The 121896-nt window shown below is 42.7% G+C and overlaps 7 protein-coding genes across 14 annotated transcripts in view; 4 read left to right on the top strand and 3 right to left on the bottom strand.

The window, feature by feature from the left end:
- Window positions 1-940: 940 nt before the first annotated feature.
- acvrl1 (activin A receptor like type 1) lies at window positions 941-12170 on the top strand. The gene is made up of 10 exons (XM_015967877.3): window positions 941-1171; window positions 4421-4492; window positions 7749-7991; window positions 8246-8448; window positions 8540-8639; window positions 8709-8855; window positions 8970-9245; window positions 9350-9547; window positions 10506-10636; window positions 11370-12170. Exons 2-10 carry the CDS (start codon window positions 4423-4425, stop codon window positions 11514-11516), a joined length of 1515 nt encoding a protein of 504 aa, XP_015823363.1. The 5' UTR covers window positions 941-1171; window positions 4421-4422; the 3' UTR covers window positions 11517-12170.
- A 2014-nt stretch (window positions 12171-14184) lies between these two features.
- On the top strand, window positions 14185-35813 carry acvr1ba (activin A receptor type 1Ba). 2 transcript variants are annotated; one of them, XM_015967880.3, is made up of 9 exons: window positions 14185-14372; window positions 32917-33153; window positions 33245-33508; window positions 33640-33870; window positions 34001-34168; window positions 34272-34428; window positions 34761-34885; window positions 34973-35103; window positions 35472-35813. In XM_015967880.3, exons 1-9 carry the CDS (start codon window positions 14309-14311, stop codon window positions 35595-35597), a joined length of 1503 nt encoding a protein of 500 aa, XP_015823366.1. In that variant the 5' UTR covers window positions 14185-14308; the 3' UTR covers window positions 35598-35813. The 2 variants fall into 2 exon arrangements, with proteins under 2 accessions (XP_015823366.1, XP_054601886.1); XM_054745911.2 differs by having other exon boundaries at window positions 34761-35103.
- Window positions 35814-42609: 6796 nt separating this feature from the next.
- kmt2d (lysine (K)-specific methyltransferase 2D) lies at window positions 42610-71059 on the bottom strand. Of its 5 annotated transcripts, none has more exons than XM_015967881.3 (55): window positions 70837-71059; window positions 68539-68621; window positions 68251-68362; window positions 67921-68123; window positions 67679-67788; window positions 67411-67573; window positions 66052-66223; window positions 65810-65924; window positions 65480-65658; window positions 65150-65388; window positions 64448-64537; window positions 63584-64338; window positions 63377-63490; window positions 63168-63281; window positions 62977-63081; window positions 62718-62899; window positions 62288-62452; window positions 62034-62143; window positions 61867-61911; window positions 61591-61779; window positions 61319-61504; window positions 61104-61226; window positions 60595-60716; window positions 60373-60508; window positions 60209-60295; window positions 60050-60127; window positions 59792-59950; window positions 59618-59687; window positions 57708-57946; window positions 57554-57627; window positions 57389-57439; window positions 55691-57286; window positions 55423-55614; window positions 53308-53447; window positions 51359-53121; window positions 51155-51278; window positions 50963-51044; window positions 50808-50874; window positions 50484-50716; window positions 47596-50406; window positions 47346-47495; window positions 47081-47245; window positions 46868-47006; window positions 46710-46794; window positions 46457-46629; window positions 46250-46374; window positions 46027-46162; window positions 45674-45795; window positions 44235-45597; window positions 44016-44152; window positions 43770-43900; window positions 43399-43684; window positions 43209-43282; window positions 43006-43114; window positions 42610-42927 (listed from the first exon to the last, which is right to left on the bottom strand). In XM_015967881.3, exons 2-55 carry the CDS (start codon window positions 68585-68587, stop codon window positions 42835-42837), a joined length of 14832 nt encoding a protein of 4943 aa, XP_015823367.3. In that variant the 5' UTR covers window positions 68588-68621; window positions 70837-71059; the 3' UTR covers window positions 42610-42834. The 5 variants fall into 5 exon arrangements, with proteins under 5 accessions (XP_015823367.3, XP_015823369.3, XP_015823370.3 ...); XM_015967883.3 differs by having other exon boundaries at window positions 46710-46791; XM_015967884.3 differs by having other exon boundaries at window positions 61867-61908.
- A 3095-nt stretch (window positions 71060-74154) lies between these two features.
- Window positions 74155-77681, bottom strand: dhh (desert hedgehog signaling molecule). Its single transcript, XM_015967886.3, has 3 exons — window positions 77234-77681; window positions 75323-75584; window positions 74155-75223 (listed from the first exon to the last, which is right to left on the bottom strand). The coding sequence occupies exons 1-3, from the start codon at window positions 77540-77542 to the stop codon at window positions 74418-74420; spliced, it is 1377 nt and encodes a 458-aa protein (XP_015823372.3). The 5' UTR covers window positions 77543-77681; the 3' UTR covers window positions 74155-74417.
- Window positions 77682-89994: 12313 nt separating this feature from the next.
- On the bottom strand, window positions 89995-108221 carry lmbr1l (limb development membrane protein 1-like). Its single transcript, XM_015967887.3, has 17 exons — window positions 108001-108221; window positions 101381-101465; window positions 99350-99383; window positions 98952-99091; window positions 95118-95221; window positions 94901-95024; window positions 94745-94813; window positions 94595-94659; window positions 94373-94445; window positions 94207-94293; window positions 94050-94126; window positions 93888-93965; window positions 93735-93808; window positions 93486-93576; window positions 93324-93390; window positions 91873-92034; window positions 89995-91405 (listed from the first exon to the last, which is right to left on the bottom strand). Exons 1-17 carry the CDS (start codon window positions 108061-108063, stop codon window positions 91320-91322), a joined length of 1479 nt encoding a protein of 492 aa, XP_015823373.1. The 5' UTR covers window positions 108064-108221; the 3' UTR covers window positions 89995-91319.
- A 2513-nt stretch (window positions 108222-110734) lies between these two features.
- Window positions 110735-114055, top strand: dnajc22 (DnaJ (Hsp40) homolog, subfamily C, member 22). The gene is made up of 4 exons (XM_015967888.3): window positions 110735-110990; window positions 111768-112368; window positions 112462-112754; window positions 112841-114055. The coding sequence occupies exons 2-4, from the start codon at window positions 111825-111827 to the stop codon at window positions 113015-113017; spliced, it is 1014 nt and encodes a 337-aa protein (XP_015823374.3). The 5' UTR covers window positions 110735-110990; window positions 111768-111824; the 3' UTR covers window positions 113018-114055.
- Window positions 114056-114217: 162 nt separating this feature from the next.
- The window catches only part of ikzf4 (IKAROS family zinc finger 4), an 8055-nt gene continuing 376 nt past the window's right edge, over window positions 114218-121896 (top strand). Inside the window, exons 1-8 of one of the 3 annotated variants that reach the window (XM_015967889.3) lie at window positions 114218-115112; window positions 116792-116846; window positions 116931-117038; window positions 117137-117439; window positions 117526-117693; window positions 118498-118650; window positions 118733-118864; window positions 119425-121896. The exon at window positions 119425-121896 is cut by the window's right edge and continues 376 nt beyond it. In XM_015967889.3, coding sequence (XP_015823375.3) covers window positions 116807-116846; window positions 116931-117038; window positions 117137-117439; window positions 117526-117693; window positions 118498-118650; window positions 118733-118864; window positions 119425-120245 — 1725 coding nt within the window. In that variant the 5' untranslated portion in view covers window positions 114218-115112; window positions 116792-116806 and the 3' untranslated portion in view covers window positions 120246-121896. Of the gene's footprint in view, window positions 115794-116247; window positions 116718-116791; window positions 116847-116930; window positions 117039-117136; window positions 117440-117525; window positions 117694-118497; window positions 118651-118732; window positions 118865-119424 lie in introns of those variants that run through there. The other 2 variants (XM_054745912.2, XM_054745913.2) reach the window with 2 other exon arrangements.

Raw genomic sequence — 121896 nt, 5'->3', positions numbered from 1 at the left:
GAAGCAGCACCAATCCGTTTATCGATTTTGCACTCCATCTCTCCCTCACTCATGACCAAGACCCCAAACTCCTTCAATTGAGGCAGGACCTCATCCCTGACCCGGAGAAGACATGCTATCCTTTCCCGACTCAAGACCATGGTCTCAGATTTAAAGGAGCTGATTCTCATCCCAGCTGCTTCACACTCAGCTGCAAAATGTTGCTTTTTGAGATCTTTTAGCCAACTCCAGGTTGTCAGACACATAATACTGCAGGAACTTTTTAGTAGATCTGTTAGTGATCTCAAACTTTTTAAAATAATGTGTTACATAGGTCATGATTGAGGTGGTGGGCGTGGTGTTTGTAAAGTCATAGTTTATTCGATTACAGCATGCCAACTCTTAAAATAACTTAAAAACTCAGTTCAACAATGAAACTTTACCAGGCCCTGTCACCACGATCAAAGACGTGTTTTAAACTCGATTTAAAAGCGTTTGTGGCCTGATCCTTAGTAGTTCTGTGGAGAAATGTTCTTGTTGACGCACATTCCTGGGAGTGCAGTGCGCACATGGGTCCACATGGGAAAAGGAAAATGAGAGGTTCGGTAAGCTGCAACAGGAAAACCGCTGAGAACACATTCCAGCCTGAGCCGAGCCAGAGCGGAACAATGAGGGGTGGGACGAGCAGCCTTTACTATTTAAAAAATCTCTAATCTCGCCTTTTAATCAGAAACACAGACGAGAACCGCCTTGGTCGCTGACGCTGCTGGTGAAGCGGAAGGTGGCTGGTTCGAATCCGGCGACGAGACGTGCGTGTTTTTGGTTTATCAGCGCAGATTTGGAGCCAGATGAGTTCAGTTTCAGCTCTGGACTCAGCCAGCCGCCAGGGCGTCATTCTCATATAGATCCAAACACATTTATGAAAGAAGTCACCTGTTGAGCGATCTGCGGGTTTTCAAACCAAAAGAAGAGCTGCGGACTTTTTTTTCTCTCCAAAAGGCGCAATGAGGCGTCAGAGGATGTGAGATCTCACCGGATAAAACATCTGCGGTTCAGCACAAACCTTCTGTCAGCTCTTCCTCAATGAAACCAGCTTTACTTTGAACTTTTTCTTTTGCCTGTTGAGGAAAACTTCAGGTTATCTGACATGGGAGACGTGCAGCGTTTGCGTCAGACCAGTTAAAGGCAACAGGTAAAGGCGGTGCATCTCTATATCCATATTGACCTGTAATAAAGTAGCAGTGAATTACTTTTGACAGCGCTCCAGATGTTTCCAGATGTGAACAGCAGATGTAAAGCCTCCTTAATCTTTGTTTAGTTACTTTATAATAATAATTCAGTGATGTTTTGACCTTCCCGTGTGACTGCACCAGTTAATTATAATGAAATGTTGGGATGTTCCTCAGTAACAAGGCATTCTCTTTTAAAATTATCAATATTAGACAAATTTTCCAGCAATAAATTGAAGTTTTGTGAGTTGAATAATCAACAAACAAGTTTAAAGTACTCTTAAATATATGAAACAACCTGAATTAATGTTTAAATGTTTCCAACTTGCCCATATACATGTGTAATAATTGTTATCTTTATGACGATGTATGAATATTAATAATGACATTCCTCATTTGTTGCTGTATGGAGGAAACTTGACTGTAAACCCAATTCAGGATGGTTTCCAAAGGCCACACACTGAGCAGCTTTACACACACGGAGGTGAAATTAGATTTGGTTGCATGAAACAGTGTTTCAAAATCACTTAGCATTCCTTAAAGCAACGCTGTTTGTTATACTAATGGTGCAGATCATTATCTAACAATTACATTGGTGTAAAGTGAATTTATGTTCTACTTTGTGTGCAAAATGGACATTATAGATTTGTTTTACAACCACTAATCTAAACATGTGTTTGCTACTTTACCCACTCATTTTAAACACACACATTTAAACTTTTGACCTTTCATATCATCTTTGCAACTGGCCTCAGGTGCACATTATTCACACTAATACCCAAACTCCACGGTGGTCATCTTTTACGTATTTCCTTTTATTGTTTTCGTCCATCTTTGGCAGCAGCACACAGTTTGTTAGCACAGCGTGTCTCACGCAGTCTTAGGTATTTCCTCATTTCCTTTGAAGCTTTTGACACGTACAAGATGGAAGTGAGAGTATTGATACACTGACTGAACAGCTTTTCAATAAAGAAAACCGTCACAGTAGCAATTAAAAGTTTTAGGATTTTATTAAAAATTATTGCATTTCAGTTCTGGTGCTTATATATTAAAATAGAGACTTTTAGCGTAGCTGCAAACAGAAATTCATATTCAGAGGAAGTGTTTTTTTCTGGTGTGATAAGGCCCAGCGACGGCCATGCTGTGCTATTTCCCACAATCCACCACTGTAACCACGCAGTCATCCAGATGGAATGAGAGATCTGCTTCACTGAGGCAAAGCTGAGCTGATGAGAGGAAGAGATGAGAGCAAATCTTTCTCTGTGGGTTGTGCGTGTGTAGCTTTGGACTGAATGGAAAACAAACAGATGAGTTTAAGGAGGAAGACTTGGTCCAGCATGGTGGGTTCATTTCTCTTATATGTCAGGACTCTCTGGATGATGATGATGATGATGATGATGATAGCCTTGTAAATCAGCGCTCTATGATGAATAAATTATGTTTACGCTAATCTGGATTTACCACCATGGATGTGCCGTCGACATTCATGAACAATCTTGTTGGTAAAACAAGGTTGTTGTGGGTTTTTGGGGGTGAGTTTTTTTTTAAACCTACTATTTCAATGATCACATGTTTGTATTACTTTCTTTTCACTGAATGAACTGACAAACTTCCTTGGCTTTCAAAGAAATCTAACTAGAGGCATCAAAACTGAAGGAGGAAATCTAAATGCATGCGCTGGCTCTTCGAGTTTCACTAACAGATCTGTAGAGTTCTGCTGCTGTGACCAAGTAGCTCATTCAGTTGTTCTATGATGTTGTTTTTGCAAATGTCTATAAAAATTGCAGAGCTTTTGATTTTTAGATGGTGACTAATGTTTAAAACAAAGAAAAAGTTAAACAAATATATTTAAAAAAGGAAAGTTTTTAAGATAAAGGGGGGGAAAGCTGTTTTTACTAATTAATTTAAAAGCGATTTTGGTCAAAAAGCACTTTGTAGGGTTTTAAACCATCACATGATCTATTATAGTGCATTGTGTTCATTAATAAATAGATTATCATATAAAATGTCTTTTAAACCAGATCCAAACTAATCCATATTTCTGTGCAATACTCTTAAGTTTCTTTGTACTACATTATTACTACATGAAAAAAATACAGACAAGTTGAAGCTGAAACAAAACTGTTGCCCCCTAGAGGCTGGCTGCAGTATACGGTTAAGTCCCGCCCCCTCCTTCTAAACAAATTGACATTTTCCTGATTAAAAGCTAAATTACACCTCAGATGATTTTTGTTCCAGGTGGTGATTCACATTTTTATCTTGCTTCTACATCTTTAAATGTTTATTTTGTATGTTCAGCTGTAAATAGTAAATATGCACCTAGTCGGGTTTTGCGGGTCGATACAGAACCCAGATTTTTGTATAACTCTGGTCAGCCAATTTTTGTCTATTCCAGTTTAACTAAAAAAAATCTACAAGACTCCAGATAACTTACTGATAAAAAGAACAAAGCTCTTTGAAGGTCGCTCTCTTTTCCAAGTTGTGTTAGTTTTTTTTTTTTTTTGTCATTATAAAAAAAAGCCGATTGGTTTTCAAATAACATGAAATACATAACTCATATAGGAAGATCTGATGTCGTTGGTGTGAGTTAGCAGTGGCACTGGGATAAGTTTCAGATTGCTTTGCTATGACAATGATGCAATCAAACCTAGCAAATGCGTTGAGGAATAACGAAACACACTTGTCTGTAAGTAAATATCACATTCGTTTACTAAAGGTTACAGGAAGGAGTGTGTTTGATGTGCGTGACTCTCAGCGCTGCAGCTTTGAACAATAAAGCAGCAGATCTGGGTCTGGTTGGCCAGCCGGGTGGGGCCACTCAATGGCAGGAAGTGCAGCCATCAATATTTACTCTGTAAGCAGGGTATTCATGGAGTCGTTGGGCCTGGAGTCTGGGTCACACAGCGCCACACACAGTCCAAAAACACTCAAGCACACACACACACACACAGACATACTTGAGTCCCGGCTTCCCCCAAGACCCTTTTTTCCCACCCAACGCAATTAAAGCCCAGGCAGACAGGCTGGACCCTCTAACTGTTGTTTTTGATCTCACGGTTTCCTCAAAGGGTGGGTCTCTACCACTTTTTCAGTTGCCATCTGTAAACTGAATCCAAGCTGCAGATAGTTACTTTAAATAATGTACTTGTACAGACTTACTGTTCCCAACAGAAGTCAGTTAACACTTCTTTCATGATTTGCACTCGTTTCAGAAATGGGACGCTCTGCTCTGCTTACAGCTGTGCTAGCAGGAGTTTTTCTCTGGAGTTCTGCTTTTAATGCAGGTGAGTTAGTGGATTTTTTTTTCTTGAATATTTACCTTTTAGGACAACATTCCATTTTAACCTTATCAGAGTGTAATTTTAGCTCACATTGCACTTCATTCAGCCTTTCTGTGACATTATCCATTTGTCATGATTTTCACTTCTGAATCGCATTCGGATATCACACCTTTATAATTGTAATCCAAGGAAAAGGGGAAAGTCTTCTGTTATTTTATAATCCACAGGTTTGGATTTGTCCTCTGTCTTTTTCCACTCATGCAAACGGCTCATTTAAACTTTGCAGTTAGTAATTTCAAACCAAACTCGCTGCTCCTGGTGAACCACACAGCCTGTTTGTTGATGTTTTGTGGCAGACAGGAAATGGGGTTAGCATGTTTACTTACCATTACAATCTGTGCTTCCTTTCCAGGAGGTCAACTCTAGCCTTTCATTTGAGAAAAATGGACATTTTTATAGCAAATACCAAAGACCTAGCATTCATTTCATAAACTAAGGTCATTAGTTTTAAAGATGGTGGGGTTAAAGCTGTTTTGGCCCAGGAAAGGTTGGATAGAGATTAAATCTCTTGGCTGCAGATTCCCATCAGCCTCAAATTTCCATGCTGTTGTTCTTTTTTAAAACACAGAAACTGTTTCTTTACCTGTTTTTTCGCTACGTTTAGTTTGCGGCTGCAGACTTCCTCAGGCTGACGCTGATGGTGGCGCGTCACTTCCTTCTCTGTTTATCTGCAGGCAGCAGAGGACGTTGTCGCCCTCTGCTGCCCGCTCTCCCCTCTCCGACGATGCAGTCCAACGTGTAAACTCCATCGTCTCTGTTCATGGTCACACATCCACGTCTCCTTATCTTGATTGCTTCTTTAATCCTTCTTCTGTATTTTTGTTGTTCGGTGTTTATGATCCTTGTGTTGTCCCAGTCCATTATATGGTTCTCTTATGCAGTGAACTGTTACGGTTGAGTTCTTTATTGTACTTTCTGCTCGTGTGTTTTCAACTTGCCTCTTTCTCACACTCCTATGTTCGTGTATTGAGTTGGCGTCCAATTTCTCCTATGTTTTATTGACAAGAACCAAAACCAGTGATAACCCTACCATACATCAGAGGCATAACAGAAAAAAATAAGAGCAACAATGAAAAAACACAACATAAACACACCAACAAAACCATGCACAACAGTTAGAAACAGACTAGTACACCCAAAAGACAAAATATCAGCTGGACTTAAATGTGGAGTCATTTACAAAATCCCATGCAAACTTTTGACTCTGAAGAAATTCACTCATCCAGCCGGGAAGATTGACGCTGCTGCAGCATCGGACAGCTGGTGCTGCACGAGAGGTGTGTGGAGTTTACAAGCTCCAAACATTGGGTTTGATGTTTGATTAACTGTCTTTGGGAGATGATGGATGTAGAAAGGATGGTAAAAACACTAACGTGATAGACGTAGCGACAATGTAAAAAAAATAAAAAGCCGTAAAAAAAGGGGCATATGCCGATGAGTTATATATGGAACTCAAAGTGTGCCACATTATCATAAAAAAAAAAGTTAAATGTGTCACGAGCAGAACCCGGAAGACCCGTAATGACGCCAAATACAATAAAAAGTTAGATAAAGTCTTTATTAGATGTGGAGTTACCAGAGGAGGGCGAGGCTGGAGACAGAGTCAGAGAGGAGGCGAAAGTCAAAAACCAGATCGGACAAGCAGGTACAGGGAACAGGCTGGAGACGAGGTAGCAGACAGGCGAGGGTCGTGGTGGCAGGCAGAGTTCAAGGCAGGGGTCAGGAGTGAAAATGAGGTCCGGAGGCTGAGATCAGGCAGGGTAACAGGCTGGAAGATTTACTAGCAAGGAGCATTCAAAAATCTGGTGATGGTTGAAGAGCAGGCTGGGGTTTAAATAGTAGAGGAAACAGGTGTGGAGGATGAGTTGATGACAGGAACAGGTGGGATGAATGAAGTTGATTGTGGTTGCCAGGGAAACAGGGCTTGGCTGGAGCTAGATGAGGGGACCAGGTGTGCTGCTTAAAGACTGAAGGCTTGATGAGAAGGCAGAGGAGGGTGAAAGATTGGGAGTCATGACAAAATGTAAAATTTCAAAAGAGCTTTATATATTTATATATGAATTCAAACTTTCCAAATATAATGAAAATTTCTAAATAACGTAACAATACGAAGGAACATCTGTTGGTCAGGCTGAAAAGTTTGGGAACAACTGTTCTAAGTGATAAGTAAATATTGTATTTTTATTATATTTTATGTGCAGTTTTTAGGGCTTTTATGTTTTCTGTAAAGATGGTATGCTGAAAATCATTTAATGTTTTGCATAAAGCATGAGGTTTTGGTTAGTAATTGATTGGGAGAATAACAAATGACTGACTTGGATAGTGTTGATCAGGCAGAGCTTTGTTGCCAGCGTCCCACTGCATAATGGTTTCAAACACGCATATAAAAATGTTAGTTTTTACGTAAACCGTTGGATGAAATTACACAAACTGACTGAGCTCTAGTTAAGGCTCTTGCAATAGTTTGTGTGTGTGTGTGTGTGTGTGTGTGTGTGTGTGTGTGTGTGTGTGTGTGTGTGTGTGTGTGTGTGTGTGTGTGTGTTTGGGGGAGGGTACATTGGAACTTTGTCCCCCCCAGTTTGAAAATCCTATCTGCACCCCTGTATTCACCCATTCCCACCCTGGTGATGATGAGCTACGTGGTAGCTACAGCTGCAATGGTGCGTACTGACAGTGGTGAGGCTGTCGAACACTGGCACCACCCAAGGACACAACAGCAGCATCCTCTAGCAGGAGCCAGGATTGAGCCTACAACCTTCCAGTTCCTGGACATCCCGCTCTACCTGCTGAGCTACTGGCAGATTTCAAAACACAAACGGAGGCCATTTTTTAGACTGATGATAAACTAACAGCTTTTTTGCCTCTAATAGGTTCTGATTCTGAACATTTACCCAATCACAAGTGCCTGCCTGGTCAAAAAGAGACCATGCCGGTGTTTAAGACCATTTGGAAGTATCCTGGCTTGTTTATAACCCATTCTTTTTGTTCGTTGAGCTTCATAATTTCTCTGTTTGAGAAATGTCTACATGATGAGATGGAGACTTGAGAGCTCATAGTGTTTAATATCTAAACTTTTCATTAAAATCTATCTAGTGATTTTTCATTTGATGCTGAACTATTTTTTCTGTTAATCTAGTTTTGTTCTTACATTTTTGCCATTCCTGCAAAAACTGCTGTTTTGTTTGCTGCTGGTCCTCAGATAACCGTGACCACGACAAGGAAGAGAAGCTGCTGTGCACCTGTGAGAACAACAAAGGCACGTGTGTCAATGGAACCTGCAGAGGGGACTACTGCTTCTATTCCTGGACGCAGGGCAGAGAAGAGAGGGGATGTTTCTCCAAGGAGTACTACAACGAGCAGTGCAAAGCCTCCATAAGTTCTCTCTTAATCGTCCGCTGCTGCACAGAGAACGAGTGCAACGCCTTGTTTACGCCACCTCCAAGTATAAGTCAACACCCATCAAAATTACTGCTTTTCAGAAACTGAACATCACATGCATGACACTTGAGGAACCAGCATAGTGCACAGGTTGCAATTTCTATTGACTAGCTTCCCCTTGTGGTCACTTGGAGAAAAGTCAAGCTTTTTCCACAAGGCTTCTAATAGAATGGCTTTTGAAAGAATTCAAAGCCATAAATATCCACACCCAGATTTATAAAGTTGTTGATGAGTGTGGCTGATTTTGTGTTTATTTAGATGAAGAACCAACAACAACAACACCACCTCCAGAATCCCCTCATCCGATGCTGTGGATCAGTGTGCTGCTCTTACTCACGACTCTGAGTGTGTGTGGCTTTGTGCTGGTCCTGCGTTTTCGACGTGCACCCTGCAAACCGAAGGACCCCGAAGGCCACAGCGCCATGATTAAAGTCCCCAGTGGAGAGGACCCCACATATGGCGTAAGAGATATCTGATGTTCAGCATGAGACAGAATTATGAATAAAAGAGTTTTGGACCATTGTTTCTTCTTTCTTTTCCTTTTTTCCATAGGACATTTTTGATGAATTTTGCACATCAGGGAGTGGAACAGGACTTCCATATCTAGTCCAAAGGACCATGGCTCGACAAATCTGTCTTGCAGAGTGTGTTGGTCAGTGCATCTCCTCTGCATTTAGTGATATTCCGTTACAGGTGCATAACTGCGTTCCTCTGTTTCCAGGTAAAGGCAGGTATGGGGAGGTGTGGAGGGGAACGTGGATGGGAGAGAGTGTCGCAGTCAAGATCTTCTCCTCTAGGGATGAGCAGTCTTGGTTCAGAGAGACCGAGATCTACAATACCGTACAGCTGCGGCATGAAAACATCCTGGGTATGGCAGCCGAATCTTCTAATCAGGGTTAATTTTTTGTACAGATAAAGACTCTGTGTCACTTTGAAAGGCCTCACCAAACCTTTTGACATTGTCCTTTGCTTTTGGTTACAGGTTTTATAGCCTCTGACATGACATCCAAGAACTCCAGCACCCAGTTGTGGCTCATCACTCACTTTCACGAGCTGGGTTCCCTCTACGATTTCCTGCAGTACAGCTGCCTGGAGCCAGAGGGCTGCCTGAGGATGTGCCTGTCGATAGCCTGCGGCCTGGTCCACCTCCACACGGAGATCGTCAGCGCCCAGGAAAAGCCAGCCATCGCCCACCGAGACCTAAAAAGCAGAAACATCCTGGTGAAGCGGAACGGACAGTGCTGCATCGCTGATCTAGGTTAAGGATGCTCTCTGGTTCTTATGTATGAACAGTTCTGTCTGCTGTTTCAGGAGATTAGAGTAAAGCGAGAGTTCATTTTGTCATTTGTTCTCTGGTGTCAGGTTTGGCTGTGATCCACTCTCAGTCTCACGACTACCTGGATGTGGGCAACAACCCTCGCGTTGGGACAAAACGCTACATGGCCCCCGAAGTGCTAGACGAGACAATTCGTGTGGATGTTTTTGAGTCCTATAAGCAAACTGACATCTGGGCTCTTGGTCTGGTCTTCTGGGAAATAACCCGCAGAACGACTGTCAATGGTAATGAAGAATTGGTTTAGGAGCATGAAGGAGCCCATTCATGCACTTATCATTGCATCTTGTTGAAGTTAAAGTGTTACAAACTCATGTATCACACTTTAAAAGATGTTTTCTGTGGGAGAATACACAAGGTGTCTCTCATCAGCTCAGTGTTTTTCCAGTCTGACTCCACTGTCCTCCCTCATGATTAGCACAGCAATAATTATAAACAGTCTTATCTGGTGTCAGCACTCACGCCTACATAATCCAGATGCCCACTTGCACAAGTTGTGGATGTGAGGACACACACACACACACGCGCACGCACACACACACACACATATGTCTATGAGTGTGCAGATGGATCCACATGTGCTCTGTGTGTCCCCGCAGTGGGAACTGGTATCTTTGCTGATGTCTTGTTTAGTCAAATGTACTTTATTAAACTCCACCTGCAGCTTATCTTCAAATTCAAGTTATTTTTTTCTGCCTTTTTTGAAGATGTTTATGCTTTGGAAATAAATTATGAGATTCTAAAACCACAATTAATAAATAAATGAGGTATGGAATATGATGATAAATCTCGCTGTAATATTTGCTGCTGCAGACTTTAATGTAGTAGTTGTTCTGATACAAGATGTGCAACCATGGGACATATAAACATACACGTATGTACATACATTTATCAAGTTAAAAGTTTACATACAGACCCAGAAATTTCTCAGCATTCTCATACATATTTATATATATGTTTTAGACTGTTTTTAGACGGTGTACTGCTTGTCAGGACAGTTTTTAAGTCTTTTTTTTTTTTTTTTTACTTTTTACCTGTACGGTCCACTTTCTGCCATGATAATGCAAATTTACCACTTGTGTAATGTATTATCTTATCTTACCTTAGTATTTTATTCATTTTTATGATAGAAAAGAAATTATCTGTCAGATTGTTTTAATTGTTTCTTTGTTTTTGTTTTATTAGGGATTGTGGAAGAGTACCGCCCTCCTTTCTTTGACCTGGTGCCCTCAGATCCCAGCTTTGAGGAGATGAAGAAAGTGGTGTGTGTGGACCAGCAGAGACCCAGTCTGCACAACCGACTCCACTCCCACCCAGTAGGTCCACCACCACACACTTTTTCTGCTAATAGTTTGTTGGGAATCCATTTGTTGGTGCAAAACTACTATTTTTCATTGTTCAAACTTCATTTTTCTTTTTTTCTTTTTTTTTTTTTTTTTGTATTTTAAGACTTTTAATTCACTTTTAATGTTTTAGAGAAAGCTTTTCAATACAAACTAAAAGCTGCAGAATCTCAAGCTCCTAAACTGAATAGTTGTTTGTAAATTTACCAGTGATGTTTGTATGGGGTCACATGTCACTACTGTTGTTTTGTGGGTCAGAGTATAAAGTATAATAGCTACATTCTTTGTTAAAGGTGCAGTATGTAAGAATATAGTGAGAATTTTACGGTGAAACATTAGACTATTTTGGGATTATCTCAGTCTTTCTGGAAGGAAGGTTACACTGAAACATTTTATATCCATCTGGCTGCTGGATTGTCACTTTTTCTCCATTTAAAACAAAGGAAGGAGGGACGTACCTACTGTTTACCATCAGTGAGTGTGGGGTTGCCGTGTCTCCTGCAAGCTAACACTGCAGCGCCGACAATTGTAATTTGACGACGGCGTGCAAAAAGCTCCAGAGTTGTTTAAAGTGGTTGCAGTAACCACGTTTTACCACAGGATGTCATTTTACTTCATTTCTACATAATGCACCTTTAACACACGAGAAAACATCCAATAATGTGATAACCAGGTCATTTTGTCTTGCTTTTTTCTTTGTGTTCAGATCCTATCAACCATTGTCAAAATCATGAAGGAGTGCTGGTACCAGAACCCAACAGCCCGCCTCACAGCCTTGCGGGTGAAAAAGACTCTTTCCAAACTGGACGGTGAAAGTGACTTCAGTATAGATAAGCTTAAGCGGGACATTTAGACCAGAGCACCAGGACGAAACACAGAAAACACCCAACACCAGTTAAATACCATGACTATATTTGGACTTCCACTCATAAAGGAAGTTTTTCTCCAAATATAGGACTTTACTCATTGTTGCCCAACACCCCCATCATCGTCTGGCAGGATGGAAAATCTATCATTGCACCGTTATTCATACTCTTCTTTAAGTGCAGGTTTAATTTGCTGTGTGGATTTTCCACAATGACTAATACCACAAAGAGAAAGAAGATGTGGTTAATTTCATTTTACACAACAGGAAATGCATAAAGAAACATATGCCCACAGCAAAATCTATTATGTATACTGTTAGCACATTAACCAAAGTAAAATGAGCTGTAAGTACCTGTTGCACAAACAAAATTAAGTATTTAGTTGTACATATTCAAACAGCACTGAATTTGTATGTATTGTTATCAATTAATATAAATGTTACTGTAAATACATTTCAGAAGGGGTAATATTATCTAATATTCATCCAGGAGGCACGTTTAGCAGACTTTTTGTATCACATCATGCATGTTGAAATTATTTTTTATGCTGAGATCCTAAATGTACCATCAGTCACCAAAAAACAGCACATCATGTAATGGCATATTATGTATATCCTAAATAAAGGTTTGTATTTTTCAAATGTCTGTCCTGTATTTTATTTTATTTTATTTTATTTTATTTTATTTTATTTGTTCTAATAACCTTTTGTAGTTTTACAAATGGCCAGTAGGGGGCACTACATGGCACAAAATAATAACGCATCTTTACATTTATCTGCTGAAGGTTTTTAGAAACAAAAGTTTTCATTTATTTAAGGTGGTTCCTTAAAAGTATTTATAAATGTATTTTTTTACAGCTCACCCTACATTTTTATTTTATATTTTACACAATGCATATTATTATCTTAACCCAATAAAATACAAAATTGCTAAATATAAAAGTATGAAATTATTGAATCATATATATTTTACGTTTATCTGTTCACTTATAGATACATCCAAAAGATACAATGTTTTGCAACTGCTTTCTGAAGTGGAGCACAGCAGCAAAACATATGCAGTTGCAGAATGTTAAAATGTCAGAAAATACTAAATGTTTTGCAAGTATCAAAAATGGCATGCATTTCTGCAACATTTTTGTGGCAAAGATTATTACATCAGCTTTATCGTTAGTATGCCATCTGAATGCCAGAGCTTTCGTTCTGCGTCTGTCATGGTTTTTCTTCTAGCTGTGCATGTGTGTGTGGGTGAGTGCTTGTGTATGTTGTCTGTCTGATTGTTAAACAAACCCCAGTGAGATAATACTCCCTCACAGTCCCAGTCTGTCTAGCCACTCGGATGAAGTTATTTTTAACGCTGCAGGAGGGGGCTTTTAAGTATCTGAGAGGCTGAACTCCACACATTGGGGTGCAGGAGTCTCTCTTCATTCTCCCTGTCTCGTTGTACTGTATTCTTTTTCACAGAGGAATCAATCTCAGAGGTCCTGCAGAGACCAAGGGATTTCTGTAGCTGAAGACATACACTTAAGTAAGCTGGAGATAATTAAAAAAAACTGGACGGTGTTGATAATGGTGAGATATGAACCATAGAGGAGACTGTGCAACTGAGTCTGAGGATAGATCAGTCAGAGCACCAGAAAAAAGGATGGGTGACATGAAACAAGGAGGCATGAAGTCCCACGTGCACCTGCCTGCAACCTGACTAAAATTGCAATGATCACATGAATATCTGTAGTGCTCAGACAGACTGGATCACAACAGAAGGGCAAAACCCGAAGATGATCCAACTTTGCAAGAAATCTCAAACTGCTGCCTACTTGTTATTAGAAATGAGCTCCACCTTCAGAAGATAATAAGGCAAAGTCTGTTCTGATTTTATATTTTTATTTTATAGCTAAATGTACACTGGTTAGTAAATCTAGGTATAAGGATACAATTAAACATCCAAGGGCAGTCTCAATTAAAACCACTACCTATTGTTTTTCTTGAGATGGAGACTGGTCCTTAACCTATAAATTGCACATACTTCAAAAACAAAACACACAAAGTGACCTAAAAGTCAAATAATTTAAAACTCATCAAATGACCTGAAAGAGACAAACTTTCATTAAAAAGAGGACTACTTTGATGTGAAACGGCTACAAAATGTTGACAAATTATTGCATTATTGAAATCAATTAAAAAGCTAACTTATCTAAATCTGAAAGCTGCCAAGAGAAAATGTCAGAAAGTAGAGATGCAGAAATCAATCTTATGTGGATGTGTGAAGCCTTTTTTCACGTCTGTGACAGTCCGTGAATTGTTTGAGTCTGAACAAAAGCATGCTTCTGTTGACAAAATATGTGTCTGTTTTCTCAGTTAGGCCTTAATAATGTTAAAATGCACTTAATAAAAACATATAAATATTCATTGTTTTATTATTTAAATAGGCAGAATCCAGTGTTTTACTGACAAAAATATATATTGAGTATAATCTGTGTTTATTTAAAAAAAAAACACAGACCACTTTCATTGGATGCAGAGCAGACAGTGTGTGATCCAGGGTTTTGTTTACCCCACACAGCCCCCGTGACCCCGGTGTCTGAGGGGGGCAGCAGAGGGGGCCGGGCCGCGCAGCAGGGCAGGCGGCCCTCCCCCCCTTAAACACGTCACTGGCTGGGCTGGCTGCTGGTATCTGGCGGTGTGGTGTGTGCGGTCGGACTGTGGTTGTGTTTCACGTCTGACCGTGTTGATAACGACACACTTCGAGCGTATTTTATCGAGATGGGAATTCTGAAGACATGGCTCTAAAACAAATTGCCCTAACGCTGCTGGCCCTGTCCGGGTTGGCGGCTGTTGGTGATGGTAAGTTTGATCCGAGCATCTCTCTCCGGCTTTTGTGCTTCCCTGAACTGGGCATCGCCTGTTGTCGCTAATCGTCATGGCGCTCCCGTGGTATCGAGGATTTGGCTTGCTTAACCTGACCTCAAAAACCTCGGTAGCTGTTTGCTCCGACTAAATTTACGCGTCGAGGTTTATTTTGCCCGTTTAATATGAATTATGTCGAGTGACAAACCGGGACGAGTCGCTAATGAACACGCAGCCAGTGGCTGAACCACAACAACAACATGGTGGAGGGAGCCGTGCGTGCCGGAGCGCCAGCTAACATTTGCTAGCCAACTGTCTCAAGTTATGTTGCTATTAACGCCAAGCTTCACACTTATTCCATTAACTCCTAATGATTTATTAGGCGACATGGACGCAGCGAGGGCTGAAATGAGCTACAGTTTACTGTTTATGCTGAAGGTTATCTCTATAATGCTCAGATATTTACAAAACAAGCTCCTGCTGCTGGCCTGCTTATCACTGTATTACTGATAATAACTGCGGCAGGCCATTGTAACATTAAATACTCTAAATAATTGCATTTATAATAGTATTTCTCTTTGTCATTATTGCTCGTCAGAATTTGAATTAAAGATCCGAAAATGCTATTTCTGCTTGCCATAAACAAATTAATAAAATTTTCAAAAGTCGTTAACCTAAATTGTCTTGATTGTAATATGTTAGTAAAAAAAATTGAAAGCAGGAGGGTTTTCTTCTCCACAATCAACATTTCAGACACGCTTAAGATCAGTGATGTCACATCCATGTGCATTGGGCTTCCAGCACCACACATTCTCATCTGTATTTTTCATTATCATTGGAAAAACTCCCAAGTAGTATTTTAAGACATTTGTAATTACATTGCTGCACTCACCGAATGTACCTGAAAGGCATTTTAATTGGATTGGTTCTTTTTTTTTTTTTACGCATTTATATCATTCAGTCTGTAGCAAAACCCTATTGCACGTAGCAGTAGTTCAGATATCCACTTTCTGGAGAGCTTGAGCTTAATTAATATAAATAAGTGTGTGCTTAGAATAACATGGTGGATATCTGAAGTGTTTACTGCAGATGGGATGAAAATCGTTTTGAGTATTGGAAGATGTTTCATTTTACTTGGAAGAATTAAATGATTAAACTATTAAACGATGAGTCGGTTTACTTTATCGTAGCTTCGCTGGTTAAATATGAGCAGTATGGTCAATTACTGCTGCTAGAAGAGTGCTGGTTTCCACATTTAAATGTGCACAAGGGAGTCTCAGACTGAAGGAACAGCCTACTTTAAACGTGAAATGTGTGTTTGAGGGTAAACACTGGCAGCGCCACTACTGATGCACATTTGTAAAGAGTGAAAAGGCTGCTTAGTGGCATCCAGTGGAAAGTGAATGCTGGCATGGGGTGGCGGCAGCAGCCGCACATTGAGCCATCCCAGACAGAAGTCGGAGTTGAAGTCTGGGTTCATTGTGATGGAAATGCAGTGAGCGGGGTCTTTTGAGACGCCAGTTGCAGGTCTGCTCCGGTCTCAATCGTCCCCATCTGCCAAAGCAGCTGATGCTTAGCTCTGAATTGCCACAGGTCAAATTATTTACATCCATTTACATCTGCAGCTTTAGACTATTTTCCAAAACATTTTATTTTACACAGTGATTTGATAAATATGTTTTTAACCGTTTGCATGTTTCGACTTGCCACAATATAGAGCGGCTGGAAACAAAAACAAACAACCCAACCGTCGAGAAAAGTTGGAGTGCTTTGTCATCTTTTAAAGCGTGTTTTACACGCTTGAGTCATTATTCTGAGAATCATAAAAAACACCCCCCTCCTGTTGGTTTGGATAATGATGCTGTACACGGGGGTTGATTTGCTCATATAAGGCACGCAGGGGAAGTGATCACACGTACGTGGTTTATTTGCCTGGCCTTCTCCAACTTTAACACTGATACGTGAGGGTGGGAGGGTGAGTGGGGTCAGGACACACAAAAAAGAGACTGACAAGGTGTTGATGAGTTTGTCCAACTGGTGAAGGGGCCTGCAAGTCTGTCTCAAGCTATAGTTTCTCACCTTATAATGGACTGTACCACATAGGGGCAGAAACTAGACCAACCTGAAAGTTGCCGCAGATCTGCAGGCCTGTGCAAGCGAGTTTTATGAGCGTGTGCTTTACTCACAGGTTGGGTAAGTCTGTCACGTGTTGTTGACTTCATACAGATTAAGCAGTCGCTGGTGTTGTGGGCAGCACATTCCTGTGTGACACAGTCGGCCTGTGTGAATTGAAACAGCAGCAATGTGATACGAGCTCCGCTGCCTGCACTGCTGTGAGGCAGGGCGCGTCCCTCCTTTTTCCTCCTCCATTCTCTATCTCCTATAAAAGGTTGAGCGCTTTGTCAGGTTTTAATCGGTACTTTGTTATCTGCGGTCCCACTTCTGCTTTCAGACGGTCTCTGGGGTTTTTCTGGAGGAAGTTTTAGGTTTAGTTGGGGGAAGGTTTGATTTCTACTATCTTTTGTTCTTTGCGCCAATGTTTCCAGATTCTTGTTGCTTTCATGTTTTGGTGTGAGTTTGTGTGTTAGTAGCACGAGTTAGTTAAATGGAAACGTGTGCACACCTGCCCATCAAGGCAGAGCCAAGGGAATGTACAGAGATGGTGAAACTTGTTGGGTTCAAAGGTTTGTGTGTGTTTCTTTTTCAGGAGCTCCGTTAGTAGTGTTTCTGTTATGTGGCACTGCTCCAGACAAGGTCAGGTTTGGGGGGTGGGGTCTAGTTTTCACTCAATAATGGCCGGTGTTGTTAATGACCTCCACTGGCCTGGAGGCAAGGAGCCCTAATTGCTAAAGCAGACAGCGTAGCCTCTGACTGACCCAGCCCCCACATTATTGATATCAGACCTGGAGGGATTTCTCCGTCTGCCCCTGTGCCTTAAATTTATTCTTAAGGGGTTGTTGAGTTTTACAGATCAGCGCTAAAATGGCAAGTTGTGTTTCATATCTTAAATACACACAGATGAAATGTGTTACTTTCACAGCACGCCGCTGCAAATCCAGGAGCTGTGTGTGTGAGCGCTCGTGTCAGCAGGACTAGGCCCATCGACATAAATATACTGGACATCTCCTTTCCATAGGCTCCAATATCACGTTTTGAGGCCAAATGGGAGGTGGCCACCACCGCCATTTTGACCTTGTCACAGGTTCTGTCAAGCCCAGACAATTCCACAAAAGGGAAGAGCGGAGGAGCTGAGGGTGGGGCTGTAAGCCTGGGATCAACTGACAACACCCGGTCGAACTAGCTACAAGCTAACCCTGGCTAACCCAAAAGCTAACGCAGAGGTGGGAGCTAAGATAACGGAGTTAGCAACCTAGCTACAACTGGAGTTAACTGTGCACAACACCAGAGCTTCTGAGTCAGAGATACGCCGGGCTGACCGCTGGGTAAAACCGGGTGGAACACGGAGGTCTCCGAGACCTCCACAAGCTGGCAGCCGCACAGCAGACAAGCGCAGCTGCAATCTGAGATGCGCAGAGCTGCCGCTGGCTAGAACCGGGTGGAAAAGTTTCCATCCCAGAGCTCCACAAGCCGGCAGCCCGGCGCAGCACACAGAAGCTGCGATCAGACAGAGATGCGCCGAGCTGCAGGGAGAAACAGCCGGCATTCCGCGCAGCAAACGGAAGCCGCGAAACCAGGGGAGAAACGGGTGGAAAACATCGGTCTCCCGAGAGCTCCACAAGCCGATAGTTGGAACCCAGCTCCACAAACATGTTATATTTCAACCCATTTTCTAAAATGCAGCATAATGTGAAATGCACTGGGTTTTACCCTATTACATTTAAATTTCATGGTTAAACAGTACATGTTAAAATCTAAGCTCAGCTCGGCAGTGACCTAAAATACATAAATATTAGGGATGCACCGATCAGGTTTTTTGCTGCCGATCACCGATACCGATATCATAGAATGCTGATCACCGATACCGATCACGTTCATTGGCCAGAAATTTTCTACAACATTATAATGAGTGCTACAAACTACATAATCTGGGAATAAAGGAAATGTAACCTAATCTAAAATGGTCTGTATGACCCCCAAATTCCACTACCTCCGGTCCGCCCCCGCCTTCCGCAGCCTCTCGCTTCCGAACTCAATTTTTACTGGTACCCGCTCTACAACGGCTCCGCTCCGGTGCGGAGACCTGAGGGGGGCAAACAAGCATGCGCGGGATTTTCGAGATCTTGCGATACAGTCCGAGCAATAAACGCGGAAGTTAGATCCAAACACCCGTTGTGTGGGAGAAGCATCGGCATGAGCTGTTTAATCTGCCCATCATTTGTGTTGACAGATCAGCAGTGTTTGGATCAACAAAGTGTGACTACTTTGATAGTAAAAACTGTATTTATGGCTTATTTTTGTGCATTTAAACTTCAGCCGCCATTGATAGTTGTTAAAAGTTGTTAAACCTGTGCATATGAAACAAAAAACGCCTTTTGTTTATCGATTTATTGTGAAAAACGGAAATTGTGCTCGCTCCTTTTCCTGTTGGGCCGTTGTGATTTCTGTCCATTTACTGCGGAGGTGCTCCGGCGTCCGGCGAAAATAGGATCGATTCTATTTTTGCCGGACGCCGGAACAGAGGGCGGCGCACGGCGCCGCACGGCCGCAGTAGTGGAATTGCTCTGATTGACTACAACGGGACCGATTTTGCTCCGGCGTTCGTGTCGGAGCGGAGCGCAGCGGAGCGGAGGTAGTGGAATTTGGGGGTTAGGGTTGTCACGGTGTGAAAATTTAACCTCACGGTTATTGTGACCAAAATTACCACGGTTTTCGGTATTATCGCGTTTTTTTTTTAAACATGCTACATTTTCACACAATTAAATAAACCCTGTATATCAGGAAAATATTGTCCTCAGTTTGTGTCTAAATTTTGCCTAAAATGTGTTATTTTGTAATTAAGTTGTTTATTTGTTTACATTTTCCCCTTCAGTCTTTAAAATACCAATATTTGCCCATAACTTCTTATTTTATGTCTGTTTGATGTCATCATTTTTAAAATATTAGATCAGATGATACTCAGTACTCAAGTAGCCTTCTAATCAGATACTTTTTTACCCTTACTTGAGTAATAAACCCTATATCAGGAAAATATTGTCCTCGGTTTGTGTCCTTCCAGTGAGCTTTGCAGATGTGGGAAAATGTCATCAGGCAGTAATCGTTGTTAAATTCATAATTATTCTCGGAGAGAGACCAACTCTTATCTGCCCCTGGGAGTCCCGTAATGCATAGCGTCATTTCAACATGGGGGTGTCCGTGACACGGTTTATATGCAGGTAGCGGCGCTGCGGCTGCTTTATATAGCGACTTGTTGCCTTCTCCCTCAACCCAAATCCTCGGATCACGCATTTTAGCTAAAACGCTAACGTTAACTTGCCTTGCGTTGACTGTAGAGTTGTGGGTGATGGTCATGCAGATGTGTCATGAGATTTGAAGCGTTGCTGCCTTTCACAGACACTTTTTCTGCTCGTGCTGCAAACAGGATAGCCGTACGTCTTCCATAAACTCCCTCGGCATTCTTCAAATATCTAAAATATGCCCGTACTTCCGACTTTGTCTTCTTTGAGGGATAAAAAATGTCCTCCTGAGCGCTGCCGTCTCCTCCTTTGACCATTATTTCAGCTTTAGCTTCAAGAAAGTTTTGTTGTAAACAAAGCGTGCATGTGCCGCCGGCAACTTCAGCCGATGATACGGTGGCTGGTAAGGGTCACCGCGCCTACACCGCAGCCACGGTAAACCCACCAAGATAATATAGTTTTTTTAAAAACAAGACGGTTATTATTGTCTTCTTTTTTTTTTTTACCGGGGTTTAGCGCTACACTGGTTACCGTGACAACCCTACCTGATCGGTTTGCTCTGATCTATTTTGAAAATTCCGATCAAAACCGATAGGGGCGCTATCGGCCGATTACGATCAAATGCCGATCCATCGGTGCATCCCTAATAAATATAATTTTACTTACCGAAAAAAATGAAGTGGAGACTCCTTGGACGCTCTATTAGTGCAATTAATGCCACAGCAAGTCATTTTGTCCAACAATTGCACAAATAATATCCAAAAAAGAATACACAAACACAGAGACTCAAAATGCTGGAGCAGTTTCCAAGCCAGACCGAGGCTCTACTGAGGCCTTTCCACGGAGCTAGCTCTGTGGTCACGTGGGTCGGATGCTCATTAATTATACAGAATTTTAGGCTTTTAATACACTTAAACAGAAGAGTGAGAAAAAATTTCACCCCCCTCAGAGTTGTCATGAGTGTAAACTAGATCATTTAAACCAAAAACATGTTCTGGTACCAGTAGGGTTGTCACAGTATGAAAATTTAACCTCACGGTTATTGTGACCAAAATTATCACGGTTTTCGGTATTATCGCGGTATTTTTTAAACGGTGTTGCATTTGTTCAGAAAGCATTGATAGTCCTGTTCTACACAAACTGAAATAGTTTTGAAAAGGTTTAATATTGTTTATTAAACCTAAAATAACACAAAGTCTTAGCAAAAGTGCAACTTTTCACAAGTAAAGGAACAAATAGCTTCTTTTTCTGGAACATGTTACAGTAGTCAGTGCAGGTTTAAATTATACAAATCCAAACATTCAAAACATAAACAATATGTAAACAAATCAAAGAAACACCACTTGTTTTCTCATATACTTGTTTTCTTCATTATCAAAATGAAAATCTAAAACTCCAGTCCACACTTGACTTGAGCGCTGTACAAGTCAACCTTAAAAAATATGTATTTAAAATAAATAGCCACTTTAAACAAATTACTAAAATAACTACTACACTATGTAATCAAATCCAAATGTTCAAGTATAAATGGCATTGAATAAGTAAACAAATCAATGACAAGGAACTAATTGTATATTTCTCTTCATCAACAAATAAGATGCTTCATCCAGCAACAGGGTGTCCGTGACACGGTTTAAATGCTGGCAGAGGGCACTGCGGCTGCAGTATATAGTGACTCGTTGCATTCTCCCTCAACCAAAAGTCCTCACGTCATGCATTTAAGCTAAAATGCTGATGTTAACTTACCTTGCACTGGCTGTAGAGACGTGGGTGATGGTCACGCAGATTTCCCGTTAGATTCGAAGTGTTGCTGCCTTTTGCAGACACTTGTTTCCTGCACGTTCTGCAAACGGGATAGCCGTCTCTATTAACTGTCCCTCAGCATTTTTCAGAAATCCAAAATATGCCCATACTTCCGATTTAGTCTTCTTTGAGGGCTGATGGATGTCCTGGGCGGCGCTGCCGTCTCCTCCTTCCGCCATTATTTCAGCTTCAAAGTTTTGGTGCCGTTGCAAACTAAAAAGTGCGTGTGCGCGCCGCGGGAACTTCAGCTGAAGCGACGGTGGCTGGTAAGGGTCACCGCGCCGAAACCGCGGCCACGGTAAACCCACCGAGATAATTTAGTTTTTAAAAACTGGACGGTTATTTTTATTGTCAACTTTTTTACCGGGGTTTACCGCTATACCGGTTACCATGACAACCCTAGGTACCAGGCTGTAAACATGTTTATTTCTGCTGTGAAATTGGCATTTTTAACATGGGAGTCAATTAGGATTTGCTCGCTTCTGACACCAGCCCCCAGCAGATGAGGGTGGAACTGCAATTTTTGGTACTTCCGGGTTTGACTCAATTTTAGAGCTCCATTGTGGGGGCTTGGCTTGGCCTGAAACCTGCCTCACATTACATAGCTTTTTGTAGAGGTGTTGGTTTTGTTTTGTTTTCTGGCTGCTGGAATTAGGATTAGACACGCCTTTACATTATTGTTGCTCTGCTGGAATATGTGCAGCCCACTCTCCTGGTTTTCTCCAGATGATTGGATCAGGCCGCTGTGATTTATAATAATTTTATTCAAATCCTGAGTAAACCTGAACAATTGGCTCTAGTAATGCAAGTTTAATTCAACTTGAGCAAATTTGGTCTGCTTTAAAGCGGTTATGTAGAAAATGTAGGTTTGTTCTTTAAAACTTAAATCATTCCATTAGTATTGCAAGAGCATTGATGAATGGTTTCAGATCCAGCTTTTTAATATTTTTTACCAAATATATCAACTCCTGGTTTCTATTGAGACTTCAGCTTGTAGAGCCACTAAAATACTTAGGTGTTTTTCTAATAAGCTTTATTTGTTAACGCACATGTCATTCACAGAAGCAGTTCAATGTGCTTTTCATGACTGAGATTAGCACAAACATTAAAGAGACAATGTGTAGTTTTTACCATTAATCTCAGAAAATAACCATCGAATTGTTATTGTTGAAAATAAAATCAATGATTCCCAGTTGTTGAGATATATTTGCGGCTTCGTAACATATGACCATAAAAACCAGGTCTAAAATGTATTGAATCAGGTTTAAGACATAATCTCAATACTCGCCCTGCAGTCCTCAGCTAAGTGCACGTGGAGAAAGTGCGCTATAAGGCTTTGAGTGCGTAGTACAACAGTGTGCAAATAATTGCCAAATTGAGACAGGGAGCATTGCATCATAGACCGCGTGATCAACTTCTGCATTTGAGAATCGAGACACCCTACGCACTCGCATCTCTTTTTTTTTTTTACCTGTTTGGGGTCGGTAACTAGATGGCGCCTCTGCTTGGCTTAGCCACGGTCAATGGCCACTTTTTAAAACTTTTCTCCACTAACCTCCTCTTTTCCACCTTGCTCCTGTCTGCGATCCTCTTCAGTAGTGTCCCTGCTACCATCTCCTATGATCGCCAGACTCTTTTGTCCTTCCGTTCGTTCACGATCGCCCAAGGTGCACAGAGGACGTACCTCCCTGTTTGTTTATCTGAGTGGCGCACTGGCCCGCAGCCAAATGACGATTCCAACCAGGGCACCTCCAGCGATGTTTATCCGGTCCCGGGAAAACGTCGGAGGAAAAGAGGTAAACGAGCAGGAATCCAGGTGAGAATAAGACTTCTCTTAAAGCGTGGTTTATCTAGTAAACATCGGCATGATATTCTAGCTTCTTGTCCTTTGTTTGGCGACTTGAGCGCCACTTCCGCATTCCCACTAGGCTGTCTTATGGTGCGGTTTCTCCGTCCTAGTTTTTTAAGGTCGGTTTATCCTCATTCCTCAGTGGTTTCTGCTCCTGTTCCCTCCATAAGTGGTTTTTATAAACACCGTGGATCTAACCCTGCTAATTTACGTCCACTAACTCCAGCTGTTTCTGTAGTTTCTGATTCCTCCACCTTACTCAGCATGGCTCTATTAAATACCCGCTCTGTTAACAGTAAGTCCTTCCTGCTCAGTGATCTAATTCTGTCTAAAAACCTGGATTTTCTGTTTCTGACTGAAGTTTGGCAGCAAACATCAGATTATTCTGGTCTGGTTGAACTCTGCCCGAGTGGTTATTCTTTTCTTAGCCAGCCCCGGGGTTCTGGTCGTGGTGGAGGCCTAGCTGTTGTTTTCAGAGACAATCTTTCATGTAGATCTACAGCTTCTGGTCACTTTGCTTCCTTTGAACTGCAGCTAATTAAAATCAGGCGTAAGGACCTGTTCTACTGTGCTGTGGTCTATCATCCACCTGGTCCAAATGGTTCTTTCCTTCTGGAGTTTAGTGACCTTCTATGCTCCACCGTGAAGCTGTCCAGACTGGTGATTGTTAGTGATTTTAACATCCACGTTGATGATCCCTCTGATCACTTTGCCATGAATTTCTCCAGCCTTATGGACTCCTTTGGCTTTACCCAGCGTGTTTCTGGTCCCACACACACCAGGGGGCACACTCTAGACCTTGTTTTTACCCTGGGTCTAAATGCTGACAGTGTTTGTCCTGAGGTTGTTTGTATTTCAGATCACCATTGCATTTTCTTTAACTTCTGATAGCAACCCAGATTCCTTAACTTCTCAGTTTAACGAGCACTGCCTCTCCATTCTGGACAATATCTGTCCTGTCAGAACCAGATCAGTTCCTGCAGTGAACCCTACTCCCTGGTTTACTGATAGCCTTTGCAGCCTAAAGCGCCAATGCAGAAAAATTGAGCGCTTGTGGAAGAAAACCCATCTCCACGTCCATCTGCTGCACCTAAAGGATCTTCTGACATCCTTTAACTCTGCAGTCAGAGACGGTAGGGTTTCCTATTTTTCCAACCTGGTGTTGCAGAGCAAAGGGAACCCCAAGGTGCTGTTTAACACCATCAGCAGCATCGTCTCTCCTGCGTCTCCTACAGCCTCCATCCACTCTGTTGCAGACTGTGAGAACTTTCTGTCTCTCTTTGTGGACAAAGTCAATAAGGTCAGATCTAGTATCTCTCCTTCAGCCTTATCGCTGCCTCTCCCGACTCCAAACAGGCCCATCATCCTAGATAGCTTTGCTCCTGTTTCTTTGCCTGAGTTAACCAAACTAGTTAACTCTATGAAGACCTCTGCATGCCCCCTCCACATCTTACCCTCATCTTTGTTTAAAAGTGCTTTTCAGTCCATCGGTCCCAGCGTGCTCTCTATAATTAATGCTTCTCTGGTTTCTGGTCAGGTCCCTGCTTACTTTAAGAATGATGTAATCCACCCGCTTCTTAAAAAACCGAGTCTTGACCCCTCTCTCCATAGCAGCTTCAGACCCATCTCTAAACTTCTGTTCATCTCCAAGATCTTGGAAAAGGTTGTGGCTAAACAACTCACAGCTGCTCTTGATGAACATAACATCTATGATTGCTTCCAGTCAGGTTTTTGTAGAGCTCATTCAACTGAAACAGCTCTTCTTAGGGTCTCTAATGATGATGGTCTCACAGTGATGCAGGAGACTGTTTTGTTCTGGTCCTGCTGGACCTGACTACAGCCTTTGACACTGTTGACCATCACCTGCTACTGGAGAGGCTGAGAGACTGGGTAGGCCTATCAGGAACTGCTCTGGAGTGGTTCTCTTATCTTTCTGAGCGTTCCTTTTCTGTGGCCGTCTCCAAGTTTAGGTTCTCCACCACCTTCCTTACCCATGGTGTCCCACAAGGTTCTGTGCTGGGGCCTCTGCTCTGCCTCTGCGTCCTCTTCAGCACATCTTGAGCTCCTTCAAAGGAATCTCCTACCATCTTTATGCAGATGACATCCAACTGTACATCTCCTTTAAGCCCCATGAGATGTCTAAGCTGCAGCTGTTACACACCTGCTTAGACTCCATTAAAACTGGATGGCTGGGAGCTTTCTTCAGCTGAATGAAGATAAGACTGAGATCCTCATCTGTGCCTCAGACAAGCTGGTTCCCAAAGTCTTGGTCAGCTTGCTTCTCACATCAAACCTTCAGTCAGGAATCTTGGCATGACCTTTGACCCAGCTGTCACCCTGGATTCTCATGTCAGTTCTGTTATTCGTTCTTCCTTCTTCCATCTCAGAAACATTGCTAAGCTGAGTCCCATTCTGTCCCGCTCTGAACTTGAGACAGTTCTCCACACCTTCATCTCCTCGCGCTTAGACTACTGTAACTCTCTTTTCACGTGTCTGAGCAGAACCTCCCTGAACCGTCTACAGGTGGTTCAGAATGCCTGTGCTCGGCTTCTGACCAAGTCCTCCAAACACACCCACATCACCCCGCTTCTCCTCCAGCTTCAATGGCTGCCAGTCAACTTCAGGGTCCATTTCAAGATCCTGGTTCTGGTCTATAGGGCCTTACATGGACAAGCACCATCTTACATTGGTAATCTTCTTAGTCCCTACACCCCCAGCAGGTCCCTGAGGTCCAGTGATCGAAGCCTACTGGTTGTGCAGCGCACCAGGCTAAAGACCAAAGGTGACAGATCATTTGCTGCGGTGGCCTCCAGACTCTGGAACTCTCTCCCCCTGAGCCTGAGATCAGTGGACTCAGTGGACTCCTTTAAAAACCCACTTGTTCAAAGTGGATTTTGTATGACCTTCTTCACCACTCTCTCTTTATTCTGCTCTCCCCACCTATTCCACCTTCCTCAGGATCCACTGATTTCCCTCTTTCCTATTCACTCTCACTCTTAACATTTTTTAATCACAATTGTCTATTTTTTGCTCATTTTAAATATATTTTTAAACATTTTCTAAATTATTTTTTATATTTTTACATTTTTTGTTTTTGTGAAGCGCTTCGTGATTTTTATCTTGAGAGGCGTTATAGAAATTATATTTTCTTCTTCTTCTACCCCTAGTCAGGATTGCGGAAATGATGGGCAAAAGGGTGGAAGTGGGAGTATTGGGATTAGGCCTAAGTCTCTGAGCGATTCCATATTAAATGTAATGTTTCCTTCTACAGGAGCTCGTGAGGACAAAATGCATTTACTGATTTGTAGCAAGCGGTTACAAAACCTTCACCATCAATGAACGTTGACCTCTTTGCTCGTTGAAAGGGAGTCTGATGTGTTTGTTGTTTAGCTGGAGATTGAACAATCTGACGAAGTACACCAGGGCTTTTCAATTCCGTGCCTCAAGGGTTGGTATTCAGCACATTTGTATTTTAACTCTGCTTCAACACACCAGATTTCAATCAGCAGGTGATTAACATGCTTCTGCAGAGCCTGATGAGCTGCGGCATGGGTGATTCAACCACTGAATTGTGTGTGTTGGAGCAGAGAAACTAAAATGTGCTGGATACCGGCCCTCGAGGCCTGGAATTGATTAGCCCTGAAGTGCACGTTCAAAGATTGCGCTCCCAAGGATTTTTGACCCTGATGGCCCTCGGTCTTCCTCCAACACACAAATGCTGCTTGTTTGCAATGATTTTAGGTGTCTACTGCCCCTATCTCCTGGGAAAATACACACAGTCACTTTAAAATAATGTGACAGCACAATTTAAACACACAAATACATTGAGATCAAAGGAAATCAGGAAAAAGACAAAGTTAAAGGGTGAGCAATTACAATGCAGAAGGTGCAGCTTAAGAAAGTGTTCAGCTGATATATCAGTATGCAAAGCAATACTGTGTTATGTGGTGTGTTAGAAAATGTTATTTCTCCTCTTTGTCATCTGCTGCTTTTTGAGTCATTATGATTCAAGATGGCCACTACAGCATTTATTACTCAACATTAAGTGAGCTTAGTGGAAACTGGCATACAAGAACAAATTCAGTTTCTTTTTCAACAACTTTATTTAAACATGCAACAATGTTTTTCTTGTTTTCATTCTATTAAAGCAACATAGAACAATATACTGAGTTTTATTTGAGTTGGTGGTAATGATCTGAATCGGGAATAATCGTTTATCCATGGCTGGTGTCATCGGAGTGCTTTCACTCAGCAGGGCCCAGCACTGATGGTGTTGGTCTGCAGCTCTGTCAGCAACTTCTTTGGAAAATGTATTGATTTGTAAAACTGCATTATGCTTTAACAATATAACGGCAACTTTGATCAATTGGAGCACCTGCAGAAGGTCTAAACAAGCGACTGCACTCACTTGTTTGCCTTTGATCTCATCCAGGACAACAGACAGACAGGAAGGGACATAGCCTGCAGGGTGTTGGTTGGTAGAGAGTAGATGCAGCTTTAGCCCCAGAGACCACTTTAGCATCAGATCAGTAATCTGACCCTGAGATGCAGACAAAGGTAATGACTTTCCTCCTTCCCCTACCATTGATTAGGACACAGTTGTGGTGTGTGTGCGTGCACATGTTTGGCTGTGTGTGTGTGTGTGTGTGTGTTACACACTCGCTGTCTGGTGGCGTCTGCCTGTCTTGATCAACTCTCAGTCTGGTATCCATATGGATCTAATTTCAGCCAGTGCATTTTGGTAATGGTGCTCTCTCCAACACAAGAGCACACTGTATCAGAATCCCCCCAACCCACCATGTTTACATGCCCTGCTGCAACACACTGCAGGCGTTTTTACACCAGACGCTTCTGATGTTTTGAGGGAAATGGGTTTTGTTTGGACCAGGTTTTTCTGCATGAACAGGCCTGAAAACCAGTGGAAAGCTGCCATTGGGGTTGATGTGTAAACTGGTGGGGGGTATAACAACAGGCAAAGGTGACAATAGTTTATAGCAGCAATGCTTTATTAATCCCTTCCTCGCTGTGTCTGCCGTTTCCTGTCCCGACATGAACGGAATGATGGGAACTCCTCTCATTAGCAGCTCAAAGGAACACCTCTTGTGTTCCCATCTTCCCGTTTTCCTCTATGGTTCCTTTTTCCTGCTCTCTCGTGTAAGTCAAAGTCTAGACTGGGTTTTAATGACGGTCGCAGCTGGTCACTCGGGCAGAACTCAATGGCAGCTGGGAGGAGGGGGTGCTGCGAGTCCTCCTCCTCCTCTATATTATCCTGCTCAAATGGGTACCAGCCCCCCCCATCCTGTCTGGCTTAAAGCAGCCCCCAAATACGGGGTTGTTACTGGTAACCCCAGTATGCCCCCCTGCGTGCTCCCCCTTGCACAAGTGCTCTTCGCTTTGTTCCTGCAGGGCCAGCCCAATCCCTCCACATGCCGCCTTAATCTCCACACAAAGGAACAGTGTAAAGACCACCAGTTATGTGGCTACGAGAGCAGAGTTCACACAAAGCACAAGTACCCCACGGCAACCTTTTCTGGCATTACTCCTTCGGATGAAGCTGTGGAGAACTTGTGAGAAGTTCCCAAACAATCTGACGTCTGTGGGAGTGCTGGTGGCTTCATAACGGTTTAGCTGTGTCCCAGATTCCCGAATAACGTTCTCACGGTGTTCATCTCCAGCTGGGTGTTTGGTAATAAATAACCATGATCAGAGTCCTGGATGGGCTAAAATTGGTGATGGTTTTTTTTTTCTGGTTTCTTTGGAGATGTGTGGTTTAGACACAAGCAGTTTTTATGTAAAACGAAAGGATTTCCCACAAACTGGTAGACCACAAACCGTTTATGTATGTGTGTGTGTTGTTTGGTTTTTCTGTACGAGCTTCTGTCTTCATGTCTGTGGACCATCTGTCTCTTCATGATGGATGCACAGGCCTGTTGGGTTTTGGATCACGCTGTTCCCCTCAGATCTCTGCTGATAAATTATTGTCACAAAGTGGTGTGGTTTGTTTGTCGGAGCAACTCAATCACAGTCGAGCTGTTAGCGGAGAATCTGTTTCTAATAAAGCTGTTTTTCATGCTCTGTTTCCTCCGTTAGTGTTGCAGATTAGTCTGAGCTTGTGTGTTTTTTGTCTTTATCAGCACCAGCCTGACTCACCTCAGTAATCTGCAGGAAATTCCATCTGCATGCAAACTTCAGTGAATCTGGACGCATGCAGGCGCCAGTTCCTGCCACTCTCCCCACTCGTCTCCTGGGGAGCGTAATGCTTTCTCATGCACACACCAACACTAAACAGATGAGAAATGTTACTGTAACCCTCCTAAATGTTCCACATTTCCAGTTACTATCAGTGAATAAGCACAGATGCATCTGCGCGACGTCTCGGGCGGTCAGTTAAGTTGAAGCCACCCCTGTACTGCGAGTTTGTGGTTACTAAAATGTCATTTTGAGTCATTTGTAATAGAATTTTTAAAATTGTGTTAAAGTTGACTGAGAACTTGTTACAGAAGTTCATTGGGTTAAAGCAGATTCTGCATAAAACAAGATTATTGAAGTCATGCATGCCGGGCTTAAAATCCTGTTTTTCCTCAGACATCCAACCGTTGCTCAATCGTTTTCTTGTCATTTAAAAAAAGGGATTGAAATTCCTCCTTTGGTCTTTATTTTTAATCTACAGAGATTAAATCTAAAGTGGCCCAGGTTTTGTTTCCTGGCCTGTGTGCATGTTTTCCTCCCAGTATGAAGATAAAACTTCTCCCACCATCCCATAACCCGTCTAAACAGCTGGTTGTGAGATAATTAACAAAGGTCATCTTACTATTCTATTTCACACCACAATAAAATCATTTCAACAAGTACAATATCATATTTTCTAACCATTTAAAGTGTGTGACTATCATGATTAGTGTGATGCGACTGGATTTAAAGATAATTACCACAACTGAAGTCATGCCAGTCATCTCATGTGTCAGTCTCGCCTTGATGGTGGTTTTTATGTCCTCATAGATGTAGCCATCTTGAATCTTGGATCCAGAGATGTGGCAACGTCTAGCAACTCCTGTGTTTTTGGGTCACTATACTTTTCCTCCAGGTAGTCAAGGATTTTTGGATTTAACTGATCTTGTGAAATCCAAGTCATCATCCTGCACGGCCACCACTGATGTTTTAAAGAGGCGGAGAACCGGCTTCACTGAGGAAATGCTCACATATTACTCTCCTGACAGGGCATCTGTGGAGTCTGTCAGTGGGCTGAGTGTGTTGTTGAGTGCCTCAAGAACTTCAACATCCTGCCATGTGGGAACCAGGTGTCTAGCCTTCCGGTCAGAGGGGAGAACATGCGAGATGGCAGGTAGCTGTTCCAGTACCCTCTGGACCATAGCTGGTCTGGATCCCCATCTGGTTGGACACTCAACTTTAAGCTTGTGTTCAGGTAGCTTGAGCTCCTTTTGGGCCTCAGCAAGTTCCTTCTTCCACCTCCAACTGTAACTGAAGCGGCCCACCAGCTTTTTGCAAAGATCTACAGCATGATCCACTCTTGGACCTTTCTTTGCACTCTCAGTTATTTTCATTAACTATTTAATTATTATATTTATTGTATCACTATTGTTATTGGATAATTATTATTGTTGTTTATAACATACAGCTGTAATAACTATTTTATTATTAACTATTTAGTATCACTGATGTTATTGACTTATTGTTTAACAGCTGTAATATTATTGACTATTTTGTAATATTATATTATTCATACTGCTGCTATTGTTGTTTATAAAACACACCATCAATAACATGTTTTTTAAACAACATAAAATGATCAACTTCCATACAAGAGCTTACCTACAGCAAGGTGTAGCCTGTGGCCAAAACACTGAAGCCTTGTCCAGTTGTTGAGGGATGCTGCTTTCACAATGTTGGCTCCACTGTCTGTCCTTATGCACACCGTTTTTTCCTCCCCCAAACTCCCGAGATAAGACCCTCCTTTAATCCATGTGCTAGGTTCTCGCCGGTGTGGTCCTCAGGGAAATATGCAGTCTGTAAGCACCTACTTTTCATGGTGAAGTCACTGGTAACATAGTGGATGGTCAGGCTCATGTATGGCTCCATAGTTTGGCGGTCGTTGCTGCAAAATGCTGAACCGCTTGTAACTCCGTCTCCACCGTTGCTCGGCACTGCGTGTATAGAGCAGGCAGTGCCACGTTTGAAAAATATTTGCGGGACGGTACTGCATAACGTTTGTCAAGAGTGTTGATCATTTTCCTAAATCCCTCGTTTTGCACGATGTTGATAGGAGCCATATCTTTAGCCTGGTGATAAGTGATAGCCTCCGTAATTTCTTTGTGCCTGTGGGAGTTTGACGGGTATAGAGAAGCACTGCATAAGGTCTCCGTTATGGATGTCTGGGTGGTTGACGGGGAAGGATTTTCTCCCGATGTTTTCTTGCCCTTTACAGCTTCATCGTACTGCACTTGATGGTGACGTTTAAGGTGGTTGTACAAGTTCGTAGTGTTACCCTGTGGTGCTGCTACTACTGCAAAGCACTGCTTGCAAGTTGCATCTTTTTGATTTTCGTCATCTGTTTTGAAGCCAAAAAAACTTCCAAATCGCGGAATGAGAACCTTTTTTGGGAATCAACGTCACTGTTTGGTTGTCATTCGCACCACCGTTGGCGAGGTTTTCCTCTGCTGCTAGCATTTTCGGCTTTTCTCCTCCTGTCAGCTTGTCTCACGTGCTCTTGTTTATTTCCCGCCATCTGCGTTCTGCGTCACGCGGTATAAGGTTCCGCCGTTTTTGTTGGAGAGAGGGAGTGCTTGTTTTCATGCATATTATGTCCCGGTTTGAAATGCGGTACAATGGCCATCTTCTTTTCTCTCTTTTTTATGTAATCGTAGTCATACCAAAAGAGATTGCATAAAAACATGAATCGAGATCTCGATTTTTTAACGATAAATTGTGCGGCCCTAGTTGTGAGTGCTGTGGCAGCAGAGGAAGCGCTTTGTCTTGACCTTACTCTAAATGAGAAGCATGTGTGCCGTGACTCAAAATCACATTTCACTCCAAATCTAATCAGTTTGCAGTTTTTCTTGCTTTCAGCGTTGCTCGACCAGCACTCGCTCTGGTTTAGATCTTGTAGCTTTGTGCAGATGGACCGCTGTAGGTTTATGACAGGAGTGTGTTGCTCTTATACTGACCTAATGGCTCAAACAGAAGCAGCTCTCTGTCAGTGAGAAAGCTGGAGGAAGGGAATGGAGCACATTGCTGCATTGGGGGGTTTGGCATGAGCCCTCTCCCCTTGTTGAGTTTCACTTTGTGTCCCTCTGGGCAGGTCTGTCTCCACTCGGCGTGTTTGGGTTCTTCTGCAGCGAGGGATCTGGTTTCAGGGCTGCCAGGGATGTCTGGCTGCTCCTGCTGATCCACACATTATAAATGCCTCCAGTTGAACGGGGTGTGCTTCGGAGTTTGGGTTTAAACTGTGGGCTGAGCTCGCCCCCTGCTGGAAAAGCAAACGTGTTCATGTATTAACGTCATTATTCTTTTCCTCCAGCTTTACGTTGCAACTGCACAACCTGCGAGAAGACGGGCTATGAGTGTGAGACGGACGGAGCCTGCATGGCCTCAACCTTCATGGTTGGTCTGAAGGAGGAGCGCGTGCGCGTCTGCATCAACCAGGTGGACCTGGTTCCTGCTGGACACCCCATCTACTGTCTCAGTGCTGAAGGCTTCTCCAACACCCACTGCTGCTATGAAGATTACTGCAACAGTATTGACCTGCAAGTTCAAGGTGGGACGCTCAGACATCCTCGCTGTTCATTCTGTCGATTTTAGAAGAACAAAACTACACATCTTATTTTCTGTTTCACTTTTTCTCTCAGTACCAACAAATAGTGGTGGGGTAGGGTCGGAAACAGGAAGCATGTGGGGGCCGGTGGAGCTGATGGCGATCATTGCAGGACCCGTGTTCCTGCTGTGTGTGTTGCTGGTGGTTGGCGTGTTCTTTTTTCACCACCACCAGAGAGCCTACAGCCACAGACAGAGGCTGGAGGTGGAGGACCCTTCCTGTGACCACCTCTATCTGGCCAAGGACAAGACCCTCCAGGACCTTATTTTTGACATGTCCACTTCTGGATCAGGCTCTGGTCAGTGTGTGATGCTCACGTGTGTGTGTGTGCTACACATGTTTTAGCTGTGACCTCTTATATAGCCCTCATATTTCTGTTATTATAATATCTTTACAAGATATTTTTTGTGTGTCTACTGCCCTCTGCAGGACTGCCTCTGTTTGTTCAGCGGACAGTAGCCAGGACCATCGTGCTCCAGGAGATCATAGGAAAGGGTCGTTTCGGGGAGGTGTGGAGAGGGAAGTGGAGAGGAGGAGATGTAGCAGTGAAGATTTTCTCATCCAGAGAGGAGCGCTCCTGGTTCCGAGAGGCTGAAATCTACCAGACAATCATGCTTCGGCACGAAAACATTCTAGGATTCATTGCAGCGGACAATAAAGGTGAGAAAACCTATGTGGTTACATTTATTTGCACCTACATAAAAAAAATTCTAAATCATGTTAAAGTGTCTTGGCGATGTGTGGAAAGTGACCCACTAATGAAGTGATATTTTGCTATTTTGTTCTGTAGATAATGGCACATGGACGCAGCTGTGGCTGGTGTCGGACTATCATGAGCATGGCTCTCTTTTTGATTACCTGAACCGCTACTCTGTCACCATCGAGGGGATGATCAAACTTGCACTTTCAGCTGCAAGCGGACTGGCACACCTGCACATGGAGATCCTCGGCACTCAGGGTCAGCTCGACCGTCTTCTTAACCCAGAGGAAGAAAGAGTGAACTAGTGGACACAGACGGGACTTTATTTTATGCAAATAAATTCAACTTTTAATCCTTACAGGTAAGCCAGGAATTGCACATCGAGACCTCAAGTCTAAAAATATCCTGGTTAAGAAGAATGGGACGTGTGCTATCGCCGACCTCGGACTGGCAGTCCGCCACGAGTCCATCACAGACACAATCGATATAGCACCAAACCAGCGTGTGGGCACTAAGAGGTGAAGGTTTCCTTACGCATTAGCATGTGGAAGAGCGAGCCGGTCTTTCCCCGAGTCTTTAAAGGCTCAGCTGGCTACATTCTTCGTTATTCTCTCAACAAATTACTTGTAAACATCAAAAACAATTGAGATCATCACCCTAAGATATACATTTGAATCCATTCTTGTCCATCTGCTGTGAATTCTAAAATGTCCTTATCTCAGTCGTATGCTTCTTAAATCCATTGAGACCTCTGTGTTATTTATTCAAATGTCATTGAAAGGTATCTCGGCTGACTCCTAGAAAACCCTGATTCTCCCATTAATGATGTGTCTCCTTTGCCCTCATCCAGGTATATGGCTCCAGAAGTCCTGGATGAAACCATCAACATGAAACATTTTGACTCCTTTAAGTGTGCAGACATTTACGCGCTGGGCCTGGTGTACTGGGAGATTGCACGCCGCTGCAACACGGGAGGTAAAACAGAAAAAGCATTTGACGTTTGGAAGAACAGAAACATGCAATCAGAGGCTTATTTCTGCTTTTTTGTTTTTTGCCCTGCAGGTATTCACGAGGAGTACCAGCTGCCCTACTATGACCTCGTGCCCTCTGACCCCTCCATAGAAGACATGAGGAAGGTGGTTTGTGACCAGAAACTGAGGCCCAACGTGCCGAACTGGTGGCAGAGCTATGAGGTGAATTTAGATGAAACGCGTTACTAATCAGTATATTCTATTGATTGCTTCCTTTACCCTCATCTGCAGCTCAGACAGTTGGTATCAATCCACGTTTTAGTAACAGTCTTGTCGTTCTTGGAATTGGTCCAATCTAGCTAAGCATCAACTTGTAAATCCAAGGCTAATCAGCCGAACATGTAAACATTCATAGAACCCGCTCAAAACCACATCTTTGCCTCTCTTCAAACACCTTTTCCCATAAATGTTTGATCTTTCTGATATTCTGAGGATCATGGTGTAGGGCAACAGTTTATCTGCACTGACTACAGACACAGACTACGGAGTCTAGATTAAGTTCTGTAATCTGCGTGTCCTTTGCTGTGCAGTCGCTGCGTGTGATGGGGAAGATCATGAGGGAGTGTTGGTACGCCAGCGGAGCGGCCAGACTGACGGCTCTGCGCATCAAGAAGACTCTGTCCCAGCTCGGCGTGGAGGAGGATGTGAAGATGTGAGCGGACAGGGCGGCAACATAAGATGCACAACCCGACCGCATCATAGGAAACAAACACTAAAGACAGACTGCAAGTGAAACCCTGCCAGTTTTAAAGCCACACTCCAAGTTGTGACAAGGCCTACCTCACCTTTTTAGCCAAAACTACTGAAAATCTGATTTCTCTCTCTCTCTCTCTTTGCCTCCCTGTGTTGCACCCCCTTCCCCCTCCACGCCCCTCTCCACAAGCCACAATACTGCAACCACTGTTAATACCATAACACTACGTTTTTCTCCTTTCCCAGGGCAGGAAGTACTAATATTGTACAGGGACAGAACTTATTATTATTATTATTATTACCTCTTTATTTCTGTGACAAACTTGTTTTTTTCTAGAGGAGTCAAAGTGGGTTGTGGCTTTTAAGTTTTAAGCTTCGCTGTCTGTAATCCATGCAACATCTCAGAGTGTGTGTGTGTGTGTGTGTGTGTGTGTGTGTGTGTGTGTGTGTGTGTGTGTGTGTGTGTGTGTGTGTGTGTGTGTGTGTGTGTGTGTGTGTGTGTGTGTGTGTGTGTGTGTGAAAAAAAGTTCAGTTATTTGGTGATGAAGCATGAACATCCAGCTTTTAACTCCGTGACTTGAACATAAAGCAGAAACGAGTTGGACTCGGCTGAAGAGAGAGAGAGACCTGCAGGTTTGGTTTAATGAATGTGATCCAGTCCTGGTGTTTGTTAGTAAATTAGGGCTGAGCATATTTAAAAAACAGATTCTTTTGAATATCTGTTGTGATAAAACTGCATTTTACTCACTCTGTTAATTCTTCCCCTACACTCCCATGTGCTTTTACATTTAGGCCCCTTTCATCTGATTTTGCACATGAAGCCAACGTTCCATCCAAGCGTTGTTTGTGATTTTTTTGCAGCCCTTTGCGATGTGAGGTTCTGATATGTTGTGCAGCCCTAACGTGAGACGTGGCAGGGAAACCGTTTGGGATATTTCCTTTTCTGTTATTTATTTGTTGATAGTTTATGCTTCGTATTGATGAACACTGTGAGACGAGATGCGACAAACCAGAGACTTGAAACGGAAAGCTTTGTGATTCAGCCCGAGTCTTCGCTGGTTCTCAGACAAAAGGGTTATTGCGGTTCTTCAGAGATCGTTTGAATGTAACCATGACCCCATCGGTGACAGGCGGTGATGTTTTTTATTTTTGTTGTTTTTTAATGTATTGTTTGTGTTTTTATGTAAAGAGATCATAATGGCTTTCCTGTTTAATTTGACTTTCTGACTTTAGACACTACTGATCGTGGGTACATATGATTTATTTGTCATATATAAAATGTACACTTGTCTCCTCTTGTATGCGACATGTCGTCGTGACATTTGGTTGAAAGGTACTTTCATGTCTGATTTGATCTGCAGATTTCATTTTTGTTCCCTTCTCATGTCAGTTTGCTGGTACTACTGACCCCGTATGAACATGCGTGTGTCCTTCTGGGGTGACACCACCACCTCCTCCTTCTCATTAGCACTGGAAAACAAAATAGCATCATGTAAACATTAAATACTGCCACTGGCTTTTTTCTTCCAGGAACAGCTGACGGTTCACGCACATTGAAAATGTAGAGATGTAAAGGATGTTGTGGGAAGTTAGAGACGGAAAAATGAAACTGCATGTTTTCCTTTTTCTGCAGCTCTAGGCTATGAAAGTATTACACTGATCTTCGTCACCTAGACTCTGCACTGTTCTGTCCTAAAGGGCATAATTAATGTTAGACGAGCCATCACGTGATTCAGAATCCATGTGTCATGTTTCCATTTTTGCATGCATCTTTCAGACCCTGGGTAAAACATTAAGATGAGTTTTATTCCACATCCTAAAAGTTCTTTTCTTGTTCTCCGTATCTGTTCAGGTCATAGGCTGTGGAAACCAGAACTGTTGCTGCTACTGGTAATCTGGTTAGAAGTGTAGCGGATCAAAAGGATGGGAGATGGCTGTCAGTTCAACCAAAATTTTCCAAAAATGTAACTTTTCTGTTTGGTTTGTTGCCATCATCAGAATCTTAGAATTTTCTTCAGGATTTCAATATTGTGCAAATCTTTTCCGAAATGTGTATATAGGTGATAAACAATAAATTCCTCATTTTTTCTTATGTGTGGTTCAACTTTGTGTTCATTTTTAATATCCACTTCTTTTAGTGGCACAGCAATCCTCATACTAAGCAAGCATTTAGCGACAGTGGAGAGGAAAACTCCCCTTTAACAAGAAGAAACCTCCAGAGGATCCTGGCTCAGTATAAGCAGCCATCCACCACGACTCACTGGGGATGGAGAAGACAGAGCGCACACACACGCACACCCCAAGCAATAGGTCTATGGTTACATTGTGATTTCTTAGTAAATATTCTATTTGGTGAGAGATAAACTTTATTGTATTTATCCTAGTGAATCTATAATTAAACGGGTAAACTAGTAGTAGCACATCCAACGTCAAAGAAGGTAAAATGTTATCAGGAGAGGGAGAATGATTAAGTGGTTAGTAGCAGTGTGCAAGACGATGGCCCCCTCCATGAGGCCACCACAGCTCAGCAGAACATCATTGTAGCTTCTTCTGGGGAGAAAAACACTTAGACAAAAAATAAAGTTAACAGCTGAAATTGCAGAAAATAATACAGTTAAAGAGCAGATTGTAGAAGAAAGCAGTAGAGTGTGAAAAGTGGTCAGTGTGTCCTCCAGCAGTCTAAGCCTATAGCAGCATAACTACAGAGATAACTCTGGATAACCTAGCCTTTTTAGATGGAGGCATGTTGGAGGCAATTTTCTGGGTTCCTCATTTAGGAAACATTTTTTCTGACTGGCTTAATGAACTGACCTGGATTGGAATGTTTATTATGTGAAGTGCCTTGAGACGACTTGTCGCGATTTGGCGCTATATAAATACAATTAAATTGAATAGTGAAGTTGCCACCTAATGAGTTACAAATGTTTATAAGTGAGTTTATGACAGAAATCTCGATGTTCCTTCTTCGGAGCAGCGTTGGTCTTTTACGTGCGTGATTCCAAACATGTTAAGAGAGCTAAGCACAGCTCTGTGGGTGGTTCTGACTCAGATACTTCCATTTCTTCAGGCAAGCTCAGCGATGAGAGCCGAGCTCTGCCAGGGATGTCGTCATTTCAGGACAACCAAAAACTGAAGACAGTTCTGCAGAAGCCCTGGCCAAAAAGCCACCTGGATTTAATTTAGCAAATAGTACGAGATCTTTCAGCTGGCAACAGGTTATTTAACCCCAATTGGTGCAATGAGTTGGTTCTCATTTCTTAAACAACCATGTGGAAAGACACATCTGGTGGTTGTGGAAAAGATGAGAAGGGTCAGATCATTGGCATCATCAAGCAGAGAAAAACATCTGAGATTGCAGAATGACCAAAATTGGATTCAGAACTGACAAAAGCATCATTAAAAACTGGAAGGATAGTGGGGACCCCTCGTCTTTGAGGAAGAAATGTGGCCGGAAAAAAATCCTGAATGATTGTGATCGGCGATCACTCAAACGTTTGGTGAAATCAAATCAAAACAAGGACTGTTTACTAGTGAACGTAAGAACATTTCCACATGCACAATGCGAAGGGAACTTGTGGCATTGGGACTGAACAGTTGTGTAGCTGTAAGAAACCCACTCATCAGTGAACTAAATTTAAAAAAAAAAGGCCTCAATTTGCTAGGGAGCATAAGGATTGGATTCTGGAGCAATGGAAGAAGGTGGCGTGGTCTGATGAGTCCAGATGGACCCTGTTCCAGAGTGATGGGTGCATCCAGGTAAGAAGAGAGGCAGAAGAAGTGATGCACCCATCGTGCCTACTGTACAAGCCTGCGGGGGCAGTACTCTGATCTGGGCTTGGGTTGGTCAGGTCTAGGTTCAGCAACAGGATGTGCTCCAAGAATGAGGTCAGCTGACTACCTGAATATTCTGAATGACCAGGTTATTCCATCTTCCCTGATGGCACAGGCATATTCCAAGATGACAATGCCAGGATTCATTGGGCTCGGATAGTGAAAGAGTGGTTCAGGGAGCTTTTAGATCAGAGTCCAGACCTTAACCCCACTGATAGTCTACAGGATGTGCTGGAGGCTTTGTGCTGCAGTCAGACTTCATCAATGCAAGATCCTGGTCAAGAATTAATGCAACACTGGATGGAAATAAGTGCTGTGACATTGCAGAAGCTTACTGAAACAATGCCACAGCAAATGCGTGCCGTAAACAAAGCCAAAAGCGGACCTCTTTTTGGGCCAGAGATTGTATTTTGGTACAAAGGTAACTTCATTTAATGCTAAACAAGTGTTTTGAGTTATCCAAAAACAAAAGAAAAAAATAATTCTTGGGGCTTTAAACAGTTTTTGGGCATCTTCATCAAATCCACAGCACTGAATCATCATAATCAGTCGTGTGGCCTACACATGAACACAGTGATGAGCTGACAAGAGAAAATGGGCACATATTTAAAATGCATTTTATTTTCCAAGAAACAAAAAGCAGACAAAGAAATAAGATGAAGGGGAAAGGGGGTGGGAACCCAGTATATAAAGAGATGCAACCTCTGGCTTCTTGAAAAAAATATGTACAATTCCAAAGAATATCCATACAAAACATGCCACATACAATAAAAATGATCATATTTATTTATCATATTCCCTAAAAGTATCTCTGCTGTACAGATGCAACCTCATCTTTTTTTAATTTTTTAAAATGTGAGGTAAAAAAAAACCTTCAATTTGAGCTCAAGTCTTATTTAAATTATAAGATACGCAGAGAACTTAAATTAGGATTCAGAGAAGTTAAAAATTATTTACGCTAAAGTCCAGTGAGCATCATAATGTCTCGTTACGGTCTTCCCTTGAAATAGAAACATACCAAAAAATATATATATTTATATATTCATCACGGTTTCAGATACTTGATCAATATCTACCACTTTTAGAGAAGTTCTCTGTTATACAAGGAGAGTGCAATTCATTACCAGTTTACGTATGGGATTAACTTTGAGTATTAGAACGTATATTAGGCCAAGTAACCATTTCACAAGGTTTACCAACACATTCACTTTTATGAGAAGGAGATTTAAAAAACAATAAAAATAAAAAAGCAAACCACAAACAGTCTATTTTCCATTCAAGGCTACAACGACCCAGATTTTTGACCGATTAAGGGACAGGTTTTGGTAATCAACAAGCAGTAGCATAAATAAAAATAAACACAAATGACATAAATACAAATGCTATGCACCATCGTACTGCTTTATGCAAGAAGTGATTTTTATGTCTGGTTAAAACGACTCTCCCCATAAATTCATACAGACCAGTACTCGCCTCGGCTGATTGGAGAAGATTAGATATTTTCCTCAAATCTATTTCAGCAAACATTTCTCATAGCAAAAAACACTAATAGAAAAAACAGGTAAATGCAAAACACTCTGGTTCATATACATAAAGATATTAGTTTGCAATTTTACATATATTTATAGTTATGTACAGCTTTGTCTTTGTTAAATCAATATCCAGTGGTTGATTTTTTTACCGTTTTTAATGCATTTTTGACTTTATTGATTACTAAAGGGGGCTGGATAAAGAGTTGTTGTCCCCTAATGCATTAATGCATACACTTTATTTACAGTTTGTACAACTTTGCATTTTTAAAATCACATGAGGTCTGAGGTTTGGGAGAAGGAGGGAACAAAGTAATATGGGAAGGAGGAGTTTCACTAAAGCTCCCTTTAAAGACGTTTTTTTTCTCGTTCACTTTACACAAATAAACAAATGCCCTTTGTTTCCATAAGTCTTTCCCTGCCACCAGTTCAGCCTCAATTAGACAGTACCGGCACTGGGGAGGAAAAATAATAATAATAATAATAATAATAAAATACATTACAGGGGTGAGTAGAAACACTGCAGGCTGTACTCAGGCAGAGGAAGACTTACTACAGTAAAAGTTTTAAAAACAGTCCATTAAATAACACAGAGAGGAAGAGGCATGATTCAGAGTTTAAGGTTGAGGTGTGACTTATTAGGAAAATTAAAAGCATTAAATGTAACAGTAGTCATGCATCCACGAGGGCTCCTTTAGAACAATTCAAACTTCAATAGGAAGTGGTCATCTAAAGGGTGCTTGGTTAGGGATTTTCGTTTACACAGCTGAGCAACTTAAAACATGAACGTTATTGTGCTTTCACACAGCTCCTAGCATGATTCTGAGGTGCAGAAATCCTAAAAAAGAGAAAAGGAAACCCAAAAGGATGATTTGGTGGCATAGACAATGCCCTTTAAGAGTCCGATTGTGATCTTCATGGTAATATCAAAACGGTCATATATTTGCTCTGTATAAATAAGTCTTGTATAATAATTAAGTTGGCTCCTTCTTGTAAATCAACATCAGCATAGAGTAGATAGAGCAAACCTGCTGCTTTAGATTCCCTGCTTGTCCGAGGGCTAAGCCCGTAAAAGCATCCTCCCCTCCCAACTCCCCCACCCTCCCCCCAACAGTAAGTCCACAGTAGCAGTTTTTTTTTTGTTTGTTTTAGTTTTGTACAACAAAGCAGTCACTTTCCGCTCAATCAGTGAGGTAGACTGGGTCAAGCTAGCCCACCTTAGGACTCCAACGACAGCGGGTGCCACTGGAGCCCCAGAGGATGAGCATTTTTATATTTTCTCACGTCTTTGTTTTTCCACCGATCGTTTGCAGTCCTTTCGTAGAACGCTGAGATTGTCTAGCTGGCCAATAGTAATGGTATTGTCATGAAGAGGGAAAGTGCCTTTCTTCTGGGGGGTGAGGGAGGAGGGATAGGAAATAGGTCCGACTAAAAACATGAAAATGCATCCTTAGTTCACTCTTAGTATTTAACATGGCTTTTGTTGAAGCTCTGGTGAGCTCCACTGATAGAGGGTCTGAATCATTTGGTAGATGTTGAGGATCATTTTCCAGCCACCGCAACCGGACTAGTCAGGACGACACCGGGGGGGGGGGGGGGTTCAGCTGAAGGGTTAAACGCCACCATCAAACGGCTGTTGATGTAAGGTGATCAGTTGTTTTTTTAAATGATTAATGCTCTTCAGACCTTTGGCTACAGATGTCAACACTTATAGCAGAGGACAGCCTTCCTCCGTGTCTTTCAGAACAGCTTATGCACTGGCGATGTAGGATTCAAAGGCTTTGGCGCGGGAGTGTTCTGGTACCAGCGAAGGCCAACTCTCCGTCCGTCTTTTTCCTGCTTAGTTCATCCACTTCCGGCAATTCCACGCTCCACAATGGCAGGGAATCTTGTGCTGATCATCTTCAAAGTCAAACTGGTAGTCATACGTCAGCTGAAGGCAGGAAACACAAATGGTGACATTTAGATATTGAATAGAGTAAGTAAAGTAATGTGTCCTCTCGCTACGCACCTCCTCTCCCTTGGGGATCCTGCGGCTGGAAATAATGATGATCTTATCTTCTTTGTCAAATGTTACAACTTCAGCAACACAGTTTGGGGCGCAGGAATGGTTGACATATCTAGAGAGAACAAATAAGGACGTTGGTAAGAAAAACAACTTTTTTTTGACTAAACGATGAATTACCAGAGTGACATTAACTAATGGACACTAACCGAGCTGGGCCACCTGTTAGAGTGGCATCGATCACTTGTTCGTTGTTGATGCGGAACATGTAGATCCCACGGTTCTACAAGGGAAAAACCAACCTGTCACTTTGGTCCTAAACCATTCTCAGACCCTAAGAAGTTTGTTGTTCCTTATTTCAACCCAAGGAAGTGTTTTCCTTTTGGTATTATGGAGTACCTGTGACTCGTAGATCTTCTCCCTCCGATTGGCCACCTCGTTGCGGATGACGGTACCAATGTACTCAATGACCATGGTATGCTTCTCCAGGTCCTTTGCGGCGTACAGTCCCAAGCCCTGAATGCGAGATCGTGCGAGGTAAACATTGTTCTTCCACTCGGTCTTCAGACGCCGATACTGGGAGGACTTGGAGTGGACAAACTGTTTGCTGTATGGTGTGTTGAGCTCTCCAGTAAAGGTACTCTGGTATGCCTTGGACACGCTGGTGCTGTTTAGAGTGTGAGGCCTTGAAACACACACACAAAAGAAACAACTTTTGGTTATTAAAGTCAATAACAATGATTATTATTATTGCCAAAATACCATTTTACCTCTTGCACTGCGTTGGAACCTTGGGCTCGGACCGAGCAGAGCCCGTTGGATTTATCATGAGAGGAAGCTCCATCAGAGGGTGCCGGCCGTATCGGAACTGGTAGTTTGGGCAGTTCTCCACTCCGGGCAACTGAAATCATTAAAAAGTTTATTATTACTAAAAGTCTAACAGGAGCTTTTCTGCTATGTTTTTGGGCGCCTTCCATCCACCTCAGATGAACAATGATGAAATAAGAAGTTCTTACCGATTCAGTGATCCGCATCACAGCGTGAATAGTGAGGCCGTACATCTCCTCTCCCTTCAGGTGCTCTGTGAACAGCTTCAACATGGATGAGTCCTCTCTAAGTTTAGCCACCTGCTGCACAATGCGGCTCCAGATCCCTACAGATAAAAGCTGTATTTAGTCACCGGACCATACACTACAACTAGAACAGAAGAAAACTAGAAGAGTAGAAGAACTTACCGTCCGGGGTTGTGTTCCGGTACTGCAAATCCTCCATGCCGTGCTCTAGAACACGCACCTCAAACAACGGACAGCCATCGTCTTCGCTGATGCGACAGCGGTAGCGGCATCGCTTGTTGGGCACACGTGTGCTCCAGTAGATGCGTGTAGCCTCATAACCAACGGGGAAGATGGCGGTGGGTGAGTGGAAGTTGAACATTTGGGAGGGGAGCAACTGACCGATGGCGTGAAAGATGAGACCACCAACCCGGAACAGGTGGATGCGGTCCCCTCTCTGCAAGATGCTGGCAATCTGCTTCACCTCGTCACGTTCGATGTAAACACGTCGCAAAACAGCAAACGTGCTGAGTTCGTCGTCGCTGGGGCCCTTCAGCTTGTGCTGGGTGCAAAGCATGGTCTTATCTTTAAAGAACATGCAGCGTGCCCTGATGGCACAGGCAAAGTGGTACACGTTCGGGCAGCGCAGCCTGTTGCAGCTGTTGGTGGCACCGGTCTTTTGGCAGTACGCACAAAGAGTCCGCAATCCACGACGCAGGGCTACCTCCACATTGATCAGAGCGCCCCCTTGTGTCTCATACACTTCAGTGGACCACAGGGCACAATTGAGGTGCACCCACAAGTCCACGTCAATGTTAAGCAAACGTGCGGGTCCATCTGTGGCCCCGTCACCTTCATCGTGGCAGAAGCAGCATTTGCGTTTATCCCGGGGCAGCTTCTCAGGTCGAAGGGTGATGCGCAGGCTGTCCATCAGCTCTGACACTTCCCGGCTGCTCTCCTTCTTTGACCCACCCTTTCGTATTGTGATGACAATCTGAAGACGCTTCCAGCGAACCCCCTTCCATTTCTTTGCTTTGGGGTGTACCAACTCCTCGTCGGGGGAGAGGGGCCTGCGCTGCTTCATGGCTTTAGGGGAAGACCCTGTGGTGCTGGGGGAATCTTTAGGTGGAGCTGGCTCAGTCACACAGGCCTCCTCCTTGATGGTGGGACTTGGGTGATATTCTGGAGGGGCAGTGGGTCTGGAATGTACAGATGCCGGTTCAGCAATTCCCTCTGCAGCAGAACCTTCCATGTCTTGGACTCCAGCTGGCTGAGCAGCATCCGTGGAGGACTCCACATCCTGCTCAGGCTCAGTCTTGGGCTGAACCGTGATGGGACCGAAGGGAGGGAGTGTTGGAGATGCTGACTTTTTGGAAGATTCAGCCTCACTAGCTATGACCGGTAAAGACGGGGTAAACTGAGGAGGCAACGGTGACGGGGGTGGAGACTCGTCCACTGGTATAACAGGAAGGTGTCGGACATCCAAGTCACTAACGTTGGTTGTGTAACAGTGCTGCACTGGTTTATCATCGTTGTCTTGGAATTCCTGGTGAAAGAAAAGAAAAACACAAATGTGATATAGATACAGAAGAGACGATGAAGAGAAGCCAGTCATGACAAACCTGTTTAATAAGTGCCAGAATGTCCACCTGCTTCTTTAGCGTGCAGCCAGGTAGGGAAACATCAAACTGCCTCAGCCACTCGTCCTGACTGGGTGAGGCACCATCCTTTGAGCACAATGGTCCTAGAAACACAACCACCTTATCATTAGTCTAAACTTATGGATGGAGAAACAAACAATAAAAGGTTTAATCAATAAATGTTTAAGGACAAAAATGTTTTTCAACAGAAAATCTGAGTCAAGTCACATGACTTATTGAAACGGGTCAATTCTCTTCACAGATTCCCAATTTGATCGCCCAGATTAAATAAAATGATTCTATAAATGAATTTTAAACAATCTCCAACAGCCCACCTGACTGACCCGGCCCTTTTCCAGGTCCGTTCCCTACAGGCAGGTCAGCGCTTTGAGGAGGGAACGTGACCTCATAAGAACCTGGCATCCTGATGCTAAGCAGCTGGGCCATTGCCATCATTACATGATTAATTTTCTGGCAAAAAAAGACAAAAAATACATTTAAGTAGTCAAAGCAGGAAAAGAACTGAGGCTAAAAACTATCTCAGTACTTGTTCTGTACCTTGGCTGCAGCAGGAGACACTGTGAAGGTAACCGACACCTCGTTGCTGTTGGTCTTATCCCAGTGATTAGGTGTAGATACCGTCTTACCATCAGGTGCTTCAAATGGCTTGTTTTCTGGAAATGCTGTAAAAAAAAACATGAGCTAAAATACAAAACTTCTACCATGAACTGTGGTGACTGTACAACGATGTTAAGATGATCCCACCTGGGATGGCAGTGCGAGGTATGAGGGGGATGATGGGGGATATCGCTCTTTCTGTGTCCTCCTCTTTAGGCTCCCGCAGGTGAGGGAAGCGCGGGGTTGCGTCTCCTATGTTACTTTCAGGAGATGATGCTGGTATGATGCTCTCAGGAGCATCCTCATCATCACTCTCCATCCTGTTTAACAGATTTTAACAGCGTTTTAAAAGGAAAATGAGTTTAAACAAAAAGTAGAGATGGTAGCTGTGATATTGTACCTGATATCCTCATTCTGGTTATGTGGTGGGGTGGGGAGGGCTGCTAGGATGTCCACGCTCTTCACCTCCGACTTAACGGACTCTGCTGATGCCATAATTATGCATTAAAATGTGAACCCAGGTGAACTACACATTAAAAAACCATAAAACCTAATTACCCAGTGCTGTTTCTGTCTCCTTTTGACCCTCAGCGAGGTCGTCCCCAGGAGTCACACCATTCAACAGCTTGTGCTGTACTGATGGCGGTGGAGTAGGCGGCAGGGAGGATGGGGGTGTAGGAGGGTTGCTGAGGTTACTCTGCAAGGATCAAAACAACTTTTTCTCAAACACTTCTTCAAAAACAAAACAAAGGTACCGTGAAGCTTTGTTACCTTTGTAAGTAGCTGAGAATAGTAGTCTGGGATGTTGTCCAGCACCGCGTTTCCGAATGATCCTTTTAGCTGGCCTTTGCTATTGGCTGGGCTGCTCCCAAACGGAGCAAAGAGATCCAGGCTGGCAGTGATGGAAGGCTCCATCAATGGCAGCAGAGAGAGACCCTGCATAGTAAAAGCTCATTAGTTTACAGGATGAGGAAAATGGCATTCCAAAACATCCACAGCAAAAACGAATAAAAAGAAGATAAATCTAAAAATGTACCTGCTTGAGTTGTTTTATTAAGGCTTCGGCACTTTTGCCCACCTCTTCCTTCTTATTCTTCTTGCGTGAGTTCGGCCCTTTGTCACCAGTTGGTTTATTTATGCGCTTTGGCTTTTGCACTGGGGCCCTTTTTGTTATTGACTGTAAATCCTGTTAAAATGTAGGATAAGAAAACATGTTGGTTTGTTTTTTGCGTTCTCCATGAGAAAAAAATAATCGAAAGGATAAAAGAAAAAAAGGTCGAACATACCTCCATATTCCGTGGCGTCCCCTGAAGCTTTTGCTCTAGCATTGCCAATTTACTATTGATGTGACCATTGATCTCGTTGTGGATGCCTTCAGAAGGCCTCTGGGCATTAAGCTGAATATTCTTGGTTTTTAGGAGTTTTTGTAGCAGCTGTTGTCCAGTCTCAGATCTAGGACCTTGGGTCTCAGGATCTCTGGCCACGCCTCCAGTATTAATAAAGCTGTGTCCAGAATTAACCGTTTCGCCTGTTTCTCGCTTTATGAATCCAGGATTAGCCTCTGACGCACCGTCACACTGAACCTCTTTTGGTTCCTGTTTGATGTTCTGTATTGTTTTGCAAAGCTCCTCTTGTGCAAGAGCGACATTACTCTCTTGAAGTTTGTTTACATCTCGTTGAACATTAATGCCCTTCTGTGGCCCATTAAGAGTAACTGAAACAGCCTGACACGCATCACTGCCGGATGTTGGAGTTTCTACTTTCAGACCGAGACAATCAAATGGACTCTTGGCTCCGGGTGACCTGAGTGGGGACGCCTTGACGTGGCTGTATGGACTTCCCCTCCCAGCTCTACAGTCAGGTACGGAAGGTGAAGAGACATGGGATGAGTAAGGAGAAGCTGGATGGGCAGGGCTCATACCAAAAGGACCTCTAGGAGAATATCCGTGGGATGGAGAGCCCTGCACTCGACCTGAGGCAGCAGCCATTATTGCTTGTTGTTGGGTCTGGTTGGGAGTGGGAGGACGCATAGCCTGACTAAATGGTTGACGTGGAGAAGCTGGCCTCACCATGCGAGTCTGCTCCATAGGGGAATGTGGGACTGGTAACTGGCCTCTCATCATATGCTGCTGCATCATTTCCCCTGCTTGTGGTTGTAACTGGCCAGGAACCATCTTCCCTTGCTGCATCTGGGGAGCAACACCAGGCTGCTGGCTAAACATGTTTACTTGCTGATGGCTGGCCACTGCTCCTGGTTTTCCCATGCCTCCATATGGCATCTGAGGGCCCTCCATTCCCATCATTTGCTGACCGACCTGCGGAGCTTGAGGTCTCATCTGACCCGGTTGGCCTTGTCCAACAGGCATTCGCAGCATCTGCCCCTGATGAAGCTGCCTTTGTGCAATCATAGCCTGGATGTGTTGTATCTGCTGGTTCGGAGGAAGATTGCGGAGCTGAGGGTTCTGAGCAATGATAGCCTGGATGTTAATAGAGGTGCGGATCTGTCCAGGTGGGCCACTGGGTCTCTGTGTCATCATACCTTGCTGCTGAGCTCTCAACATTCCCATCATGGCCTGCTGTTTCTGTTGCTGGGCCATGAGTGCTTGCTGCTGAGGATTAAGACCCATGGCCATAGGCTGCGGCTGGCCAGGATGATGCTGACCCATGATCTGTTTCTGCACGGTGGGATCTTGTGTCTGGTGCATGGGATTTTGAACAGTTTGCTGTTGTTGAGGTAGGAAATCAGCTGATTTCCCTTCCTCCTTTACAATAACCAAATTAGGTTTGTCAGCACCGAGGGAAGCCTGCCTCTGCGTAAGTGGATTTTGCTGTTGAGCAGGAACTCCAACCTGCTGGTTAACAGTCAAACCTGTTTGTTGCTCATGAACAGACTGAGGATTTGAATTGTGATGCTGGTTCATATACATCTGATTTTGATGTTGCTGCTGTTGTAATTGTTGTCGTTCCATGTCAGAATGAAGATCGTTTAATGAGCCTTGTTGGGGCATCTGACTGGGGGTGGATGGTCCACTCTGCTGAGGAGTTCTTGAATCAGGGCTTAGAATCCCCCCCTCTTTGAATCCTGAGTTCTGGCTGTCCGTCGATCCCTGTGGTTGGGGTGTATTACTTCCTGCAGAGGGCGAGGAACCCATCTGGGGGGTCGAGGGCTGTGAAGCTCCTCCTTGATCTTGGTTAGTCTGACTGATCTGTGCCATTTGCTGCTGAGATACAAGCATGCGCTGGGCAAGGATGTTCTGTTGTTGTGGTGTCAACTGTGGCTGGGGTCCTCGGAGCCCCGGGTGACCCGGGGACCCAAGCACACCCTGCTGACCCATCATCAGCTGGGGCCTCTGCTGCTGTGATGCCTGACTCCCCATCAATCCAGGCTGAGCCACCATCATGGATTGAGAATGATTAAAAGGCTGACCTGCTGCCATGTTCTGCTGTTGTAGAGCCACGGACTGGCCTGCGACCATTACCTGTGGGCCCTGCACCATGCCCTGCTGATTAGCCTGGTTGGCTATCATTCCTTGTTGGGCGCTTGCTTGTTGCTGGGCTATAAGTGGATTCCCCATCATGCCAGGCTGTGGCTGAGGCATCAGTCCAGACTGTTGATTCGGGTGTGGAATCGGTTGCTGACCCATCATCACCTGCTGTTGTTGCTGCTGCTGCTGCTGGAGCTTTGCCATTTGCATTCGATGCTGAAGCTGTCTCTCTTGAAGAAGCCTGGGGTCTGCCCCTTGCATTCCAGGCCCCTGGGGGAAGAATCCAGTTGAAGGACCTGATGGACCTGGGGCCCTTGCAGCATTTCCCCCGAGAGCTGAAGAAAGCTGTTGCTGAGGTCCTCCCATAAAGGGCTGCCCTTGGGGCATTCTTAGAGGCATTCCTCCTTGGGGCATCATGCCAGGGTGCTGACCCATCACTGGTGCTCCCTGTTGGCCCATCATCATTTGGCCAGGCATTTTTTGAAATATGTGGGAAGGTGCACCCTGTGCAGAATGGCCTGGGGGAAGAATACCTGAGCTTTGTTGATGCTGCTGCTGTTTGCTTCTGTACTCTGCAATAAGATTGGTGTGCTCCTTCTGTTGCTTTCGCACCTAAAACAGAAAAAAACTTGTATTCCAAACTCTGTACAACTCAGATGTTTCAAAAAGGCTCTCAGAAACAGACAAACCTGGTCAAGCTGTTTCTGTATTTTGCTTTGCTCCTCAGTGACCAGCTTCAGTTTCTCTGCATCTGCCTCGGCGAACTCCCTGCCAGCTTTCTTAGCAGTGCGCTGCTTAGCACACAGTGCTTTACGCGACTTTCTGTGGACGCCAATCTGTTCTTCCAAAAATTTCAACTGCATTTGGAGTAATTGCTGAGTATGAAGAAGCCACTCTTCGTATTGGTGTTGCTCTGCATCGTCTGTAATTAAAAAAACATTAATCAGTAGAAGGAATTATTAAAGAAATTTTACATAAAAAATACAAATTCTAGTATTTATGGTAAAACATACTGATGATTCCCTGCACAAATTGTGGAGGGTTGGGTCTTGACTGGGCAGGATCAGCTGTTTCTCCCTCCTAAACAAAGAAGTAGAGCTTTTACATCATACATGCAAGAATAATTCACAATTAAAACAAATTGACACTCCAAAAAATGACAGCTTACCTTCAGGGGTCCAGCAGGAACCTGAGCCGAGTCTGTGCCGGGAGCCGAGGCCAGCCGCTGAGCAAGCAGAGAAACTTGTTGCCTAAAAGTCAAAACAAACAATAATTAACAGTGAAAATCACCAAATGCTGACCAAGACACTGAATAGTGAGCTTCAACTCTAGAGAGTTTAAAGGCTTTTGTTTGTTGTACCTGTTGATGCCAGGAGGAACAACCATTGGATCCTGCGCCAACACTCTTTTAATACCCTTTAGAGCAACTATCTTTGCCTTGGCAATGGGATCCATGAAGTCATCAGCAGGAAACTTGTCTGGATCTGCCACGAATAAAAAAACAACTGCTGATCAGAAGCCATATTAACAACATTGTGTAGACAGTAACTAGCCTTAAGTTTACCTTTATCTGGGAAGAAGCTGTTAGACATAGGTGGTTGTTTAACCGGCTGTGGTTGATGACCATGGCCCGGGTGCATTCCTGGCTGTGCTGCCCTCATCACTGATTGCTGCTGGGCAATAGACATGTGAGGCTGAGGTACCATCCCAGGTCCTATGAGCCTTTGTTGCTGAGGCATGTGTGCAGCACGGGGTCCCATTCCTGGTTGTGCAATCATTCCTGGGGCTGGTGGACGGTGCTGATGTTGCAGCATTAGTTGCCCAGGAGCCTGTAGGTTCTGCTGCTGGTTTGAGAGACCAGGGAAATGAGGAGGCATGACCCCCTGTTGAAGTGAATTTAGCTGCTGTTGTTTCTGCAGCTCTTTCTTTTCATGCTCCAGGAGATCTTGTATGAGGAGAGGCAGCTCACCATCTAGAGAGCTCTCAACCTTTGCCAAATCTACTGCAGGGGAGTGCTGGCCTCCTACATCAGGAAGCCCCAGTGGATCATCACCAATATCTCCATGTGGGGCACATGGAGGAAAGCGATCATCCTGACCTGGTAAGGGGTAAGGAAGTCCACCTAATCGAACAGAACTAAGTGAGGCTGACTGGCTTTCAGTTTGTGCCGTCTTGATGGTTGACGTGGTCCCACCAAGAAGCATCGACACAGCCTCTCCCATCTCATCCTTTACTACATTTTGTTCTGATGCCAGCTGATGAGTCTGACCGTTGCCCTCTACTTTTACTTTGGAAGCATCAACAACTTCTGCAACAGGGGGCTCTTGGAGAGCAGACTGCTTTGCAGCAGCTGGGACTGTTTTTAAAGACTTTTGTCCTGGTTTATCTTTGGATTTACCTTCCACTTTAACATGAACAGATCCAGAAAGAGATGAAGGTGCTTCGCTTTCTGCTTCTACAAGCCGAAGTTGGTCTGAAAAGACATCCTTGGGGTCACCTTGGTCCAATTCAGGGTCAGTGTAAGCGAGTAGGTCAAACTCATCACTGTTAAGCAAATCGTCTAGATGTGGATCATTGGTTTCAAGGTTGTCCAGGTTGCCCAAGTCGTCATCTCCTTTATCAGGATCCAAGTCAAGAGCCAGATCGTCCTCATCCTCCACACCTCCATCCCCGGAAGCATCACCTAAGCCATCGAGGTCAGCCTCAGGCAGTTCTGCACGGCTTCCTGCAGCTGCTACCTGAGGCGCAGCCACCAAACCTGGCTGAGCAAGACGATGCTGCTCAGTACTCTGAGCATTCGAACTGGAAGTAGCAGCTTGAGGCTCCATGCGAGTCTGTTGTGTTACAGAGCCTGTAGACTGCTGAGGCAGTAAAACTGGAAGACCACCTTGTGGTAAACCCAGCGTTGAGTCACTACCTCCCTCTGTCTGAATACCCCCAGCCTGAGTTATGGGATGTTGCTGTAAGTAAGGTGCAGCCATCTGCTGATGTTGAACAAAGAGGCGTGGTCTTGGCTGTGGTCCACGAGGCATGAACTGTGGTCGTAGGGGGATCCTTTGGGAGTTGTGTCTCAACTCAATGAACTGTGGTGGGGGGCCTTGGCGCATTGGCTGCATGGTTTCTCCTCCATGTCCTGGCATCATGGTGTGAGGGTTACCCATGCGTTCCATACCCTGAACGTTGACAGCAGGGTTAAGATTGTGCCTCATGGGCATTCCTTCCATGCCAGGCTGAGGTAACCTCCTTTGCCCTGGGGTTTGTCCCTGCCACTGAGGAGGGAATGGTGGACGAGCAAACATGTCATGAGGTCTGGTGGGCCCTGGCAACCTTTAGAACAAACACATGCATATTTCAATTAAAACAACCAAAAAAGTGACGCAAGCCTAAAGTCTGAGAATACAAGGATGAGTTGACGTGATAATTAATTATTTAAGTGACACTTGTTATATATTACTTCTCGGTGATTACACTACAGCAACCATACTGGAGCTTCAACTAAATATCAATGCTTGCCTTAGTCCACCAGCATCCACCATGGGAGATGTTCCTGTTGGGGGTGGCCGAATGAGCTTGTCATCCATGCTTCCTACGACTGCAGGCATGTTCCCAGCCACGGAGACCTGAGCTTCAGAGGTAGCAGGAGGAACACACTCCTAAAGGAAATTAGAATATGCTAGTGTTTACAGTACATCTGCCACTTTCAACTAGCTTATATTCTTAGATGAAATGTTCACTTTTAACTTGCCAGTAACTCTAAACCAGTGGTTCCCAAACTTATTTAGCCACGCACCCCCTTCTATGTCCCGACCATGTCGACGCACCCCCCAGCTCCCACATCAGGGCATGGCTATATACATATATATATATATATATATATATATATATATATATATATATATATATATATATATATATATATATATATATATATATATATATACATATATACATACATATATATACATATATACATACATATATATATATATATATATATATATATATATATATATATATATATATATATATATATATCAGACGTCATGCTAAACAGCCAGGGTTAAAAAAATATGATCGACCTTTTTCCCCATCACTTTCATTTTTTAAATAGCAATTAATAAACATTCGATACCATTACAATTTCCTTTGATTTAATTTTAAATAAATATTTAGAGTGCCCAGGTAGCACCTAAAGAATGCAATTTAACGGTTTCCTTAAAGTAGGAACGTTTGGCCAGAGCGCTCTCCTTCCTTCTGCTCTGCGTAAACCTGAGCTGATCACCTACTTGTGCGTAATCAAATGTCTATAGGGGAAAATATGGAAAAGAGATAGCCATGATGTTCACTTTTGCCTCAGACCGACTTATTGCTGTTTTATGGTGTGGCTGAATCTGCGATCCGCTGCCATGCGGACTGGAATAACAAATGCTGCAGTAACATGAGTTCAGGTTCGGAGTCACTGGCTGGAGCGGACCCGACTTTAATACGTCATCCCAAAATAGAAGCTAGTATCTTAATTTGACCTTGAATGAAAAATGTTGTTATAAAACCTCTTAAAAGTTTTTATCACGGAGGAGGCAGCGCTCATTTCTGCCTTCAGACTGACGGCGCGAATCAATCTCTCTCTCTCTGTGTGTGTGTGTGTGTGTGTGAGCGCGCGTGCGGCACAGCTCCATGAAGCTTGGTTTATGCTTGATGCATTCACTTTCCGCTTGGTGATGCGGCTGGCGGATGGAACGCGCTTCACAACTTGCAGCCTTTAAGTCACCGCGTCTCGTTATTGGTGCTATTTAAACTTCTGCCCAGCCCAGATGTGCTCACTTGTGCACCCGTGAGCCGTGGTTTCGCTGGAACGCGTCTGACCTCTGACAGACGCACTCTGAACTTCAGATCTTCAGCGCGCTTTTAATAGCCTGAATGGGAATAATTTCTTGATTTATTTTGTTACATCCACAATGTTCTGTGTGTGAGGTTTACAATATCAGAACACCTGCATGAGACAGGTGTTAATTACAATCTGCCAGAATGACTCACCACCTTCAGATTCCTCCAACACCGTTAAAAATGATCAAATACGGAACATATCGGCGTGCGCAGGACAGAGCGCTGAAGCTCGGCGCATTGTTATTATGAAGCTAGGGCACATGTGGAGGACACGCGCGCACAAAAATATACTTGTTTTCAATTACATTTATTGTGCCCTCTTACTATTTCTTTGGCCCACCCACAAATGAGTTTCTGGCTACGCTAATGGTGACATCTGACAGACTTCTCTGAGCTCCGCAGCCATTACACTTTTCACCTCGCGCACCCCCGGGGGTGCACGCACCACACTTTGGGAATCCCTGCTCTAAACCAAAGCCCACATGCACAAGTAGAATGTGCCACCTCATCACTGAAACACTCCACACAAAATAGTTACAACAAAGAAAATAGAAGGCAAATAGGGCAAAATAACTGCAAACTACAAAAATGGGAGCCTTGTTCTTGGCTCAAACAACAAGACCCCATGAAAGACTACAACACTCTAATCTGCTTTCCCCAACTTGAGAATTAGAAATCACAAAAACCTTACAAAATATTGACTAGACCACACATTAGTAGAGTTGATACAGTGGACAGGCGTACCTGTGGATAAGGTGGAGGTGCTCGGTGGGTCTTATCTTGTTGAAAGCTTGCCATCTCTCCTCCAGACCAGCCAGGGGATGCACTTCCAGCAGCGGCAGCAGCAGCGGCTGCCGCCGCCGCCGCCTCTTTCTCTTGTCTGATTGAATTTTTCTGCATTTGTTGTCTGATTATGAAATCTCTTAGTTTCTGGCGCTATAAAAATAACAAAGTAGAGATTAGCAAAATGTTAGAGATGCGTTGATTTGTTTTCTGCTGGCTGTTTTGATACCTGTTTGTGTTTTTCCAGCTCAGAGGGACTTAGTCCTACCAAAGAAGGGTCCTGCACCGCTGATGGATCAGGCATTTCTTGGGTGCTTGCTAAAGACTGTTGATGAAGCAAGTCTGTAGACTGAACAGCTGGTAGTTCTTGAGACCCAGAGGAAGGTGGCCCCCTGGAGCTGGGATTGTCTGCTCCCAGTGTCGCTTGAGGTTGCGGCTGTGGTTGACCCGGTACCATCTGAGGCTGTTGCTGGGTGACCAGGGAACACCCTGTGCTGGGGCTGCGATTGAAAGCAGGTTTACCAGAGAGTGGATCACCCGTAGGACTGCTGTTAGGGTGGGCTAAAGGTGGCTGGTTAGAGTGAGGTGAGGTTTTGTAATTTCCAGTTCCATCTGGAGGAAGAGTGGAGGTGCGAGGAGGCTTGTGGATTGTAGCAAACGGGTCTCTTGATTGTGGTCTTGAAGGTGGCTTAGAACAAGAGTCTGGGGACTGGAAACGAGGAGCAGCAGGAGAATGTACAGAGTAAGCATCATTGGACAAGCCACCTGGAGTGTGGGGAGAGCTCCCCTGGGATTGTGGACTAGAGGGCACTCTAGGACCCTGGTCTTGCAGTGCTGTGAGCGGTCTCTGGGGTCCAGGAGCACAAGTGTCACCTGACTGTGGTCTGGGAGTTAGAGGTGCATGAGTGTGGGGGTCAGAGAAAGAGTGGGAGGGAGACTGTCTGTAACTCTCAGAAGGATGACTAGGGGAAGCTCCAGGATGAAGTACCCCACCCTCCCCCTGGTGCATTCGAGGGGTCATAGGTGCTTTGAATAAACCGTCTTTAGACTCCATCCCAGCAGGGGAGCCGATAGAAAGCTCAGGTCTTCCCGCACCAGAAGAACATGGAGATGGTGCATTCATTTCAGCCCTGTACTGTCCGGGAGAGGAAGCCACTGCAGAGAGGGATGGAGATGAACCATGTTCTGAGCGTCCTAGTCCCTGCTGGCTTCTAAAAGAATCCCCGTGGTGAGGATTGTGTGGTGGTGAGAAAATAGGCGACTCCCCAAGCCCAGGACCTTTTGAACGAGGACTTTCAGGAGGTCCAAGTTGGTCTAGAGTGCCTTGCTGTGATTGTAAAGAATGAGTCTGTTGCTGCTGCAGTTGTGACCTGAAGTAGGGGTCAACTTGCTGAGCCCGTCTGGGGGTTCCAGGAGTTCCTGGTTGCATGTCAAAAGGGCCAAGAGTGTCTGGCCGTCCCTGAGGAGGACCCTGTGGGCCGGAAGCAGAGTAACCTGAGGAAGAGGCCTGTAAAGGACTGGCCCCAGCATGAGAGAAGGGCGTGGTTGGATGAGAGTGAGAATGGGGTGACTGAGATGGAAGTTTGGCCAAAGGATCTGTCCGGCTGTCGGCTGACTGTGGTGTCTTAATAGGTCCGTCTGAGAAAAATACAGAAGATGATCCAGAATCTGGGGGAAAGGAAAAGGGGCTGTCTGCTGAGCTGGGGTGGGAAGAAACTGATGTAGAGCCTGAAGGTGGAGGGATCTGGAGGTGCAGGTTTGGTCGTTCTCCCTTAACACGACCAGGTTCTGTTTTCACCGGTCTGCAGACCTGACTCTCTGCCTGCTGTGAGAGAAAGAAGGAAGTGCAGAGAAAACGATGAACAGAACGTACAAAGAACAAGTATCCAAAATGAAACTTCTAACCATCAATGATGTTAAAATGTACCTTTTGTGCCTTGTTGATCCTTTGAGCTGCTCGGTTATCTTTGGCCTTTTGCTGCAATGGAACATTAAAATAAATTAAAATCGTGTTGTAAATTTAAATAAAGAACTACAAAAACAAAACAGATAGCCTGAGTTGTGTTCGAATTATAAAGTATTAAGAACCTACCAGATATGGGACCTTGTCAGCAGCAGACACCTTCCTCCAGATCTTCATGATCTGTTTACAGCGACTTGCCCAGTCTGTGACAAAATAAATGTTGATATCTCAGAAAAGTAACACAATTGGTTATGCTGGTATGACATCACCTCCTAACACCAACCTGGGTAGTCCTGTTTCAGCGCAGGAAAGTTGGTATTGGCATAAAGAACTGGAGAAATGGTCGAAAGTTCCCCCAGTTCCTCATCTTTTTCCCAGCGCTGGAGACTCCGCTGGTTGTAGGACAGACCGTCTCCTTCTGCCTCCGTGGGAGTGGGTGGGGAGGAAGGGGTTACCGGGGTAGAAGGTGTGGCCCACGGGCTCTCCTCCCCTGCATCTGGACTGAACAGTCCTCCCCGGTCTCTGTACGTCATAAAAGGAAATTTACCTTCAGGTCCTTAAGCATTTAAACAGGGTTCCTACAGGTTTCATCAAGTTAAATCCAAGACCTTTTAAGACCTTTTCAAGACCACTTATGTAAAAAATTAATACCCACTTCAGACCTAAAGGGCAAAAAAAACAACTTGTGTTCATTTACTTATCTTTCTGCTTTATTATGTTTAACGTAAAACACACGTTTAAAATATAACAGCGTCGGTTGGGCTGGGTACCAGTGGATACTTCTTCATGCTACTACTTAACACTGCCTGCTTTTTGATGGCGGTACCTTAATGATACTTTTGTTTAGATCTATTTTTTTTTATTTTAAGAGAGGATAACAAACTACATAAAGGTTTTGTTCCTATTATATTGTATTTATATTATACTTTATTTCAACTGTTTCTGAGCAAAAACAGGAGAGCTACAGTGCAAACAGCAAAGGCACAAAATTGAAATATATGTATAAAAATAGCCTTCATTAATGCTTCACCGCATGTGAGTAATAGCAGTAATAACAACCCTGCTGAAGTGCATTTTATAATGCTGGTAAACAGCAGCTAAGTTGGTTTCATGTCCGATTTCTGTTTTTATTAGCCTCCCTCCTCAGACTCCTCCAGTGTTTTGGAAGGTTTTACTTTTTGCAGTCAAAGACTTTCCATGTTTCAGCTCTCAGGATGATGCCCTGCACGACGAGGTGCTTGTTAAATTGCTGCTATTCCTGATTTTCATTTCACAAATCTTCTCGCTGGTGTTACATTTAGCTGCCGCTTACTTTTTTCAAAATGCACCCAAACGGTTTTTTTTAGCGTTTTCATCCGCGAACTGCAGAGAAGTGTTTCTGAAAGGATCAACAGGTTGATTGGGTTGTTCAGTAATCGGAAGGTTGCAGGTTCGATCCCGGCTAGAGAATTCTGCTGTTGTGTCCTTGGGCAAGACACTTAACCCACCTTGCCTGCTGGTGGCGGTCAGAGGGACCGGCGGCGCCTGTGCTCGGCAGCCTCGCCTCTGTCAGTGTGCCTCAGGGCAGCTGTGGCTACATCGTAGCTTATCACAATCAGTGTGTGAATGTGTGTGTGAATGGATGAATGATACACTGTAGTGTAAAGCGCTTTGGAGTCCTTACTCTGTAAGGTGCTATACAAGTGCGGGTCATTTATCATTGGGACATTTCAACACCTTTGTTCTGATATCGGTACCTACCGAATGTTTTCACTCAGTCCCAAAGAGGTCCAGAGTTCTGGCACCCAGCCATAGGCGTCAGTCAACCTTTCTCGTGGTCTGCTGAGATTTTCCGCGTTTCTCCTCTGCCGGAGGTCTGTGTTTACCGTTTAGTATCACTGCTGTGGCTGAATACGTCACGTGTCCGGAGTATTTTGACCAGAGCTGCGATGCTTTCTCAATTATTGATTCCGCCACTCTTTATGCTATGTTATTTTATAAAAATTATTTAGAGGACAAATACAGTATGAAGAATTTACATACAAATTTTAAGACCAGTTGTCAAAATTCAAGACTTTTAAGTCTTCTAAGACCCCGCGGGAACCCTGATTAAAGCTTTTCCTGTCAGGACAAATAAAGAGGTGCTAATCAACAGATGTTGTAGCTGAACTATGAGAAAAACTGATGCAAATAAGATTTCAATAACCGTCTTACCGCATATCAAAGAAGGGGGACTGAGAGAGGCCAGGAAAGGCATCCATAACTCCAGAGGAGGGAAGAGATCCTGGAAGAGAGTCAGTGCTTTAATCCAAACCCATCCTAACTGATCTCTAAATCCAAAAGTTAGCATTTTAAAAGGTTTTAGCTGCGGGCACCCCTTGTACACACCTGAGAGAAGAGCTCTCTGTGGCATGGCACTGCGATTTGGTTCTCCCTTATTAGCTTCCAAAATTGGTTTCATGCCTCCCAAAGGAGAACCATCTTGCACTCCAAGAACCTTCCTGAAAAACTGTTCAGAATCCTGACTTTCCACCCCTTGTGGAAGACCTGCATCACAAAGAGAGCACAAAAGAACAAAATGTTACTCAGATAACAGAGTATCACACCTGTTCCATGATGTGCTTGCAATAAATGAATAACCCAAACCTTCACTCTTTTCTGCCTCAGAGTCTTGGGGATAAATGGCCATCTGGTCCTTCATTGATGAGGATGGTGCAGGACTTCCTAAAATTGTTTTAGGAAACATTTTAGCAGCTTTTAAATGATAATATTAAACTACAGTCTTAATGTGAAACAGACACACACCTGTGCTTTCTCCCTGAGCCTTGGGGGCTTCACCCCCCTCTTGTTTGCAAGGAAAACTTCCTTCCACCACCCGATCCTTGGCGTCAACTAGTGAAACAAGCACAAGTCACTATACTGACCTTTTCCACAGTCAGCATCATAAACAGCTGAACACGTGGTCTTACTGTTTGGGGTAGCACATTTGACCCCTGCTGGTGTTGGTAATGAAGGTCGAACAAGGCATGGACCTGTCCTCTGACCCGGAGCCATCATCACAGCTTTCTTACTCAAATCTATTAGAGTCTTCCCAAAGAAAGCCTCCTGCAATAAATCAAAACATACAAAAGGTCAAAGTTTGGTTTCAATTTCAAAACTTGTTTTGGTGAGGGCAAAACAAAAGCACACACCTGAAGATACGCTGGAAACATGTCCTCAAGTTTGCTCTTCTTTCTGCCCCGACGTTTCTTAGCTTGTTCTTCGCCCTCCACTGGTTTAGGATCCATTATGTTATCGGTGTCGGGGTGAGGTCCTACACACACACATGGAGCCAGAACACTCTGTTTTACACACCAATAACCCTTTATAGTGAACACAACCATTTCATCTCTTGCACACATTTAGAATTTCAGTTTACGGCGTAAAACTCAAACTTTTTCAAAAAAACGTTTAAGAAATTTGGGTTAAACATTTTGAAGAGTCCACACAGACACAAGGACATAAAAGCAAGTGTACTTTAAATATTATTCTTTTTAATCTACTGACTACATTAGCCTCAACATGTCTCAATGCAAACTTAGTGTCACCAAATGAAATGAAGACACAGTTCTTTTTTTTTGTATGTGTTTATATTCCCCAATAATATGTGAAAACTAAAGAATCCGTTTGATTAAATGAAGTTCAACTTTATCACACACACCTTCTTCTATAGTTCGCTCGATTGGCTGTCCATCTAATGTAGTCTCTCCAGCCAGCTGGGCGAAGAACTCTTTCTTCATCCGTGTGTGACACTTCCTTTGTCGCACCATGAAGCCCCCAATACCTGGTAAAACAAGCCAGGGGTATGTCAGCATTTCAAAATAGAGAAATCATCCACACAGATGTTAAAAGTTGTGAAATTCTGGAGACATTTACCAGGTCTGTAAGGTTTCCGTTTCCTTTTTTTGCTGTCCTCCATGTCCTCTGCGCCCCCTTTGAGACCCTCGCAGTCAGCCATGCCTTCATTGCCTCCTTCTGCTCCTGCATCCCTCTCACCACCTTCTCTGTCAGGGCTCCCAGCTCCATCCAATTTGGATTCACATTCCATGGGATCCCCACAACCTATTAAGATGGAGGGGTCATGTAAATGTCCAGAACATCACTGATGATTCATCACTGAGCAATACACGTAGGAAGAGCACGCCAACCTTTTCCATCCTCCCCATCTCCATCAACATCTCTCATATCTATCCCATCAGGACCTCCTTCACAGCACAAAAGGCTGAGACGGGAGCGACGCTGCCGCCTCTTGTGCAAAGGAGACATGGAGATGCTACGAAGTAAGGACATACCCGACTCAGTCAACCATACCCCCTCCAGTCGGTAGAACTGAGGCTCTGAAATGGGAAATGTTCAAATCTCAGTAAAGTAGAATAAAACAGAATGTTTACAGAAATATTTACTAGTAAGTAAAATTCACTAACCTGGCTCTTTAATCTTTATGGAAGCCATAATTGCGGACTCTACTACTGAGAACAAGGACCACAAGTGGGGAGGAAAGAGAACATAAATAAAAAATTCTCATCAGTAAAGAATTACTTTGAAATGTAAATAGTTTATAATTGTGAGGTGGTGTCATTGTGAGACTCACCCACAGGTTTGGGGACATATGGGGAACAAGATGTGCATGCAAAACCCTCATCAGAAGCTTGTTCCACCTCATCTTCTGTGTACAGACTCTCACAGACAGCATGGACCCACCTGCAAGGGCACAGAAACACACAACTCACACTTTTCAACAACTCAGAAAAGTTACGCATAAGGAATCGATTTCCTACTTGTCTTGATTAGCTACAGATTCTCTGTTTTGTGTATGCATGTGGAGATCTAACAGCCAGTACCCACCGTTCACAGTACTGACACTGCAGCAGCAGCTCCTCCTCCATGAAGTTCTCCCTGCATACCGGACAGGTGACGAGGCTAGCACAAGGTCCACAGTGTGTGTAGTTGTTCTGCCACTCGCAGTGGAAACCTGGTGAGCTGGAACCACACTGGACACAGCACACACACCTGGATAAAAAAAAGAAAGGAGATGGGTTACTATAAAATTTATCAAGAGAAGAGAAGCTGCCAAACAAAATATGAGCTCATTTTTGGGATGCTGAAAAGAACAAGGCAAAGCAATTGGATTTTGAATTGCTAATGCAGAGCTGAGATACTGTGTTTCACTGTTTTACATAATATGCAAATTTGCATGCACTCATTTCCATTTGACCCAATTCAAAGCTGAAAAGACGAACAGAGTGTTGCTGTTGTAGAAATAAAAGAAAACTACCATTTGCACTTCCAACCACCCTTTGGTACAGTGTGCAGAGGAGGGTCCAAGCAGTAGGTGTGATAGCTGACATCGCAGTCATCACACAGCAGCAAACGAGAGGGATCCGAGGCCTTTCCACACACTTCACACACAATACACTCCAAACATCGCCAGCCCTTACGCAGCTTTGTTTTGGTGATCTGCATGAAAAAAACTGTTGATTGTATCCATGTTCTTGGACAAACTCAACGTTTAAAAACAACAACACGGTTCTTACTTTGCTGCTCACACAGTAAGGGTGGTAACATTGGGCACACTGAGCACAGGCTAGCAACTGCCCCTCCACACCTTTTCCAAAACTGCCACACACAACACACATGTCCTGAAATGGAGAAAAGGTTAAAACAAATTTAGAGAACATTTATAAAAAAAGACAACTCACACGTCAGACAAGACAAACGCTCTAACCTGGAGGAGAACAAATTTATCCGTGTTTGAGAAAAGAACCACAGTGTTCTGCATGGTGTCATCTTCTTCTTCGTCTTCCTCCTTACTCAGTCCAGTGTCTGAGGTCATGCTAAGCTGTAAAAGAAATATGATTAATGTGATTACATTTTTAAATGCATACTTAAAATTCTGCATATTAAATTTAATCTAAATTTGTGAACAATTCTCACCAAAAAAGCATCAATGCAAGAAGCCATAGCTTTGAGACGTGACCTGCCGCCGCGTCCTCTCCCTCCACCGCCCCCTCGAGGCCTGCGCTTTCCAGGAAAGCTGCTGCTTCGTCCCTTTGAATAAGAAATATAAATGCACGTAAAGTTATTTCAATACAAACAACATTTAAAAAAACAAAACTCAGAGTAGGATCACGGTGAGCCCACCTGTTTGACTCTGGAGCGTCCTGGAGATCCTCTGCGTTTAGCCTTCTCTCTGTCACTTCCAAGGAGCTCAAAGGGAAGCGAATCATCGGTCTCGGTGAGCAGGCTATCTGTGCGCGATCGTCCACCAGAGACAAGCCCAAGCTCCATGGACAGCTGAGGATCGGGTTCTCCCGGAGAGCCCAGGAAACCGCTGCTGCTCTCATCTCCATGACTCATATTAGACATTTCATCCAAGAGCAACTCTGGTTTGACCTCCTGAAATTCTCGTTTAATATCCAAATTATGTCTTTTTATTTGCTCGTAATCATCTTCCTCCTCCTCATCCTCCTCGTCAGAATGAGGAGGTGATCTCCTCTCCATATCCATAGCAGAGAGAGCCTCATGTTTGTCTTCTGATGGAGAAAGGGCGGGAGACTGCTGGTTGTGGCACAGACTTCTCTCCAGCTTATCATCCATGGACAAACGTTCTGTTTTGCCCACGGAAACAGAGCTCGGATCTGACATCCGTGAATCCACCTTAGACACGTCATCAGACCCACTCTTTAATGACTCTTTTGATGGGTCTTGCTCAAGAGTGAGAGTGCTCTCTTGCTTCTCTTCCCCTTTCTCCAACTCCATGCTTTCATGGACTTGATGTGAAACTGCTGTAGGTTGCGTCTGTGTTGCAGGGACCAGGGAGGAGGTGGCTTGTGTCTTCTGCCCGAGTGCGCCTCCATCAGGTTGACACGGTTCCTCTTGTTCTGTTGTTTTACTCACTACATGGATTAACAAAATCACGATCAGCATCATTAGATTATGTGTCTCTTATCATTAATGCACAAATATAAGATGCTTCCTCGTGACCAGCATGTGTTTTGGTTTTACCTCTGGACACAAGTGGAGCAGCTGGCACCACACTAGTAGAACCTTTTGTTGCTTCCTGTGGCTCTGTTGTATGAACTGCAGACGCCATTCCTGAATTAAAACATAATGTAGCTCATAAACATTGTAAATAGAATATTTGGTAACGCTTCCTTTTGCCATCTCCTAATTACTAAGTACTTACATGGTAATTACATAGTAAGTTAACGTGTATTATTGTGTAATTAAAGTGTATAATTGTAATAAAGTGTAATTATTGTGTAAAGCAGTATTTACTGGGAATTATTCATAAAAATAAAAACTAGAATTGAACCCGAGTTACATCGTTCCACAAATGTGGAATGACCTTCCAAGCGCTACCAGAACAGGAGCTTCCTTTCCAATTTTCAAGAAACTCCTGAAGACCCTGCTCTTCAGAGAGCATCTTCTTAACTAGCACCTTGCCTGCACCCGTCCCCCTCTCTACCGTCCACTCCTTGTTCCCTACTCTCCATGACTGATGTCAATGCTGTTGTTGTTATTGTTGTTGTTAGCCTCAAGGGCAATATGCCGATTATCACTTGTAAGTCGCTTTGGACAAAAGCGTCTGCTAAATACATAAACATAACATAAACATAGTAATTAGGGGACTGTAAAAGGAAGCGTTACCGAACATTTTCCAAACAATTCCTCCAAAACTTTACACCAGATGGAATTCTGGCATACCCAATCCCATCTGTGTCTCTTCAGCGTTATCCATCCCTGATGTGTCCTGTTCAGACAAATCTGTCTGCTTTCCTGTTAAGACGTCAGCCTCCACTTGGCTTGTCGTCTCCTCTCTGGTCTGCTGCTCCACGGTGTCCATTTGAGCACCAGGCTGCTGCTGCTGATCCTCTGTGCAAAGCAGGCAAACGGCCTTGGCTTCTGGAAACTCCCCTGATGAAGCACACTCACGGTGCATACATCTAAGATAATCAAGAGATCATCAAAAATTATAATACTGCGAACGGGTGTCAGCTGCACATTATAGTAACTTTTGCTGCGTTTTAAACTAACCTGTTACATATGCTGCAACACTGAAGCACAACAGATGGGTCCGCAGCTTTGCTGCACACACAACACGCTGAGCTGCGTTGATGCTGGCATCCCTCACACACAGTGTAGTTCTCAAACCACTGGGCTGAACCTGGCAGCACCAATCCCCGGACACCACACTCCATGCACACACGACACCTCTGATATGAGAATTAAAGTTAGAACCAACAACTGATGAAGCATGAAACAAAATCTTACTGATATTTTTTTAAAAGCTGTACAAATGTAAATGTATTCTCTAAAACTATTTTTGTTATGAAATCCAGATGAATAAGAAAAAAAGGGATTTACTCTGCACTTCCAAGGATCAGAGGGAAGAGAGTCCATGGCGGGCTGGAGACAGAAGGTGTGGTATCCCTTATCACAAGCATCACATACCAGCATTTTTGAGTCTTCCCCTGGTTGTCTGAAAGTAAGAATCAAGAGAAAAACCAGAAAGAACTTCACAAAGAATAATATTTTTGTTTCAAACATGTAAAACTATAACTGAAACTTAAAAATGGGTGCAGTTTCATTCAATAAAATAAACTGACCTGCAGGTCTGGCACACTTTACACTCTGGGCACTGCCACCCTGCTCTCTGGATGGGTGTAGCACCAATTTCCAAACATGTCGCATGATAGTGTAGGCCACAGCCCGTGCAGAAAAGCAAATCTGTGAGTTCTCCAACTGAATCGCACACTGCACACCAAGCCTCCTCTCCAGCTAAAGATAAAACATATAAATAGCTTTATTAATATTTAATCCTCGTTGTCTTAGGGATTCACCAAGGAAGTCATGAAGAAATAACCACAAGAAAATAAGTTAAAATATTGTTTGGTTAAAGCTGCAATAGCAAATTTGGAAAGTACATTTCACAGAGCTAACTTCTGATCAAGCTTCATGCTACAGAGAAGCAGCACTGGACTGTTGCTCAGTGGTCCAAAGTACTTTTTTCGGATGAAAGCAAATTTTGCATGTCCTTCAAAAATCAAGGTGCCAGAGTCTGGAGGAAGACTGGGCAGAGGGAAATGCCAAAATGTCTGAAGTCCAGTGTCAAGTACCCACAGTCAGTGATGGTCTGGGGTGCCAGGTCAGCTGCTGGTGTTGGTCCACTGTGTTTTAGCTAGCTGCATTGACCCTGCTCTTGATATCAGGAGATTTTGGAGCACTTCATGCTTCCATCTGCTGAAAAGCTTTATGGAGATGATTTCATTTTTCAGCATGACCTGGAACCTGCTCACAGTGCCAAAACCCTTACTGACCATGGTATTACTGTGCTCAATTGGCCTGCTAACTCTCCTGACCTGAACCCCATAGAGAATCTGTGGGATATTGTGAAGAGAACATTGAGAGACACAAGACCCAACACTCTGGATGAGCTTAAGGTCGCTATTGAAGCATCCTGGGCCTCCATAACACCTCAGCAGTGCCACAGGCTAATTGCCTCCATGCCACGCCGCATTGAAGCAGTCATTTCTGCAAAAGGATTCCCGACCAAGTATTGAGTGCATAACTGAACACAATTATTTGAAGGTTGACTTTTTTTGTATTAAAAACACTTTTTTTTTTATTGGTCGGATGAAATATGCTAATTTTTGAGATAGGAATTTTGGGTTTTCATGATCTGTATGCCAAAATCATCAATATTAGAAACAATAAAAGGCTTGAACTACTTCAGTTGTGTGTAATGAATCTAATATATTTGAAAGTCTAATGTTTATCAGTACATTACAGAAAATAATGAACTTTATCACAATATGCTAATTTTTTGAGAAGGACCTGTATAATCTATCATCGGCACAAGCTGTGGGATCTTGTGAAGAGAACATTGGGAGACACAAGACCCAACACTCTGGATGAGCTTAAGTCCTCTATCGAAAAGGATGCTCGATTCAGAATCATCATCTTACCCAACACCTCTGCTTTGTCTATGTGCTCAGGACAGAGAAGAACCAGCTGTTTCATGGACTGGAAAGATCCACTGGCTGCCGAGCATGGGAAGTGGTAGAATCGTGAACAGTCCTCTATGTGGCATCGTATGGTTGCACCCAGCCTTTTGCAATACTCGCAAAGCTGAGCAAAATAAAATATATATATAGTATCAATAGCAGCATTAGTATTAAGGAAGAATCTTGATTTTTAAAAACTATCTTATATTGTTAAATTCACATCACTTACACGCTGTGTCCCTGAGATAACGGCCTTATCCACGTTCTCCAGCTCCTCATCCTCTGTCTGCTTTACTCCCTCTGACCACACTGCACACCAGTGGTGAACCCAACACCCCCCTGTTAAGTATAAGCAAAAATTCAGTATGATGTCAAAAAGTTTTCAGGTTCATGTGCACCGCTGATCTCTTAGAACAATGAACTGTTTGAAAGTGATCCAAAACAGTAAAAGTGAAAAGTTTTGAGTTTAACCTGGGTCATCAAGGAGTGCCGTTAGACAAGAGGAGTCCGAAAAACCAATGGAAGACAGGTCATCATTTCCAGGCTGTGGCAGTGGGAAAGCTGATGGCTTGAGAGTTGGCCGCTCAGAAGACGGCTGAAAGTGTCGCAGCTCCCGCTGCCCATGCAAGCTCCGTTCCACACAATTGCAAAGCGCACAGGCACGGGCACTCTCTCTGTTCAAACACATAGAAATAAAACACATAAGATAAATCATATTATGGAATTTCCGATATGAAGGAATATGCTCTTGGGATCAAGCAGCAGGAATTTCAGCTTTTCTGATGTGAATCAAAAACTTACACAGGGGCGCTGGAAGAGGTTGCATTAACACCAGACTCATTCTCTGCAGCAGGTGAAGTCTTGGATGACTCATTGGCAGAGACAGGCTGTTTTTCAGAGGCACTGTCATCAGCTGGTGATAAGGGAGGACGAAAAATGAAGCAAGAGTACATGAAAACTTTCTTCTGCTCTACTATCAACATGATAAATTGCAAATAATTATCTATGAAACCTGAAATTCTTAAGCACTTTTAAGATCCTCAGGAAAACCATTGTACAAACAAACAAAGAGGACAACATTAAAATTACCTGTTGGTTCAGAGTCATTTTCGTCGCAGTTTGATTTCTGCTCGTCCATTCCCCGTTCTGATTTTGACCTCTTTTACAGAGATCTATAAATGAAAAACACACACAGCATAATGTTTAGGATGTTAATCAAATGGCCAACAATACATCAAGATAGTTCATCATGAACAATAAATCTAAGCATTTTCTTAGAAGATTAGCTCATGGTAAAGCCATAAAACCTTTATCAACACGTAATTACTGAAAATGCTGGAGTACTCAAAAACAATTTCAAAGATTTGTGATTTTATCATAAAAAACACAAACAAGTATATGAGTTTACTGAGTGAGATGACGAAAAGCCCAGCTTTAAATGCAATAAACAAAACGGCTGACTACCAATTTTCATAAATGAGTCCACCAAAAGCATCATAGCAGAAAAAAGGAAAAACATATGCAACTCTCTCGTCGTGCCAAAAGTCTTTCAAATGCTAGAACGTTAAATATGTAACATGACCAATATGAGTGCAGTAACACCAATAAAATTCACACGATTTACTTGCGCTAATAATGCAGTAGTGGGAATAAAACGCAACCGAGATTTTTACGCAAACTTACAAAATTAGCGCGGAGGTTACATGCGACAGATCAATAGAAATTCGCTTTAACAATTAATTTTCTTTACCAAACAATGCATAATCCAAGTCGATGATGAAGCTATGAGCAAAAAACGTTGGGTGTTAGAACTAAAATTTCTGTTTTGCTAAATAAAACAACAAGAAATCGGGATACACAAAGAAAATACAACTTCCGTATACTGAACTTCCTGTTGCAGCGGGATTTGGGTCGTGCAGAACCTCGTCAGACGCAACTTTGTTCCGCTATGAGATTCACGCCTTTTACAAAGCGCTGTCAAACAAACAATAAGAGAAAGGACCAAAACAGACTGAGCCCAATTTTTGGCCCAATCTATATTGAATGCGTACTTTCCGTACAAGGCTTAAAAAACCTATGTTATCTCTCGCTCTCTCCTTCACACACACACACACACACACGCGCGCGCGCGCGCGCGAGAGAGAGAGAGAGAGGGGGGGGGGGGGGGAGATTTGTAACAGTTCCTTTAGATTTTCTCAAATGCAGCTGAAAGTGGCAGATATCCGACCACAGACTCGCGTGTTAACACTAGGACTAACCGTGAAGCTAAAGTCATTTTATTTAAATAAGATTTGATCGCCTCTTCCTGAAATAACCCAGCGTGCACAACTAGCCTGTCCTCGTTTATTGCGGGAACTACTGAGACGCGATGACAGTGGTGTGAATGGAGAAATATGTTATTTTTTAAATGCATTCGCGCTGCGCAAATTATATATATTGAACAAGTATCTCGATTTAAACGATGAACGATTGAAAAGGTAGTAATTCGACTTAAAATAGATACCAAACACTAATAAAGATCAGACATGCTTCTGATACAAAATCATTAAAAACAACTCGATTATGTTTATTATTGCAGACAGAACATCCACTATAAGACTCGGTAAGGTTCTAATTTTATCAGCAGTACCTGGGATGTCGCCAAATGATGATTATTACCATAATGTGTTTAGCTATATAATCCATAACACACATTTTAGTCGTCCTCAGAAGTAATAGTAAAAACACTATCCCTAAATGTTGAATATAGGTTTCCCCAACCTAGCCCGACCTACAAGTTAACGAAAATGCTAAATAAGCTAGACTCGCTCAGTTGCACAAAGCAAAAGTAGTAATGACACGATGTGCAATTCTTGATTATAAGCCAGTTATTGTTGCAATTTAATGACGAACACGTTCGTTTTTTGGTAAACTAAAATTAATAACAAAATGAATGCAACAACAATTGCCCCTCGGGGATGATTAAAGTTGAACACTAAGCACTATTTGTCATAGTAAACATCGACTGAAAGGTTATTTCTTTCCAGCAAATAGACAGGTCCATGTCAGTGACGACAAACTGACACTGAAAAGCTAACAACTACCAACAGAGGCGTAGCATCAAAGTCTCCCAAACAGACAAGACTATGTAAAACTATACAAGACACAAGGGAATATGCCATTAAATGTGCCAGCAGCGTTATCTGTGATTTACAACGCGCATACAACCAATGTATAACTACCCGAAGTTAGCAAACACGAAGCATAGCTAGCTCTCCAGCAATTAGTTGTAATCAAAAGGTCCGGGCTACAAATTCAAGAGCTAACACCGGTATAAGGTCAGGGTTTGTAGCTTTAACTGTGCATGTTTGCAGGAAGTTAGAATAAAATATCTTGTAAATAGCTTACCTCACAAAAATAAATTCGTCTCCTCATGCATCAGCAGAATCCAATGAGCCACACAGCGTCCAGAAATGCTGATGGTCGCTTCATTTTATGTACCGGACTAGCGCTGCAGCTAGCCGGCTGCTGCTCTGAGAGTGGGGGAAGTGCAACTCGTCGGATGGCAGGCTGTTAGCTGTTGAGCCAGATGGGTAATGCCGTGGCTACCAAACTAACTAGCGACTGGTGCTTTATAACGAGTCGTCATAAACTATCGAGGACTTAATAAAGCTAAGAACAAAGTCCCCAAACAGTCCAGAAAGATGTTCCCCGGCTTCACGTTGTGGCTCCTTTAATTTAGCTTAAAGGCTAACTGCGAGCTTCAGCTATGTTCTGGAATCTGGCTCGAGATTTTGGGTTTGCATTAAAAAAAACAGCGTATCCGGAAATTACGGCACTAAACTTTTTTGACTTGTCAGAAAATCCACTTTCCTCAAAGTTTTGAACCAAATGCAGACTTTCATCCATCTAAATTTACAGCTCAACTTTGCATGGGTACCCTTGTATGGGTCACTTGGTTGCGTCCCCGCACGGCTGTTCCGCTAAGTGGCTAATCGCTGCTAGCTGCGCTCGGTAATAAACAACTACGTCAAAAATTATACTTGCATGCAGGCGGACGGCCAGAACATGGGCTCTATTGGAGCATATTTATAACAGTGTTACATCCTAAACTCAACAGTGAATAAGCAAGCGAGATCAAATAATTTATCTGTAGATTTTAATCTGGAAAACGCAGTCAGCAAAATATGGTGGATATAGTTTATTTTAGGTCATTCGATTTTCGGATCCCAGGAAGCCATTTTTCATTAGATTGCTAAGATTGGGACCGGAGTTCAGGAAAGTTCATCATGTTCGTGTGCAAAATCATTTTGCAAAGCAATTTAAAAACGTGTTGTGTTATTTTTCGTGGTTGATGATCCTCAAACAGCTTCTATTCAGCTAAATCATAGCACATGAATCAGATATAATTGAATTTGAGTCATGAATCTAACTTTAAAATTTCACCTGATTCACAATCCAAAATATCATCCTGAAGTTATTTTAGGACGTTTTAATGTGTGTTCTGGTAGTATGACAGCAACAAACATAATAATTAAATGTAATACTGCACGTAAAATGTTTCATCTGTCAGACCTTTTAAATTAAAAACAAGACCACTGCCTTTACTTTTAATAGGACAATATATTTTTTAATTTAATTGAATGTTTTATTTATTTCTCATTTCTCACTTTAGGTTTAAAAAGTCACGTCTAGTCATAGAGGAAGGGACTGTTATCAAATGTGAGAATAATACAGAGGTATGGATGACTTGGAAAAGAGAAGCTGAGTTGAGAACTGCTCAGTTTCTGGTTTAAACTGATGCTGCTTTGTATTTCATTAAAAATAATTAAATGGTCCCCAAAATGCACAATTTTAGCACAAGTTTTACACTAATATTTGCTTAACAAATCCAAAACATAACTATTAATAATAATCTTAAAGGCTGCAAATCAGCACTGTCAAATTTTGTATATTGGGGATGGCTCTGGGTTTGGCCTTAATTAAGGCAACAGCCTCTCTGTCCTGTCATCATCCACCCCACTGTGAAAACACAAAGGCCTTGAGGCAATACTAGGACTAAAGCTCTAGTGTTACTGGATGAAGCATGTGAACTCAGAGGAAAGGAAGATGTCATGTTGAAGAGGTCAGATTTAATCCCTACAAAGAGAAGAACCCTTGGTTATTTTAGACATATAAAAAAACTCTAATCAAATATTTCAGCTATAATGCAACAATATTTTGAGTGCTTCAAATTCAGACCCGTTCAGTGACATCAGAAATCATGCCCTTTAAGGAATGAACAATCTTATTTTTCCTGGAGAGTGACCTATGCAGCACAAATAATTTTCTGGCTTGTAAATCTGACCCAAATTTATAAAGATATTTTAGCTGTGATTTAGACCTGAAAGAAAAGGGAAAGTCATGTGTGTTAGTGTAGGCTGCATTCCACTTCTGGAGCTTCACCTAACTAGCACATGTTCAAATTAGAGTGCAACCCTCATTACTGTCTGCCAGGGGGGAAATGCCTAATGTTATATAGGACAATTTTAACAAGTAAAAACAATTTGTTGATAAAACATGTGATTTGACTATTTCCAATTAGAAGTGGCTCTGTTGGGTCACCTTAAGTCTCTCTTTGCCTGAATGTGAGGTGAGCATGTTTTCATTTTGGAAATAGGGTATTACTGGTCCCACTGACGGGATTACTTAACTTCCCATTCAGCTTTAGGAAAATTGGATTAGATTTTGGGGCAGAGCCTGGTTAGAAGACAACGACCGATTTGCCAGTGGATGTAAACAGAGGGTGGGATTAGGACAATGGGTGGCTCCCATTGGTCAGGGGCTGAAGACAGTGCTTCCCCATCTGGCTCCTGCCTTCAAGGATAATCCCCTGGAATACCTTCACAGATGTTTATAACATAGCATAAAATGAAAGAGGGGATAAATATTCAGATTTCTTGTATGGTATTTGCTTTGATTTGTATTTCAGAGTTTAATTATTGTGCACTCATGGGCAGATAAGACAAGCTAACATGGGCATTATTCTTCCTGTCATTTATACAAATTCCAGTTTACTAAATGATCTTATTCTTAAAACCATAATGTAAAATGTTGAGTTTTATTGTAAAATCAGGGTTTTAATGTGTTCCTTTACAGATCAGTACATACAGCCTTATTTCTGGATGTAAATAATATCAGCAGATTTTTACAACTAGCTCTGCACTGGATTTTAAATCAAATTATGTTTTTTAATGAGTTTAAATGCTCAGATTTGGGAAATCTGTGCAATCTGAAATGATTAATCCCACAAGCAAATGGTTTCACCACAAGGGGGTGTATAAGATCAAAATTTCATTCCTGAGTCAAGTATTATTTAAATGCCTCATCCTTAATTGCATATATAACACAGGAAAGGGGGTTTACTTGTATTTTTAACACAAAACTTGTGGAGTTCTTGCACACAACCTCTACATTTCTGAGAAACTTCAAAGTTGATGTGAAAAAGTCTCAGCTTTTCATTAACCCGATGGATGCTGCATACTGCAACATTCACAAGTCCTGATCATTCATATATATATATATATATATATATATATATATATATATATATATATATATAAAGATGGTTATTTGTTTTGTGACATGACATGTATAATACAAGCTGTGGAATTATTTTTAATAAATGCAACCTTTATATATTATGATTCATGAAGTACAAAAATAAAAATTCTGTTGTACAGGAAATATGTTTGTACATTTTTTTATCAGAACAATAATAAATGACAGGAATAAAAATATTAATTTACAGTTATTTTGCCATTAACCAGCTCAGTTCTGACGCTTTAACAATTCCTAAAGATTGAAAGTAATTCCAAGTTGATCTTTACAGAAAATTAGAATATAAGCAGTAGTGTAAAAAGCCATTCCAGTGTGTTTTTCTTATTTAAAAAAATAAAACATGGATGGATCACAGCTATAGTGTGATTTACAGTCTGTAGATTTGGATTTTAAGGATCAAATATGCTGGCATCTAAGAAGATGCATGCAACTCTGTAGAGGAATCTGGCATACCAGTGAACATCTGACATCTGTCTTTCGAGGGGTCGCACCTCTTGAGGTTTTGCCACGACAGCTTCACTAAGATTGTCTTTATTGATCAGTAAGCTCTCTTCATTTATCGATGATTTGTTCTTTGTGCTCAAAGTGCTAAAATGTGTTTCAGTCTCGGTGCATGCTTCCGTCTGCCTTTCTTTCACCATCTCCCCCCACAGTAGCTGGTTTAGTGGGTGGAGCAGCCGCAAAGGTCCAAAAGCCCAGTGTGCAAGTCTGTGGTTCTCCAGCAGAGCGTAGCTGGAGACCAGCACTCCATCAACAAACAGAGTTCCAGCTTCTGTCAAGGGGGCGTACACTCCCATGCTTTCAGTCTCTGAAATTGACACAATCTGTGACGGTCGTGTTAGGCCACCTGCAGTGCTGATGAGGACACAGTCTCTGGCTTTAGCCCTGCTAGCAAACTGAGCCCGGTACTCACTACCACCACATCTGAAATCAGGGGCCAAAAAGACCAAGTGATGTGGAGTTAGAACCAATCTGTGGCCATCTTCTGTCTCCAAAGACAGAAAGGTGGACCAGCTTTCTTTGTTCTGGTGCAGAAACGAGAGCACTTGGCTGAACACGACCTGGCCCGTTTCAGACAGAGCCATGACCTTGTCCCCAGGGGTCACAGATGACAGACTCTTCTGCTGTCCTCCAGCAAGAGTCACCCGTGCCCAGCCCGGAAAACAACCACCTCTCTCCACAGCTTCTGACTTATCTGCAAGATAATTTATGCAGAACACAAAACATTTTATTGTCTTAAAAAAAATCACACCACTGTCTTGCGTTGTCGTATTTAAGAACTCTTCAATCTCACCTGATTTTACCGAGCAGTGGATGTGATGCTTGGACTCATAGTACACCCAGTCAAAGCCTGCTTCTACAGCCAGCTGAGCCAGAAGGCCGTACTTCTCCGTCTCCCTGTCGTCTGTGGTTATATCCACAGCTCGGCCTTCGTAGTGTAGAGAGCCTTGAGGGTGGTGACCATCTTCATCCCAGGCCTCCGTCACACGCAGGTGCACCCCAGGCCACTGGTTCATCACTGCAATGGCCAGCCTGTTCAAACAGTCCTTACATCTCTGTGCAAGGATGACACAGAAGAGACAGGGATGGGCTGGTGTGTTAGAGAGGTTAGACCAATGTCGTCTTCGTCATGCATGAACATACCAACGCTCATTTGGGAGAAATCAGTTTGCAGCTTTCTAAAAATAATACTTTACTTTGTAGGTTCAAGTCATATTTAATTGTTCTTTGTTTGTTATAGCCAACATCGGTTGTTTTACTCAACCTAAAGTCAACACTGCTTGTACAGAATCTGGTTCAAGTGAAGTATTTGTAATTGTTTCATTGGAACAGCAGCCACGTGCAGTGCACAAACTGATCTCGGATTATTCTAATATATGTATGCACACTTTGAAGTAGAGAAGGAACTACTAAATGATTCTCCCCTCTAGTTTGCTTAAAGGTCATCTCACTTTTGCATAAACAATCAGAGTGCAACCTACTGTAGCAAGTCCGGCACATTCTTTGGCTTTTTCAACAGAGTGACAGAATAATCAAGGCCATTCTCTGCCTTTCCAGCTTGTTCCAGACTTCAATCACACACTTTCACCCCTGAGACATTTGATCAAATATGTGCACAGTGACTCCTAACACCCCCATGAGCCGTAATGTTACAGACTGTCAGCTTTGTTGTAAAATTGACAACCAAAGGGGGGAAAAAATGTATGACGCCAGCAATCTGAGGAGATACACTTCTTTTCTATTTGTATTCACTTGTGTCTAAAATTAACCTTCTCAAAAGAAACTTGCAGCTGAATGCAAAAAAATAAAAAGGAGGGAAAATGGTGAGAACGCGAAGAAAGTGTCGTAGGAAAAGGTCGAGGTTGAGACGAATGGGGAGGCCAGAGGGGAAGAATGTATGGGCACGGAGTTGGGAATGTGACAGCAAGAGTGAGGAGCAGAAAACAAACTGGGTACATTTCTCTTGCGATGCCATTGAGGAGAGGCGTTTCATTGTCACAACTACAATAGTCGCTTTTCCGACGGTGCCATTACTTCAGCAGGCGGGAATTTTGTATAGGCGACCCCTCTGAGTTTCCAAATGACGCACAATGAGGGTCTTTTACGTGTGGGCAAAAAAGGGGGCACATACATACACTCACATGGGTACCAGGAGGATACACATGTACACTTACAGATTCTCATCACATGCAATCACTCTGGAAGGGGGAAGGGACACAGACTTACATCCATAACGATCACAGAGCCTCAGCATCCAGAACAGATCATTTGAGCATCTGCATTTTTAGCATCTTAGTCACCAGTGTCTTTTAAAAAAAAAATTATATATTTTTGAATTGCTAAATGAAGGGGAAAAAACATGTGCCTTGAGTTTAATATTCTTCCTAGAGGGCAAACAGAGCCAGTGATTCAAATCATTTATTTCCACTAACAAAGACTTTGGTTAAGCATTAAAAGGAAGTGTTCCAGTAGGGAACTTGTCCGTTTAAGAGGTGTTCAACTGCTTCCTGGTCTTCGTTTTTAGCAAACAGTGAGCAAAAGCATGCTTAAAATGCATACGGTCTGTTGGAAACCGGACATAACTCAGGTAGCCTAAGTTTCAGCAAATAATTGAGATTGAATGCATTCTCAGAGTGGAATACACTGGAGCATCTGCATCAAGTGCCTATCTGTAAAGGAAGTTTAGGACATGTTTGTGTCTCACCTTAGTCATGAAGCGGTCTGCACTGGTGTTCTCCTCATCCTTGAACACAATATCAGGGTTGTAGTTGCACACCAGCTGGTTGAAGCGCTCAGAGCTGCGTGTGATCTTGCCCTCTGCTCTCCCACTGGCCCCAATGTTGTTTTCTGAGAAGTTGGGGAAGAACTGCTTGTAGTGCATGGCTGTGAGTTTCCTGGGCCTGGAACGCATTCCATACCCAGGCCCCGGCCCACATCCATGGACCGGCCAAGCACATGTCCACACAGCAAGCAGGCCGAGTGGAGCCAAGTGGACCCACCAGAACTGCTTCATTGGGGAGGGTTGGAGCTCCCAGGACTCAGCAGCTCACAGTGACAGCCCGATTCCAGGTGAGTGGCAGCAACTGAATGAGGGTCAGATCTAGATCCATTCCAAACCATGGATCACCAGCACGGATATATTTTAACATAAACAGCTATGAGCATTTAGATTTTATTTTGTTACTGGATTCACTATAAAAAATACTAAATCTGTAAATTTTGTCTATATGATTGAAATGAACAAAAACAAAAGCCCAAGAAAAAAAGAGTAGCTGAATTATTTCTGAGGTTTGGCATCAAAGAGTGAAAGGGGGGAAAGTTCTTTAGGAGTTTCTGAGCAGAGGTTTCAGCAGCTGGCATGAGCTAAAAGTCATCTTATGTCCTTCACGGGTACCTGTACTCGCGCAGGTGGTTTTGATCGTCTCTGCTCACTGACCGCCTCTCTACGCAAACGAGGGCAACTGACACACACCTGAAGTCCCACGACTCTCCGTCTCTGGTGAGCTTCTATGAACAGTGCGCTCCCTTCTTGTCCTTCCAGATTAATCTCTGTGGAAACCTTTTCTTTTTCACCTCCCTCTCCGTCCTCCTTCTCTTCCTTCTGTCGCGTTTCACAGCTCATGTCCACCTTACTCCTTTCATTGGGTCTTATTAGCGTCCGGACATTATTTGCCCTCCCTTCCTCTGCGCGCTCCCACCGCAGACGCACGCGCCTCCAATCCAGCCGTAGAAAGAGCGCATGATGTGAACACAATGGCCTTTCCGCCCCTTTTAAGTTAATTGATATCTTCTATTACTGTAATTACACACGTTTATAAGACAAATCACCATGTCTTATTCACGCACAGGCTAGAGCTAGAATTGCATTACATGAATAAATGCACATCACCAATTTAAAGGTGTGGAACACTCGTTTAATCAATACATTTGCAGCGGTCTCTGAAACGATACTTCTCCTTAAAAACAACATGTGTTGCTAGCTACTCCCGCAGGAAAACAGGGCTGTACTGACTGAGAAGAAATAAATAAAACAATTTAATTATTTATGGTTCTCGTTTATTGCGGGGATGACATTCTATAAATAACCAACAAAAGGCGATATCTTCAAAGCTTCAAAGTAGCCAGCTTTATTTTTTACACTAGCCAGCTTTGTTTTTTACACTAACTACACATTGTACACATTTCTCAGTCAGTCATTAACATTTTCACACTTTTCTCTCTTTTAAACACTGTCAGTGCCCTAATCATGACGCAGCGTAGCCAGACTAAAGAAATATATTATTTAGTCTCGGTCATGGGGTGGGTTTTACCGTTGTCTTTCAAACGATCTCCGCGTCCTACTGGACAATGAACAACATGACGTACACACTGCGGTAAACAAGAAAGGCCGCTGTAAGTAAGGGCTTAAATACAACTATCTGCTCCAGATTCTAATAAAGCCCAAGTCCAAATAGTCCAAAATTGATGTAAAAGCCGTTTCAAATGAGTTTTTGCCATTTTGCTCCACTCCGTCCCATCATCCCACCCACGGCCCACGAGATGAATAGCGGACCCTGATTGGCCCACAAAGCAGATGGAGTGCTGTGACTGGCCCACCCTTGTGGACCAATCACGCTCTATAGCCCTTTTGACAAAACAATGCCGTCAATTTGCTGCAATGCCGTGGCGGCATCAGGGACCCTTAGGTCGTTTATAAGATCAGACCATGGCGGTAATGTGGCGCAATCGTGGCAATTTTATAAAAGATTAGGTGATGGCGGCATAAAGGGGGTATGGGGTGGTCTCTGCGCTGCCGCAGACTTCTGTTTATCTTGGGCATAATTTGCTTTTTATTGCAAATGAAGCCGTGATCGGTAAGTTTTTTTAACAAGCAGCTCCTAAAGATGTCTGTTCCCATCAGTCCCTGTGCAGTCTCTGGTGATCTGAGCTTCAGCTCTAACAGAGAGGCTCATGGAGCTCTGCGGCGCTCCAGTTTGCCATCTCAGCTGATTTTGTTCAAAAAGCAAACCTCATTGCCTGTGTTTACTTTCACTTTCAATAAATTTGTCAGCCGGAGCTCAGCAATAACTCCCCACGTCATCATGACATCCGTCTCTGTTGTGCCAGGGCGCATACGACAGACCGTTACCACAATATTACTACCAAGCGAGGTGGAACGAATGCCACAAAATTCGCGCAACGCCATGCCGGCATGGCGCGTTTATAAGACATACCATTGTGGTAATATTTCGCCGATTTGTCAGCATGGTGTGTCTTGTAAAAAGGGCTTATCAGTTTGAAACCCTTAAAGGGAGCCTAAGTCACTTCCGCATCATGGGTCCCCGGAAGAACGAAAAAAATGAATGCAAGTCAAAGGGGCTAAAAATGCTATTTTCTAATTCTGCTTGTTTTGTGCCATGGATTTCAAATATGATGTCCATGAATTTTAAAGACATATTTGATAACAAGAACGCGCTTATTTTCGAACAGGGGGAAACGTTATTTTAGGTTTTGTGTGAAAATAAGTCCAGGACTACAAATGCGCTTCACGAAAGTGACGTCATCAAACCAGACACGGAGAAAACTGAGGGAAAAGGGCTGTAAGTTCAGCAAACTTCCCACAGGAGGAAAGAACCACCATGAATCTGGTCATTTGGTAAGTAGCAGCTGCGTTAGGTGAGAGGAGATTATGTGGTTAGGTCACACGTGCAGTTTTCTAGTTTGTAGTCATTAACAAACTTTTACAAGCAAAGAAATCTCAAAGTACGTGACTGACATGGTCGACACACCCATCATTACTTCTCATTTAAATTGCACTATAGTATATGTGCAATCCAGGGCGTAAGGCAAAGTGGATTAGAAAATAACGTTTTGCCCCGTTGACTTGCAGTCATTTTTTCGTTCTTCCAGGGACCCACGGTGCGGAAATGACTTATGGGCCATTCCCATCTGTACCGGGTCGGCCCGGGCCGGGTAGCCCCAGTCGGTCCCAGCCTGGCCCGGTTGATTCCACACATCCTTGTCTTAAGCCCATGTGGGCTGATTTTACCCACCAATCAGAGGCTTGCTCTAATGGAAGGTGTGAATTTGCTGTCAGCAGTGGGTGTGTTGGCCCTGGTCGGCCTGAAGCAGACCCCCTCGAGAAGAGGGCTGAGAATGAGCCTTGGTTGGCCCGGAAAAATACCAGGCCACCCAGATATGTAAACAACCTACGCTACCCGGCCCGGGCCGACCCGGTACTGATGGGAATGGCCCATATGGCTCCCTATAGAGAGCTTTGATTGGCCCACCTGAATGCTGCTAGACCAAATCTAGTTCACTAGGCTAGACACAGAGCACAATTCGCTGTAAAAAAAAGTGTGCAAAATTTCACTAAAGGTAACAACTGTTTTCAGGTGTATTTATTTATTATTTATTATATTATATTATAAATTAACTAATTTAGCAAAGTGAGGTGCCTGAACACTTTTATTGGGTACCTGAATGTTTTTCCTCACAAAAACACAGCTAGAACACCGAACGCTGATTATATTACGGCTATAGCAGCAGGACGAAAACAAAAAAACAGTCAGATGAGTCACTCCGTACGTTCGGTTCGGGTCCAATATTCCACCCCCTTTCTTCCCCTGCTACCACCGTAACTCTTAAAACCAGGAGAAACCTCAGATGTGTACTCAGATGGTCACATTTAATGCTCGTCCTCCCAGCTGTGGACATGTTCTCGTTTTAGACAAAATTTATTCAACTGTTACCGGCATATGGTTACTGCTAGCCTGTTCAAACAGCGTCCGGCTCCGGACTATGATTGTTTCTTTTCTCGTCTAGTCCCGCCTCTCCCAAATGCTGATTGGTTCTTTTTTCCGTTCGCCTATCTTTTCCATTTTGTGATGGGATTTTCGTTAACTTCTATTATCGTTGTCACCTTTAATTCAAAAATCAGCAAAAATGTCATGTTTGTTATCCAATAGCATGGGGAGGCTGTTTGAACCAAGATCCCAACCCACGGCTGAGCCGTCAATTGACAATGGCCAGACTATTGTAGTGACCCCGCCCACTGCGGTACAGGCAGGTGCATTGTGGGCAACAGGTTTTCAGTTATTTTGTTCTATTTTGGTATGGTTTAAGGTTTTATTGCCAGAGTTGTGTGGAGGTTGTTACTCCTTTGTTGAGTGTTCTGATTGTGCTATTTTTGTTCATGATGTTTTGTGCCATGAGAAGGGGTTCCATGCCGAGGAATGGGACTGCGGTGCCGTTCGGCTGTTTGACAGTGTTGGTAACAGAAACTCTGAAGTTGGTGTCCTTGCTCATGCTGGATGCTTGTAGTTTATATTCTGCTTATCTCATTGAGTTGGAATGGCAGTCGCCACACTATTTATTCACATAAATCGGACGGCTTGCCAGGGGAAGAGAAATATTCCAATGGTGTTACAAAAGTAACTGTATTCTAAGATGCACCAATATGAAATATATGGGCCGATACCGATATCCAATATTAAGATCACTGTTATGGCCGATATCCATATACTGACATTAATGCTTCTAAAATCAGCAGATTTTGTATAGAATAAAAATTATTAAAGCTGAATTTACGTTATTTTGTACACACACCACACACATTTACTCTTTACAATCACTGTGACATGACTACACAAATGTACATCACCCCCTCACCCTCTGAAACAGGCAAACAACTAATGACAAGATGGAAAAAATATCGGTTGATGATATAGAGCTCCGGACCCCACGTGACTCTCAGTTAGTGGACGCCATTTTGGCATGCAAAAAAGGTAAACAAACACGGATGTAACCATGAACATGAACGGGATCCGCTTGGATTTTACTTCGTCGGAGTTTACTTCACACTTTAAAACAGAAGAAATCGTTTTATATAGTCAGAAATTAAATAGACTAAACAACTCCGACCCTTACCGTGCCCCTGGGATACTTTTTAAAAACGCCAGAAGCTGTCGGAGCGGACATCTTACCGGCACAACACCGGACCTGGCCGGGGGAACCCCTTGGGATTCCCCCGGCCGGAGGAGCTGGGGAGAAGGTCTGGGACTCTCGACTCTACTGCCCGCTCCGACGCCAGAAGCTGTCGGAGCGGGCTTCTTACCGGCACAACACCGGACCTGACCGGGGAACCCCTTGGGATTTACCCGGAGGAGCTGGCTCCGGCGGCTGGGGAGAGGGAAGTCACGCTACTGCCCCCGCAACCCGACTCCGGATACGCGGATGAAAATGGATGGATGGACGGACAAATAACAGATTTACACGTAAGTAGTCTCGGTGAGACATAATAGCAATCCAAAGTGCTTTTTATGTGTGATCTGACAATTGATCAACCATTGCTTAAAAATTAAATAGAGCTTAGCCGGTTAATTGCTGTCATCATAAAACACGGAAACGGCAGCACTCAGAACTCACGAGGCAACGTTTTACGTGATGTTTACTTGCTGCTATGAGTAATAAGACAGAAAAAGCCACGCCAAAATAAGTTTAGGAAGCCCACTAAGAATCATAATAAAAGCATTTATAATAAATACCACACACAGTTGAGGAAACGTTGGTTTAAGTACCTGATATGAAGCGGTCGCTGCATGAGCGAAAACCTTTACTCTCGGGGTCCCACAGTTTCATTTTCGCCCGGTCACTAGCGCATTTTATTACAATGATCCAACGTTTGCGGTGCTCCGGATCTTGGGGAATCCTGTAGATGGCTCATTCCTTATGTCGTCCGCGTCTGTTCTGCATCCTGGGGCACAACAGGAATCTACCATATTTCCCGTTTGATTGAGTTTTCTGACAATAACAAATAGTCCAGCTGCGGGCTTCTGCATGCCAATATGGCGCCGTTTCGATTTGAACTGTTGCATGCCGGGAGAAGTGACGTCAACTCCCGGAGCTCTATAGGCCCGTTTTTTTTTTTATCGGACCGATACCAATATGTAAAAAAATGACTAACATCGGCCGATACTGATATTGATGCCAATTATTGTCCATCCCTACTAAATATCATGTGTAAAAAGAGTAACTGTAACTGAATACAGTAACTCATAATTAGTATAGTACTCGTAATTGGTATTCTAAATACATAATGGCGGTAGTGTGCTGTTACTCCCCAACACTGACTATTCTCATCCTCAGCCTGCATGGAAAACTCAGAGTAACCGATTATTATCGGGGCAACGGTCGCACAGGAGTCAAGTGCTCGCCCCGTAATCGGAAGGTTGCAGGTTCGAGCCCCGCTCAGTCTGTCGCTGTCGTTGTGTCCTTGGGCAAGACACTTAACCCACATTGCCTGCTGGTGGTGGTCGGAGGGACTGGTGGCGCCAGTGCTCGGCAGCCTCGCCTCTGTCAGTGCTCCCCAGGGCAGCTGTGGCTATAATGTAGCTCATCCCCACCAGTGTGTGAATGTGTGGATGAATGGGTGAATGACTGATTGAGTTGTAAAGTGCCTTGGGGGGTTCCAGGACTCTAGAAGGCGCTATATCAAATACAGGCCATTTACCATTTATAATCAGAAGTAATCATTAAAAAATGTTGAACCAGTGAACCACACCTTTAAACTATAATCCTGTTTTTGAGAAATTATGTTTAAAATTTGAGAATAACATTCTCAAGATCTAGCGTGGTGATGACTCCAGCACTTCCATTATCTAACTGTGACAGTCTTGCATTTGGTCAGCTGTGGTGGCTGACTTAGATTGGGTTGACTCTAAAAGATAACTTAGGCAGGTTTCATAACAGGGAATTTCTCCTGGGTGGGTTGTTAGCCCTCCGCAGGATAGTCGATTGGCAGGGCTGTCGTCTCACAGCGTACCGACACGCTGGGGTCTCTGTTTGTCTGGAACCTACCCTACACCTGGTAGGCTCAACGCACCTGTGTGGGGCGACATCCGAACTTAGGTAACGTAGTTAATCAGTTATAGGTGCAAACTTATTGTAATTGGTTAAGTGATTTGCAAGAGGCAGGGTTTGTTCTAGCAGTTCCTGGTTAAAATTTAAGCAGAGATCTGCAGTTTGGAATGCTTGGATATGTGATGGGGATGACTCTTACCCACTTTTAGCTCTATATCCAAGAGTTTTATAGTAATAATCGTTGATTGTGTTTTTTAAAGTTGATTAAGTGTTGCATCTGATTTCTAAAGTGACTCAGGTGTGAGTCTGGTAATTGTTTATACTGGTAAATCTGGTATTATCTGGTAAATGTTTGAGACTTTAATTGTTGGGAGTTCATTATGCAAAATCACAAACACATATACATGCAAAACAACTGCCAGCCTTTTTTTGTTCTGGCATCAGGCAAAAGTTTTACACAACTCATGTTTTCATGTTGTTTAAGGATGATCTTGCTTTTCTTTACTTGTCCTGCCCACTAGAATTTGCTGGTGGTATTATTAGATAGTTGAAGGTGAGGACTTAAGTGTCCTTCCTGTGTTAGGGGAGCCAGCCTGACCCCACCCGATACCCGGCTACCCCATGACCTCTTCACTGGAAACCATCTTTTGCCAAACAGTTAAGTTAATAGCTGGGAGACTCGTGAAATGTGTCAGATAATTCTGCAGAAAAATAGAATAATCTTAAGGGCGTGTCTCAACCATGCATGAAAGCGTAGATTAATGGGACATTAAAGGTCAAAGTGTAACTCCATTTCTATCTTTAGCTGCTTTGTATTTATCTTTATAGCTCATTTTTGTTCAGCAGTGCTGCTTTTGGCTGTTTTGGTGTTTTTGTCTCAGAACAAAAATACGAGACAGTGTCTAATAAATTGTCTTTCCTCAAAATGCTTTTTTGAGCACCTCTGCCACATTGGCTTTATCACTCAGCGATGGAGCGCATGTCACCGAGCTCCGCACGGATGGTGGAAAAGCATCCTTGTTGGAGGAAGTTTCCAGATGATTCCAGGATGTTGTGGGGAGCGGTGGTGAAGGGCAAAAAGCTGCATCTTCCTGTCTTTACGGTAAACACGGAGGAAAGCTTGAGTCTGCCGCAGACGACGCAGATGAGAGACATCAGCCCTCGCGACGAATGCAGGGAAGGACTCAATGAAAAAAGCAACAAACACTTTCATATCAACAATCACTCGCACCAGTGTTTCTCTTCAAAGCTGTGCAAAAAAACGTTTCCCATCAGGCATGAAAGGGAAAGGAAGGAAGCAAACATCTGTGGGCTGGAGATGGAAATAAAGTCATTATTATTATTAGTTTTTATTTTGGGTGCCCCCCCTTCTGACTCCCCCCTGCCTCCTTTTGACTCTTAGCATTTCACTCCCCTTCTTCAGGATGGGAGTACATGGCTGGGTGAATGGATTTGTTTCCTGCTAAGCCGTAGTACAGAAAACGAGATCTTTTCCTGCTTGGGTAAGCATTCCCCGCTTTGTTCTTACAAAGTGTTCTCACCTGAGCTGCTGATCAAACGCCTCATGTACCTGTGAGACTTTCCACCGTGACTCACAGGAAATGAAATAACACACTCATCACTGTTAAGCACTATAAATCCGAGCTCAGCTCTGGGTAAAATGGGAGTAGCAAGCTTTTCCCCCATGTGTGGTGCATTTATAAAAAAATAGAACTCATATTTTTAAATACTGCAGCCTTTGCCATTTTCAAGTGTTTTTCTGTCTTTGTTTTAGAGCTGAATAGACACTGCAGGAACAGCTTCCTCTGATGGAGGCCGTTTTAAGGGTTTATGGAGAGAAAAGTCAAGGAGCTGCCATTTACCCTTTCCTCGTCCAGTCACACACACACACACACACACACACACACACACACACACACACACACACACACGCGCGCTGCCTCGCACCATCTCTCACTGTGTTATCAGTGCAGGAAGAGGCAGGGTGGTGCATTCATTTGTGACTGCACACGCTGGATGATTCTTGGCTCCTGTATAGTGTTTGTGAGTTACATCAGTATGTCAGCCATTTTAAATTTTTTTTTTTTTAGTATTTCACATCATAATGTGATGTTAAATGCGTGTAACATATTGGGTTTAATGTGATTTAAACTTTAGAAAAAGCAGGGTTGAGTTAGAAGTTGAGACGATGCTGCACTGATGTGGACAACAGAATAAAAGGGTTGGAACTTCCTGGCTGCAGACAAGCAGGCCAAATGTCAGATGAGATATATCTTACCGCAGCCTGGTGAACCTGACCCATAAATTGATGGACTTTGTACAGAAAGCATATGCTTCAGACTGAAATAAATAATGCTACTCCACCAGAGTCTCTGTCACGCCAGAGCTTCCCGACTACACAAAGGCCTGCACCGGGACGACTGTGTGAAGCAAGTGTGCCGTGAGTGTGCACACAGGATGGTGGGCAGTCATGGCAAATGGACAGCATGGCCCATTATCAGTTGATTAGCTAGTGAGTCTCGCCTTTTCCTGAGTTATTCTGTATTAGTAAGTGAAGAAAAGAGGGAATAAAAGCCCCTAATGCACTTTGGCCAGAACTTCAAACAGGCGACTGTCAGGAAATCTAATCTGTGTCTTTTCCCCCTTCATTCTTATGTTTTGACAATAAAGATAGCCTATCTTATCCCATTACAAGCTGCCAGTTTCCCGCCTTGTGCCCGATATGCCTGATATCTAGTCCTATGGAGTGTATCACCCAGTGGAACCAATGGATGGTTTGACTGAACTATATTTGCCCTTTGTGCTCCAGGGAGTGGGCACGATCCAAGTCTGAATAGTTATGATTTACATTGTCTTCCATTATAAGCATGCATGTGCTTGAGAAAGGAAATCTAGCATTTAATGCAATTATTTTATCTCTGTATTTTAGGGTTTGGGTGCACAGAATTTACTACTACAAAGGCTCAATGACTTGGAGGATTTCTTAGTTAATTAGGATCAAGAGTGGAAAACACTTTGACCCAGTCTTTGGTTGGTGCCAAGTGAGAGCCTTACATCTCACTCAATAAAGCCTGTTGCTGCACCCAGAAGTCAAATATTCAGCTGTATCACATGCTGGAAATGCTGCAGACTTCTGTTGCTTCAAGCCCATCGAACATGTGTTCTGCAGTCTCTCTTTAACTTCTTCTAGAAAAAACTGGGTTTACGTTTTATACGCCAAACTGATTTTTTTTATTATGTCAAAAAAAGGGCAAAGGTCAGAGCCTGGTGATTGGGTGTGTTGAGGGTTGAACTAGCAGTAGCTCAGGAGGGAGAAAGGGCTGTCCAGTAATCGGAGGGTTGTAGGATTGGCCCCAGCTTCTGGCAGAGAATGCTGCTGTTGTTTCCTTGGGCAAGACACTTATCCCGTTTTGCCCGCTGGTGGTCGGAGGGAACGGTGGCGCCAGAGCTCGGCAGCCTATGCTTCCGTCAGTGCGCCCCGGGGCAGCTATATTGTAGCTCATCACCACCAGCTTGTGAATGTGTTTGCATATTGTTGTAAAACGTCTTGGGGGGGGGGGTTGTAGAACTCTAGAAAGCGCTATGCAAATACAGGCCATTCACCATTCATCAGCAAAGGTACCTGACAATATATGACACTTTTAGAATAATCTGTCTTCAGTCATTCCCTTGTACTCAGTGCACATATGTAACTACTTAAATAGAATACTCTTATATATATATATATATATATAGATAGATAGATAGATAGATAGATATATAGATATATATATATATAGATAGATAGATATATAAATAAATATATATATATAGATAGATAGATATATGTGTGTGTGTGTGTGTGTGTGTGTGTGTGTGTGTGTGTTCTTACATTTTTTGTTAAATTTGCTTTATCAATTATACTGTTGCAAGAATAAAAAAAATACATTGGTAAAAAAAAAAATTTGCACTGAACACCAGCCTTTAAAAAAATCCACATTAGTGTCTGCGGCTTTACCAACATGCAAATGCATCATGTTACCATTAAAACATTGTGTGTCGGATTATGTTGTTTATGACTTGACAGAGTGAATGTGGTTGACTGGCCTGTGAAAAATCAGACAACAGGAACTCGTCAGCAGCTGAAAGAATGCAAGATCTCATAGCAAAACTGTAACAGGTTGTATACAGTGTCTAAAAGATTACAGCATGTAACTACAAGGAATGCTGCTCAAACTCAATGGTAAAGAAACTTCTTTTGCAACAGTTTTTTCTCATTTAATAAAGTTTTATCATTGAATTTACACAATATAGTCAGAAGACTAGATACAACAATCTGTTACAGAACTAATAAGCAATGATATTAAAAAGCCTTACTTCCTTTTCAGTTATAACCTAAATTTCTTTGTTTTTGGCTTTCTGAATTCTCACTTTGGCTTATTTTTCATCCACTGAAACAGTCACATTGAACACATTCACTTTATTGACCCAGGCGTTTGCATTCCCATATAAAACCCACCTTTTATCTGGCATGTGTGTCACTTCCTCAGAGGGCAACCGGCCCCTAGATGTGCCACTAATGTTACTGCGACATTTGACTTCATTTCCTCTCAGCTAAAGGAAACTAAGTGCAAAACAAAAGCTAAACCAAGTGTGCTTAATTAAAACATCTAACAAAACCAAGCAAGGAATGCTAACAAAAATCAAGATGGGAGAAATTAATCAGAGCTGGGGATTTTCTTGAACATACTTCAGAAGAGAGGAGAGGAAATGAACAATAGGCAAGGAAAAGGAATAGAAGAAAGGAGGTTTGGATGTGAAGGTTTTTGTTTTAAATCTGGCATTCGCATCGAAGTGGGGAAAGCGTGGGCCACGGCTGTAGTGGCGTCGTGGGTGGACACCGCTGACAGACAGGCCAAAATATGGCTTTCTTCTGCTGCTGATTAAAGAAGTCCAACAAAAGGGTGGAGGGACGCAGAGGATAGATGACCTTAACCTCCCCTCAGACACACACACACTAGTGTTGCTACATTTTAAAAAATGTAACCGCATCAAAGGAACGGGTTACTGTAAAGGCACCTAGATGTGTACCCAAGAAATCCCCACAAAGAAGTTGAAGGTGTTCTCTGAAAATCATTTTTTCATTATTTCTCAGATTTTCATGCAGGCTAAACATGAAAATAGTCTCCTACACCTATTTCCTGCATTAGCTTCTGGTAGAAAATAGGTGGATTTGAAAAGCCTGACAGTGTCAACGTTCATAGACCCATCCATCTTGAGTAGCAACAGGACTGTTGTTGGATTAGCATCCAGCAATCAGCAGAGAACATCCTGGCTATAGCAGAAGCTAACTGTTAGCATTAGCAACTCCACCACACAGCAGAACTACTCCAGGCTTGTTTGTGGAGATAAAACATCAATGTTGCAAAGTAAAGAGTCAGAGTTGAGTTTCTGTTAGCTAATCAGAGCTGAGATGTGTAAATATCAGAAAGTTAGGCTCCAAATCCTGCCGGCTGAAGCCCTCCTCTGATCTGGCTGCCTCGTAGACCCTGAAACAGGCGCCCCAGAGCTTTTTCTACCCAGAGTATGACTTACAAGGCATTCATTCCTACTAGAGACCATTACAACAAACAAGTGAATCACACCTTTAACTTATTTTTTTTATTGTTTTCTACTTAACGCTGAAAACAGTAAACAACTTGAGAAAACGCCACTTTTTAAAAAAGTGAACTACTTTATCTTTCAGGAAAACATAACACATTTGTCAGAAGATTCACAAATTTTTAAAAGGATGAGCAAACAGATCCCAAAATGCCCCAAAAATGAAAACATTACAAAATCCCTGTTCTAAAAGCCAGAAAGAACAAATCAATGGGTAAACTTGCTTCCATAGAAATGAAGCGCAGAGTAAAAACTACTCAACACAAAAGGCTCATGTTGAATTTAAGATGCACTGCCCCCTGCTGGTCAAACTACCAGCCAACCTGCTGATACAGCAGCTTAAACATAAGATCACCTCCACACACAGTAGATGATGAGATAATGCTGATATTATGGAATTTATGACAGGATGAATGAACACTTGGTAAAAGCCGGAAGGGCCGACAGTCACATTTGGCATTTGATTTAAAAAGAAAAACATAATCTCAAGCACACAAACTCACGTGCAACCTAGGAATAAAAACTAAACGAAGAGAAAATTCTGAAATGACTTATGGTAAAAATACAAAACGTGTGCTTTTACAGTATCAAAATATTGCACAGTCCCACTAAAGTTCATAAAGAGTCACAGTTTCAATAGTCAAGGCAGAGTTTCATCCTGAGGGAGACATGTTAAAAAGTTCAGACAAATATATATATATATATATATATATATATATATATATATATATATATATATTTCAATCACTCATCACATTAAAAACACTTCGTTATTTTTAACCCACATATTATTTCTCAAGGAAAATCCACTCATTCAGCTGAAGTGGGCCTCTTAATTCCCTGTATGCCCTCCAGATCCAAAAACAGCCGATGGTGTCGTGTCCCATTTCTTCCCATTTACATATCAAATATAAAACTTTGGTATAAAATAAACCTTAAAGTAAAATATTCCCAATCTTAAAACAGTGGTACAACCTCAGTTTTCCAGGGACCCTAAAGGTACTACAGAAGGACGACACGGCCATAACGTGAATGACATGTCAAAAATAACTCAGCTGATGTTTATTGCTCAGGATGGCAGGACTGCCAATATGGCTTTAGTCTTTTTTCCTCTCTTGGTTAGTCATAAACATGACTCAGCTGAACACTCGCACTGATCCTTGCAGGCATCTTAATCTTGGATCCATATTTGCGGCCGGCCATCTTCAGACTGATTCAGTACCGTCTTTGTTCCAAGGAGAAGGGGGAACACTTGGAAGGCCTCGGTTTCATTTTGATGGTTTGAAAAACCAGCAATAGAGATGAAAAGGTCACTGGATTTTAGAGAGCCCACTGGCCAGGAGGAGTCTGAAGGGGATGGCAGAGCGTGACACAGTTATGGGTAGTCTGTGGAGTCCTGCAAGGAGAGAGAAGAAAAAGCTGGTTGATTTTTACTGAGTGGAAACTTCCAGAGCTGAGGCAGATTGCTGATTTAGGTATAATAAAAGTTTATTAATCATTGAACAAAAGTCATCTGGGAGGTAATGGAAAAGTGCAGGAGAGCCTCTATGGAGCAGAGATGATATCAGCACTGAGGAAACAGATTACGTGAGTGTGTGTGTGTGAGTGCTTGGCTAGCTCATGTATCAAGTGCTTGTTTGTGTTGGGTGGAGGTGTAGAGGGTGTGTGTGTAATACAAGGGGTCCAGGGCGGTGTGCCTGAAGGTCCCCAACAGGACTCGACTCCCCTCTTGTCCCCATACAACTTCCTGAAAGGATTGTATTATTCTATCTGAGGAAGGGAGACCAGCCCATCGGGAAATGGGCCCCTGAAGTGGGACACTTATGGAACAGCTATCTAAGGACAATGTAGATTTAGACTAACCAAAGGCTCTGATGAGCTCCCTCTGGACGGCCCAGGTAACCGTCTTTATAAGCGACGCAGAAGTGAGAAAAGCAAACAGCATGTTGTAAAGGAAGACTGTGTAGAAGTTTCCAAGCCAGTTGTAGCGACCAAAGTCTCCCAGTAGGTCAAAGCGTGTGATCCCTGAAAGGAGCAAAACACGAGGGTGAACTCACAAAAGACCTGCTCCAGCTGAGCTGCAGCATTCATGACATGAACACACTCTAGTGGGCACTCTCAAAACTGCAAGTGAAGACTTTGTTTAGCATCTCTTCAGTTTATAAAAGTCCAAATAAAACATGTTCTATTAACATGTTTGACCCATTGATTTTGTAGCTTTGACAGAAACTTCTTACTTCTGCCAAAAATTTGTAGATTTTCTTCTCCAAGTAGGTGGTTTGGTTTTTTAACAACTGAAACTAAATTAGCTCAATATAGCAAAATAATCCAAACCTGTTACTCAACAATCCTCAACAACACAAACAGAAACTGAAGTTACGATCCCCATTACAGCTGGCTTCACTCAGACCAGACAGGTTTTAGCTGTTAAAAAGGTTTGAATGGATCCAAATCCAGACTGGATCACTTTTGTCCCAAAGCTGCTCTGACCTCTTGAATTTCAAAGTGTTTTATTTAAATGTCCGTTTTGCCACATGTAAAGAAATTCCTGTTAGCCTCTGGATGCAAAACCATCGATGTAAAGGTTTAAAGTCGGAAAAACTGCTATTACATTTAGCAGATCAAAGCGGTACACTTTGGTTTTCTCTGTGCTAACAGACAAGCTGTTCTTTAGTCATGAAGGACATCAGCTGCATTCCTACAAACAAACTTTAGGAAGTTAACAATTTAATAACTTTTTCACATAAATACACTAGAGATTTAAAAAAAATGTTTACTGTGCTCTCCATCTGTGCATTTCCTGTTTCAATTTCTGGAAAGTTAAACGCTCACCTTTAGACTGAAAATGCAAAATCTTTACATAATAAATCAATTAAACTGTTAAATGTATTTAGAATGTTTTAGGTTAATTTAAAAATTAGATTGTAAAGAGCTTTTATTTTATTTTGAAAGTTCAGTATACATCAATGTAGCTAGTCTTGGCTCAGACGAGTCAGCTCGGTCTCCGTGCTCTTCTGGAGGAGATTCTGCAAGCTGCTAAAAGCCACTCAAACCAAAAACCTGCAACTGGTCCAGATGGTGCTATGCCGAGTTTACACAATCACTGTTGCTCGTTGGATTCTAAAATAGTCAATCTGCAGCCCAAGACTCAGAGCTGAGGCTGCAACACTATCTAGACCATCACACTAACACTCCACAGGTAGGATAACACGAGCTGAGGCACTGCTACGTGTCCAACAAATAACAGGATTTGGGTTCCATCAGAACTGGAACAAGACTGTAGAGTTGGATCTCTTTGTCGGTCGTGTTCTTACCAAGTGTGCGTGAAAAAACCGGCAGTGCAGAGCTGAGGATCAGTAGTGACACACAGTTTGCAATGATCTGAAAACCAACATTCATGGGAGAGGAGTTAGCAAGGAGCATGTTTCAGGTGCATCTTGCTACTGGTCTAAACACCGGAGCTGGTTTTAACACACCTGTGTGAGGTTGGTGTCCTTTGCACGAGGCAGGAGGCCACAGAACAGAGAGGAGCTATAGAACCCCACCACTGAGGACAGCATCAAGTAGCTGACATTTCTCTTAAGGACAACACAGGCTAACAAAACTAAAAACACAAGTGTAGGTGTAACCGACGTAAACGATGAATAATTGAATTACTTCTCAGAAAACATAAAATAGATCACTGGCCTTTGAAGATGGTTACATTTAAAGGGCTGAAAGGATACAGGATAAGGACTACTTGAACTGCAGCACCCAGTGAGCCAAACATGGAGAAGGAGGCCATTCCCAGGTGAGGGTCCTGCAACACAAAAACAACCATTAGTGTCCACTGACGATTGGCTGTTATTGAAGTGTTAATGTTTTTTTTACAGCCCTACCTCCATTCCTCTGGGCATCGCCGTCTCATCCAGCAGCAGCTCCAGCACATTAAAGCAGACCATGAGTACGCACATCACCTGAAGACGCATGCAGGAACGTCACAAAAGTCTGTTGGTAAATCAAGATTTAAAAGAGCTGAGGTATGAAATGCAGACATTTACCGTCAGTGAAAGGAGCACAAGCATCACCAGCGGATAGCCCAGGTTTCGCTGCCATGGAGACGCTTTCCTGCGCATCTCTTTGGGGAAAAGAAAAAAAAAATGAGTGCACTGCAACTAACAAGTACACACTGTTGCCTCTGAAGAAAAGCCATCTTACCCAGAGCAACGCGATTGTTCCTGACTCTTTCGTACTCTTTTCTCATAGCCTCCATGTTCAGATTGACCCAAACTGACGCACTGGAGCCTTCAGACATCCCAGACACAAAATCACCTTTAGAATCCCGTTAGAAGACATGACGAAGGAGTATGAAGCGGACACTTACAGCTGAGTTTCCTGTAGAGAGAGTCTTCCTCAAATGTGGTGCAGCTGAGTGTATCTTCAACGTCCTCCAGCAGCTAAACAGGACAAGATTCATCGGCGTTTCCAAACCCACAGTTTAAAAAGCAATGGTCATAGCTGTGAGCATTTATTTTTCTCTACTTATTTGACAAGAGTCCATTAACAGCCCACACCAAGAGCCAAATTAGACTTGTCCTCAGCTTACCCGCGGTTTGACCAGCAGGCTCCCAGTCACACTGAACATTCGAGACAACCCAAAAGGCGTGCACACTGATGAGACAAAACACAAAAGATGATGTTCAACACTCAAGCACACAGTTTTAGCTGCTTTAGTGATCAGGACAAATATACTAACATAGAAGCAGCAGCACTCCAAACAAAGAGATGCCCGAGTACAGATATGGAAGGTAACAGTCCCACAGGTCTACGGGGCAAAGAAATACAACATGTGAGGAAATCAGTAAACCTACGTTATCAAGTCAACAAGGAATAGTTAGTAAAAGTGACTTACCGTAGAGGCTCTTGCGGGCGGCGTTGTCATGGAGGAAGGCTGATGCCACCCACACAATGCCTAGCACAAGCAGAGCTAGCAGCAGCAACAGCACCACTGCTTCATACACTCGGGCCATTACTCCCTACACAACATAAGATGCTCAGATCAGTTTCAGTGCAATCATTGTCTTTTTTTGAATGGCTTTTAAAATTTAGGGCCAAAAAGACGCCGGTACCTTTCTGGATCCTGCAAATCCCTCAGACTCAGTGAAGAAATAGGCAAAAGGCATGAGGAAGACCAGGGACAAATTGGAGAAGAGAAAAACTAGATTCCACAAGCCTGAGAAGGGAGGAAAAAACAATATAGTTTTAATTACAATAAAACATTGCAGCAGTACTACTATAAACCACCACGAGGAATCAGATTCCAAGTATGAAGAAACTGTTGCTTTAATGGACGCAGGAATGTGCAACAATCAGATATTTAAGAAATCTTAAGAATATAAGATATTTGATGCCTTATTTACTTTTAGTTTCACAATCTAACATCATAAAACAAAGTTTTATTTTGAAAAAAACTGAAAATCTCTTCTAAATTATTGCATTTTAAGCTCTACTATGCCCCCTGTAAGAACAGAGCTATTCTGCACACGGGCCAGTGAAGTATCAATTTGGAGGTCGTCACCCACCCGGGTCATGTGATGCTACACTACATCGAACAGGGAGCCGGCACGTGAGACGTCGAGTTGGACTTCGTGGATCCCTAAAGAAGCGGCTGGTCCGATTCGGCCCAGCTTGTGACCCGGTGGTTCCGAGACGTCTGATGTTTTACTCTGCACCCTGCCTTGTGAACTTGGCCGGCTTTGAGGGTGAGCTGGCACCACGCCACGGCCAATCAGTTCGAGGACCTCGCCAGAGTGGGGTTTGCTGGGAGAATCTACGCTCGGTTACAGGCTCAGAGTTGGAGGAGACGGTGCCCGTGCGTGATCCCGGTGCTACGGCCCCGCCGCAGACCCCGTTTGGTCTGGTCAATGCCAGGTCTGTGCAGAACAAAACTTTTATTCTTCAGGATTTTTTTATTCCACATGGCTGGAGTTTTCTGTGCATCTGTGAGTCCTGGATCCCGTTTGGTGACTCAAGCGCCCTGCTGGAGCTAGTACCACCTGGCTGCTCCTGTTTTAATATCCCTAGATCGCGGGGCAGAGGTGGTGGGCTGGTTGTTGTTTTGAAATCCAGCTTTCCTTGTAAACAGCTTACACCCACCATGTCATTTTCTTCCTTTGAACTGTGCATCTCCCCCCGCCTACTCGTCGTGCTGATTTATCACCCTCCAAAGACAGACTCTAAACTTCCTTAATGACTTCTATGATGGTGGCAGACTGCATCCTAAAATATGACCATGTCCTATTTTTTTGGTGATTTTAACATCCATATCTGCTGTCCTGGCAATGTGCTTGCTAAAGGTTTTTTGAATTTGCTAGATTCATTCAATTTGACTCAATGGGTATCGTCCCCAACTCATGCCAGGGGTCACACCCTAGACCTGGTTCTCTTTTGGTCTCCGTCATGAACCTTGAGACTTTTCCTCCTGTGTTCTCTGACCACTCTCCAATACTCTGTGATGTTACGTTGCCATGTCCTGTCCCTGTGTGTGAAACTCCAGCTACCAGGTTCAGAGCCCTGGATGCTGAAACTGTTGCAAAGTTTGTGGACTGTATGTCTGTAAGGTTAGAGACCTTTAACCCAGATCCATCTAACATTGATTATTACTCACAACACTTTGATGTACTTTGTAATCAGGTCCTGGACGTGGTTGCCCCTCTCAAGCTTTGCAATTCTAGGCCTAGGAGGGAGCCTTGGCTCTCTGATGTCACACGGGCTTGTAGGCGGGCGTGTAGAGCCTCTGAGAGAAAGTGGAAAAAGGACGGCCTACAGGTCTCGCGTGAGTTCTTCAGAGCATCTCTGGTTGCTTATCATGATGCAGTGAGGGTTGCTAGAATGGCCTATTTTGCAGACATCATCGAAACAAACTAAGAATCCCAAAATTCTCAACAAAACACTGAACTCTGTTCTGGTGTATCAGGAGCCTAGCTTCATGTCTCTTACAGCTGCTGGAAACTGACGATTTTCACAAATTCTTTGTTCATAAAGTATCGGGCATTAGAGTAGCTACTTCTGGTAACCCTATTGACCCTGTTCCAGTTCTTCCATCACCACCCACCCTGAGCTCCCTCAATACTGTTTCTTATTCTGAGCTGAGTAAGCTTGTTGCGAGGCAGAAGCCATCTGGCTCTCCACTTGACGTTCTGCCGCCTCGTCTCTGGAAGGCTGCCTTTTCGTGTCTTGGCCCATCACTCAGTCAGATTATCAATGGGAGCCTCAGCACAGGTGTGGTCCCAGCTGCTTTGAAAGCAGCAGTTGTTCGGCCGACCCTGAAGAAACCTCTCTCTCTCTGTGATCGAAAATTACAGGCCTATCTCTACCCTGCCTTTTACATCAAAACTGCTTGAGAAAGTAGTTTATCAGCTGCTGGTCTCACATTTAGCTGACTCTGATCTGTTTGAGGTTTTTCAATCAGGGTTCAGGTCTGGCCATAGCACAGTCAGCTCTACTGAGGGTCTTAAATGATATCTATCACTAGATCAGGGTACATCTGTGGTGCTTCTGTTGTTAGATCTGACAGCAGCCTTCGACACAGTTGACCACGCGATTCTACTCGATCGCTTGGAACGATGGGTTGGGATCAAAGGGTCTGCTCTGGACTGGTTTAGATCGTATCTCCACAACTGGACATTCTGTGTTAAACTAGGTGATGTTTTTTCTTCTTGGAAGGGGCTCCGCTGGGGGGTCCCGCAGGGATCGATCCTTGGTCCTCTTTGTTTGCCATTTATTTGCTTCCTCTGGGGTCAGTCTTTCGTAAACATGGCCTAGCGTTCCATCTCTATGCTGACGATTGCCAGATTTACTCTCCATTGTGTCAGGAGAAAGGTCACTCTATCCAGTCCTTTGTGTCCTGTATTAACAAGGTAAAGTCTTGGCTAATGGCCAACTATCTGCATCTGAATGAGGGAAAGACAGCTCATCGTTTTTCACCCCAAGGGTCATTATGTTGATCTTCGCCGTCTTTCTCCCTACTCAAAACTAGTTGCCACCAGTCTGGGGGCGAAAATTGACGCTGGACTTAAATTTGATGCTCACATTAACTCTGTGATCCGGTCCAGTTTCTTTCATCTTGCAAAAATCAAGCCTATGCTGTTGAGAGCCCACCTGGAGCGGGCGGGTACTCCATGCTTTTGTAATTTCTAGGCTTTATTACTGCAACTCTCTCTATGCAGGCTTGTGTCAGTCATCACTGCGTCGCCTACAGGTTGTGCAGAACAGCGCAGCAAGGTTCCTGACTGGGACCAGGAAACGGGACCACATCAGTCCAGTTCTGGCCTCCCTGCACTGGCTTTCGGTCTGTTATCGTTCACACTTCAAACTCCTCGTCTTTGTTTACAATTTCTTCCAGGGTGGTGCTCCCCCCCCTCTCTGGCCACACTCCTGAACAGACATTCCCCATCACGTGCTCTGCGCTCCTCTGACCAAGGCCTGCTTGCTGTCTCTCGTTCTAGGTGTCGTAGTCGCGGAGACCGGGCTTTCTCAGTCCTAGCACCGTCACTCTAGAACCAGTTGCCATCCTCATTTAGGCTGTCCCCATCTCAGCCAGTCTTCTATGAGTCTCCTAAAAACCCACCTCCTCCACTTGGCGTTCCCTGAACTTGTTTGAATTTGGCCCTCTTTTATGTTGATTTTATTTCCGTTTTCATTGGTTCACTCTCTCCCTTGTTTTACCCATTTGTCTTCTACTTTAATGTTTTACCTTTTTTTGCACTACTTGATTTGCCTTTATTTTCGATTTACTCATGTTTCACATTTCTCATGTACCATGTTCAGCGCCTTGGGCTTCCCGACAGGGTCGCTCGTGGAAAATAAAGCTTTGATTGATTGATTGATTGATTGATTGATCGAACAGGAATCATTATTTGTAACCGTTTGAACTTGTCAGCTGATAAAAACAAAACGTATACCATGGATGAGAGAGCCGTTGAGCCACTGCATGTAGTAGCTGTGTGGGAACATGAGAAGCACCTCGTTGGACAGAATGGAGATGGGGAGAAGCAGCACAGCACTCACTGAGACGGACAGGGTGAATGTGCACAACCACAATCTGAGAGGAGCAAAATAAATCATCACGTTAAACCTCAGTCTTACGAATCAGCGGTGAATATGAATAACAGTGCCAGCGTGAATGGACAAAGTACAGCCAGAGGCCAAGTTAAAACACACACACACACTACAGAATGACCTCTGATCGCTACTTGTGTCACATTGACTGGTATCCGTGTGAACGCTCATGGTGACACTCAAATCTGTGCTTAGCCTCAGGCTGTTAGGTTAGTTAATCATTAGAGTTTTTTTTACTTACGCAATTTTATTGACAGTTGCATCTTCAATATCATCTGTAGGAGACAAAAACAAGCAGATAGCATTCATTACAAAAGGAAATAGTTAGCTTTGCACGTGTGCAATCTGACTTGGAGGAAGAGTGGTTTGTTTTAATTAGGTGGTAATTAAAGATTTGTCGTTACAGGAAAGGTAGAAGATGCTTTCAGAACAGTGCTGTCCATAGTCTGGCCTGCTTCCCTTTTAGACTGCAATTCTAGAAATGTGTTCCCACCAAAACAAGCTTTTGATTTTTTTTTTTAAGTTGAGAGTTTCTTCTGTGTGGCCTAACAAAGATATAATACTCAATTTTGTTTTAAAAAACAAGAAACTAGAAATCGACCAGCCCAACAAATCCATCCATCCATTCTCTTCTGCTTATCCGGAGTCGGGTCGCGGGGGCAGCAGCCTAAGCAGAGAGGCCCAAACTTCTCTCTCCCCAGCCACTTGGGCCAGCTCCTCTGGGGGAATCAAGGCGTTCCCTGGCCAGCTGAAAGACAGTCCCTCCAGCGTGTCCTCCTGCTTTGACGTGCTTGGAAAACCTCACCAGGGAGGCATCCAGGAGGCATCCTAATCAGATGCCTGAGCCACCTCAACTGGCTCCTCTTGATGTGGAGGAGCAGCGGGTCTACTCCGAGCCCCTCCCGGATGACTGGTCTTCTCACTCTAAGGAAGAGCCCAGCCACCCCACGGAGAAAACTTATTTCGGCCACTTGTATCCGCGATCCCATTCTTTTGGTCACTACCCAAAGCTCGTGACCATGGATGAGGGTAGGAACATAGATCAACCGTTAAACAAACAAATCCATTTCTTTTATTACGGCAAATGTAAAAGACATTTTATGTAATATCTATAAATACTAGCTGATCGTTCACATATTTTGAAGTGGATTTCTTTGGCATGTGGTCTTGACCTTGCTATGAAGGATCATCAGTTTACCACTCAGGCCACAACTGATCTCCCATTTCTCCAAACCGAATAACATAAAATATTAAATGTTCATGTTCCAAAGAAACCCAGTTTCAAACATCTGAACTACCGCTTTAAGTTTCCCTGAGCTCATTAGTGTGAAAGTGGGGGTGGAACATTCTGTCCATGCAGGACTGGACCAAGACTCTAGTTAAACCAAATTACACAAAGGAAGAAAAAATTAACAACCTACATTATGCAGCTCATTGAAAATTCCTGTCAACACAGTTGGCTTCTGACACCAGAACATCGCCCAGTGCTGAACGTCTCACAGCTGTTTAATTACAGGGTACAGCCTGAGGAGGTAGAACCAGTTCTTCACAACTGAAAGTCACAAACATCTCTCGGTAAAGGAATTGCACAATTGTCACTTAGCTGCAGGGTAGAACCATGCTCATGTTTCTTGGTTCACAGAGTTCAGAACTAAGCTTATACCTTGAACCACAAACAAAAAGATGGCACTCCCTCGGACTACGCCTCAGTGGAGCAGAGATGACCACTCAAACAACCCACATCTGCTTTCAATAGTGACAGTTTATTGGGCTCGGGCTGCAATAATGTGCCCAGTCACATCTGATCACTAATCAAAACCAGTCAAACTGTCCAAGTGCACGGCGTCTGCTTATGGGCCACACAGTGTTGGCCCAAATAGGTTTTTCAGCACTGCTGTGGAAGAATAAAGCAGCAGAAATATGAGCTTTGTGATATTGTTGCCATTTTTCTACAAACCTGATCCACAGCCATACATAAATTAATGCATCTTCATCTCCAGGCATTTCTAGCCAAGATCTAAGACTCTTCAGTTAAAAACGCCCAGTGCAAATGTAGGTTGTGTGTACAGGCATGCAAGCACGGACGAAAATGTTATAAACAAAGACAGAAAAGATGGCGTGTTTGTTTGCCTGTTGCCAACGCACTAAGAAGAGAGAAATTCCAAAACTTTAACGTAATCAGTCAACATTGTTACTTCCCCTCAGGGCTGAAAGTTTCAGTCACCGTACCAACTGTAGGATATTTGTCCACATGCAGGAACTTCAACCTCACCTGTGACAAACTCGGCCGTCTTCTTGAAGTGAGTGAGAACGAGGTAGCACACCATGTAAAGGCACGTGAACAGGAGCACACAGATCTGCACGAAGAACACAAAATATATCATTCCTGCATGCCTTCGGTGTGAGACTGAAAACAGAGTGTGGTTGCTTTGTACATAAAATAAACAAGTAGCTTTGGTAATCTGTCTCAAACTGCTGCACTCACATTTTTAGTACATTTAAATGCAACTTACCAGACATGCATGGTGCATGGGGAAAGATGGGGTTACAAAAGCTAAAAATACTTTGTTTTTCCCAGCTAAAGAGACAGATGGAGTCCAAAGATTAACTCTGTATTACAAAGAAAATGGGGTCACACGGTTTCTCTCTTACTGAGATGGGGGGGGGGGGTGTCAATGAAAGACCCCAGACCACAAAGGTCATCTGCTGATTTAGCAATTATTCAAATTTAGGTTAAAACCTACAATTAAATCAGTAATCTATTGTCTGGCAAAGATCTCAAGTCCAAGAGTCTATTATTCAAACTCATCAGTCACATTTAGCAGTTTTTTTTCTACACAAATCTTCTAAGCTGAGCTGCATTTAAGTCATGTTCATGTCTGATTGTGTTCAACATGTCCAACAAAGACAAATGAACACATCAATAAAACATTTTTATATGTGGAGCTTTAAGGAATCCAGCCAGGTCTAAACTCTGGTTCCTCAGGCCAAACAATAATAAAATGGCCTATTTTTGATTTAACACTTTCTATGATTCTGCAACCGCCCAAGGCACTTTACAAAACACACACATTGGTCGGGATGAGCTACAGTGTAGCCACAGCTGCCCTGAGGCACACCGACACAGGCAAGGCTGTCGAGCACAGGTACACCATTCCCTTCAACCACCACCAGCAGGCAAGGCTGGTTAATGGTCTTGCCCAAAGACGCGACTGCAACAGACATGGCTCAAACCTGCAACTCTCCAGTTACTGAGCGGGCACTGAACTCCTCTGCCACTGTTGCCCGATGCTTTAAAATGTGCATAAATATATTAATAAAAATACCATAGAATAAAACAAAGAATGACATACCTATAAGGTATGCAACAATATGTTTTTTATGACATGAAACAAAGTTTTGCATGCACAAACATGCATTTAGCTTTCTGTCAAAATCTGGAAAAACATGTTTCCAAATTGTGCTGCATTTGGCTAAGTGGGAGTGACCGGTGAAGCAATGGTAGTACCTGCAGCAAGCAAAGAACAAAGAACCTTACACAAGAACTAATCCGCTCAGTCTGCAAAATGTTCAGTCCTGCAGTTTCATTCAGCAAGAGTCTGGCTAAGGGGAATCTAGCAGAAGAAAAAGCAGGGAACAATGGGTGGGTTTTGGGTGAGAAACAGGTGACCGGGCAGAATATTTAAATGCGTTTATCATCAGCATCAAGCAACAGTGTTTAAAAAGGTCTTCTATAGCATGCACGACGGACTTATGTAGAAAACAAAATCAAAAACAGTTTTAAATTAGTTGAAAGTCTAGTTTAACTGCAACGTGCACCAGAGCGTAGCAACCTAAGGCCCACGGAAAGCAGAAAAATAAAAAACACCTGCCCATAATCAGGTATTTCAAGTTGATATTTGAGGGAATTAATACGTCAATTCAGTGTTTGACCTGCCATTATTTCTAAGGAACACACCCTCACAATACAATGGCAGATGTTTTGTCTGAGTCAAGCAGGTCTTTTATAAATAACACACACCATTCTGCTAGGACCTTTAAAGTGACGACATCCTATTGCTTCCTGATGCCGTGTGTCCCATTTCAGCTGTGTAAGATCTTAATGTGACCTTTTATTTGATCCTCCCTGATCCCTCCAGGCTTCGTAGGGTGTTTTTATTCATGTCAACTTATTACAAAAAACTTTGCCAGATGCTGTTAGCAAAGAGGATTTATAATGACTAAATGAAGACAGACATCTGGCAGCAATCACATTTTCCCAGAAGGTTTTTCTGTTTCTAAAACTTGTTTTACTGCAAACTGTTATGTCATATTAGAACAGTGTAGGGCTGGGTTTGACGGCCTGTAACTAATAGCTCAATGTATTGGTGCTTTAATAGTATTGTATTTAACAAAATTAAAGGTTTAAAAACACACCAGTGGAATAATTCATGTTTTAATTTCCAAATACGACGTTTTTACATGCAAAAAGGAAACTAAATGTAGTAAATGCTTGGTTTAGACAGCGGCATGCATAAGCTGTTACTTTGGTCTCATTATAAAGATAACCATTGTGGGATTTGTTGGGATGTGTAACTATAATGTGATTTTGATGAAATGTAAAATGACATGAAACAATGTTAAAGGGGCAACGGTGGCACAGGAGTTAAGTGCTTGCCCCATATTTGGAAGGTTGCAGGTTCGAGCCTGATCAGTCAGTTATTGTTGTTGTGTCCTTGGGCAAGCGCCTTCCCTGCTGGTGGTGTTTGGAGGGACCGGTGGCGCCTGCGTACGGCAGACTCGCCTCTGTCAGTGTGCTCCAGGACAGCTGCGGCTACAACGTTGCTCATCACCACCAAGGTGTGAATGTGTGTGTGTGAATGACCGATTGTGGTGTAAAGCGTCTTGGGGGGTTCCAGGACTCTAGAAGGCACCATATCAAATCCATGCCATTAATTTACCATAAATTATTCATAATTAACAATTTTAAATTCCCACCCCCAGATTCTTTTGCGACAAACACCTTCACACCTTAAATTCACCACTTGACTTACTTTTGCTATGCTTCAATCCTGTTCTCTTGATACCAAAACACTGGATTAGAATTAGAGAAACTAGGCTCCTAGCAAATCAGACAAATAATACTGCAGACAGAGAGACACAGTTGTGTTTAACTGGATCGTAATGGTCGTGATATGGTAACTTAATGCATCTCACATGGAAAGAGTTGTGACATGCTGAGTATAGCTGAGACATGGTCCACCCCTTGGCCACACAATGAGAAGCATACTATCTGGTATGGATTCCTAGCCTAGTGAACTAAACCAAATTCTTGCTTTGCAAAGTCTAGGCACGCTCCATTGGAACCTCCGCAGCTCCTACCAGGACTCTGGCTAGCCAATCACAGCTCTCTAGAGGGGTTTCAAACACATAAAGAGCTGTGATTGGTCCATAAAGGTGGGCCAATCATAGTGCTTTATCTGCTTAGTGAACAAATCACAGAGCTTTATCCGCTTTGTGGGCCAATCAGGGCACTCTATATGCCTGGTGGGTGGGATGATGCAACAGAGTGAAACAAGAGTATGTCACATTCATTGTCCAGTGGAATGCGGAGATCATTTGAAAGACAACAGTAGAACCCGCCCCACAACCGAGAGCCATCAATGGAGCATGGACAGACTAAATAATACATTTATTTAGTCTGGCTTGCCAGTCTAATGGTTTCCTTCTAAATGGGGAAATCCATTTGATCTGATAAGAGGTCAGGACAAAACTAAGCTCTCTCCAAAACATCTACATTTCAGTTTGAATTAATTTTAATTTGATTTTACTTGTATAATACTGTATGAGAAGTGACTGTAGAAGACAATAACAAGATGGTGGGGAGAATTATGACTTTTATCTTAGGAGACCTTTGCTATGTTATATAATGTCCTGGTAGTTGCTCTTGCATCATTTCAACATTTAGGAAGTAAAACTGGATTCACATCAAGTTGTTTCCATTCCACCCAATGAGTATAAAAAAATTAAACACACATTTGCAGAGCTAATGCATTTCTTGCACATCAGCAAGTTTATTTTTCTATTTTTTGTACAATTTATATTTGTTTTTCAAATATGGTCATATGAATCAAAAACAGACATGAAAGATCTGTGTAAACTTGCTGTATTGTTGATTGTGCCTTAACAGATGTACTCATAAAGTAAGCTGAGGCTTGAGCTGCGCCTCGCCTGGAAAACAGATGAGAGCAGACGGAAGCAGCAGGGGAGTGGCTGAAAGCCGGACAGATTTCCCTACATGTGTAGCTCGCGGGTGACGATGGATGAAGATATCGCGTTAGCGTTCACACTTGTTTAATTTTCAATTTTAATTCTGGTGCCTGTTAGCAGCTGAAACACATCCTCAAGTGTTTGTGGATATCATATATTGTATATGAAGACATGACTGTAATAATAAGTAAAGGTTATCAGCTGTAGGTTCAGTGTGCTCATAGGAAACGTGACAAAAGAACACAAAACACATTTCTCTTTATGGCCTATATAGTTGTCATCATCAACATAACATGATTTACAGAATACATGTGACCAACTATCATTTCATGTTCTACCACCGGATGTTTGGATCAAAATATGAACCAATCAGATCTTCGATCAGGTGAGAGCCAGGCGTTTCCCGTCATCCGCTAGGTTTTGCAGCCGAGGGAGAGCAACTGCAGCGCCTTGCTCCAAAATCTGCGGCCGCCTCGATCTCACGAGGTTATCGTTGCCTACGTATGCATGACGTCAGAGCAAGTCGGCGTCAAGTCGGACACAAATCTAACCGGCATGCACTGCTCGCCGATCACCGCTGATCTAATCTGCGCAGAACTGGCTCATCTCGAACAAGGCCGAAGTTACATCAGTTCATTTCTGACAGCTCAGCTTCTTTTTGAAAGCAAACTTCACAAACACAATTCTTAACACATATAAGACATTTTAAGCAATCTTAGACACAAACGGGTCTCTCCTGAAAGCGAGATGACGACTGCGGCAAAGAGAGACGACCAAAGTTCACTACTGAACATTAAAGCCAGGTGCGCTTTGCTTTGATTTTGTGGTAACCATTTTTTAATTCATTTGAGCCTTTATTCAAATTATACTAAAGTCATTTTGTCAGGCTATGAAACAAATGGCTTAAAGACGAAAAATCCTTGCACACTGATCTTGCTTGTGATGTCACCATGAGAAATTTGCTGGTAAAATGCAACACAGTCATTGCAATCCTGCTCCTAAACAGGTGAATCTATGGGGCAAATACAAAAACTGCTAAAGGACTCGAACCAGAAACATTTGTACAGGAACTAGATTCTTCATTCTCAAACATAATCACATAACCATTTCCACTTTTCTACCCTATTTGTGAGGTTTGGGTGTCAGGCGAGCTTTGAAGTTATTTGCAGGCCTTTGGCCGTCCAGTGTGACCGGCTCTGCGAGAGCTTTTTGAGCACTCTGACCTCATGAAAATCTATGATTCTCATCTGCAATTCACTAATGAAAATAAGCCCAGGGATTGACGCAAACAACTACTGATGAGAGTAAATACAAGAGTAGAATTAGCATCATTAGCAGTGGTAGGGGCTACAAGCGGGAACATGTGACCAACTTCATTTAGGAGTGTTAACAACATCGCCTTTTTCTTTTTTCAGCTTTGTTTTGGTTAGCTGTCTGCCTTTTTTTTAGTGATATATCCTTTTCGTAGGGGTGCATTCGTGATGTAACGTGTCCTGCTAGAGCGAGACATCGTGCAGTCTGGCTCACTGAATTCTCGCGCCGTACAGTGATATGACCACTCCTGTGTGACAGCCGAAAAATGCAGAGTGGCCGGGGCTTTAGGGGGTGCATTTCAAGGAGTGGTAAGCTTGAGGCTTGCATCTAAAATTAGTAGCTATGGTAAAAGGGTTGTTAACAAAACAAGGTTATCACAATACAGTTGCTTTGTTTCACATTTGTAAAACTGAAGTTCTTTTTATTTAAAAGATTTTAATCAAATCTTAGGACTTCTTGTTGATGCTTTCTCAAACCAGCCACTGAAGCCTTTTCATTTGCAAACGAAAATAGAGGGTCTAGTTTTGTGTAAAAATACAGCTTTGGTGTGTAAAATTATAACATTTTTAAAGATAAAACAAAAACTTTGTCTAATTCTGACCCATAAAGCAAAAAATAAAAAAAATAAATAAATAAATCAATAAACACAAGGTCTTTGAAATGGTAATTATGAGTTTTCCCTTCATTTCCACTAGTCTGATCTGCAAAGTTCCTAAAATAAATGTATTCAGTTTATCTGATCATCTTTAAAAGACATTCTGCATTCACTCCATGTCCTAAAAGATGCACTTTAGGTTTTCTGACATCTTTTCCTGCAGGTAGAATTGAGTTTGGCCTGAAACGTTCTTAGACAACTAAGGTAGGGCAATCTAGAACCAAATGTAAGCTACCACTGATGCTAAAATGTGAATATGACCCAGAAAAATCCAAAGGAAAGGGAGCAACATGTGATGTTCTGTGTTTGGGGTTAAAGATCAAGATTCTCTGCCTTGCTGTAACCGAACAGATCATTCTGCAAAGTCTGAAGTTCAACGTGGACGTAGTTTTCTTTTTTAACTAAACCGAACCAGGGACAAAGACAGCGCATGTTAAATTAATCATTTACACTTCAGTAAATGTCTAAGATCATTTCCCACTAAATGTCAAGAATTAAGATCAAAATAAAACGTCAACTAAGCACAAAATCCTGAAATTTTGACTATTTAGTGCTGGAACGTGCATTGTATCCGACAAGAATTAGACAAAAACGTGACATATTTTTCATTGCACGAGAAAGGGCAGCACGTTGCGTTGTTTGCTGCGACCCCTCCACAGAGCTAAGTTACTTACTATTGTCTCCCGGACGCGGTTGTGGAAAAGTTGCTCTCTTATCGACACGTCGTCCGCTTCCATTATCCAAAACCATTACCAGTGGCATCGGCCTTAAAAGCACTGAGAGGACGTTTTAATTAAAAATGTAAAGCGCGGAGCATCTTCAAAGAATTCACAGCAGCGAACATACCCGCTGGCAGGCTGCGCTGAGTTTAAACAGCTTCTTCTTCTTCTTCTACGCTAATAAAAACCAGGCGGAGGAGGGACCGCCAGGGGGCGGGGCTTATGAGAAGGATGGAGCCCTGAGCCGCTCAGGATAGCCGTCAATCACTATTATTATTTTTTTTTTCTCATGATAAACAGATTTTACAGAAGTAATTCCGGTCTGATACCAAACATGATAGATCACTAGCATGGTGACATTAAGGAAAACAAACAAACAAAAAAAGATCAGAAAAAGACAAGAAGTTACTTTGATTAATAATGATGGACATAAACATCAAGTTGGAGACATCAGTGGTTAACATGTCAACATGTTTGAATCAACGCGAAATACATATTTTTCCACAATTTTTGTTTTGTTAAAGGTTGAATAAGAAACAATTTAATAAACTCCACAGGATGTTTAGAGGTGTGCAGAATGAAGGTAGTATTTCCTTTAAAGGCTATATTTTCATTAAAAATAATCAAATACCTATTTTGACAGCAGGACTCTGGGTTTTTGTTTACATCTGCCAACCAATAGAAGGCACTATAACAGGTTGCCAAGTATGGTAAACAGTCCACTCGGCACAGTGAGGCTAGCCAGGCCTGCCAGACTCCTCCTCTGTTTAATTCTGCAGAGAAAGGGTCTGGGAACTCTCCTATTCAAATAACCCCACCCCCTGAGAATTCTAACCGAGCCAATAAGCGATGAGTAGCGTACGCCACACATCATAACGCCGAGTTTGTCATAAACATGGCGACTGAAGCAGAGTTTGCTGCGGCTCTTTCCTTTGTTCTAAATGACTTGGACACATCTTTAAAACCACAACAAGTGGAGGTGCTAAAAGCCTTTCTTCTAAAAAAAAACCCGATGTTTGCGCCATTGCCAGACGCCATTTTTGACTACAGCTAAAAAACTACAGCTTCGCATGGTACAATCGGCATTTCCGTCTTTTTTCTGATTGCTTATTTTTGAGCTGGCTAGTCCTGCCTCTCGTGTGCCTCTCTGCCTGTGAGTAACCAGACTCTTTCTCTGTGCAGAATTAAACAGAGGACGAGTCTGGCAGGCCAGGCTACACTGAGGCTGGCACTGTGGAAAATGGCAGACTCGGGCAGTCAAGCAACTGCTTATGAGCCAAGAAGATGATGTTTTCCTTCTAAGAAGAGGAGCAACCATAAAAGATCTAAAACCAGAGTGAGTTTAGGTGAAGACTACAACAGATGGACCCAAATAAAACATTTCCTGTATCGGTAGCGAACCTTGTTCTATTTTTGCACCTACAACCTCCATACACTAGATGGCGCTTTAGTGTTTTTTTTTATATTAAATCTTTAATACGTCAATGTGGATCTGCCACCCAGACTGAATAAAATTGGAGTGATATCACATCTTAAAGAGCAAGTCACCCCCAAATCAACTTTTTTTCTGATAAACTATATAAATGCGTGTCTAATTGTGCTGCAGACACGTGTAGTCAATAGTTTTGCACTTCAGTGCATTTTAGTTAAAATTTAAATTTTCTGCCTGAAACGGTCAGTGTTGTGCCGTTGTCAGGTAAAAACTCTTCACTGCATTTGAATTTAAATCTGCCATCGCTATTGGCTAAGAGGTATGCTATGATGTAAACTGGTACATTATGATGTCACAATGTCGTGAGTGTGTGTATTTGTTAGTGGCTCCACCCTCTCGGTCTGCTAGGCAACAGCATTTGTTGCATTTTTCAAACATGAAGTGGGAGTGGAATACACTTCTTGTAAGGGGTGACTTGCTCTTTAACATTATTGTTCTAACAATATAATTTTCACGTTCTTTACAATATTTTATCACGTTTGTACAATCTATTATCATGTTCTTACAATATAATTTTCAAGTTTGTAAAATATAAATATCACATTTATACAATATAATGTTCATATAGTACAAACTTGATAAATATGTATACTATACGAACGTGAAAATATTAATGTAAGAGCGTGATAGTGTATTGTACAAATGTGAAAGTTCTATTGTTGGAATAATAAAGTTATGATGATGGCTCTAATGTTATTTTGCGTGAGTGGCAGCTTTATGCTTCCATAAATGTACTTTTAAAAAGCATAAACATAATTAATGGGTCAGTTTTCTTAACTATGAGACATGAGGGCATTTCTCCTTGAATTATATTTTATGAGCATAATTAGCTAAAATTATGACAAATTAATTATTGGGGGGGGGGGGGTCCCCACATGCATATGTAATATCCCTTAATGACAAGGATCTTTTTTTTAATTGCGCATGCAAAAAGTAATTTATACCACTGTTTTACAGATCTTTTCAACAATAATTGAAATCCTAAATGGCTTAAATGAACAACAACAATGTTGGAGACGCTTGGAAACCCCAACATATATTATTTTTATAGTTTAGGGACTAGATAAACCAGTGATGGACTTGTGGCCTGTCCAGGGTGTCCCTCTTGTGACAGCTGGTGATATGTTCCTGTAGGCTCTCTCAGACCCTAGGAGGAAATGTGGTCCAGAGAACAAGTAAGTTGGTTAACTAAGCTAAACCTGATAAATTTTTTTATTGTGATTAAACAATCATTAAATAGCATTTAAATTCAGTTTTAAAGAATCATCACATTTTTCTTTTTTGTCTAAGTCTAGCTGAAGGGCTCTTACAGATGCACATTGTATATTGAGGCTGCTGTGTAATTTGATTCTCATAATCCAAAGTCCAACTGTTGCAACAACATGCACCAACTTCAACTGCGGAAATAACTGGAAAGGATTTCTCTGGATAAGGGTTTAAAACTAAAGACTGCGTAAGTAACTGAGCTTTTATGACACAAAACCCAAGAATGAATGTGTGGGACTAACAAATTACCTTGTTTAAACTTTAGTGCAATTTTTTCCTATAGTTTGAGGCTCCACAGGACACATGCAATGTTGTATAGTCAGACTTTTGAGGTTAATTACTCAAATTAACTCACAACTACCTTGCGCTAAAACAATTTCTTGTTTAATAAAATTTTATTCAGCCAGAAAGCGAATTGCAGGGAATAAAGATCTCTGTGAATGTGTGCGAAGATGATTAGGTCAGCTGATACATCAGAGAGGGGTTCAACAGAACCTTGTCCTGAGGTTTAACTTATTTAGAAAATGTTGTAATCCTGTGGGATTAGAGAATGAAATGTTCAATGACACAATCAAGTGTCTCAAATTTAAATTATGACCACATGATTAGGTGAAATTATAAACTATTCTAACACTGCTGAAGTACTGGTGAAGGTTCTCAGTCATTCAGGTCGTGGTAATCCAAAGGAGCTAGAATCAAAACAACTATTCCCACACAATGACTCCTCAGGGGTATAGGGAGGAGGGGTATTCAGTAGTAGCCTCAGTTAGATAAGCAACAATAGACAGCAACAGTTTATAAGATTGACTCTCCTTGTCCTGTCAGAACTGACAAAGCTCCTCTGATGAGAATTCAAGAAACCAAAGAAGTCCAGTTGCTTCCATTTGGACTCCGTTGGACTGCAACCGAATGATATTAGAACAGCGTAATTGTTGATTTAAATTATTTTTGTGTTCTGTTCCAGGTTCCATCCAAAGATGACTCCTCTCCCATTCAGAGATTGACCGGTTAAGGACACAGTATGGCGAAGCGCGTGCTGGTAGCCTACGCCTTGTGGGCAGTAGGTGGACCTTTGGGCCTTCACCATCTCTATTTAGGAAGAGACAGTCATGCCCTGCTGTGGATGCTAACCCTTGGAGGGTTTGGGTTTGGCTGGTCCAGAGAGTTCCTACGAATCCCTGCATATGTAAAAGAGGCAAATCAAGATGCAGAGAAAGAAAGAAAACCTCGCAACGCTCCCCCACCAGTCAGCCCTGTTAGATTTGCTGGGCAGGTGTGTGTTGGGATCTACTTCGGAACTGTGGCTCTCATCGGTCTGAACTCCTTGAATTTCTTTTACTTGATTGTTCTGCCTTTAAGCATGGGTGCCGGGGTTCATCTGGTGTCCAACGTAGGTCAGCAAACATCAGATCTCACAAAAACTTTGACCGCTTGTCTCGTGACATCACCGATATTCTATGGCAGCAGCCTGTCTCCCCTTCCCATCAGCTTAGCTGCTAGTATCACAGCTACACAACATCGTAGGTTCAAACCCCCGAGAACACCTGGAAGTCAAAATAATTTAGGTGAGTTAAGAGCATCCTTTGATTTGTTTATTATATATTCAATGCCAGATTTCTCGAGGAATTAATATTACATTTTCCTTACCTTTGATTCAGGTCCTCGACTTTATAGGCTCAGTCTGGCCTGGCTAGCGTTCTCTGCTCCGCTGGGATACTGTATCTTTCACAATACCACAGCCACACTGTACTACCTGTCCGACTCAATAGCTGCTCTGCTGGATATTTTCTGGTTCCTGCCTGGGCTCAGAGGTGCGTTGGAGTACATTCTTTTAATACCATACCGCATCCTGTGCGTGCTTACCGGAGGGGGGTATTACGATGAGGCCTGGAAAAAGGTGCTGGAAATATTGTTGAGAGAGTACACAGAGAGAGAAAAGACGGCTCTGAAGGTAAGCAAGCCAAAACAAACACAGTGTACAGATTTAATGTAATTTATTCATTTTCTCTTTGTGACTGTGTGGACTTTTAATCCCAGGTGTTGTCGTTGGAGACAGAAGCATCTCTTGAAGAGATAAATCGAAGTTATAGGGAGATGGCCAAAACATGGCATCCAGACCACAATCCCAACAGGGATGCTGAGAAAATGTTCGTGAAGGTCCAGGAGGCTTACGAGGTCTTGCTGCGATGGCACAAGCCCCATCGCTTTACTTAGTGGGCCTGGCGCTACATTTGTCATAAAAATTTAAGACATATTATAACCCTGATTACACAGATATGTGACACATTGATTTCTAAATAAGTGAACATGAACATGAGCACTAGGCAGTGTTGTGGATGACAACAAAAAGTTCTACTAATGTTCTCATGATTTAATGAGTCCGCTTGAGAAATGTTGCCCTCTTGTGCCTATATTGTGGTATTACATTAAAATTATTATTTAAAAAAATCTTTTTTCTGATTTAGGGCAAAAGTAGTTTCTTTGAAAATGAGTCTTAACTGAAACAATCAACAATGTATTTTTTTTATTGAAACATTTCGAAAAGAAAAAAATAACTACTGTTAACATGCTAAGTCTCCATCTTCTTTGATCTTTGGATGCTGCTTCTGCTTTACATTTTGCTATCAGATGGCGATTTGCTAACTTTACAACAACAATCCAAAGACTAAACTTTTATAATGTTCACACTCTTTGATGGAAGAAAGAAAGAAACAAACAATAAAGTAAGAATGTTATAATATAATCATGAAAAATACAACACAATATTGTATTAAATAAACTGGTGACTTTTCAATGCGCGAGGCCGATGTTTAACTTCCTAAAAGACGCCCCAGTGAGGTTTTTAAGTGTCGCTACAAATTTACAATCTCATTAAAGCTTTTAGGGAAATCAAGTGAACCTTTAACGTCTCCACAACACTGAATCATTTGCGTTATAAATATTTAAGAAAATTGCCATAATTTACAAAATTCCAACATCTTCTGTTAAAACCATTGAGCCTACAAAAACTGTTTTAAAAGCTTAAAGAAAGTGTAATATCATAAATAATGTGCTTTGTTAGTGTGTTATCGTTATTGCTCAGTCCGCTTTCTGTTTACAGAAACTAGTGTTGTTGAAATTGTAAAATAAGTACAATTGTAAAACAAGTAAAAACAAAACTTCTGTTTGATAAATGTTGCTGTCCTGTGGCAATTCAGTGGTACTAGATGATTTATTTCTAACATTTAGATAAAATAAATTTTGCTTAATAAATATTTAGTTTTGTCTTTGATTTTTCAATCCTGGCTTACAATATTTGATACATCTGATGAATGAGAAGAACATTCACTACCATTAATATGGAAATGTTCATCTTTGGATTTTGGACGCTGCTTCTGCTGGACATTTATTGCCATGAATCTCCTATCATTTTATATACATACATACATATATATATATATATATATATATATATATATATATATATATATATATATATATATATATATATAGTTTAAGGAAAATCAAGCGAATTGTTAACTTTTCTGTAAAACACAATTATTTGCTGTTATAAAGTATTCAAAAATAAAGAAAAACATTGCAATAATAGTGGTACAAAATTACAGCTTTTTCTATGAAGACATTAGTATATGCCCCTGTTATAACACAAGTAATTTAATTAATTAACCCAATATCATTAATATTTAATTTAACGTCACAATTTGATCAAATACACAGAGTTTTACATTGAAACAACAATACTTTTCCTGATCAGCTGTTTAACACTTCTCTCTGTTAATTTTTTTTACTGCAGTTTGCTGCCATCTTGTGAAACGACAAGCGTAGTAAATAGACATTTCATCAAACCTCTTACTGATTTGAATATTTGTCTTCCTTTTCAGATACAATAAATAAATAAATGCAGTATATATGCATCAGTGTCAATAAACGCATTTATAGCGGTGCAGATCAATGCAAAGACAATAAATAAGGTAAATAAAGTGATTCTTTTTTTTAAAGGACATGACAAGAATGCTGCACCAGTAAAATGCACTGTTTGCTATTGACCTAGGCTTTACATGATGCTATGAAGAAATTAAATCCACATCTTCTCGTGAATCCGCTTGATGTTTATTTATATCGATGCATTCGACAATCACTGGATCAACAGCTCTGTCTGTATCCCAGCATGGGCCCGGAAGTTGTTTGGGATTCAGGTGGAAAAAAAAAAGAAAAAGAAAGGGAAAAAAATCCCGGAGATGCTGTCGTCGCTTGGGAAAACTAACTGCCATCCAGACAATTAAAGAAGAAAGCACCGATCGGTCGCCAGGTAAGCACGACTTCACCGGGCTTCAGCCCCATCCACCGCTGTAGACCCGGGGGCTCGTTATGTTTGTGAATAGTTGGTGGGGTGTATGCCATTTGTCGTGTGGTCGGGTGCCATAGCAACGGCTGGTGAGAAACATTGTGTAGCCCAGGCCAGTTTGACGTGCTCAGTGTTGGATGACAGCTGCGTTCATGCGGACAATTCGGACAGTCGCAACTCCTCCTGCAACAAATTGCCGCCGCGTCTCGCCGCTGTCTGGACGAGCCGATCGGTGTCACGGCGGACCGAATCCACGGACGGTCGGGAGGCTTATGATGATTATTTATACATGACTGAATGTACAAGCGATGCCGTAGACATCGGGTCTTACTGAATCGTCGGGTGAAGGTTACAGCGCCAGTGCGAAGCCGTTTATTGTTGTTAATATTTCATCGCCGTGCCCCGGTGTGACTGGCGCGTCTCCCGGCTGCATCAGCGCCTGTTGCTCCCCATGCGCGGCCAATGCCGGGATATTAATTCTCACTGAGATGCGTTGTCTCCGCCCCCTCTCTCCACAAAGTCAGTGTCCGCCGTTGTCATCCATTTGAGCAAAAGGTGCAGCTTTGCTCTACATCTTTGTCTTCCTCAAAGCTGCGTCTGTTCTCACATGAAATAAACATATTGGCGGCTATTTCTGAAGGAAACGTAAGTCGGTGCAGTCTGCCCAGGGTCTGCTTCACTTTACTATTGAATAACTGTTTTATGTAACCTTTATATATATATATATATATATATATATATATATATATATATATATATATATATATATATATATATATATATATATATAATTAATAACATGACAATAAACAAAATTGTAGGTATTATTACAATAGGCACAAATTATTATAATGTAATATAATATAATATAATATAATATAATATAATAGGTAACGCTTCCTTTTACAGTCCCCTAATTACTAAGTACTTACATGGTAATTGCATAGTAAGTTAAAGTGTATTTGTAATAAACTGTATAATTGTAATAAAGTGTAATTATTGTGTAAAGCAGTATTTACTGGGAATGATTAATAAAAATAAAAACTAGAACTGAACCTGAGTTACATGGTAATAGCTGAACTCTGAAACAATAATACACTTTAACTTACTATGTAATTACCATGTAAGTACTTAGTAATTATGGGATTGTAAATGGAAGCATTCCCATATCATATCATATCATATCATATCATATCATATCATATCATATCATATCATATCATATCATATCATATCATATCATATCATATCATATCATATCACATCACATCATATACATTTTCATGTCATTTTGGACTGAATAAGCTCACATCTGTTTTGTCTAAGCCTTGAAGTTTCAGCTCCTCCTTCAACACAACTGGCCACTAGTTTTTCTATAAATATGAAGCTTCTCAGATTTATTTGAGACAGCCTGTAAAAGAATCTCCTGGATCCAAATACATCGAGTCAGAACTTTACTTGTTAAGTTTAAACTAAACTTCCTATAGGATTCTCAGAACTTTGGAGCCTAAATCTCTCTGTGCTCTATTCTTCCAGCTTATAATTACAGTTTATTCAATTCTGTTAAAGGTACAGCCTTTTTAATATTTTGTAATAATTATTAACTTTTTGTCATAAATGTAAACAAGCAATTTTTTTAACAGGAATCTGGTGAGAGAATGAATGTTGATGACTGCAATGGACGCTCATTTACACAAGGTAATAAAAAAAAGATATTTGTGTATACTGCTACCAAGATTCATTTTATTTTAATCAAACATATTGGATATATTTTTATTCCAGGTAATGGAGGGGAGTCATTAGCAGAACAGGATTTTTACGGCAGGTTGCAGGGTCCTTCTGCAAGATCTCCTAACAGTCAGCAGTCCTCACCGCACCGCTCCCTTAGCTGTAAGCTTTGTTTTACCGATTATGTGTGCGGCATGCATCATTTATATCATGTGTAAAATAAAATGTGTTGTTTTCCTTTAAATTCTTGATTCACACAGCAAACTCCATCAAGGTTGAGCTGTGTAGTGAGGATGACTCGTCAGGTGCTCCCAAGCTGGAGAATAAAGAAGCTGTGAGAGCCGATAACGATAAAGATGACCAAGGAGACCCCATGGATGAAGGAGGTGCAGCATTCTCTGCAGCTGGAAAAGACAGAGGGAGCATTTACAATGAGATTGCCAATCCCAGTTCTGCCTCACCAGGACCTATCAGGCTGCCCAACGGGAAGCTCCAGTGTGAGGTGTGTGGGATGGTCTGCATCGGACCCAACGTGCTAATGGTCCACAAGCGCAGCCACACAGGTGAGAGCAAGCAAACCAGCCACCAGCATAGGTCCCAACTTGGAAATGATTTAAAAAGATTTCTCTGCACGTTTTTGTGATCACAGGTGAGCGTCCGTTCCAGTGTAACCAGTGTGGAGCTTCCTTCACCCAGAAGGGGAACCTGCTGCGCCACATCAAGTTGCATTCAGGAGAGAAGCCTTTTAAATGTCCCATCTGCAATTATGCATGCCGCAGAAGAGACGCTCTTGCCGGACATCTACGCACTCATGCAGGTAAGCTGCAGAACTGCTCTGCCGCTAACATAAGCTAAATATAAATCTGATTATAAATCAACCCAGGGCTACATCCATACACGATCATCATGAATCTCACACTTAAAGTCTAGTTGACTGATACATACAGATCAGTGCTATCTGGGGTTTAAGTGTCGTGCCATAGAGGAAGTGTGTTAGTGAACTTAATAGATGCTGCTGTAAAGTTATACAAGAGAACAATAGAGGTATGAGACAAAAGAATGGTCCTTTTTCTTTGAAGCTCAGAGGAAGTAGGTATTTTTTATGAGTTTTCTGTAAAAAAAAAAAAAGGACAAAATATGACATTTAGCAGATTGTATAAAAACAGGAAATCCTCTTGGTGTGCTTTCAAATTTTGAGCCCGCATACGAACAACAGGTGTTCTCATACAGTCTTGGTACAGTAGGCTCGGTGGATGTCATCGGGTTGCAGGGGTTCATTTCCAGAGAAACGATTACTGCGAACGGATTTCAGCAAATTGACGTCAGTCCTTCCGACAGCTCACTAAAGTGGAGCGTTGCGGTGAAGGGTTAGGCAGGGTGTTTTTTTGTCACTATCACGAACTGATGATAACTTTCAGGATTCCTAATCAAAGGGAAAATCCATCATCTCAAACCAAGCTATAGTGCTGTTGGTAAAAGTGAAAATCCCCCTGTAATAAACAAGTAAACAACATCAGTAAACAAATACGCACATTTTCCAAGCAGATATTTGCCTTGTGTTTCACCAACAGTGTCTAATCAGATAAGGAAGCAAATAAATCTGTTTTTCTCTGGATTTCAGTTTCTTCTCCAACGGTGGGAAAGCCTTTCAAGTGCAGCTACTGCAGTCGCAGCTACAAACAGCAGAGCACACTGGAGGAACATCTGGAGCGCTGCCATAGTTACCTGAAGACTCTTGACCCTCAAAATGCGGTCAGCACACAGATGCAACAGGGTAACCAGCGCAAAACCCAACATGTAAATCCAGTCATTTACCCCTTCAATAGTGATAGTGTTTATTTTTTCTGTTTGTGTAGGTGACGAATCAGTGAATGTGGAAGCAATTACTAAACCTGCACAGCAGCCATCCAATGAAAAGATCCACTTTGTGGATAGATTGTCTATCAGCATAACCAAACGCAAGAGGTCAACTCCACAGAAGTTTTTAGGTGAGCTTCATTTTGGCTGAAATGTACGGAAGCCTAAAGCTGCCGCCCACGCAAAATAAAATTAGAGCAATATCACATTATAACACCTTAACTCTATTGTTCTGATAGTATACTTTTCACATTCTTACAATATGTTATCATATTTGTACAATATACTACCATGCTCTAACATGTAAATATCATGTCGTACAATATAATATTTGTGTTTTAAAAACACGATATTATCTTGTTGTAAAAACACCACAGTACATTGTAAGAATGTGATAATTTATTGTACAACTATGAAAGTTATATTGTTGGAAAAAGAAAGTTCTGATGTTATAACGCCATATATCTCTAATTTTATTTTATGTGGATGGCATCTCTATGCTAGTTTTGAAATTATTCACGTATTTTTGAGTTTGTCTGTTTTTAGCATGAATGAGAAAAAAAACAGTTGCTATACTCTGGAATGAAGACACTTTTGAGATACTGGGTTAATGATAAGCCTCTAATTTTATTGTGTTATTAATCTAAGAGGCACTCTGACTTTGGTTTTATTTATCTGTTCCTCTTTGTAGGAGATAAGCACATGCACCTTGATCCACCAGAAGCACCTTATGAACTGTCCTCTGGCTCTGAGAAGGAAGGAGACCTCCTAAGCTCCCATTCTGCTGGTGACTCCGTTGGGCCGGTCGGGTCACACCTCCACTATGCCAGGGGAAAGGCCGAGAACCACGAGTCGTCTGCCCTGTCTCAGCTCCCTCCCAGCTTTGTGGCAGAGCTCCGCACCGTTGTGGGCTCCATAAACAGCAACATGACTCCTCAGGGCCCCCGAGCCCACAGCGGAGTCGGGCTTGCGGCAATGTCTCTTGGCTTGCTAGGGCGGGAGGCTGGCGAAGGTCGAGATGACCAGCGCTCTGCACACAGCCACACCACTTCACCCAATGGGTGTCCTGACTCCACGGACACGGAAAGCACAGCCGAAGAGCAGAGCACAAGGGCTGCAGCCCCAACTAGTACCTCCAACAACCACCACCTCCACTACCTAACCCCAGCACTGCCCCGCAGCCATCCCACCTCCAGCCCCAATCAGGCCAAAGACTTGGATGCCGATTGGGAACGAGGGGGTCCGGTGCCCCCCGCTATAGTAAAGAGGACCCTGAGCTCACCTCTTTCTTCCAGGAACAACTTGCAGGTGTTGGACAGGGCTGGCAGGCCCGTGCGCTCCTTCTACTGCCAGCACTGCTGCATCCTCTTTCTGGACCACGTCATGTTCACCATCCACATGGGCTGTCACGGCTTCCGCCAGCCGTTCGAGTGCAACATCTGTGGCCACCCCAGCCAGGACCGCTACGAGTTCTCGTCCCACATCAGCCGCGGAGAGCACCAGGTGGGCTGAGAACAGGAGAGAGACTGTGGCTGCATGAGGAGAGGCAACTGTTGCTCTCTAATCTCATTGGCTTGTGTCTGTTCTGCACCAGATTAGCTGCTTTAAATCCCTAATCTACAAAATGAGGAAGAAAAAAGATTTTTTTTAACTTTAATGTGAAAATTTATTCTAAACCTTTGCAGAAATTTGTGAAAAATGTCTTCAGCGCACCAGTTAATGATCAGTGGGGGCAAATTAAACTGTTATTGATTACACCCCCTTATCAAATTATGTGGCAAACTAGGTTTTGTCACAAAAGTGCCTTCTGTGGGGATTTCCTCTACACACACACACACACACACACACACACACACACACACACACACACACACACACACACACACACACACACACACACACACACACACACACACACACACACACACACACACACACACACACACACACACACACACACACAAACAAACAAAGAAAAAACTGGGGAGTACAGGTGCTCAAGAATCTTGACTAGCCATCGGTTTCTAAGTGAATTTGAGTAGTTATTCAGTTTAGGCAACCACATTCACATGCATTTATGGAAAAGCATGTAACGTTTAAAACATGATACTGCTTGGTGTGCACTAAGAGCTTTGCTTTTGTGGCTGAGGAGGGTATTTTGTGCAGTTTGTCAGGTAAGTTTAATATGCACTGAGAGCTTTGTGCCTCTGGCTGTGGGAGGAGCTTTTGTCTGAGACAAAGCACAGACATGGAATGCCTTAGCTCCTACAGCTGTTGTAGGAACACATATTGTTTACAGCACGACACAAACAGCGCGTGAAGTCGACTCTAAAGAGTGCACGTTTAGGACAGAAGAGAATCTTAAAGGGAAGCTTAGGGCTGACATTTGAGAGAGGGTTTTTATGGATTCTAAAGTTTTAAGGTGCTGGTGCAGATCAGACCACGAGTTCTTTTGGTGTGTAAAGACCCTCGCCGTATTGACCCAGGGTGCTCTACCTCGCTGCAGGATTGCACTTTTAGGTTCCCTGCTTATATATGAACGTCTCCGCTGAAGCACTTCATGGCTTTATGATAATGCTCCCTGTGATTGCTCGACTGCACTGGTCAACTAGCGCATTTCTAACAGAGCAGGGCCTTCTTCAGCATCCTGCAGCATCGCACTTGTCTGCACTCAAGTCTGCTGCAATGCCTAACCGGACTAATTAAACATTAGCTCAATTAACAACAAATTTCGTTTTTCCCAGCAGTTGATGCTGAGGGTTTAAATGATTTTCCAGATCGCAAATTACTTTAAAAATGATTTTAAATGAAATTAACAGCAAATGGGTTCAGATCTGTTCAGTTATCACTTGTGATTATCTATTTAGTGTTGTTTGTTTCAGCCTCTGTGTATTTAATCAGCTATATTCCAAATGTTATCCAGCATATTCCTCAAGTCCATGAAATGTTACCTCCTGCTTCTTTATAGCACCCAAAAACCTTATTGCTACAGTACGGTGAATTCTTTCATATTGTTGATATTGGGAACATGAATGAAACCAAACTCAGTATTCTTACTTATCGTGGGTTTGCTGCTTAATAGTTTATCTTAATTTCCTTTAATAGCAAGCAAAATGTACTTGAAACTGTTTGAAAAGAAAAACTAAAATGCACTTGGGTTTGA

This window comes from Nothobranchius furzeri, chromosome 15 (genome assembly GCF_043380555.1).
Source record: "Nothobranchius furzeri strain GRZ-AD chromosome 15, NfurGRZ-RIMD1, whole genome shotgun sequence".
In the NCBI taxonomy this organism is placed as follows: Eukaryota; Metazoa; Chordata; class Actinopteri; order Cyprinodontiformes; family Nothobranchiidae; genus Nothobranchius; species Nothobranchius furzeri.
This window is presented reverse-complemented; position numbering and strand designations above follow the sequence as displayed.

Bases quoted from the DNA above. Each gene is read 5' to 3' on its own strand.
- acvrl1 (XM_015967877.3), top strand. From the start codon at position 4,423: ATGGGACGCTCTGCTCTGCTTACAGCTGTGCTAGCAGGAGTTTTTCTC. The intron at 8,640-8,708 runs GTCAGTGCATCT...CTCTGTTTCCAG, and splicing joins CTGTCTTGCAGAGTGTGTTG to GTAAAGGCAGGTATGGGGAG. The intron at 10,637-11,369 runs GTAGGTCCACCA...CTTTGTGTTCAG, and splicing joins ACCGACTCCACTCCCACCCA to ATCCTATCAACCATTGTCAA.
- acvr1ba (XM_054745911.2), top strand. From the start codon at position 14,309: ATGGCTCTAAAACAAATTGCCCTAACGCTGCTGGCCCTGTCCGGGTTG. The intron at 14,373-32,916 runs GTAAGTTTGATC...CTTTTCCTCCAG, and splicing joins GTTGGCGGCTGTTGGTGATG to CTTTACGTTGCAACTGCACA. The intron at 33,509-33,639 runs GTCAGTGTGTGA...TGCCCTCTGCAG, and splicing joins CACTTCTGGATCAGGCTCTG to GACTGCCTCTGTTTGTTCAG.
- kmt2d (XM_015967881.3), bottom strand. From the start codon at position 68,587: ATGGACGAGCAGAAATCAAACTGCGACGAAAATGACTCTGAACCAACA. The intron at 62,144-62,287 runs GTGGGTACTGGC...GTGCCCTTGCAG, and splicing joins CAGTGTCAGTACTGTGAACG to GTGGGTCCATGCTGTCTGTG. The intron at 43,283-43,398 runs GTACTCCATAAT...TTTCCCTTGTAG, and splicing joins AGAAGATCTACGAGTCACAG to AACCGTGGGATCTACATGTT.
- dhh (XM_015967886.3), bottom strand. From the start codon at position 77,542: ATGAAGCAGTTCTGGTGGGTCCACTTGGCTCCACTCGGCCTGCTTGCT. The intron at 75,585-77,233 runs GTGAGACACAAA...ATCCTTGCACAG, and splicing joins CAGACCGCTTCATGACTAAG to AGATGTAAGGACTGTTTGAA. The intron at 75,224-75,322 runs GTGAGATTGAAG...ATTATCTTGCAG, and splicing joins CCACTGCTCGGTAAAATCAG to ATAAGTCAGAAGCTGTGGAG.
- lmbr1l (XM_015967887.3), bottom strand. From the start codon at position 108,063: ATGGAAGCGGACGACGTGTCGATAAGAGAGCAACTTTTCCACAACCGC. The intron at 95,025-95,117 runs GTACCGGCGTCT...TATGTTGTGTAG, and splicing joins GATTTGCAGGATCCAGAAAG to GGAGTAATGGCCCGAGTGTA. The intron at 93,966-94,049 runs GTAAATGTCTGC...ATGCGTCTTCAG, and splicing joins TTGTGCTCCTTTCACTGACG to GTGATGTGCGTACTCATGGT.
- dnajc22 (XM_015967888.3), top strand. From the start codon at position 111,825: ATGGCGAAGCGCGTGCTGGTAGCCTACGCCTTGTGGGCAGTAGGTGGA. The intron at 112,369-112,461 runs GTGAGTTAAGAG...CCTTTGATTCAG, and splicing joins TGGAAGTCAAAATAATTTAG to GTCCTCGACTTTATAGGCTC. The intron at 112,755-112,840 runs GTAAGCAAGCCA...TTTTAATCCCAG, and splicing joins GAGAAAAGACGGCTCTGAAG to GTGTTGTCGTTGGAGACAGA.